The 121896-nt window shown below is 39.5% G+C and overlaps 1 protein-coding gene across 1 annotated transcript; it reads left to right on the top strand.

Moving 5' to 3' along the window:
* The first annotated feature begins 201 nt into the window (after positions 1-201).
* On the top strand, positions 202-84308 carry LOC128865752 (putative gustatory receptor 57a). The gene is made up of 5 exons (XM_054106069.1): positions 202-280; positions 840-961; positions 83122-83874; positions 83965-84126; positions 84189-84308. The coding sequence occupies exons 1-5, from the start codon at positions 202-204 to the stop codon at positions 84306-84308; spliced, it is 1236 nt and encodes a 411-aa protein (XP_053962044.1).
* Positions 84309-121896: the final 37588 nt, after the last annotated feature.

The raw sequence follows: 121896 nt of genomic DNA, 5'->3' as shown, positions 1-121896 counted from the left end.
TGGCCCTAGCCACGAAAGCTGGCGAGGTGACGCGGCGGAAGGATGAACAACATGACACGAACGCAAGCAAATACCGAGCAGAGGATCTTGCAAAGCAGGCATCAATCTGTGTGCGTGTGCGTGTGTGTGTGTAGATGTGATAACTCACACATACATACATGAACACATACCAGGTTGGTCAGCGATGAACTAAAGGGCAAAATGAAAATGTGTTGCGCGCTCTCACTTTTAACAGCAGCAGTGGTGGCGGCGGCAAACAGTGGCAGCACCACTGAGATGCGTGTGTGTGTGTGTATGCGTTGTGTGGGTGCTGGCCGTGGAAGCAAAGGTTGATGAGCAATGTGGTAAGTGAAATGTAGGGAGTTTAAGGCACGACATAAAACGCCACATTTGACATATTTTGCGGTGACCATCATAGCGCTTCTTTCACTCCGTCTCCAACTCTTGCTCTATGCTCCGCTCTGCTCGACTGCGATTATTGCCGCCACCGCAGGATATTCATCAATGTTGAGTGTAATTAGTGCATTGTCCTTGAACGTTACGAACTCGAGTGTCACTGTCGCAACAGCCTCATCCTCTAAAGCTCACACACACCACACATACATACATAGACACATACCGCCGCATCCATTAGATATAATGTGTTTTGGTGTTGGTGGGTGGTGATGCTCTATCAGTTCATTACATCGGTGCGTTTGTATGTGTACGCCTGTGTCGGCTTGTTTAAAAGTGTTTCCGCATAAATGGTTGAATAGATGAGTGAAACAGAAGGACGCAGATCGGTGGTAATGCTGTGGTAACTGTTACAAATTTACTGCAATGCGTTCAACATCAATTAGGGATTCCAATACAGCAGCAGCGGCAGCGGCAGCCGCAGCCGCAGCAGCAGCAGTGCATCAAGTTGAATGTTGATGATGTTTCTGTAGCTGAAATCTTTCAAAATCATCACAAAGCTAAATGTGTTAGTTGTTCGTTGTACATTCCGTTGTTGTTGTTGTTGTTGTTGTTGCTACCGACTTTTTTTGTTTGTTTATGATTCTATTTGATTAGGTCGCACTAATTTGGTTTCATTTGCGGCGGTGACTTCGACTCATTTTCCTAGAAATCGAAACTAATTAGGTTATGCTTTTTGAACAACACACAATCGTTGCCATTTGTGCTTTAATGCTTTGACAGTTTTGCAAATAAAGCAAATGAGTACTTTTGTAGAGTTACAAGAACCTTGGGGTTTCTGCAATTGAAGGCCAAAGGCGAAAATGATCGTTCGAAGTGCAAAAATTTAAAATCGCAATTTCGTGTTTGCCTCTAAAAAGGCGAAAGGGGCTGTTACTCCAACAGACATACCGAAGACACAACTGAAATCACTGAACCGGACAGTACACAGACTAAACGACATTCATCGGGCGACACATATCACCTTCTAAACTTACTGACCTCTAAATGCAGTTATCGCAAATCACTTGTCGCTCTTAGCTGCCAATATTCAGCTCACGTATGAAGTCAGTATTATTGAACGGAAATGAAGCATGGCTGTCTCTAACACCATCATACGGAGGCTACAATTTTTCGTCAACAAATGCCTCCGCATCATCTGTAGGTCGAACACTATCAGCAACGACGCGCAGTGGAGATCAACGAATGAAGAACCTATAATTTGGAAAATAAAACGCGGAATGTGGCGTTGGTTAGGTCACACGCTTAGAAAGCCACCAGATAGCATCACGAGAATGCTACTGCACTGGAATCCGCAAGGAAGCAGAGGCCGCGGTCGCCCAAATTATACTTGAGGAAGATAGCGAGCGAGCAACACCCCAGAACCCTGCGCTATGAAGAGTCGATGCCCTATGCTCCCGAGCGCACTGAAAAAGGAAACAAAAACAATTTTTTTCTAAGACATTTTTTTTTTTAATTTATATTTTTTTTTTGCAAAAATCTGCATATCAAAAAATTGTACTTGTCATTTACAATTGAAAACGAAAACAAATTTCGTTTTCCGTTTGTTCAGCGGAATTAAAAAATTTCTAAGTGCTGTTCAGCCTCTCTAAAAGGTAAGAAGAACTGTGCAGTGGCGGTTTTTTAATAATTACCTATTATAAAAAAAAAATAAAATAATAATAAAATAAAAAAAGAAAAGAACTAAAAAAAATTATATAAAACAAAATAAAAAAAATTTAAAAAAAGGAAAGAAAAAGTAAAACGAAGGGAAGAAAACCAAAACCAAAACAAACAAACTATGAAAAATCCAAAAAACGGAAAGCAAACAATAACCAGAAAAAAGCAAGATAACAAAAAAAAAAGAAAATAAAACCAGAAAAAACTAAAAAAAAACCAAAAAAAAAAAAAGAAACCAGGGAAAAAAGAAAATAAAAAACAAGGATTACAAAAACTAAAAAAAAAAATGGAGTTTTGTCTACAAAAATACAAACAAATTAGTTTTTGTCTTGTGGACTTCCGTTTTAGAAATTTTTTTATTTCCTTGTCTCACTAAAAAAAGTTCTTCTACCACCTACCACCTCTGCAGTGACACCCTTAATGCTGCAAATTCACCAAAAACAAAAAACCAGCCCTGAACAGCTTTGCCGGAAATAAATTGAAAAATAGATTGTATCGATAACACTGCGTTACAAAAACGAACTTTTTTTCTGTCCTATGAACCAAATATACTGTTTCGGAAAGTGGAGAAAAAATAAAAATATATGTGTATCGGCGATTTTCATGTACACGTCAGAATTTTTTTTTTATGTATAAAATATAGAGCTCGTAGTCCGCCTGTGTGAAAAACTTTGGATAAATTTTTAACCCTTTTCCCGTTATCCAATCGCGGTGAATTTCTGCAAGCAGACTCGTGGAAATGTTTTTATTATGTAAAATAAAAAAAAAAATTTTATCAATTCTCAGATTCTTGCGATTGCAAGTTTGCGCAATATTTTTCGGAAACTGAGCGGCGCAAAGATTCATCCAGGTATTTTTTTTACGAAGGCTTTTAGTAACTTTACTTTTTTAATGATGTGTATAATTTAAGGTGTTTTCAGTGGTCCGCAGATAAAAAAAATAGTTTGCAAGTTATGAATTTTCATCAGAATTGAATGCTATCGAACAACGTGCATGGAAAGGCACAGTTTCCGTTATTGAGCAGTTTCTTGGCAACAAACGAGCTGACAATTATAAAAATATTGCTGCAGAAATGATTTCGGTATGGCGAAATGGGCATATTAATGTCGCTAAAGATCCATTTCCTTCACAATCATTTAGATTGTTTCCCTGGTGATTAAGGAGCTTGTAGCGATGAACATGGCGAAAGGTTCCATCAGGACATTGCGGCTATTGAAAAGCGCTTTGAGGAACAAGACATTACGCATATGCTTGGCGAATACTGTTGGTCTATTTGTCGCGATACTGACACAAATGCTTACAAACGCAAAAATAAAAGGCCTAAGTTTCTTTAAAAGCATTAACATTTTTAATATAACAATTTTTAATTTTAATATAATATAATAAAATTAATAAATAAAATTCGGCGTTTTATATCTCTATTGTAATGCGGAGTGAAATACCTTTCTTTTGATACCCACATCGGCGTATCAATTTTTTTTTTTAATTTCGAACAGGTGGCAACCCTGTGAAACATTGTCAGTGGCAACACCTAAGTGAAAGGTCTAGAAATGTGATACACTATCTGTGTGCCCAATTTCATTCAAATCCGTTAAGCTAATCCTGAGATCGTTTGGCTATACAGATATACATACAAGAATTGCTCGTTTAAAGTTGAATTTGAATTTGAAGAAGTCGAGCCAAGGAGCACCAGGAGATTTGGTGGCTCCTAAAACACTCAGGCTAAAAAGCCCATTGTATTTAAAGCTCTGGAAAGGGGGTAGATAGTCAAGGAGGGAGGGAGAAAAGTATCAGAGAAAGAGATAGGAAAGAGTAGAGACAGAGATAGAGATAGTTAGTCCTGTGAGAATTTTCCAGATTCTTTGGCAAATCTGTAAATATCCTCCAGTTTTAGAGAACGAATATTACTCATTCCCATGACATCGGAACCCAATACTCGTAGTCGCGCTGTAGCAAAGGCAGGACACTCACAGAGAAAGTGCTCAGTGCTATCCGCCTCCTCCAAGCATGACAGACATACCGGGTTCTCGATGATTCCAATGGTGGTCATATGCTGACCCCATGGGTTGTGTCCTGTAATGATGCCGACAATCAACCGAATGTCTTTCCTTCTAAGTTTTAGTAGAAAGTTTGTCAGTTTTCTGTTCGGACTTGTCACAAAACACTTTGCAGTTCTGCAGCGTCCTAGACCGGACCATCGCTCTTTATGTAGATTGCCTACATAATCGTTGATCCAATTCTTGATTCCTGCGGGATTGATTCCGATTATTGGCTCTGGCCCCTGTGGGGGCACCGCTGATCCACGGTTGGCCAATTCGTCGACAATTTCGTTTCCTTGAACACCGGAGTGTCCCGGAACCCATATAAGTACAAGCCTGTTTTGTCTTGCGACAGAATTAAGCTTCTTCTTACATTCTTGAACAATCTTTGAGGTTTGCTTCGCGTTCTCCAAGGCCTTCAATGCAGCCTGACTGTCACTGAAGACTCTAATCTGTTTCCCGCTCCATCTCCTCTCGATTATCCATTCGGCTACTTTTAGGATGGCAAAAACTTCTGTTTGGAAAACAGTTGCCATTCCCCCCATAGCATAGTGATACTTATTACTATCGTTTAAGTACCATCCGGCTCCAGACCCTATTTCAGTCTTGGACCCATCGGTAAAGAAAATATCCGTCAAACCTCCCTGCATGCATTCTGGATTGCTCCATTGCTCACGCAATGGAAATCTGACATCAAATTTCCTTCCGAATGAAACTGTGGGTATCAGGTCATCTTTAGGTGCCAAAAACAGTGGATACTGCTCCGACAGCAACTTAAAGATTTCTCTGTGTCCCGAAGTTCCATCTTCGTGCCAGAAACCATATTTATGGAGTCTACACATTGCTTTTATTGCTTCCTGTTGTATCTTAAGATCCAGGGGGAGGAAATCAAGCATAGCATTTAGGGCATCACCAGAGGTTGTACTCATGGCACCCGTGATGCATAAACATACACTTCTTTGCAGCCTGTATAGTTCCCGGATTGTGGACTTAACCATGCTCCGTCGCCACCAGACCACAGAAGCGTAAGTGATGATTGGCCTGATAAGTGCCGTGTATATCCATAGGACCACAGCAGGTTTCAGACCCCAAGTTTTGCCAAAGGCTCTACGGCATTGCTGAAAAATCTTCAATGCACGATTCACCTTCAGTGAAACGTGTGTCTCCCAGGTCAGCTTCTTATCCAAGATTACTACTAGATATTTAACTTCGTTGGAAAGACCAAGTGTCACACCTTTCAGTGTTGGAAGACTGAGTCCATCCAATTTCCGTTTTCTCTAAACAAGACTATGGTTGTTTTGTTCGGATTAACGGAAAGACCTTGTCTCATGCACCAATCATCGATTTTGTCAAGAATCCTCTGCACTTTCGTGCAAAGCCTCCTTAAGGATTTATCGGATGTGAGCGCACAGACGTCGTCCGCATATGCTTGGACGTGAAAGCCGAGTTCCTGCATCTCCGCTAATAGGGAGTCTACGACGAAGCACCACAGCAGCGGAGAAAGAACACCCCCTTGGGGGCATCCTTGCTTGGCCCTGACTGTGATTTGCTCGTCATCGCTCCCACCAGCGGTTAACAGCCTCTCAGAGAGCATGGAGTATATCCATTTTATAATGGCTTGATTAACTCCGTGTCGTTCGGCAGAAGAACACATCGAACCGAAAGTGGCATTATCAAAAGCCCCCTCAATGTCCACGAACACGCCCATTGTGTATTCGTCAGCTTCCAGCCCAGCTTCAATCTTGCTAACAAGATCGTGTAAGGCTGATTCACATGATTTTCCACTCTGGTAAGCGTGTTGATTTCTACTAAGTGGACTTCTCGGCAATACCCCCACTCGAATATGTTTCTCCACCACTCGTTCCAAACTTTTCGGCATGAACGATGTCAAACTGATTGGTCTAAAACTTTTTGCTAGGGAATAGTCATCTTTTCCTGGTTTCGGAATAAATACTACTCTTACGCGTCGTTTAAAGTTATAACATACAAAAAAAAAATTGTGACTTGTACATGATAATCGCCGATACACGTTATTTTTATTTTTGTATCCCCTTTCCGAAAAAGTAAATTTAGTTCACAGGAAAGAGTGTGTGTAACGCGTTGAAATATGAAAACAAAAGCATTCATAAAATACAAATAAAGCTCTTGAGAAATCACAAATCACAACATTAAACTGCTATGGTGGCAATGTATGCCTAGGTACCATAGATAGGTGAAATATTACAAAAATTAAAGGAAGAAAAATCATTTACAGTCATCCAGTGCTGTTCATAGTGGAGAAGAAGTCCGAAGTCTGAGATGGTGACAACTGAAACCGGTACTGTCTACCCCTTCCTGGCGTTCCTTTGACAGTCGGTTCCACGTTATCGGAACGACCCGGATTTATATTCAGCAGCATTTTCCATATAAATGTGTATGAGGAATGTTTACGCTGCTACAACAACAACGATAATCCCTTCCTGGCCTAACGTAAGCCTGCGTATTCCAAAATTAATCAGAAAGTTTACTCTTTGGCACAAAAGTAAAAAAAAAATTGCAAAAATATTGAGCGCCGTTTTCAACGCAACATCTCTTAAACACAAACCCACCAATGACCTACCCTTTACCATATGCATGCATTTACTTTTACTTTTCCATTCAGTGCTTTTGAAAGAAGTCGACATACTTCTTTCGCTTTTTTCCTTCCTCAAAGAAATGGTATTTTGCAACATTTTTGAATAGTTTTCGGTGCAAAGTAGCAACTTCTGTTTGAGTAAAATATGTTTTTGTGTGCACGCTTATGGCTTGTTGAATTTGTTGGCCCCGTACAAAATGTGAATGCGAATGCGAATCCGATTACCAGCACGATGAATGTCAGTCAATGCGTATCCAGGTGTGAATGGATGCACTTTTGTATTCATTTCGCTGAGTGGCTCTTCAACATATTTGTTGGCGTACATCCACTGGCAGCTAAATTGAAACGAGACGCGAGTAATTGAAAGAGAATTCTACTCGTATTTTCTGCTTTGATTGCGCGTCTGCAAACACTTAACCGCCTTTTTTGACGTATTACTTAATACAGAATCGCCACTTGAACGGTTATTTCAACGAGTGCACACAAAGCCGGAGACAACCGCATTCAGCATTCGCAAGCACATGCACATGCACACGAACACCGGGTGAGTATTTTCAAATGCATACATTTGTATTACAGACGCTTTTAAAATTTAGCAAGTTTGCGCTTGTGCTCGCACAGACACTTACTGAGCACAGCAGGGCGGATGAGTAACCTCAATAAGAAGATTACACATTGCATATATCACTACTTATATATACACATGTATGTGTGTGTGGGTGTGAGTATGTATTGTATGGATGTAAGTATGTTTGAGTCGGCACATTGTTGTTGTTGTTGCTAAGTGGAAGTGATTGCAAAGCAGGTGATACTATTGCAATTGTAGCGCTTTGTTATTGCTGTTGTTACGATACACTTTCGCCAATTGAAAGCGTAATGGTAGGAAACTTGCACACAAAGTGGATCACCAACAGTTTTTGAGTGGGTTGAGCGCATTTCGAGTGCCAACATGCTGCTGTTGCTGCTGCTGCTGCAGACTAACTGTGGCAACAATTGCTGCTGTGCGTCTGAATGCAACCTAAGCTAAGGCAACTGGAATTGTGGCAAGGCAGCAGGCAAGTGATGTTGCAATTGGGATGAAACTTACAACTAACTACAGTAATTGCTGTGCCGCATTGAAGAAACATACTGTTCAAGTGCACAAGTGCAAATGGCTGAGAAGAATAACGTTGGATTTGCGCTAACGCAAAAGTTGCATTAAGCAATGGCCGACTTGGCTGCTGGTGCGACGGTTTTGGCTGAACTGGTGGCTGCATCCACAACACTTAGAAACTTATATTTGTAACGAATGCTCGTACTTGGTGTTTTTTTCGTTTTTTTTTGGTGCAATTAAGGCGCCTTCCGCAACGGGCTCACACCACCGAGGCATGCAAAAGCACAACATGCGACTACTACATTCAGAAACGATTGCTGTTGCCATCGCTATTGTTGCTTGGTTGCTCCACACTTTTTTTTTTCGTTTTTGGTACCCACTCTCAGAATGAGGAATTTCAATTTGTATATTGTCAGTCAATTTAGCGAGCGTAATCCGCAAAACTATGCCACAAACTATACATAAACTGGGTATGCCAGTCTCGGCCTTCCGGGATCCAGAAATTTCGGTAGGTTTTAAGTCCCGAAAATACTGGGATTCTAATAGCTGACGCTGCATGTAAAATGGAGGCAGAAAAATCCCTTTTATATCTTCTTCATCTGTTTGATTGGTGCTTGATTGATGTAGCATGTGAAATTGAGGCAAAAACATTCATTTTTATATCTTCTTCTTCTGCTTGATTGGCGCAATAACCGCTTATGCGATTTAACGGAGCCCAACAAAGCGCGCCAGTCGTTTCTTTCTCGTGCTAACTGGCACCAGTTGGGAACTCTAAGTAAAACCAAATCTTCAAGTGGAAGACTTTCCAACTCATATGAGAACTTCCTCTTCCGCTGCTACCACCAGCTGGTACCGTATCGAATACTTGCAGAGCGAGAACTTTGTATCCATTCGGACGACATGACCCCCCAACGATGCTATTGGATTTTCATTCGCTGCACTATATCTTCTTTCTTTCAGAGCGTTACAACGCGGGGTGCGTCAAAGCTTGCTTCAAAATGCTCCTCCTAAGCGGTCTATCTTGAGCTGTTGCTTCGTAGTTACGTATTCCCAGCTTCTTAAGATCGTGTTCCACTGCTTCTATCCAACGGTTCCTCGGTCTGCCTTTGGTCTTCACGCCCATTAGCTTTCCTGTCAAGGCTTTCGGTTACGGTACAGTCAACAGGCATACGGATCACATAACCTAGCCATCTTAAGCGCTGCACAAGCTATCTTGTTCTGAGTTAGATCGTTCAGTTCAGAGTTCAATCGGATTCTATAGGTACCATCATCCCCATTCTTATTGGGCCAAAGATCTTTCTTAAAATTTTTCTATCCATGCGAGCAATCTGAGCACAATCATCAACCTTAAGAGTCCATACCTCACAACCATATGTTAGGATTGGTCGAATAAGGGTCTTGTACATAGTGAACTTTGTAGCTTTAGACAAAAGGCGGGACTTGAACAAGTTCAGGTGGGCGTAATACCCTTTGTTGGCGGCGTTGATGCGATCCCTGACGGCGGAAGTTGTCTATGGCACTATGTCTATTCCGTCGTAAAGCTCATATATCACATTGTTACATCGCCTACGATACACGCAGTCGCCAACGTGCGAAGGTCCAAAAATCTTGCGCAGAATCTTTCCCTCAAAGACTCCCAGGAACGTCTCATCGGATGTTGTCAACGTCCAAACTTCTGCGCCATACGTTAGGACGGGCATGATGAGAGCCTTGTAGAGTGTTGTCCGTCGAGAGAGAACTTTACTACTCAATTGGCTACTTAGTCTAAAGTAGCACTTGTTGGCAAGAGAGATTCTCAGTTGGATTTCAAGGCTGACTTTGTTATCGGTGTTAATGCTGGTTCCTAAGTATACGAAGTCTTTTACAACCTCGAAATCATAGCTGTCAACGGTGGGTGTGAACGTGGGGGCCGAAACGCGAGTGCGCCAACTGTTTGTTTGATGACAGGAGGTACTTCGTTTTGTTCTCCTTCACGCAGGAAGAACTAAGAGCGCGGTTGTTAAGCCCGATGATGTCAATATCATCGCTATAAGCCAACAATTGTACGCTCCTAGAGAAAATTGTGCCTGAGCGAGTAAGTTCTGCGGCTCATACGATCTTTTCCAACATCAGTTCAAAGAAGTCACACGACAGCGAGACCCGCTCTCTGAAACCTCGAACGAAATAATTTTCACTTTAAATAAAAAAAAGTATATTTAAAATCCCGAGATTCCGCATCTCCTGAATTCGTAAAAATTGACAAAATATGCATCTCTAGCAAAGACTCTCCTATCTCTTGCCCTACTAAGCAGTGCGGGGCCGCAATGCTGGGATGTAGGAGAGTAACTGCGCGTCTAAGTAAACGAATACGACTGCGACGGTCTTCACTTACCGTTGCATGCCTTTCAGTGGCATGCGCTAAAGTTTTCTCGTGTTACTACTGCAACGCGGACATAACGTTTGGCTGTTATTGTTGCGGCACAACCGCGGCGCATTCGTAATTATGGCGTCATGGGGAAGTAATTTTCACTTTGTGAAACTGTTTGTCGGATTTGAATTTAAATTGCAAAACAATTTCAAGTATTTTGCAACAATGCCGCGCTGCATTAGCAGTTGATAGTTGGTTAGATAAACTGCAAGTTGTGCTGCAGGCGCATGGAAAAAGTTACCATCTTGGGAATCGTAGAGAGGCCACAAGGTGAACTTTCTTTTGTTTAAGTAAATCGAGTTATTGTTAAAGTTTCTTTGATTTTGATATTCTCCATAAGGTAAGTAAACAGATTATGGGGGTTGCTCACCGCGAAACAAGCAAAGCTCTTGGCCGGTAGTGCTGCCACATGGGGTAGCAGTGCATTCCTATCTCTCCTAAAATCCTATTTGAGCTTAGTAGTAACTTTAGAATATCTCGGATTTAAATTTGGCTAGGATTAGTCAAGTTATCGAAGGGCTACCTGGTCAGAGCAAAAAGTTTTCGTTGAACTAGAGTAGGGTAATAAGTAATAGATATTTAAACTGAGTGCAATCATCAATTAATGTGCTTGAATTGAGCACTGAAGCCAAAATGGCCTGAATGCCAAGAGATTCAAGGCAAAATTAAACTCTAAATTGGCACGGACCCACGTAAAGCACGGTCCTCGCACTTTTCCAAATTTACCTACATTTCCTGCTTCTAAAACAAAAAACAAGCAGACACACCAAATTTAGCGAAGTCCTCAACCATCTGTGCGATCTCTCTGGCTGAAAAATGTGAAACACAGGTGGCGCTCGAAGCAGTAAGAAGGCGTTGTTGCTTAGCAACGACTGGTGGGCACTCCCACTATTCAGGACTGGTAGTGGCAGGCTAATCACCAACTCTGTCAGAAATCAAAAAAGAGATTAACGAAACCAACGAATACTGAGTGTTTTCGAGCCCTATGCTTCCGAGTGGAGTGAGCAAAGAAAAATACAAAAATTGGCAAAACGGGTGTGGTCATATTTTTGGTTTGTTTCACAGGAGGTTAAAATCGAAAATGTCTGAAACATCATCAAAGGTGCCTTCACATCAGTGGTATGTGGGGCATGCTCTCACTAACTCTAAAACACTTCTCCCCTCTAGGCTGATTCCATTCTGGCTCTGCTTAAATCATTTCATCAAGGTGGAGTCGTGTTTATGCCGTTTTAGACACATTGCGTGTGGGATGTTGCTTTCTACGCATGATTTTTTTAGAGCTGGAAGCGGTGGATGCTCTGCTAATTCGAACTTTAATTCATGAATTTTAACGCATGTCGAAATGCTCTTGTGACACGGTGGAATGGGTGATGAAACATAATTTTTGTTTTTTGCAAACTGGCTCTTTTTTCAAGAATTTTTTCCTTCAGTTGGTCTAAAAGATTACAATAATGTACAGAATTTATTGTTCTACCAGTTTGCAAGTAATCCATAAACAAAATTCCTTTCGTATCCCAATAAACACCTTCTTGGCCGATTTCTGGACACAAACTCCTTTCGGAGCCGCACCTATATCAGGGTGATATTCTGCCGCGCAGCAGGTTACAGGGGATATATTTATATTGGGTAGTCGAAAAAGTCTTTTCGTATTTTGTCAATAGATATCGGTGGAGTAATCTATCTCCAGTGCTACCAATCACATTGCGTCATATCATATGGTGTTAGAAAGGTGGCATTTTAAGCTTCATTGAACCCAAAAAAAAATTAAATTCGGAGAGGTTGAAAATAAGTTATAGCTGTTCAAAAATGAGTGAAAATAATGAAGAAATTAGCTATATTTTGAAATTTTGGTATAAAAAATGGAAGAAATTTGTGAAGTTTACGGAAACGATGCTATATCAGTTCGTGTGGCACAACAATGGTTCGCTCGCTTCCGTTCTGGAAATTTCGATGTGAAAGATGCACCTCGCTCCGGTCGACTTATCGTTGAAAAAGTCGATGAAATTATGGAAAAGATTGACCAGGACCGTCACATAAGCTGCCATGACATCGCCAAGGCACTAAACATGCATCATCAAATGGTTTTGAACCATTTAAAAAAGGCTGGTTACAAAAAGAAGCTCGATGTTTGGGTACCACTTGAATTGTCTGTGAAAATTTTAATGGACCGAATTAACATCTGCGATTCTTTGCTGAAACGAAATGAAATCGAACCATTTCTGAAGCGAATGGTAACAGGAGACGAAAAGTGGATCAAATACGACGAGAAAGTGTGTAAAGAGATCATGGTGCAAGGGTGGTGAAGCTCAACAAATGGTCGCAAAGCCAGGATTGACGCCTCGAAAGGTTATGCTGTGTGTTTCGTGGGATTGGAAAGGAATCATCCACTATGAGCTGCTCCATCCTACTCAATCGATTGATTCTACACTTTACTGTGTACAACTGCAAAACGGCCAGAACTGATCAGCAGAAAGGGCGTCGTCTTCTATCAGGACCACGCTAGGCCACACACATCTTTGATGACTGAGCAAAAACTGGGAGAGCTTGGCTGGGAAGTTTTGATACATCCACCATATAGCCCTGACCTTGCACCATCGGACTACCATTTGTTTCGGTCAATGCAGAACTCCCTTAATGGAGTAAAGTTGGTTCCAAGAGAAGCCTGTGAAAATTACTTGTCGCAGTTTTTCGCCGAGAAACCACAAAAGCTTTACACTGATGGAATAATGTCTCTAGAAAAAAAATGGCAAAAGGTGGTCGACCAAAATGGTGCATATTTGGTTTAATAAAGTTCATTATAAATATAAAAAAAATGAGTTGAAGTTTGATTAGAAATACGAAAAGACTTTTTCGACTACCCAATATATATTAAAAATTTCGAGCTCAACATCGCGTGACTGGGCACCTATACCTTGACATTCTAAGGTGCTGTCCCTGCGGTCAATGCCTTCATCGATATTGCATTGCATGGTGGACTATGAACACTAGGCCTCCACCGTTGTCCCGCTCGAGATCCCTTATGTGCACGTTATAGCCATCCCTGGTGATCAGGGAGAAGCTAGCGGGGAGTTTTGCCTCTTGTCTATCTTGATTCCATGATGGCTCATGAAGTCGACTATCTCGTCTATCTTACACATGAGTCCGTTACAGTTCAGTTGGAGGAGATTTGAACTCCTCGGGAGTATGGTTGTAACACGGAGGGTGAGGGACGCGTGATCTTGTCTACGTTCGTCCTGCTGTGTGTTCCGCAGTAGTTGTTGCGGCCTGATGTTGACAGGCGGCTGCGCCACGGAGGGCGATTGCGAGTGTAGAGCTCTGCAGCACGGGGTACTGCTAGCAGATGGGTTAACAGTCGCTTCTAACCTGAATAACAGACGCTGACCGGAGAGCCGTCCATTCTGGTTCAGTCGTTGCCGGGTTTAGGTTTCCAGTTTTTGATCCGCGAGCGGTATTTTATTTCCCGCCTACCCTGTATATCTACAGAGCTTACCCCTATCCGCCACCCGTGGACGCGTCCGATAGGAGAACGGATTGAAAACTCCCCACGGAGTTTACTATCTATTATTGGGTATCCGAAAAAGTTTTTTCGTATTTCTAATCAAACTTCAACTCATTTTTTTTATATTTATAATGAACTTCATTAAACCAAATATGCACCATTTTGGTCGACCACCTTTTGCCATTTTTTTTCTAGAGACATTATTCCATCAGTGTAAAGCTTTTGTGGTTTCTCGGCGAAAAACTGCGACAAGTAATTTTCACAGGCTTCTCTTGAAGCCAACTTTACTCCATTAAGGGAGTTCTGCATTGACCGAAACAAATGGTAGTCCGATGGTGCCAAGGTCAGGGCTATATGGTGGATGCATCAAAACTTCCCAGCCAAGCTCTCCCAGTTTTTGCCCAGTCATCAAAGATGTGTGTGGCCTAGCGTTGTCCTGATGAAAGACGACAACCTTTCTGCTGATCAGTTCTGGCCGTTTTTTTTTCGATTGCTTGCTTCAATCTCGTCAGTTGTTCACAGTAAAGTGTAGAATCAATCGATTGAGTAGGCTGGAGCAGCTCATAGTGGATGATTCCTTTCCAATCCCACGAAACACACAGCATAACCTTTCGAGGCGTCAATCCTGGCTTTGCGACCATTTGTTGAGCTTCACCACCCTTGCACCATGATCTCTTTACACACTTTCTCGTCGTATTTGATCCACTTTTCGTCTCCTGTTACCATTCGCTTCAGAAATGGTTCGATTTCATTTCGTTTCATCAAAGAATCGCAGATGTTAATTCGGTCCATTAAATTTTTCACAGACAATTCATGTGTTACCCAAACATCGAGCTTCTTTTTGTAACCAGCCTTTTTTAAATGGTTCAAAACCGTTTGATGATAAATGTTTAGTGCTTTAGCGATGTCATGGCAGCTTATGTGACGGTCCTGGTCAATCTTTTCCATAATTTCATCGACTTTTTCAACGATAAGTCGACCGGAGCGAGGTGCATCTTTCACATCGAAATTTCCAGAACGGAAGCGAGCGAACCATTGTTGTGCCACACGAACTGATACAGCATCGTCTCCGTAAACTTCACAAATTTCATTGGCGGCTTGTGTGGCATTCTTCCATTTTTTATACCAAAATTTCAAAATATAGCTAATTTCTTCATTATTTTCACTCATTTTTGAACAGCTATAACTTTTTTTTAACTTCTCCGAATTTAATTTTTTTTTTGGTTAAATGAAGCTTTAAATGTCACCTTTCTAACACCATATGATATGACACAATGTGATTGGTAGCACTGGAGATAGATGACTCCAACGACATCTATTGACAAAATACGAAAAGACTTTTTCGAATACCCAATATAAAGCAGCAAAACGACGATCTGCTTCCAATTTTCACCTTTGTCATAGTGGACCTGCGGATGCATCGAATTTTCGTTTCTTTTGCCATTTGGAGTGGGAATAAGATTTTCACTTCCATTTTGAAAAAAGCATAAAGAATTCACTGCAGCTTGCTCATTTGCTGATAGCATTCATTATTATATTTGTTTTTTTTTTTCTTATGGAAATCCGACTATGTATGTGGAGTTTAGTTTTGAATTCATGCGATGTTCGCATAAGAAATCATTGCATGGCATTTACAGAGTATTTTGCATTGAAGTCTACTACGATTGGTACCACGCGTGCACGACCACCCGCATTCGTGCAAATTAATGTTTATTTGTGTTTCTTTACGTGTATGCATGCGTGAGTGTGTGTGTGAGTGTATTGCAAATAACTTAGTTGACTAGGAGGTGTTAATTTCAATAAAAGTAGCACGAAATGCTCTGCTCCAAATGCCTTTTACCATCCGTTGTCGCCGGTGACCTTTGCTCATGCTGATATATTTATTTCGTACAAAGCAAAAGAATTTCAGCTTTTATTAGCTCTTGCATTGCTATTTATGTGTGTGCGTATTTGTTATGCTTTTGCTTTTACAATCAGCACTGCTTTTATTGCTGTTTATGTGCGTCTTAATGCTGATGGCGGGATAAAAGTGAACTACACTACAGATATAAAATAGTACATAATGCATTCCTGCCAATAAAGCTGACGCACACCCGCTGATAATTTTATTGCTGCTTGGCATCCCTGCTTATAGCAAAACATTACATAGCTGCGCTAGCCTTGTGTAGCGATGTGGGACGACGCTTTGTGCTGCAGCTCATATTAAGGCGTTGAAGCTTGTAATGATGTGTGTGTGCGTGTGTGGGTATATGTGTGCGTTTATTAACTTTGCTAGCTTAAGGAGAAGAGGTATGCGCTATTTCTTGCTACTGCTGTGATATGGGAATATCGAATTTTGACTGTTTGTTTGTCTTGATTTCTGAAAACAATTACCTAAATTTGACTCATCCCAACTGTTTTGAAAATCCCTTCCAAGTTCGATACCATTCGAAAGGCTCCCAGAGGCTTTGGTTTCAAAGAAAATTGAGTAAGTTAGTAATTTTCCATGTGTATTGCATTGCAAAGCCTTTCCTGACCGATCAACGGCATGCTGATGTAAAACTACAAACACAAAAAAGCCACCTTAATTAAGCAATTTCCCGGTTTGGTCGAGTTGCGCAAGATTAAACCAGATTACCGCCACTATGACTTCGTCTGCAGCAGCTACGACAACCACAATGGGAACAACTGCAATGACAGCACAACAACGGTAATACCAACAACCGCAGGGTGTGTGCAGAGAAGGGTACGAAATGTTGCACTAAAAGTTGTTTGCGACAATTGCGTTCTCGGGTGGCAGCAGCAGCAGCGCCGCTCACTGCAGCTTAACACTGAGAAAATTAGGGAAAGTAATCGAAAAGAAAATGTGATTGCATACGCAAGCAAATTTTATGTTGAAATACTTAAGAAAACTTACAAGGTCCTGTCTAGCGTCCTATGTGGAGGACTTAAGCCGTTTGCCAACACACTGATCGGGCCTTATCAGTGCGGTTTCAGACGTGGTAAGTCCAACATCGACCAGATTTTCACATTACGCCAAATCCTGGAAAATACCCATGAAAAGCAAGACGACACCCATCATCTCTTTGTCGACTATAAAGCTGCGTTCGATAACCCGATAAGGGATTGCCTGTACGCCGCCATGTCTGAGTTCGGTATACCAGCGAAGCTCATACGGCTTTGCAGAATGACTTTGAGCAACACAACCAGCTCCGTCAAGGCAGGAAATAACCTTTCCGAACCATTCAGTACCGTTCGAGGTTTTAGGTTCATGCAACCTCTTCAACTTCGTGATGGAAGGGGTGCTCCGAAAAGCAGGAGTTCATCGTAATGGCACTATTTTCTACAAATGTGTCCAGCTCCTTACGTACGCCGATGACATTGACATTATCGGCCGCTGTAAGCGAGATGCCACCGCTGCGTTTTCTGCTATCGAAAAGGAGTCATCACGGTGAACGAGGGTAAAACGAAGTATATACTGTCTACAACGCGGAACACACGGCGTGTAGGAACGCACGTCATTGCGGACAACTTTACCTTCGAAGTTGTGCCAGAATTTATTTATCTTGGCACCGCCGTTAATAGCAACAATTGTGTAGTCGAGCCCTCTCTCGCATGACCAAACTGAAACTTTACAAGACGCTCATCATACTCGTGTTGCTTTATGGCGCAGAGGCATGGGTAGTGTCACAAAGCGATGCAACCGCTCTTGAGGTGTTCGGGAGAAAAGTTCTTCGTAAGATCTTCGGTCCTGTGCGCGTTGGTGAAGACTACCGTTCAAGAATGAACCACGAGCTGTATAAGCTCTACGCCGACATTGACGTAGTTCAACGCATCGCCATCCAACTCCTGCGTTGGCTAGGGCATGTCGTGCGTATGGATGAAGAAGCTCCAGCAAAGAAGGTGTTCGAGGGCGAAGTCCAAAGGAGCCGGCGCAGAGGAAGACCATTGCTCCGGTGGAAAGACCTGGTGGAGGAAACCCCATGCTCGCTTGGTGTACAGAATTGGAGAAGGCGCGCGCGGAGCAAAGGCGCCTGGAGAGAGCTAGTGAGGTCGGCCGTAACTCGGTAATGGGTTGTTATGGCCACCTAAGTAAGTAAGTAACTTAAGAAATTATTTATAAGAACGTCTGCTGACTAAAGAATTGAATCTTGGTTCTTATTCGTAAAAGTCTTACCTAAAGGTTAAGTACAAAAAAACAAGAAACGTAGCCTGTTATGAGATCTGGCGAACGAAATGAAAACTTAAAGTCATTGATCAAAAATACAATTAAAAACACGCTTCTTCTTCTTCTTTTTGGCAGGCATACTTGGTGTGAGTTTGACCAGCAGTCAAGTGTGTGATGGTGTGAGTGCTTGGCCTCTATTCTTCAGCGTATCGGCGGTAGTCTAGCGTAAGTGCACTAGCCTGCCATCCCAGAGGTTGCGGGTTCGAAACACTCATGTAAAGCACTGTCCTCGCACTTTTCCGAATTTACCTACTTTCTCTGTTAAAAGAAAAAAAAAATCATTCCTCAACCCCAAAAACTTATACTTTCGATCCTTACTCCTTTCGCATAATAGTCAGCGCATTATTTGCATTGTGACTGCTAAAACAAGCAAAGCAGTGGCGCCAGCAAGAGGAAGCGGGCAATCGCGGTAATAGCGCAGGCACTCGAACTTTAGCGAAATCCTCAACCATCTGCGCGATCCTTCAGCCAGAAAAATGTGAAACACAGATGTCGCTCAAAGCAGTAAGAAGGCGTTGTTCCTAAGCTACGACAGGTTGGCTTTCCCACTATTGAGGACTGATAGCGGCAAGATAATCACCCACCCAGTTAGAAATCAAAACAGATTAACGAAACCAATGTTTTTTATGGAGAAATATCTGAATTTTTACGCCATTTTTTAGACTTTTTGATACGTTTTTTTTTAAATTTTAATTATTTTTCATGCAAATATATATATATTATATAATTGGCGCGTACACTCTTTTTGGGTGTTTGGCCGAGCTCCTCTTCCTATTTGTGGTGTGCGTCTTGATGTTGTTCCACAATTGAAGGGGCCTACAGTTTCAAGCCGACTCCGAACGGCAGAGATTTTCTTTCTTATGAGGTGCTTTTTCATGGCAGAAATACACTCGGTGGTTTGCCATTGCCTGCCGAGGGGCGACCGCTATTAGAAAAAGTTTTTCTTGATTTTGGTGTTTCACCGAATTCCGAATGGTAATCACGCACCAACCAATTCGGCTACGGCGGCGAATATACTATATTATATACCATATTATTTGTATGGCTGTTTTTTTTCCTCCCTTTTACCTTCTTCCTTTTTTCCTCAAAACTGTCTACTTAGCTGGATTAAATATATTACGTTAGAAGTAATCTAGCTGGCCTTGCTACCTACTTAATTAAATATTTTAATAGTACTGAATACTTAATCTATCTTTCTGCTTCTACTGCTGCTGTCGTTTCTGGGTTTTCCTCTCCCGGTCAATGCGATTGAGCCTCGTCACGACTGTAGCCGCGAACGCTTTTGCAGCGTCCTATTTAGTAATGGTCGAGCACATATCCTAGACAAATCTTGCGTGGGATGGCGGGTATTCGAATGCCTTCACCAGCATTGCTCGTTCTGCTTGAAACGTTTACAGTGAAAGGCCATATGTTCTGCGCTCTCGATTGTATTCGAGCAACTCGGGTAAAAAGGGCTGTCGGCCAGTTGGAAACAGTGTAGATATTCAAAGAAGCAGCCGTGTCCGGTGAGCATCGACCGCGTTCTTTCTGCCGTCTTTTCTGCTACCGTCGGTTTCACTCCTTTTATTCCATATAAGCGATACAATTCCATCGCGTGAATATCCACTGGTCTCTTTTTAGCAACAACGCATACGTAGTGTGCTGCGTCTGTGGGTGCGAACCACCTCACGCATATGGCTATGTTTAGCCGCAGCCATATCTGCGCTGCATACAGGTATACTACGAAAGAGTCCATCTCAGTCGATATGAATCACCTATCTTAGACAGGACTCTTGTGAGAGCGCCATTGACAGCCGCTGCTTTACAATTAACTGCTGCCAAATGATGCTTGAAGCTTAGCCTCGTGTTGAGCATGACTCCGAGATACTCAATCGCCTCCTGTGAGAATATTTCGTTTTCGCCAACCGTGATTCTAATAATCATTTTTTGCTTCAGCGCGCTTATAAGCACAACCTCTGTTTTCAAGCCCGCATTACCGATCCATCGCTATACTCCGATGTCTGTTCTTTGTTCTACCAACAACTTCGCAGACTTCGAGAAACCTACCTAGTCTCCCGCTCTTTGGTTAAAGCAATTGAGAGATCGAACAAATGGAAAATTAGTTCGTTATTCCAAAGCTTTTAGCTGTTCTCCGAGATTTCTCACAATGTTTAACTTCGACTGCTGCTCTCACACTATCTAGGTATGTATATATTCCAATGCGTTAGTATGTTTTTCAGAATTTATATGCGAAGTTTCTCGCAGCTACACAGCAGGTAAAACAACAGCAAAAAAGCAGAAAATGGCAAAACAAGAACAAATCGGGCAGCACCTGTGTTAAACTGTGACTGGCGACATTGGTTGTTGGTGACGATTATCTGATTTGTCTGCTGTGCTTACTTGCATCTCATGTGCACGCGAATACGAGTACCATATAAACATATGTAGCTGTATGTATGTGTACAAACTCAAAGCATCTAAGCTTAACCAGCACCTCCGGTGAGACTTGAAAAGAAGCTACACCAACTCTACACAACCAAATTTGTTTAAATGTACTTGCACAGTTGCGACAAGCCATCGACTTCTTTTACAAGTTCACTCTCGTTATGGTGAGAGGGGTTGCATACTGTGAAAAGGGTAGCCTTTTCCGGTCAGCCAACTCATGCACAGGCTTTTAATAGAGCCAATTGAACTCTGAAAATGCAGTAATGAAGCTAATTTTAGAGAAATTAGTAGGTTATAGCAGAAAAATTTTTCGAATCAATGAGAAATGTAGCAGTGCTGAGAAAAAGAAGGCTTGTTAAAAGAGTGACTTCAAATTTCACTAGTTAAGTACAGTTGGTTTTGGAATTTTTTGATGATATGGTAGTACACATCTTCATATTATCAGCCATTTTCATTTTTAGTTTGTTTTTGACAAAGTCATAAAAGCCTTAAAAATAATAACATTTAGGCAGACAGCATAAGGAATTTTCTTATAAAAAATAAAAATAAAATAAAACTGCTCTGGGTACCAGGCTTCTATTCAAGAAGCAATGAACTTTGTTGTAAAAAACAGCGAAAAAAATCTGCTCTGATGGCCTTAGACAGTCCTCAAGCCACTTCTAGGGTAGTTGAGCAGTAGTTCAGCACTGATAGTGTGTTTATCTATAAACATCTTGCAAGTTGCTAAAGGTATAGGTAAGTTCGCTTTGTCTGGTTGGATCGGTAATGTGGTACCCAATCTCGCTAGTTCATCTGCTTCGCAGTTGCCTTCTAAATCTGTATGACCCGGCACCCGGAGCAGGTTTATTACAAAGTACTGTAATAGTTCTGTCAAAACGTCGATACATTCTTTTACTGTCTTCGAGTTAATATTAGGCGATTTCAAAGCTTTCAGGGCCGATTGACTATCTGAATATATGTATATATCTCTTCTTGTGAGGACACTTTTATTTACGGCTAACAGGCCTTCTCTGATAGCCAATATTTCAGCTTGAAATACGCTGCAGTGCCAAAGAGAGAGGGGTGTTAGGTGAACAGGTATGATAGGGCATATGACTAGGTGGTTAGTGTCGTGAGGTATGCCTTCACATGCTGGACATATATTGGGTATGTTGCGGTCGATTCTGGATAGGGAATAGTTTAACCTAGAACAGTCGAGTCGAAAGTTTAGGAAGGTGGTAAGTGTCACCCGATGAGGATCGTTTAGTGTGTGTCTATATACTGTCCGGTCTAGTAGTTGTAAATGCGTTCTGCCCTGGATCTCGTTCAGAGTTGAAGAGATGCCTCTCGACGTCTCTGCGAGGTGACTCAGGCTCTAGCAAATGTTCGCAGCGGTGATACCTTCAGGAGCACCCTAGAATAAACTGCTTGCTGAGCACTGTGTTGTGCTTCTTATCTCGAAGCAATGATGCCGCATTGTGTGGGTATTGCTGGAGGAACATGGAAATTGGCGAAATCAACTGTTATTTGAGCACCAAGTAACTAAAAATAAGTGCCTAGTAACTGAAAACTAACAAGAATTAAATTTGTGCTAAATTGGAAAATCTTAACTTTATTTTTGAAATAAAGCGAAATAAAATGGAAAAACGCCCAGAAATTATTATTATATCTAAAACACTCAAGAGCTCTCGAAAGAATTAATTGGTTTTCAGCTATGCAGTGCATCGTTTTTACTTTTAAATCGGCCAAATGGAAAGCAATTTGCTCACCGAATTAAATAAAATTACTTGCGTTTGCAGCGAACAAATTTGACCCATATTTCAGTCTAAAACAACTTTGTCATCGTTTAGCCAAAACTCTCTGGCAATGGACAAGTGAAATTTGCTAATCCTGCACAGTTGCTACTCTCCACATTTGCCTATTGTTGTAAACTAAAACAGCCTTTCGCTGAATTCACCTATATATGAGCTTCAATGGGATGCATGTGGGTGTTAGGCGCTTCTCCGTTGGCATGCAAACACAGCAATCACATAACGGCACTTTGAAAAAAAAAACAGCAACAAAAACCAGATACTAGATGTCATAAATCTCGTCGGCCTTACAGTTGATTCAAAATACTTAAAATCTCTACTGTTAAAATTTTGGGTGTGGTGAAAGGTGAGTGAACAGAAGGGGTGAAAGAGAAGATGGGAGAAAGGTAGCCACTGGAATTCATACCTTTTGAGTTGTGTGCGTACTCATATTTTACCTGTAAATATTCGAAGGTATGGAAGTGGCGAGTGGTGGGTGCCTCCGATTTATATTTACCTTAGTTATTTTGTGTTTTGTCGTTGCAGGATGTCAAGATGTGAACTGTTCAGGTTTCCCTTATGATTTTACATTTATGTAATTATTGCATAGCTTTGCTCGGATATTTGTGGACTTAAGCAAGCGGCTGATAAGTCATTCTTGTACGCGTGCGGGTACAGTTCGGTTTGGTAAGGTGTGACTTACGTAATAATGGGTTCGGTTGAGTGCTAGAGGAATGATATGGTTTATTTAATTAACAAAGTTTTGCTATTAAATTAGAGCAGTGGCGGTCTGTATAAATAGGAATATAAATCAAATATTAGCTTTTGGAATATTTTAATAATTCTTGTTAAGATGTATGTATCTCAAAGTAGAAAGAGGGACTGAAGGTATATTTGCGTACTACTACTCCACGAAGAAAACCAAGATACCAGACTTTGATCTACCATAATTAAACAGAGTGAACTAACGCTAGCCCTGCAAACGAAATACGTAGGTGTTATCCTTGGTCCCAAACTCAGCTAGAGGCCCAATGTAGAATACAGGGGCAAGAAGAATGTTTTTGAAAGAGAATGTTTGGTAAAAAATGGGGTCTTCAATTAAAGTTATCCGATTGGTCCTACACAGCTATTGTAAGACCGATAGTAACAAATGCGGCACTAGTCTGGTGGCTCGCCATGGAAAAGTTAAAGTAAGTTAAACAAAATATAAAGATCAGTTCACATCCTAATCACAGGCGCGCTTAGCACCAGTCCCACTGAAGCGCTTAAGTGCTAACACATCTGCTATCATTCGATTTACACATAAAAACAATCGCCACATGCAGCGTGGTGAGACTCAGATATATAGGAGGCTGGACAGCAAAATCGTACGGTCACAGCAAAATCCTCCTACAGAAACTCTCACTGCTCAAAAGTAGACTTCACAATCCCCGACCTCCACTTCAAGAAAGACTATACGGCACGTTTTTCTCTCAGAGCCGAATGGAGGAAAGGGAAGTTGATTGGTAGAGTCGACATCGAAATCTGCACTGAAGGTTCTAAGATGAACTGTGGTGTGAGAGCCGCTCAAATTACCAGAATCAATTCGACTGCCTGATTATGCTAGCGTGTTCCAGGCAGAACTTTAGCGATCAGGGAACCTTGCAAACCACTAAAAAACTACAAAGAAATTGGTGCAAGAGTAGCTATCTTTTCAGGCACTCAAGCAGCTATTAAGGCCTCAGATTCCAATTCCATTTCATCCACAGTGTAGAAGGGAACTAGAATTGCTTGTTCATTGGTTTCAAATTACTCTGATATGGATTGTCGGTCATAGGAAGTTCGGAGTTCGGTCGGAGTTCAATGAGACAGTAGATGCGCTAGCAAAAAAAGATTTTGCACTAGACATAGCAGAGGCGGTGGCAGTTGCTACCTCAACACTCGAAGTTTAACCAACTTCAGACCGCTCGCGCAGCTGTTGTACGGGCATCAGCTGCCTGTTTGTAGGCTAAATGACAGTCTAGAGTATTGCTTACAAGCGCGTGGAAGCATTTTACCGAGAGTAAACGCAAATTGAGAAATTCGTAAACTCCCAAAAAGATAGGGTTTATTTGAGCGACCGTTCATTCGAGAATTTGAGTCATCGATTGGCCACCAGGAGCCAGCAGATGGCCGCTCTCCAATCATTTTGATCGAGTCTCGCGTTAAGGTAAATTCGAAATATTAGCGGAAAAGTATTCTGGAGGTTACTTTAAAGCCGTGGGCAGACAAACATTACGGTGAAAGACCATGGACGTTTCAACAGGACTCGGCACTGTCTCACAAAGCTCGAGTGAACCAAGAATGGCTAAAAAAACAACGTTCCGAACTTCATAACGTCCACACAATGGGTCTCAAATTCACCAGTCGCGAATTCGATGGATTATTTTCTTTGGGCCATTTTGGAGAACAGTGGAGAGGTCCGAAGTAAAAGATTCACTGGCCTCGAGGCGCTGAAAAAAGCCATTGTCCGCGAGAGGGGCCAAAATACCTGCAGGTCATATTCGGGCAGCTTGCGATTCGTTTCTTGCCCGTCTCAAGGCCCTAGTCAAGGCAAAAGGTGGTCATGTCGAGCAAAAGTAAATTGATTCTTAATTTTGTATTATTTTCACACATTTTTAACTTTGAATTGAATAAAATTAATTTTCCCAATTAAATTTATGACCTTTTGTAATAAAACAATCCGAAGTTACATCTTTTTAACTTTCGACATAAGGGAAGATAAACAAACGTAAGAATAAAAAATGTTAACGGATTTATTTCAGCCTTTTACTTACTTACTTAATTGGACGTAAGTAGCCATTTGCGAGTTGTAGCCTACCAAATAATGCCTCGCTAGGTGTCTCTGTTATCCGCACACCTTTTTCAGTTTTTTATGCTAAGAGAAGCCAGATCATCTTGAAGTTAGCCCTTCCACCGGACACGCGGACGTCCTCTTCACCGTCGACCGCCAATTACCGTCTTAAACACCTTTTTCACCAGAACAGTTCTTTCCATGCGGACGACAAAACCGAGCCACCTTAGTCGCTGCAGTGTGACCCACAAAGCTCGAGGTCCATTCGAATGCGGTAACCATCATCTACACGAGCAGGGCTAAAAATCTTGCGAAGTACTTTTCTCACGACGACGCCAAGAGTAGCTGCATCTGATTATTTGACTGTCCTGGTTTAAGCTCTATAGAGAAGTACCGGGATGATGAGCGTCTTGTAGAGTGTTATTTTTGTTCGTAGAGACAGAGAGCTTTACTACTTGTGCACTACACCTAAAGAGGCACTTATTGCAAAGAGTTATCCTTCGCTTGATTTCAAAGCTGACATCATTGTTGCTGGTAATGGCTGAACCAAGATAAATGAAGTGCTGGACTTCAACGAATTTATAGTTGTGAATTTCAATCTGTGGTTCAACTCGCCGCGACTCCCTACAGGAGTCAGCATATACTTGGTTTTGCGATCGTTTACCCGCAGACCCAATCGTGCGGAGTTCTTTTCAATAGCCTTAGAGCGGCAGGGACATCCCGCTTGGTATGACCTATGTTTTCGATGTCATCAGCTTCCGTAAGGAGAAAAAAGTTCCGTTTCGTTCTACCCCGACCCTGCAAATCACACTCTCCCTAACAAAGTTGAAGTTGACAATATTAGCCTTATATTTTAAAAATTTAATAATTCTCTAGGGCATCAAAGGAAACAGAAGTTTGGTCAAAATTAATATTAAATTAAATCTTAAGAAAACAATATACTAATGATAGTCATCATGACATCGAGCTCAGGAATAATTGAAGGACACTAGTCCCGACAATAGACTTTTATACAGCGGAAGTAGTGGTTCACCCAGGACTGCCATGCTAAGAAAGAAGAATAAACTCTAAACTGACGTCCGCTTTTATAAACTGGCTTGCTCCAGAGGCTCTCTATTCGATTTAGGTCTGTGCTAACTGTGGGCCGCTTCAGCTCAGGAGCACAGGAACGAAGCGAAAAGCTCCTTTGTATACTTAGCGCTGTGGATTGTAGCCTACCACCGTATCAGCCCACCGTCCAATAATTAAAGTGAAATTCTTCAGAAGAATTCAATAAAACATTATTTAGTGCCTCGATACCGATTTCTGCGTTCATCTTATGCGAAATGAAACAAATTGGGGTCTGGCCACGGTAGCTAAAAGCACCACAGGTCATAAGACAGCCACCGTGGAAGTTTCGGGAGTGAAGCGTTTGTCGTGGCTAGCAAATATCTTTCCTATACCGCCTGATGGTTGAGATAAAATTTTGTTTGATCGCTAAAAATGATGGATTGCTGGTCAGAACTTATGATTATCGGCGAATGCGTCTCTACCTGCTGTGTGGCGTTTTATAAGCATCGGCTTAGCCAATCTATTTTGATATTTTAAATTCCAATCTTCACTAAAAAGTTGCTGTATTCTTCTTAGCTTGGTAACATTGAGAGAAAGTTCACATTTACAGTCTGTGTCGGAAAAAGGAACCGAGGTTATTCAAGAAGTATAAAAGACATATATTTAAAATTTTTTTACATGAAAGCATGTACAAAACTACGAGTCGCAATTACTCAATAAACCGTGTAGTCTTCATCGTTGGGGAGTACAGCCTGACATCTTCTCGGCATGCTTTGAATCAGCTTTTCTGCGTAGCTCGTCGGAAAAGAGGACCAGATTTTGCGAACCTGACGCACGAGTAGTTTTAAATCGTGGACTGGCCTTCCGGCAAGATGCGTTTTTATAGTTCCCCACACATTTTCAATGGGTTTGGTGTTAAGGTAGTAGTCTGGTAACTTATTTTGAAAATTTCGAATTTCGGTTTTTTACATATTTCGAAAGTGCGATATATTGGTAATATACTGTACAAATTTTAGACCGAAATTCGAAATATTGACGAAATTATAGCACATACATGAGAGCGGCTCGTACTTGCGCGCGCTAAGCCGCTAAAACTTTAAACGCGTTTTTCTCAAAACAACGTTTTTCCGGATGGCCGTCGTGAAAACAAATTTTCTATCTAACGGATTGAGCTGAAATTTAGATATGTTTTTCTACACATCAATAGTTCTGGCGGGTAGTAGATTTAATTTATTTCGTCCCTAACTTTCCACTTTTTAGTCCGATTTCCACTTTAAAAAAAGGCAATTTTCTTACGAAGTCCGCCATTTTGTTATTTTTTGTCAAAATCATTTGATCTTACTACCCGCCAGAACGACAAGCACACTGATTAATAAGCAATTTGTTTTTTTTGTTTCAGATGACCACAAGTGACGAAATCACGCCGGCCAGCCACTGTACCTCTTTTTTTTGCCGCTTGCTGCAGTGTACAAAAATAGTATCAACACATTAAAAAAAAAAAAATTTTTTTGTACACCTTCTGATACCTTTAATAACATATCAGAAAATTAAACCGATTGAATTTTATTTTCCCTTCCAAAAAATGTCCCAAACATGGCTCCAAAAAAACTTGTAAGTTACTAGACTACTACCTTAAGAGACTGGGAAGGCCAGTCCAATACTGTGACGCCATTTTGTTGTTTTTCAATTTGTTTTTCTGAGAACAGTGGTTTTGCTGATGTGGGACGGTATGATATGTTCGCCTCCTCCGATGGTGTTGATACTCATATCTATTCCCTTTTTACCAAGAACTGAAGGTGCTTGGCGTAATTGCAAAGAAGGGTCCCGCTTAAAAAGTTGGACGATCACTCTCAAACTATTTTTTGTCGTCACTCGCGTCGATTTTTCCACATCACAACAAACTTTTTTGATTTTAATCTCGGCCTTTTCGAATATATATAAATATAATTGTCGCGTACACCCTTTTTGGGTTTTTGACCGAGCTCCTCCTCCTATTTGTGGTGCGCGTCTTGCTGTTGTTCCACAAATGGAGGGACCTACAGTTTCAAGCCGACTCCGAATGGCAAATATTTTTATGAGGAGTTTTTTCATGGCAGAAATAGGCTCGGAGGTTTGCCATTGCCTGCCGAGGGGCGACCGCTATTAGAAAAAACTTTTTCTTAATTTTCTTCTTTCACCGAGAATCGAACCGACGTTCTGTCTCTGAATTCCGAATGGTAGTCACGCATCAACCCATTTGGCTACGGCGCCTTTTCGAATGCGTGCTTCTCATTCATTTTTGTTTGGTTGCGTTTATGGGAAAGTTTCGAACGCCACTAACCTAAGTTAGCACCCGGCGTCGTAGCCCTTGAGTGGGACTATGTATTATGCAGCAAAAAGCAGAAGGAAATATATTTTGAAGTTACAAGAAAAAAACCAGTTCTTTTCTTCTGGCACATACTGTCTCGCTCACTCTCTCTCTCTCTCTTACACTTTTCGTCAATCTTAGGATTTAAAACAGGTTTTTTTGAAAAAAAAGAGGTTGTCTGCAAAGTCGGTTTACTGACGATAGTTTAACGTGACAACGCCATAAGAAAATATTGATGGAATGGTTGCAATTTTCAAAATTTTAATTTTATTTGTTTGATAGATATTTTGTATGGATATAGAGGAGGAGGTAAATGGAATTGCAATGGAATAGGTCAAGTTACATTTACACAAACGTGAAAAATGACGAAACATTTATCAAATTCATGAAACATATCTTCAATTTCGATTGTGCATCAGACGTTAATAAATCAACAACACTAAGAGGCACCATCATCGGTTAGCCTTTTTCAAGACACTTTACACTCGAAACACTCCCTTTCATTTCCTACTTTTTCTATCATCGTTCTATTCTCAACAGAGAAATGGTTCATTACCATGCACACGGGAAGAAGGCATATGCAAATACAAGTATGTGAATTCATATACAAATGCGCATATACATACATATACATACATACATATATATGCTCACTCAAGTAGGACAGAGCCAGATGTCGAACGTTGCCGAACGCGGGGGCCGATTGTGCTCTTTGTCGTTCGTTCCGCGCTCTCGCTTGCAGTTCAAGCACATGAGCTTACATTTGCTTGCATACGGAATAGATTCGTATATTTGATATGTCCATATGACTTGTATGCATCCTTACATATAGATTTGTTCTTTTTGAAAATTGCGCGGAATTGTATATGTATGTGCATGTTTATATACATATATTAGTATACAACATATCTTATAAGGTATGTGGTAAATATTATCATACATTTTTTCCTTCATATATAATAAAAAAAATAATAATAATAACATTAAAACGACAGGTATTATTAACAAACTTGGTTTTATTTTAAATTCTTCAAGTAAATCAAATTAATAATAATCAATAAGAAGGCATATGCAAATACAAATACGTCAATTTATATATGTACATATGCGCATATACATACATATATACGCTCACTTAAATAGGAGAGAGCAAGATATCGAACGTTGTCGTTCGTTTGCTTTGTTCGTTCCGCGCTTTCGCTTGCAGTTCATTCAAGGTAACGGCAATGAGCAAGGTAACGACAAATGCGCAAGGTAACGATAAATGCGCAAGGTAACACTAATAAGCAAGGTAACGACACATTTTTTCGTGCGTGCAGCCCGCTAAATCGAATTATAAGACGTTATCACGTCAAAAGCTGTTAAAAAGAAAGCCGCATGCGTCCGGAAGGTCTGGAAGGTGCAGAAGGCAGAAAACTTCCCGCGCTATTCTAGCAATGATGGATTGGCTCCCTCCACGCCAGCGGAAGCCTAATGTATGTAGATGGCAGCTGACAGAAAGTTAATCTGCATGAAATAATTAAGAAATATTTTCTAGCATTAGTCTTGTAATCTATTAACCACATCCCGTAAAATAATCTTGAAGTGAAGCATATAATTATTTTATAATCATTTAGAGTTCAGCATCACCCGAACTTATCCAGCTCTTTACGCGACTGACTCTTACCGATGCTCTTCAAAAAATGTTGCTCGAAATGGTAAACTCATGCAAATCATTCAATGAATGGACGTCATTTCGCCCACCCCCGCTCCGTGTACAACTCTAAAATTTATTTATGCACCGATTGCACTCTACACCCGCCAGTTGAGCCATCACCCGGATGAGTGGGAGTGTGGGCTACTAATTTTGTAATAAATCGTCGCATTGCCACCTCCCCACAGCACCGCCTCACACATATATAAATAACCAAACAATCAGAGAATCACACACAATTGCAAATTGTAAACAATACCACACAGAAATCCGCAAGCACAATGAAATTTGGATCACAATAACAACAATGGGCTGCCATAGTACCAGCCATAAATAAATATAAATAACAATCACAATGGCAAGAAATAAGCTCGTCGTCGTCGTCGTCGTCCATTGCTCTGACTTTAGCTCTTTGAGACAGAATCAAGGGAATTGCCATCGTTGCTTTGTTGTTGTTGTTGTGACGCTGAAATATTTATATAGGTATATGCTATGAGCCAGCCTGGGAGTCAGTAAGTCAGTTAGTCAGTCACTCATTTATTTTGTAGGTATTTAGTTTCTTCGGGCTGCGCACGGCACATCCACCTAGGAATCCACCTCTTGGCCAAACCACAAACTGACATTCAGTTATTATTCCTCAATTGATGGCTTTGAAAAACCTCTGCGACCGCTCTTAAGGGTCAAGTTGTGCGGTGAAGAGGTTTGTGAATGAGGTTTCATACATATTCATGGTATGTATGTGTGTATGTATGTATATGCGGTCGCATCACGACCAGTGTGAGTGCCCCTACAGCGGCTGTCTGTCGGACGTTTTGATGCTAATAATTGAAAATTATTGAAATAGCAATTTAGCAGATTAGCCAAAGCCATTATTATTCACTCGATTGCAGTGTGAATGGCATTGGGAGAATGCCAAGCGGTTGCCGAAGTGGAATGTGAGTGTAGCGAGCTTCTCTGTGTGTGTGTGTGTGCATGCAGGTGGGAGGGTGTCACTCACATTTGAATGCGGGCGTTGGTTGCGTTCGGTGTCCCTTTGCTGCGATTTTTCGCCAACTTGGGGCTAAAATATTTTTATTTCAGTAGCAGGAAAGTCAGGGCTTCACATTTAACGGCCCCGTGATGGGTGCGTTATTAGAGTGCATTGGCATTAATGCAGGTAATTTCGATTAGTCTCGCTTATGTGCTTATGGCTTTGATTGAATTCATTGATTTGCTACTGAATGCAAATTATTTTTTCTCTACAGAAACGTTAGAAGTCTTCAGATAATTTTAGAAGTTTTCTCGTATTTACAAGTTGAGTTAGGTTTTTTTGGTTAGATGATTGAGCTTTGGTTTCCACGTCATAACCATAAACCCACCATTCCTCACCAGTTATGACCCTCTGGAGCAAATTTGGGTCGTCGCGGACAGAGTCCAACATCTCATTAGCCATGTTCATGCGATGGTGCTTTGGGTCGAAATTGAGCAGTTTTGATACGAATTTTGCTGCGACCCGTCTCATGCGCAAATCATTGAAAAAAAAAAACGAATGGCACCAACCAATCGATACGTCTAGGTCCTCAGCAACTTCTCTAAAGTTGATTCGACGATTGGCCAATACCATTTTCTCCACTTCATCAATTATTTTCGCCTGTTGTTCAAGTGCTCTGGTGTTCGGCACGCTTTTGCACACCGTCGTTCACATCTTCTAGGTCTTCTGAGATCATTTTGTTCCACCGATAAACGTTGCCTTAGCCCAAAGTAACTTCTCAACATTCGGAATGCATCCGCGCACTCAATTTCGTTTTTCACACACAGTGTGTGCTAGTCACTTCTAACATAACCTAAACGTCATAAACCAAGCTTATACATATGGTAAACAAACTGCTTCGACACATTAGTGATCTTGTTTTGGTATCATACACTTTTAGTTTTATGAAAATGTCTGATTTTGGGCCGAATAATCGTCATTTGCGGGAAGTGTTGATTTTCCTCTTTGACTCGAAAAAAACGGCAGGCTGGAGCGCACCGGGAGATACAAAAAGTGTATGGAGATGTTGTTTTAAGTGAAACAACGTGCCGAGATTGGTTCCGTCGCTCCAAAGACGTCGATTTCAATGTTGACAACCGTCCGCGTGAAGGAAGGCCAAAAACCTTCGAAGACGCTAAGTTCGAGGCATTGCGCAATGAGGATCCGTGTCAAACGCAAGAAGAGCTTGCTTCAGTATTAAGAGTTACCCGCCAATCCATTTCCAAGCGACTGCATGCTTTGGGAATGATTCAGAAACAGGGGACTTGTGTTCCTCATGAGTTAAAACCAAGGGATCTTAAACTTCGTAACCCCTCCATCACTTTCGACATATTATCCTTGAGTGATATCCCTTAACTGTCAACCTCCGGACCAAATCTCGAGTTCAATTCAACCCTATTTAAAAGATGAATATGTATTTTTGACGGCTGTATCAGTTTTTAAATTTCCAAGAATGCCCATGTGGCTAGGTCTCCATAGAATCTTTATTTTGTTAGGATATTTCGTTAATTTATCCCTGATTCGACAAACGATCTGATTACCACTAAAGATAGTTCTTAGCGCTAGACAGGCTGACAGGCTGTCTGTACATATTAGGAATTTTTCCTCATTATTTGTTGCATACTCTGACGCTTGGAGGAGAGCCAATGCCTCGGCAGAAAAAATGGAGCAATTCGGAGTCAGTCAACAATTGGGTTTCAGACTTCCGTAATTTTCTACTACAGCTTAAGACCATGGATAAGGGGGGAATTAAATTTATATACAGATGGTTCCAAGCTAGACGGTGATAAGGTTGCCTATGGAGTATTTTCGAAGGAATTAGGACTGAAACTAGCTGTTCAACTACTAGACTACTGCAGCGTCTATCAGGCAGAAGTTCTAGCTATAGAAGAAGTAGCTACGTAGATGAAGAGATGAAGGCTCATGTGTAACAGCTAGGCTACTATGACCGCAAATAAATGAGAAAAGGACAAAGGAACAGTTTAGCCTCTTAAGGGAGGATATATCGAAGGTCGTGGCTCGTATAACCGGTCATTGGCTATTTGGCATGCATTAATTGAGACTAGTAGAGTTGATACAACCATCAGTACCTTTGAGTGGTATTACATGTGCACCATCAGTCCTCTATCGACAAGTAGTAAAACTAAGTATAGAATTAAATTTGTATATCATTTAATGGTGAAAAATTCAAGTTATATAAAAATAGTATTCTTATGCAAACAGATTTTTTTTGAAATAAGCGTAAAGTATCTTAGCTTCATAAAAAATGTACGGAATCTACTGATTTTCAGTATGATAAGTGGATATTCATGCAATTCACGCAAAGTGGTATATTACATTGCTGACAAATTTGCACTTTCGGAGTAACGTCTGCGAGTTTGAATTGGCACCGGCAAATGCAAAGATACGTTTCCTAGCTGTCTCTGACGTTTAAATAAACTACCTGAGGATTGGGATCTGCGGACGGCTGCAGTTTTCTTACCTTCTGCTATTAATGACTCAGTTAATGCTATTAGAAATTCGATGGAAGGAAGTTTTTCTTTTCTTAGGTCGCAGTAAATTATCCAGGAATTTACTGCGGAAAACATTAGTAGACGGTAGAAAACCTTTTTTCACCATTTTGTAGACTTCCTATCGTATTCGTAAATTCCTGCCATTTGGTCGGCGCGATCTACTCCTCACATTGCTTCTCGGTAAAACTTTATAGATTCAGGGCATAATGCTGATATTTTTTTTCCATCTTCCAACGTTTTATTAACTGTTGTCATTGTTGACGTATGAAAGTTGCTTAGCACTTCCTTTGTATCTTGCCACTTAACGCAAAGAAGGCCAGATGTGCTGACCCTGAATGAAGACTCGCTTCTGTTTAATTTCTCATCTAATACTGGTAGATTTTTTCTGTTTCGCATGCATGTTCCTAAAGCTGGGAACTCTAGAGTCTCAAGTAGATTCACAGAAGTAAAAAAAATCGAAACATACCGTCACATCACGTTCTCTAGTTGTACTTACTAAGCTTTTAACTACACGTTCTCCCAAAGTACCATCGCACTGATTTTGTTTCCTTCCATTATACGAGTATATATTAAAATCATATGTATACCCGGTCTCAGAGTCGCATCGCAGCCACATTTTTATACCACGTTTTACTGGCTTGAGTGGCATATATTGTTTTAAGGACGATCTTCCTTTAAATTTCGTCATTGATTCATCAATATTCTGCCTGGTACTATTCTGTCGGTATTTCTGAATGTATTTTTCAGACACTCGACAACATCATCCATATATTTAGTATGTCTTGCTACAGTCCATTGGCTTTTGAGGAGGTGCGAAATATAATTTTGATGATACAAATTTATAGCGCTCACGAGATATAGCAGACTTAATAGAATAATTGCTCATGGACGGATGGTTAGACCAGTAATGTTTCAATGCCGGAACTTTGTTAGAACTTTGTATTTCTCCAACATCAGTTTTTAAAATATTAGTCCGTTTTATTGCTGTTCGAAATTCATCAATGCGCTCATTTGTGCATTGTACGATATACATGCATAGGCTACGAGGAAACAGCTTATGAAAAATTTTGATTGCCGAAGAAGTATTTATATTACACTCACGATAATCACTTACAAAATGCTTATGAACAAAATTTCCTTCAGGACAAGACCATAACCTTCCTTGTTGTTGATGGGGTTCTTCTAATTTATCCATCGAAACGGTGCTTTCAACTTCTGACAGTTCACTTTTCGACGATGAAGATGAACAAGATTCCTTGTCTTGCAAACCCGATTCCGGCTCATAACACTGCGTTACCAAAACGAACTTTTTTTCTGTCCTATGAACCAAATATACTTTTTCGGAAAGGGGAGAAAAAATAAAAATACACGTGTATCGGCGATTTTCATGTACATGCCAGAATTTTGTTTTTTTATGTATAAAATATAGAGCTCGTAGTCCGCCTGTGTGAAAAACTTTGGATCAATTTTTAACCCCTTTTCCGTGATCCAATCGCGCTGAATTTCTGCAGGCAGACTCGTGAAAATGTTTTTATTATGTAAAATTAAAAAAAAAAAATTTTATCAATTCTTAGATTTTCTTGAATTTTTTTTTTCTAAAAAAAAATTTTTTTTTTCTAAATTTTCGGCATAACTTGAAGGGACTCCAAATTTTTAAACAACTTATTAACCTTTAATTTATTGTTTCATACATGTTTTAAAATAACATGATAATATAGTAAAATTAATAAAAAAATTCGGGGTTTTATATCTCTATTGTAATGCGGAGTGAAATACCTTTCTTTTGATACCCTCATCGGCATATCTCATGCATTTTTTTTTTTAATTTCGAACAGGTGGCAACCCCATGAAACATTGAACATTGTCAGTGGCAACACCTAGGTGAAAAGTCTAGAAATGTGATACACTATCGGTGTGCCCAATTTCATTCAAATCCGTTAAGCTAATCCTGAGATCGTTTGGCTATACAGATATGCATACAAGAATTGCTCGATTAAAGTTATAAAATACAAAAAAAAAAAATTGTGACGTGTACATTTTTTATCCCCTTTCCGAAAAAGTATACTTGGTTCATAGGACAGAATGTGTGGAACGCAGTGTAATTGTTATCACTTCCGCTAGAAAAATCACTTTCTACATTTTCGGCCTCTGAATCCAGTATTACATCCAGCAGCATTTCCGTTATTTCATCTGTCCTTAGTTTTTTCGACATGGTATCACTTTATAAAAAAAGAGGTCACTTAGTTATTGCAAATAAGCACTGCTGGTATACATAGGTACCGCTACAAAAGACTGCTGGTACGTATAAGTACCACGGTCTTAAAACCCCTCAAGAATATACAAATCAAAATATTATTTTCATTAATTATACATACATTTGAAGAGGGATTATATCCAATTTTATTAATTTTTTTGGCTCCTCACACCTTCTTTTACAATATCAAAAAGTCAAACACATGTCAGAAACCTTCGCTATTTCGAAAATGAATTAATGTTTCCATGTACCGTTAGATAACGTAAAAAGCCTGCTTTGGTACATTTTATATTGAGTTTGGCATCGATTTTTGGGATTTAGACCTTTATAAACATTTAGTGGTACATATGGCGTACCAGGATGTTTGAAAGGGTTAAACAAAAGTATTCGGTAAAAACGCGACGAACTTATTCCCCGACCATAAGATTTCAGTTGCGCTAATTTATCTTACTTCTTTATTATTTATACTCATTTTGTCCTCTTTCAGTTTAAACGACGCTTATTTTGATTAAATCGCACTCCTCAATTGAGCTATAAATTGTGCTTAGCATTGTTTGCAATTGAAAAATGCGCGATTCCAGCCAATGACATTAAATCAAGGATACTTCCTACAAAAACAATGCAGAATAATCGCAAAACAAAAAAATAAAAAATCTAGAAATGTTTGTTTGAAAATTATGATTTTTAGCCCCCACGCCATTCATATGCATATTTATGAAAAAATAAATGTCAACGCAGTCGCGGCAATTTGAATATGAATATGCCCGTATGTCACACATATGAATGTCTATCTATGTATGCGCCATTTGTGTGCGTAGGCGTATGCATAAAAATATTTTTGTAAATTTTTAGTGCCATTTATTTTATTTCACAATATAGTATTTTTCTCTGTTTCCGCTGGGCGCGACAATATTTTTGCATTATCGTTATTTTATGTAAATTTCAATATTGTGGCAGTTCTGTTATTGTTGTGGTGTCGGCATTTTATGAACGTTTACACAAATACGTGTGCATATATGCATGTGTACGTGTATGTATATGTGCATGTGCAATAGTAACACAACTGCCTACATATTTTTACATTTTTTAATTGCTTGCTTTGTTGTTGTTTGTTGTTTTCCTTTCATTTGTAGAGCGTGTCGCGAAAATATTTTGAATAGTGTGCAAGTGAAGCGTTCCATGGCCTGGTTAAAGTGTCAAGGAATGTGATGGCATGCGCACTAAATTGTGCCAAATAAATGTGAGTAAATGTGCTGAATATGGATTTGTGAAAAACAGGGTGCAAAACTATTGCATGGATCAAAAACTAGCCGGTTTGGCAGTTTTTGGGCAATTAAAAAAAAAAAAAACAAAAAAAAAAAAAAAAAAAAAAAAAAACGTAAGTTTAGTCTGGTATTACCGTTAGGTTAGAAAGGCTATTCCGAATAGATTTCACTTCATGACAAGAGAGATCGCTTGGCGTGCCTAGAAATGATTTCGCCAATCCTCATCCCATATGACAGCGCTTTCTGAGACACTCTTTTGGGTGTTTTGCCGAGCTCCTCCTATCATTTGTGGTGTGCGTCCTGACCACAATATTGTGCACAAATGGATGGGCCTACAGTTTAACGCCGCCTCCGAACTGAAGATGGTTTTAAGATGAGTTACCATTGTCTGCCGAGACTTAGAGGTAGACGTTTGCATCAGTAATTGGGTCATTTCTATGCTAGCAACCAGGATCATCAAAGCTAATATGGGTAATATCAGCATAACCAAGAAGGTCCACAGGGGCACTCCACAGCGCGGAGTATTGTCTCCACTTTCCAGGTTCTGCGTTATTAGCAAAGTTTTAACAAAGCTTAATAGTGGCGGGGTAAAAGCGGTGGCGTACGCTGATGATGTGGTGTTAATGGCGTCAGGACTGTCTCCTAATACGATCAGTGGGATCATCCATAGGGCGTTAGGAGAGCTTAACTCTTGGGCCACAGGATGTGTCCTAGGTTTAAACTCGCGTAAAACAGAACTTATGCTTTTCACCACCAGATATAAGGTACCAACTTTTACCCTACCAAATATTAACGGACAAACCCTCTCACTTTCACCCAGTGCAAAGTACTTAAGGGTCATTTTGGACTCCAAACTTAGCTGGAAATTACACGTCGAAGAACGAGTAAGGAAAGCTGAAATTGCTTTATATGCCTGTAAACGTATGTTTGGAAGAAGATGGCGTCTTCAACCTAAGCATACATTATGGCTGTATAAGGCGGTTATATGACCAATATTATCGTATGGCTCGGTAGTTTGGTGGAAAGCTCTAAAGAGAGAATACAACATCAAATTTCTTAGCAGAATACAAAGATCAGCCTGTGCAAAAACGGTCGGTGCAATCAAATAATGTCCTAGAGAGGCTCTCAATGCACTGACACACGTTATTCAAGTAGACCTACATATAAAGAAGACGGCTACCATGAGTGCATTTAGGTTCATCGTAGCGGGTCGCTGGAAAGAGAAAAACGTATGGTCATGACAGTCTACTATTGCGACAAACTCAGTTAACCTCGGAGAGGACTGACTACATCGTCCCGACGGTAACATTCAATAGGAATTTTGCCACTCTCTTTCCATTTAAGGAGGAATGGAATAAGGGATTCTCACTAAAGAACTTCGACACTACAGTCTATACGATGGTTCTAAAATGGATTGTGGTGTTGGAGCTGGTATATACTCTCATAGGCTTAAAATTGAAAAATCTGTGCGTCTCCCCAATGCCTGCAGTGTCTTCCAGGCGGAAGTACTGGCAATTGGGGAAGCTAGTAGGCTACTAATCGTAGATTTCTCTTTTAAGGGCAATATCGCTATTCTTTCGGATAGCCAAGCTGCAATACAGGCATTGGGTTCGGCTACAACAACCTCTATAGTGGTGGAACACCACCTTGAGTGAAAACCATAAAGTAACCTTAATTTGGGTCCCGGGACAACGGAACATAGAAGTTAACGAAAAAGCCGATGAACTGGCAAGAGGGGGAACTGCCATGAATAACGTTCTTGCAGAATCGGTATTCACACTATTAGGTGCAGTCAAGAGCACAATTTCCCTAAAATACCTTCGAATCGCAGATTGTAGATGGAGAGACCAGACGAAATGCAAAATCAGCAGGACGTTATGGCCCACCTACAACCTCAAGCAATCGTCGCCATTGATAAACATGAAACGACGGGACACCTGTAGACTCACGACAGTCATAACTGGCTTCTGGTCTATCGGAGAACAAGCCGCCAAAATGGGCATCCCTCACAACACATACTGTCATAGTTGTAAACAACCGCAGAAAAAGGAAACAATCTTCCATTTCCTCTGTGAATGCCCTGCCCTATGGAAGGACAGAATGTTAACCCTGGGCCAACCGCTGTTCGAGAATCTCGAACAACTTTCTGGCTTAGCCCTCAACAACCTAATAAGGTTCTTTAACCGCTCGGACTGGATATAGTCTTGCTGTAAGTAACTGTTAAACAAGTTGGTAATGAGGATGTGGCAACAAAATGGTGCGGAAGCGCTAGTTGGATTCTGGATGAATCACCACTCTAACCAACCAACCAACCCCGAAATGAGTGATTTTTTGCACAGCGAGAACAACTTACGAATCACATAAATTTTTCATATATTCACGTAAAACAATGAATTTTTTTGAGTTTCAGAAAAATGCCATGAAAATTGCCGAGTGACTTCTTTTGCCAATTTATTCCTGACAAAATGAACGCCGTTAAGTACATTCCATTTTGCATGCAAGACTAAGTCGAGTGTCAACGAAGCTAATTCACATAATTGTTCAAGCGCAACCGCATACACTAACACATTAGCACACAACTATAAGTGCATTACGCGGACATCGCTTTGAAGGATATTCATGTAGCATATAAATGTACAGTTTGTCACATAAAAGTGTTGCCAGTTTTGGGTAAAAAAAAAGAAATACATAACACATGGGCTGCAAAGTCACGGGCCTAGCAAAGAAAGAAGGTTTTTCTTTTTTTTTGGTCAATGGCAGCTTTAGCTTTATTCAACAACGAAATTTCCATAAAGAAGAACGCAAACTTTCCAGCGCCACTCTAACATTTTTTTAATTTGTTTTTTTTATTTCCATTATAAATTACAATCTGTTAATATTAACAATAAGTAATTGGTGTTAGGATTTGGAATTAAAATGTCCCTTCCCTTTGGAAGAGAACACTATTGTCATTGGTAGCATTTAGTTACAATTTTACTAGCACAACATAGTTTTCTATAATTTTATTTATATAACAGTATGAGCAAGATCTGTGGGTATTTTTCACTTTAGTCTTCTTGGTCGAAGTTCCATTTCTGGTATCAGTCTCATTTCATAGTTTTTGTGCTCTAATAGTCGCAAGATGTGCTTACTACTGCTTCTTTTTACTGTTTCAGTGACACTGCCTATGCCGAGGTCGCGGTGAATATCGTAATTTCTTATGTACCAATTTGCATTTGTGATTGTCCTTAGCATATTAGATTGACTTCTCTGTATGATTTGTTGGTTTGATTTACTGGCAGTCGCCCAAATTTCTAGTCCGTAGGTGCCTGTAGAACATGTCCCACCGCTGCGCTCAACGTTATTCTCCACTTAATTCCTGTGGATCTGCAGGTTAAATCCATTGCTGCTCAGAGTGCTATTAGGAGTTTGGCGTTTGGAGACAACTTCCTGTAGGACATAGCAGCATCTTGAAGCGGATCTCCCCTTCCTTCTCTGATATTCGCACCGACCTCTCCATCCGCAAACTGTGCTTTGAAGGTTGTGCTAGGGCTATCTTTCCGAGCAGGCAAGATTGGAAAGAGGGGAGAGTTGGTGCTGATATAGATGCCACTGTTTTACTGCCGGATCCAAAATGGAGTCTGGAGTGGGAGCGGAGGTCTACTCTAAATCAGCCAGCATATCGGTCTCCTATAAATTGCCGGAGACAAGCAGCGTCTTTCAAGCAGAGGTCTTCGCGATCCTGCAGGTATGCAAAATGCTTCGTGATCGCTGTTGGGAGGAAGACATTCATATTTTTTCCGATAGCCAAGCTGCAATCAAGGCACTGTCGTCGCCGTATTGCAGCTCTCTTCTCGTGAACTCCTGTAAGGAGGAACTTAAACGCCTCGAACGTGCAGGAAACATTTCCCTCATCTGGGTTCCTGGGCACAGGAATATAGAGGGAAATGAAATTGCCGATGAGCTTGCAAGGAAGGGGGCGGCTGAACCGGACCCAGCTGCCCTCTTCTCAGATATCGGTATCCCCTTGGCCGTCGTTAAAGGGAAACTACACAACTTCTTTTTAAGAAAAGGGCAAGACAGATGGAGGGCTGTCTCATCGTGTGCCATTTCAAAAGCACTGTGGCCTCAATACGATATAAACAGAACGCTTAAGGTGATGGGAACCCCCCGCCATTCAATTTCCAAACTCATTGCGGTGATCACTGGCCACTGGGTGATCGGCACTCATGCGGAGAAGCTTGGAATTCCGTACAACCCCCATTGCAGAAGCTGTGGGGATCCTGCAGAGAAAGAGACTGTGGAACACTTTCTCTGCAAATGTCCGGCTTTGGCGGCTAGGCGCTTGAGATTCCTCAGCGTTCCCTTTGGGGATGACTTGATGAAATTCTCCAGCCTAGATGCCTTTTCTCTCCTCCGCTACATCAACAGCACTGGATGACTGTAGACGGTTTTATCTCCTCCCTTAATCCTTTCACAGGTAGTGGTCCACTTTATGGTATCAAAACGGCACTTAAGTGCTACTTGTAGTGTACCTGGGGTACTCTTGCCATCTTACCTACCTACCTACCTAGGTCCATGTCGGTCTGGTTATTGATTTGTATATCATTTGTTTATTAAATAAGCTTAGGGTTGATTGTTTTCCTAGTAGTCAGTAGAGTTGTCGGAATTTGTTTTTCATCTCGTTTCTCTTGTTCAGTATGTGTTTTTTCCATGTGAGTTTTGAGTCAATCGTTATGCTTAAATATTTTATACTTGAGTGTATTTTTATGTCTTCTACGTTAATTTGGATTGGATGTCTTGCAGATTTTCACTTCGCGTATATTACATGTTGTGTTTTGTCTTTATTGACCTCAATGCCCCATTTTTCAAACCATTGTGTTATGGCTAATAGCGTATACTGCAGTGTTTTTGTTGCTGCTCCTTCGTTGTTGTTAGCTGACATTAAAACTGTGTCGTCTGCAAATGTAGCTATCATTGACCCTCGAGTAGTTGGCGTTGGTATATCTGCTATGTATACTAAGTATAGTATGGGGCGCTTCCTTGAGGTACTCCAGCTGTCGCCGTCAAGATAACAGAGCACTTATCGTCATATTTTATGAAGAAGTGTCTATCAGTCATGTAGCTTTTAAGGATATTAAATATGTTAAGTAGTAAAATGTTTTTTAGCTTATATAGACGACCTTTGAGCCATACTCTGTCAAAAGCTTTCGCGTTGTTCAAATACACGGCAAATGCAATATTTCTTCTTATCGAAGTCGTCTGTAATTTCGTTTAATACTCTGTGAATCTGTTGCACAGTTGAATGTTGTTTTCGGAAACCGAAACCGAGATAGCGTCTTTTTGTTTTAGAATCGGGTCAATTCTGTCAACCAGTATTTTCTCAAACAATTTGGAGAGGACGGGCAGCAAGCTAATTGGTCTGTACGAGCTAGCAACTGTGGCGTTCTTGTTTGGCTTGAGGATAGCTATAACTTGTGCAACTTTCCATGCTTTCGGAAAGTATTCTAGCCTAATTATTCCGTTAAAGAGGTCTCGTATGTAGTTTATTCTAGTATCCGGTAGCTCCTTTAGTATGATATTTTTCCATTTATTTGGTGTCTTTTTGTTTTAGAGCTTGTTTATATAATATTTGATTTCTTCTTGTGTCGTATTTTGTATTGCGTGGTCTGCATTCTCAATTGTGTTTGTCAGCTCAATGTTTTTATTATCCATGCCCTTTATAAATTTTGTTTTAAAGTGGTCAGCTAATGTTTCAGTCTTCTCCTTGCTTGTTTCTTGCCCATGTGTTGGAATTTGCTCTTATTGGAGACTTGTGTATGGTTGTTTTAGTGAGTTTTTTAGTTGCTTTCCACAGGAAATAGTTGTTAGCTGTAGTTGTTTCGAGGCTGCTAAGGTACTTCTTCAGTTGATTGTCATCATGTTCTTGGAGAATTTTTTGAGTTCATTTGATGATTTGTTTAGTTTAGTTTTATCGGCTGGATGTTTGGAGCGTTGCCAGTCTTTCCTGAGTTTGCGTTTTTGTTTGATTTTGTCTAAAATAAAAGCAGGGCAGGGATTTTCTTTGTTGTTAAAGTGTCTAATATTCGTGTCGATTGTTTTACTGCTTTTATTATGTTATCGTTTAAGTAACACTTGAAAAACCTCTTTTGTAGAAGGCTTTATCTTTTGCCTCAAAATAGGTCTCAGTTTCAGTTATGACCTCTTCATTCGAGGGATATTTCTTACCGGCGAGCATTTTTTTAGGCCTGCAAACAGCCAGTAGTCGCTGGCAGGGTGGTTGCGGGAGCAATTCGAAATGCAATTCATGTAGTTTTCCATAATGTTGGCAGATTTGTGACACGGCGCGTTGTCTTGATGAACAGTCAACAGTGGGCAAATGCGGCATCCACTTTGAACAGAGCTGCCTCATAGTCAAAAGCTCATGCCAACCCGTTCTTTTGATATCTCTACGATATCAGCTAACTCACGCAACTTCATTTTTCTATCATTCAAAACGATTGTGTAGATTTTTTTGATGCTTTCTAGTGTTACCGCCTCATTTGGACGTCCATTCGTCCACTGTGTTGTGCATCATCGGTGTCTCTACGACCTCGTTTGAAATCAGCAAACCATCGCTTTATTGTGGTTTCTAATGGAGCGGAGTAACCATAACACTTTTAAAGCCATTGCTTTGCTTGAATGGTTTTTTTTCTCATCAAGCAGCAGGGTAAAATAAAAACACGAAATTCGTCTTTATCCATTGTTTCGAAAATAAAAAAAGTAGCGTCACTCTTAGCACAATAGCTCACGAACCAATGAACAGAATATCGTGAACTTTTCAGAGCTGTCCTTTGAAGGTGAGTACTAACCGAAAAAGAGGTGAATGCAATAAAAATAGTGCCATCTATGTGTTAGGCCCAGGACTTTTCAGCTCATGTGTTAGCGTGAAAAAAGGTTCAGACTACACTTGCCTTAATATATTTTCTAATATTTTTTGAGTTATCAAAATAAAAACACAAGTAAATTAGGAAGAAGAAATAAATTATATAATATGTGTTCTAAAAATTTCTTAATGAATTTTAATTTGTGGAACTTTTTCTAAAATATCAAATCCAATATAAACTTATAGAGTTGAAATTAAAGTTTCAAAATTTTAAATTTTCTTAAATAATTTGTACTAAAATTTAAATACATGGATGCATTGCATGTAATCAACAATATTGAGCTTGCACATACATACTTACATACGTATTCGATCCTTTTATTCCTATATGGAACATAGCACCTCAACAAATTGCTTCTACAGGTCTCCAGTAATTTAGTATCCTTCCATATTTTATTCGTCTTCTCCACCTCCAAAATTTAGTCACATTTTATTTATTTATTATAATTAATTACAAATGAAAAATTATAATTAATGAAAGCGTTAGCTGCAAATATAAAAACAACAAACTAACAAACCAAAAACCAATTCTCCACCATTCTGCTTACTCATCTTCCTACAAAAGCAAATTTTATTCCTAAGCTCAGTAGCAGACAACCCGTATACTCGTATCCATTACGCTCTCGCCTCTTCGGTAAACTGATCTACAAATACAATTTTCTGCTCCGAATATTTATACTTGAACTGTATTTCTCGCATCTCTTCGTTCTAATCGTTGATGTCGAAGCTGCTGTTACGTTACATTCTCTGCTGATAAAGACTTACACCAGAGAATGTTAATGCAATTGCATTAAGGGGAAATTCGTGAAATCGTGCTTTACAATATCCATAAGCGTACCCATAGGCCAATGCCTTTTAATAGCGTGATCATGCTTGGTACGCCTGTTACAAAATTTAAAAAGGAGGCTGCATTAGAAAAATGTACTCTGTAAATTACCTGTCGTGAAGGCACAGATAAAAAACAATTTGTTTGCTCTATTCTTCAAGAGAAATTTATTGAAAAGGAGAAGAAGTTTCATATCTAATGTCACACGCTTTTTCTTCATTTCCGGAATTTTGTCGGTCATTAATTGGGTTACTCATACTTAAACCATCAAACAAATACAAGTATACCTCGATATACACGGTACTTGATTTATACGGTTTTTTGCCAATTTCAATAAAACGTACAAATTTTAATAAAATGGACAAAATAGTAACTGTTTATCTTATATTTATTACTATAATTAAGCTATTTGCAGAATCCTGTTGCCTCCTACTCTTGAAAAGTGAAAATATATAAGACACTGAATCTGAGTTTTCACCAATTAATCGTGTAACTCGAGGGATAGCTGAACATAAATGTGATTTCCATAAGATTTGCATTGTATTCTCGAAGAAATTTTTGAAATTTGTAAATTGGTCTACCACTTATATGAAGATTCACACTGATTTCATTCGATTAGGCTGAGTTTGGCGTCAGGAAACTGGGATGCTTACTAAACGTCATGACGCCATGTGGTGAAAAATTTCTATGCGTGAGCATTGGACTAATCCAGAGCGCATTCAAAAAAATTTTACGGAAATTTTTTTTACCGATCGGACTACGAATGAAATAGGTGTTGCAGCCAGATGGTATTTAAACGATAGTGATAAATATCACTATGCTTTGGGGGAAGTAGTAACTGTTTTCTAAATGGAATTTTTTGCCATTCTGAAAGTAGGAGAATGAATATTTGATAGAGCGGAAAACAAATGGGGGACTTTAGTGACCGTCAGGCTGCACTGAACGCCTTGGAGAACGCAGGCTAAACTTCAAAAATTGTTCAAGAATGTAAGAAGAAGCTTAATACTGTTGCAAAACGGGTTCAAAGACACCGCGGTGTTCAAGATCAGCGGTTACACCACAGGGACCAAAGCCAATAATCGGAATCAGTTCTACAGGAATCATGAATTGGATCAGCGATTATACAATATATACAGTTTAAATAAAGAGCGATGGTCCAGTCAAAGTGTATTGTGACAAGCTCGAATACAAAACTGTCGAACTCTCTTTTAAAACTTGGTAGAAAAGGCGTTCCGTTGATGGTCGGTATTATAAGGGAATACAACCCATGGGGTCAGCATACAGGTATGACCACTTTTGGAATCACTGAGTACCCGATTTGCCTATCTTGCTTAGAAGAGGCGGATCGCATTGATCATTTTCTCTGTGAGTGTTCTGACTTTCCTAGAGCAAGGCTACGAATTTTGGGATCCGATGTTATGAGCACAAGTAAAATTCGTTTCCGCAAACAGGAGGATATTTCCTGATTTACTAAAGTATTCGGAAATTCTCACAAGTCTAATTATCTCTGTCTCAGTCTCTGTCTCTGTATCTGTCTCTGTCTCTGTCTCTGTCTCTGTCTCTGTCTCTGTCTCAGTCTCTGTCTCTGTTTCTGTCTCTGTCTCTGTCTCAGTCTCTGTCTCTGTCTCTGTCTCTGTCTCTGTCTCTGTCTCTGTCTCTGTCTCTGTCTCTGTCTCTGTCTCTGTCTCTGTCTCTGTCTCTGTCTCTGTCTCTGTCTCTGTCTCTGGCACTGTCTCTGTCTCTGTCTCTGTCTTGAGACAGAGTCTTCACCAAAAGTGAAAAAGTTTGCGTCTGTCTCTGTCTCTGTCTCTGTCTCTGTCTCTGTCTCTGTCTCTGTCTCTGTCTCTGTATCTTTCTCTCAGTTTTTGCCTTTTTTATCTGTCTCTGTCTCTATTGTATCCCATATTTTTCTCTCAGTCTCTGTCGTTTTTGTCTGCACTTCTCCTTTTTCCTCCTTCACTAGCAATCTTTTCCAGAGCTATGATAGGCAATGGGTGTGTTAGGAGTTGCATTCTTTCGGTGCTTCTTGGGCCGCCTCTTTTGCAAATTTCAATTTCTATTTCATGACCACATTTCACTGTCATCGATCTTTCAAATCTTGCTTTTGCTTTCGGTCTCTAGAATATCAAAGCCCAAGATTAACAGTTTAGAGTAATTTAAAGAAAATTGTACATATCCTAATTTAGAGACAAAATAAACAGATAAAAACTACTCAGCTGCTCTACTACTACCACCTGCTCAAAGTGCCCTGATTGTAGCATATTTTCACATCTTTATTGACAAATTTCTGGCCTTAGTTGTGCGCCTGATATCAGTTCTCAAATGATAAAAATGGTTGTTTCCGAATTTGGTGTTGGTGTTCGATGCCTTATGTGAATATCTTTGCCTAAGTTTACGATGAATCCAGACACATGCCAGAAAAAAAATGTTTCAAATAGCGGCCGCGTATCAGTAAAAAATTAACAATCCACTGATTAACTTCCTCGCCGTGATGCTGTGCGCGCACTTATGCGACATACTGTATGTGTGCTTCAGCATTTTTTTGCGTCAGAATTGCTTAATGTGTGCATGTTGCATGTAGTTAAACGTTTAAATGACACTGACATAAGTTAAGTGGCGACTCATCATCATCACTTATGCAGCACTCATACGCACCGGTGTACGAACAAACAGACGCGAACATTTGAACAAGCATGCCGCACAACTGCACCCCGCCCGCAGGCAAGAGGTTAAGTGTGTGCACACACACACACACGCACTTGTACATACGCGTGAAAAACTCACAAACTAGTGAGAGTAAAGGCGCATAAAATGGAAAAGTTAAAATAATAGCAAGTGGCTGTAGCAGCGCAGTTGCCCACATACGCACTCATACATATGCATACGTATATATACACACACTTGTACGCGCTAGTGTACTTGAAAGCATATTAATGAAAACGAAATTAAGACATTGCGCAAAGAAGAAAGTAAAATTGCAGCTATAACAGCCATGGCTACTGCAAACATTTGTGTTCACTTTAGCATTTTAACGGTGCAGAGTGAGAAAAAAAGTGTGTGCTGCAACGGGCGTTGTTAAGCTATTTTGGACCTGCAATGAATGCATGCAATTATTCATGGCTAGGAGCAAAAATATGCATTGCAACTCAAACACATTTGCCAGAGATTTGTATTTACATTCGTATGAATTTCAGCAGGCAAGCCTTGCGCTTGCTCGTAGTTCGTATGAGGTGTTTTTGTTCGTGTGCTTGCGTATTATGAGCGCATGGCCGCTTGCGCTTTTGCGTTGAATTAATGTGACCTTGATGCAAGTTTTAGTTTTCAAGTAGCCGCGCAACACACGCACACACACACATACACGCGCGCTAACTGAAATACCTACCACACAGAGGCGGATGAAAGAGCGGCGTTCACACGCACTCCGAGTCATGGCGCTGGTGCAACTAGCCTTGAAGTTGTGTCTGTCTGTGGCAGAAAAGAAAATCAAAAGCAAATTACCTGCAGAACCATGGCAAGTGACCCGTTCGTGTGTTTACTTAAATTGCGAAATTTTTCAACTAACTTTACAGTTATGTAGTTTAAAATAAGCTCGGAGATGAACTACCTTAGGTTTGGAAGTTGTAAATGCAGTGGGAGTGTGAGCTAGAAATATACTTACGATCAGTTTATTCTACCGCAAGAAAATAGATAACAAAAAAAGGACCTTGTCTCTCAGTAAAATATGGCTCAGATTCAGAATTATGGAAACTAGGCCGGCTATTTGGGGTACCTAAAAATGCTGTCAAAAATCTGTCAAATTAAATGTGAAATAAGCAGCAAAATTAGTTCTTAAGGATTCTATATTAGTTAATGTGTTTACTGCTATGAGGACGAGTGTTTTATTAGGTGGAGATTTAAGAGGAGACGTCATTTCTAGGCCGCATGCACCATTTTGGGTATGCATTACCGCTTTAAGGCCGGCGGGCCAATTAGATGTCCTAAATTCAGTAGTTTTCGCGAAGCGTTGTAGGATGAGAAAAAAAAAACAATTAGCCAAATGAAGTTTTGGGGATAGTTTAATATATATTTGAACTAAAAAAAAAATTTGTACAATCTCCAACAATATATTGTAAGCCGAGTTATCAATAGATTCCCAGAGCGCCTTGCCACTGAAGTATCCAACTTCTGTACAAGATACAACTTGCAATTTTCATCTGAAAACAAAAAAAAAGAGATTATTAATTTTGATGTAATTATCTTCTATGTGAACTAAGAAACACGTAAAATTCGAATTTTTGGGGAAGGTAGAAAAAAAAAGTAGTTTTTCAAGAAAAAAAAAACTCTTCAACTGGGTAAAAAAGTCGCTTAAAAAAGTTTTTGGATGTTTTTTAGTTCACATAGAAGATAATTACATCAAAATGAATAATCTTGTTTTTTTTTGTTTTCAGATGAAAATTGCAAGTTGTATCTTGGACAGAAGTTGGATACAGGCGCTCTGGGAATCTATTGATAACTCGGCTTACAATATATTGTTGGAGATTGTACACATTTTTTTTTTTTAGTTCAAATATATATTAAACTATCCCCAAAACTTCATTTGGCTAATTGTTTTTTTTCTCATCCTACAACGCTTCGCGAAAACTACTGAATTTAGGACATCTAATTGGCCCGCTGGCCTTAATAATTGTTTATAAATACCTGGTTTTTTAAAGAAAAATATTTTTTATTTTTTTTTCCTTTATTTATTTAGTGGTTCGATCCGAAGGGCAAGCCTTAATACGAGCCATCAAGAGTCGTACTTGAAAAGAGATACAGTGTAGTGCTGCCAGAGGCTCAGTTGTGGTCAAACTCTGAAAATGAGCCCGGTGAACATTGTTTTCGCATTTTCGCGGATGGCTCCAGGACCGAGCATGGCTCAGGCTCTGGGGTCCACGTGGAACTCAGTAGGACAAAACTGCACTTTGCTCTTGGAATGCATGCATGTGTGTTTCAGGCGGAGGTGTATGCAGTTCAAGAAGTGATGAACTTTGTTGTGGAAAACCGATGGAAAGGGAGATCTATATGTGTCCGCAGCGACAATCAAGCTGCACTCATGGCCTTAGACAGCCCCCAACCACATCAGGGGTAGTCGAGTCCTTTAAATCTAGGCTGAACTATGTCGGTAGACATAATAACCTGATGCTAACATGGGTCCCGGGACACGTGGGTATCGTGGGAAACGATTCATCTGACTCCTTAGCTTAGATGGGCTCTGAGGCTAACTTCTTTGGTCCGAAGCCCATTTTGCCACTCCCGTCTGCGGCCATCAAAGCCGCGGTTAGGAAATAGGTTACTACAATCCACAAGTGAGCTTGGTAGGTTGAGAGAGGCTGGAGATGGACTAAACTGATGCCACCTGTCATGTCCGATCGACTGTCGCAAACTCTCCTGTCATTAAGCAGAAGGGAGTGCAGACGGCTGGTTGGACTGGTGACGAGCCACTTTCTGTGGGCGAAGCACATGGAAAGGGTGGGCATTTCAGACAGTGTACTCTGCCCAGCTTGTGAAGGGGAGGATGAGAGGGCGGACCACGTCCTGTGCGTCTGCCCCACCTTCACTCGAATCAGGTTTGATGTCTTTGGTACTGCTGTGTTAAGAAGCGACCACCTTGGCTCTTTGGCACCACAACATCTAGTCAGATTTCTTCGGAGATCAGGTAGATTTAAAGAAAATTAAAAGGGAATCCAAGTGTAGTACAATGGACTCAGTTAATGTCTGAGTGCTGCACTGGCTAGTTGTCCCGACAAACAAACAAAAAAAAAAAATCCGAGCAAGGGTAAGCCGTGTAATTATTAGGCCTAGCGTGGGAAGGAGAATTTCAGAGTCGAGTCGCATAAACCAAGAACTGTCTCTGTATGTGTTTGTATACCACTGTGTCCTGGGACTCAAATTAGCCGGATGCGATTGTGCATTCTGAGTAGATGAAGTTTCTCCATACACTCAAGAATCAGTGAGGATTTGTTCTTACAGGACGATGGCATTTTCGGGCAGTTAACAACGTATTTCTTCGAACATCGAACAGATCTCTCTATCCGCAAACTAGAGTTTGAGGGTCGTGCCAGGACAATCTTTCTAAATAGGCAGGATTGGATCGAGAGGAAAATCGGCACCGAAGCTTGCACCTCTGTCTTCACTGACGGTTGCAAGATGGAATCAGAAGCAGGGGTTTTCTCTAAATCAGCCAATTTATCTATATCCTTTAAACTACCGAATACTGCTAGTGTTTTTCAAGCAGAAGTTTTTTTTGCGATCCTGCAGGCATGTAAAATGCTTAGGGAACGCGGGAGCGAGAGAGATATTAAAATTTTCACCGATAGTCAAGCCGCGATTAAGGCTCTGACAACGCCATGGTGCAGATCGAAATAAGTAAACTCCTGTAAGGAGGAGATCAAATCTCATATGTGTGCAGGTAACATTGCTCTGATCTGGGTTCTGGGACATAGGAGCATAGAGGGAAATGAAATTGCTGAAGAGCTTGCCAGGAAGGGGACTGAAATGGCCTCAGAGACCTCTTACCCGTTCATCGTCATCAAATTATTTCTGAGGAAAGCACAGAAAAGACGGAGCTTCATTTCTTCATATGCTATTTCGAAAACGTTTTGGCCGCAGTACAATAAACGCAGGATACAGACTCCTGGGGACTCCTCGCCATTCAATTTCAAAACTTGGAGCTGTGTTTACCGGTCACTGAACGATCGGCACACACGTAGAAAAGCTAGGGTTACCATTTAACCCCCATTACAGAAGCTGTGGGGACCTTTCAGAGAAAGAGACTGTTGAGCACTTTCACTGTAAATGTCCGGGTTTCGCAGCTTGACGACTAAGGTCACTGGGTGCTACTTTCTTCGGCAGTACGGGGCAGTGCGCCAACCTAAATCCCATCAATCTTTTCCATTACATCAACAGCTCTGGCTGGCTGTAGATATCCACCTGTTGGAGGTCTCATAATAGTATCAAAACGGCGCTTTAGTGCTACTTGAGAGACCAGACCGGCACTTCAACAATTTCATCCAACCTACCTACGATAGGGCCATAAAAGCCGTCTGACTCTCACTCAGAATGGCAATTCGCTCATTCTTGACATTTCTGTGTAAGCTTATCTCTGCACGTAGACAAATGTTATACATCTTCTCTTAGAAGGCGCTTGGAAAATTGCCCATCGGCACAGAGTTAGTTCTGGGGCCGTAAATTCGAGTGGTTATGCCTTCAGGGGTTTTCGAGCCATCTGTCTACCAGTGCAGGCTACACTCCTGGAGTTTCTTTTCGCATGCAGGTCTACTCCAGTTTAACTTACTGTTCAGTTCAATTTCGAACTTCTTTTCTAATTTGATCACCTTAGTGATTTCATTTCTGGGTAGCTCGGTAAGTGGGAGCTGCAGCCTTAGCACTTCCATGTTCTTAGATGACATCACTTTTCCTCTCTGATAGAGGCTGATTGCTGAGCAACTATGTGATGTACATGATTTACATTCATCTCTGGATTCTCGGGCTACAGCCGCAAGATTTTCCTGCTAGACGATTGCAGATTGTGAGAGCCTTTGTTGCTTTGGACAAGGTTGCGTCGGCATGGCATTTCCAGTTAAGCTTGGCATATAAGACAAGGCCAACTTCGCTGACCAAACCAATAACAATCTCGTCTTATGTTGATCTTTCTTATTCCTGGTAAGGCTCTTTCAGCCGCTTTTCAAAAATTCTGAATAAAAAATTAAAAATGAAATAAAAAATTAAAAAAAAAGATTTCAAAAAAAATTTTTTTATAAGTAAATTTTATCATTTATCATTTAATACAGTCATCCAGGGATTGTAGCATCTAAAGGAGGGTACTCAATTCTTTCTTGTATGTTGAGTTCCTTCGCCAGAGGCACAACAAAACCTAACTTGAAATATTTCAGCGAAAAACTAGTTGAAGAACTGCCTAACTTTAAACTGGCTAATTCTCTTGCAAGGTTAAAGATTTTCATACATTATGAAAGCACACATACGCCCACATGCAAATACACCCACAGGCATGCTAACTAAGTAAATAAATGCATAAATGCGTGAATTTATGTAGACAAGCAAATGTGTAAGTGTGAATTTGAAATGCTGCTGCTCTGAATGAGTGCCAGTTTATGTAATTTTCCGCCTTTTGCTTCAGTGAAACAAAAAAAAAACAGAAACTAGCGAAAAATGACTGAAGTGCCAAGCAGCGTCGTTTAGCGAAATGTCAAAGGTTCGTTCCCATATGCGGCCAGGTAGCAGCAGGCCGCTGGCAGCACAAGTGTGACACTAGTAACTGTGAGAGCGAAATTCAACTGTATTTGCAAGTAAAATAAATTTAGCTTACAATTAAAAAAAGGAAAAAAACCAAAAACAAAAAAAAGGAAACAGAAAACAAATGTTCCTCGTCACGAAGAAGCACACGTGGTTTTGCATATGAATTTATACATGAATATGGATGTATATACACCGGAGTTCGCAATATTAACAGCGCAAAATATTGGCTTTGAAACTTATTTATTTTCTATTAAATTTTTTTAATTTAATTTTGTTGTTCTATTTGATTTCCTTTTTTTTTCTATTATTCTATATATATTTTTTTTCTATTCAATTTTTTATTTTTTTTATTACATTTTTTATTTTTTTTATTACATTTTTTTATTATTTTCTAAATAATTAACTTATTTAACTTTTTTATTTTTTTCTACATCATTTATTTATTTTTTCCATTTAATTTTTTTTATTCATATTTTCATTTTTTTCTAAATAACTAATTTATTTTTTTTATTTAACTTTTTTATTTTTTTCTATTGTATATAATATATATTAATTTTTTTATTTCTTCTATTTAATTTTTATTTCATATTTTATTTCTTAATTTTTGATTCATTTTTTTTATATTTTTCAATATGATTTATTTATTTTTTCTTTTTAATTTTTTATTTTTCTATTTATTTTTTTATTTTTTTTATTAAATTTTTTTATTTTTTTCTATGTTATTAATTTATTTTTTTATTTAATTTTTTCATTAAATTTTTTGTTTTTTCTATATCATTTATTAATTTTTTCTGTTTAATTTTTTTTCGATTTAATTTTTTATATATAATATATTTATTTTTTTTATTAAATTTTTTTATTTTTTCTATGTCATTTTTTATTTTTTTTTTATTAATTTTTTTTTCTATATAATTTATTTATTTTTTCTATTTAAACTTTTTATTTTTTTTTGATTTTTTATTTTTCTAATTAATTTTTTTATTAATGTTATTAATTTTTTTTATTTTGTTCTATATAATTTATTTATTGTTTCTATTTAATTTTTTTATCTATTTATTTTTTTCATTTTTCCTATTTAATTTTTTTTATTCAATTTTTTTATTTTTTTCTAAATAATTAATTTATTTTTTTTTTATTTAACTTGTTTGCTTTTTTTTCTATATAGTTTCTTTATTTTTTCTTTCTAGAATTTTATTTTTTTTTATTAATTTTTTTAATTTTTTCTATATCATTTATTTATTTTTGCTATTTAATTTTTTTATTTTCTAGTTTTTTTTTATTAAATTTTTTTCATTTTTTCTATTTACTTTTTTATTATTGTTATAAATTTTTTTTCTATATAATTTTTTTCATTTATTCTATTGGTTTTTTTTGCTATTTAATTTTTTATGTTTTAATTAAACTTTTTTATTTATTCTATATAAGTTATTTATTTTTTCTATTTAATTTTGTTTATATATATTAGTTATAAAAATTATACTACAACAAAACCCATTTAACTTAAGTTTTACAAATTTGTATATTACAAAATTTAAAAAAATTCAACAAAAATTCTAATTGTTTAACCGAAATTTGTAAAAAAATTCCGTTTATACAGTTTTATAGCCAGTTGAATTGTATAGGTTGTCAAAAAAGTCTTGCGGTATTTCCGCAAGCTTGTCTTTGCAAGCGCGTAGTTCTAGTGTATTCGTCGCATCGGTTCACGCTAGAGCTTTTTGGAAAGCTCTTTTCACGTGCTAATACGTGTTTGATTAATTGTTGTTTGCTTTTAGTCGTTCGTGAGTTATAGCGTCGCAAACATGGAGCAAAATAAAGAGAAAATACGGCATATTTTACAGTACTACTACGATAAAGGCAAAAATGCATCTCATGCGGCCAATAAAATTTGTGTAGTTTATGGACCCGATACAGTTTCAATTTCCACCGCACAACGATGGTTTCAACGTTTTCGTTCTGGTGCAGAGGTGATCGAAGATGCGCCACGGTCCGGAAGGCCTGTCGTCGAAAATTGCGATAAAATCGCTGAATTGATCGAAAGAGACCGGCATAGTAGCAGCCGTAGCATCGGCCAAGAGCTGGGCATGAGTCATCAAACCGTTATAAACCATTTGAAGAAACTTGGATTCAAAAAGAAGCTCGATGTATGGGTGCCACACGACTTGACGCAGAAAAACATTTTTGCCCGTATGGAGGCATGCGAATCGCTTCTGAATCGCAACAAAATCGACCCGTTTTTGAAGCGGATGGTGACTGGCGATGAAAAGTGGGTCACTTACGACAATGTGAAGCGCAAACGGTCGTGGTCGAAAAGCGGTGAAGGTGCCCAGACGGTGGCCAAGCCTGGATTGACGGCCAGGAAGGTTCTTCTGTGTGTTTGGTGGGATTGGCAGGGAATCATCCACTATGAGCTGCTCCCCTATGGCCAAACGCTCAATTCGGACCTGTACTGCCAACAACTGGACCGCTTGAATGCAGCACTCATGCAGAAGAGGCCATCTTTGATCAACAGAGGCCGAATTGTCTTCCATCAGGACAACGCCAGGCCACACACATCTTTGGTTACGCGCCAGAAGCTCCGGGAGCTCGGATGGGAGGTTCTTTTGCATCCACCGTATGGTCCGGATCTCGCACCAAGTGATTACCACCTATTTCTGTCCATGGCGAACGAGCTTGGTAGTCGGAAGTTGTCCACAAGAGAGTCCTGTGAAAATTGGCTCTCCGAGTTTTGAAGTTATGAAGTTGGCATCTCGTTGGGAACTCGTCATCGAACAAAACGGCGCATATTTGACTTAAATCGCATTATTATAACCAATTTTATGAACAATTGAAAATTCAATAAAAATACCGCAAGACTTTTTTGACAACCTTTATTATAATTTTCTGTACGACTTTGTCTTTTCTTTGACCCCAGATTGGTGTTATTGTTCAGAGACACCTCTCAAAGCATTTTATGCCTACCTGCAAGGCACGTCTTGACCCTGACTGTAAAAAAGTTCTGCATCTTTTCGCCCACCAGTCAAGTGGTGGATAGAGATATAAAGACTTTGTTAGCTAAGGCTGTTCAGCTAGACCGCTTAAGGCCATGTAACTCGCATTCTCGTCCTCTTTCTAATATAAAATTTCAAAAATTCGATAATTAGAAGTGGAAGCGGGACGAGACGAGTTGAGATGTCGAGACCCATTGCCCAGGCACATAATCGGGAGGGTTCAGTCAGGGGAGTTCTGACATCCCTGTAACATATTTGAAATTGAGATCTATGCTGTAATCAAATCAGCTGAATTGTCGTTGGAATTTACTCCCCTCGGCACTAGCAAAACATCTTCATCGATAGTCAAGCTGCTATTAAAGCAATAATGGCTGTGGTGACTATCTCGGAATGCGTGTCACAGCGTAGATTCAAAATGGACGAGCTCTGCGAGAATAGATAGGTCAGACGACAGGAATAAAGGGAAATGAGAGGGCTCTCTCTCTCTCTCTCTTAGCCTGACGAGGTTAAGGCAGGCATCCACTTGCCAAGGATGAGTACGTACCTCGAACTCGCTTTCAATTTTGAAAACGTAACTAGGCGAAAAACTAACTCTGGAGGCACAGACTGTATCGAAAGTCTCGACCTACTACGGGATTACCAAAGTAATCCTATGAACTTGCAATACGAAAACTTATAGTTCTTGATTAGCGCGATAACCGCTTAAGCGGTTTTTTGGTGAGTTTAACAAAGCGCGCCGCCTTTTTTTTCTCGTGATAAACTGCGTCAGTTAAAAACATCAAGTCCTTCTGCACCTGATCTTTACAACGCGGAGGAGGCCCTCCTCTTCCTTTGCTACCACCAGCTGGTACCGCCTCGAATACTTTCAAAGTCATTCAGACGACATGACCCAGCCAACGTAGCCGCTGGATCTTTATGCTGCGTGTATGTCTATTTCGTCGTAAAGCTCGTTCCATCGCCTGCGATACTCGCCGTCAGGAATGTGCAAAGGTCCAAAAATCTTCCGCAGAATCTTTCTCTCAAACACTCTAAGAGTCGTGTCATCGGATGTTGTCATCGCCCAAGCTTCTGCGCTATACGATAAGACGGGCATGATAAAAGCCTTATAAAGGATTAGTTTTGTTAGTCGTGAGAGGACTTTACTATCCAATTGCAACTTTATTCTATCACTCCAAAGGAAGCAATGCAAAATATTGGTTGGAGTACTGACGGGGCATTATCTCACTCCATATCATGCAGGGTAAAATGGGATTGGTCCAGAACGACGCATGTGACTTATGCGAAGAAGAAAGGTGTTCGTTAAAATACCTTCTTTGCCACTGCGCTACTCTAAGCAGAACTCGTTACAGCTGCCTGGGATTGGTAAATTTTGTATTTCTGCAGGATATCTCTGACAAAAGTTCAAATTGTTTATTAAAACTCGCCAAGCCATGTAATACGAACTATGTTTAACACGACTCCACGACACCAACGGAACTTTTTGGTCTATGTGAGATCTATTCAGCTCAGCCAAATACGAATAAGCTAATCTAAGGGGAAAGTTTTAAGTGGCTCAAAAACTGCGTTAATTTTTTAATGTTTTTTTTTTTGCGGCGGCCTGGTGCTTTTTCTCATATACAAAATTCGGGGATTGGTTATTCGATGCTACGAAAAAAATATTAAAAACTAAACGCGAATTTTGAGGCATTTTAAACTGCCACAATATTTTACCAAAATTGAATGGGTTACAAAATTACATACACAACATTTTTCTAAGAACTCTTTTTGAAAAGTTGCGAGTTTGATAAAAATTTGTTGTATTTGTAAAAGTTTGTTAAAAGGGTGAAACCTTAAGTTACATGATTTATGTTGAAGAATAAACTACATTTTCATAAAAATTAAATACACAAAAAAAGAAAAAAAAAACACCGTCAAAACACAGGTTTCTCAATCTTTGCTTAATTCAACTGGAAATAAATACAAGCAATTATCTTATAAATTACAAAAAATTCAGTGCAGGGAAACGCTTGCAACTTCATTTTGGCTTCCCTTTGTTATTTACAAATGGCGAGTGGGGGGCTGGAGAAATAGCAAAGAGCAATAAAGAATGTATTCTGTGGCTCAAGATGCCATTAGAAGTGATAAAGAGACAAATGGCGAGTTGTGTGCATTACTTTGCTATGCTTCGCTAAGTGCAACACGTGCAACAATATTTACAAAAGCTGAGCAACATCGCCTCAACGCTGGTCTAACAGCTGCTGCTGCTGGTGTGGCAGGTTGTAGAGGTTGCAAGCTCATGCACATACGCACTTAGCAACTGCACGTACGTATATGCTTGCCACTACACATACGAGTAAACTCTTCTTACAGGTATAGGTACATGTGTTGGATTATAAACGGGGCAAAGCAGTGTGCCTTGGTTTATTTGCGAAGGAAATGTTGCAAGCGAAAAGATGTTTAAGAGGAAAGCAGCTGCTGCAAATATTGCACTTCTTACAAAAAGGACGCACACACACACATGTTTTTATATATATCTATATATTTATACATGGACATGAGCGTTCGCGTAAGTGTAAGTCGCAGCCAAAGCAGCTTGAGGATAGAAAGATGTGTTTAGGTGGAAAAGGACCTGCGGACAGGCGCGCATCTAGAAATTCTTTTGCTGGGGGTTTGCTGAAATACTTTTCCACACTTTTTGTTTAGAAATGTGGCATTGAATCTTTACTCAACTAAACACTTAATAAAAGCTCCAGAGAAGACCCCAATAAAATATAAAATTTTTTGTAAAGGAAGATTATAACAACACACCTCGGCCGCTGATGTGAGCTTATTGTAGCACCACACAGACCAAGATCGTCCTTGTCGTCCAAGAAGATAAAGTAGTAGAAGAATCTGAGCAACCTTAATTTAGCTTTTGCGACTTACCCTGAAAATCTACTATCAATCATAATACGCCAAGTCTTGGAAAATACCCATGAAAAGAGAATCGACTCATATCATCCACTTGTCGATTTTAAGGCTGCATTTTACGGCACGAAAAGGAGGAGGCTGTATGCCGTGATGTCTGAATTTGGTATCCCCCCAAAACTCATTCGCCTATTCAAAATGACGTCGCTCAATACCAGCAGCGCCATCAGAATTGGGAAGGACCTCTCCGAGCTGTTTGATACCAAACGCGCCTAAGACATGGTGACTCGCTGGTGTGTGACTTCTTTAACCTGATGCTAGAAAGGATCATTCGAACCGATCGTTCGATTTTGATATCATCAACCTTAATAACCGCCACGTAAGTTGAGCCTTTTCCAAACTGGTTAAAGAAGCAACTAGAATGGGTGGCTGAAGGAGGAAAAACCAAAGTACGTCCTATCATTAAACAAACAGTCGACGTACTCGCGTATCGGCACCCACGTCACTGTTGAGAGTTATAATTTCGAGGTTGTAAAATACTTCGTTTATTTAGGAACACGCATCAACACCGACAGCAATGTCAACCTCGAAATCCAATGTAGAATCTCTTTTGCCAACAAGTGCTACTTTGGACTAAGTAGGCAATTGAGTAGTAAAGTCCTCTCTCGACGAACAAAACTAACACTCTGCTAGGCTCTCATCATGCCCTTCCTAACATATGGCGCAGAAGCTTGGACGATGGCAATATCCGATGAGGCAATCCTTGGAGTGTCTGAGAGAAAGACTCCGCGTAAGATTTTTGGATCTTTGCACGATTGCGAGTTCAGTAGACGATGGAACGATGTGCTGTATGACTTTACGACAATATAGACATAGCGCAGCGAATAAAGATCCAGCGGCTGCGTTGGCTGGGTCATGTCGTCCGAGTGCATACAAACGTTCCGGCCCTGAAAGTATTCGATGCGGTACCAACTGGTGGTAGCAGAGGAAGAGGAAGGCCTCCACTGCGTTGGAAAGGTCAGGTGGAGAAGGACTTGGCTTCACTTGGTGTTTCCAACTGGCGCTGCTAAGGAAGAGAAAGAAACGACTGGCGCGCTTTGTTACACCCAGCCCAAATCGCGTAAGCGGTTATCACGCCAATTATGAAGAAGGAGTACGGTGGAACAATAAGGAACCTCAAACAGGTGAACCTAGCGTGAGGGTTGATATTGGGTTGGCCAATGGTCACTTTGTTATGTTCACAATCGAATGAATCCGCACATAAACCAGTTAGATCCGTTTATTGATTATCTGACTTGAGTATTATGAAACATTCTAACACATTTTTCGTAAATACGATTAAGACAGAAATTAATACGTTTGAAAAACATCATTCCCGAGACTCAGAGTCTTGAAACTCAGCTACCATTAGTGAATCATTAAAATTCATTAAGAAGACTGGATCTTGTTGTGTAACCACAACTAAAGGCACATTACTGGGATTTTCCCTATATTTGGCTACATCTGCTAGTCCATCCAGCTCATCGATAAACTTGTTCTGCGCTAATCTCTTGCACTCCTTTTTTAGAATCTGGTACTCAACCCCGAAAATATACCCCTCGTATGCGCGCCTGTTTGCGGATGTGCATTGCCAGCTATATTGAGAATCTACACACACACACACACATATGCATCCGTATGCGCACTTTAGTATTTGTTTGTGCTCTTGAAATTGTAAAATGAGTAAAGCAAACAATTCCACGTTGTACATACAGGGCCAGCCGGAAGCTTTAGAGTATTTAGTATTTCGCATTTAGCAGGGCAGCTGTGGAGGGTTTGAATTGCTTTACAGTTACATATGGACATATACATACGTTTAAATAGAGAATCATGATTACTGCTTAGATAAAATTTAAAGCAGAAAGTTAAATATTTTAAATACACAATTTTATTTGTAAGAGTCTGCAGATTTGGCTTACTGATGGATGATGAGAATACTAGAAATGCATTCTTGAGATACAGAGATATTTTCGGAAAGCTTACAAATGGAAAATTGAAATATGTAACCAGTATGGTTTTCGGAGAAGAATAAATGGAACTAAAATAAATATTGCGGCCGATAATCAGGCTCCATTAAGGGATTTAGAGCCGTATAAGAAAATAACGAGGCTTGTGAACCTTTAAACAAAACCTTCTGAATTGATTCACTTGTAGTTCGTCATATGGCATTAATTCCTCTCGTATTTTTGGTAAATATTTTCATAGTTTACCAAGAAGAAAAAAATCTATCGGACGGCTGTAAGTCTTGATTGTTTGCTGACCTTCGCATTTGTAACAGAAAGTCTTCCCCAAGAAAATCGCAATGCTTCTCCCATAAAGCCTTAGGGTCTGATGGGCGCAGGTTGTCAAAAAGATTGAAAATAAAAGACGCATTTGACTGGGCATAGATATAACAGATGCTTCTGACAGTGCTGTATCCCAGTGTTGGTCATCTTCCAGAAGCCCGAGTTTTTGACACGCTTGCCGATATGTCGGACAAATGTTACCTTCGAATGTACGCAAGTGTTCGAACGATGTTGGTCCCCTGACTACGTGCAGCAGAATCCTTAAATAGAAACATTCAGTATTGTTAGGCATCGCTATTCCTCACCGTTGTTCCTTGAACTTCTGCGCCTTGTTTTCTATGAAAAAATTGTTTACTTGATGCATTCCATGTATAGTACAGGGTTTGATTGAAAAGTAATGAGCCTTCCCGCGCGGAGCGTCTGCCAAGCGATCAACCGAATCGGCTGGTGGGGGAAAATGATTGTTGGACCTTCCCCTTCCACTAGAAACCGGTCCCAGTTCGCTGGCAACAGCGGTGCAGTCAACATCGTTCCGCGGGTGAAAGCTGTTTTAAAGGTGTGTTAGGATTTTGCAGTGGCGAAAATGCAGCGATCATTGGAGCAACGTTACTCGATCAAATTTTTCGTAAAGCTAAACAAAACGAGTACCGAAACCATTGGGCTACTCAAGGAGGCTTACGGGGACCAATCTCTGTCTAGTGCCCAGGTAAAAAGGTGGCACAAGTCGTTCAATGAAGGCCGGGAGGACGTCGAGGACGAACAGCGACTTTGTCTTTTTCGACTCTCGAGGCATCGTCTACAAGGAGTTTGTACCTCCAGGAAGCACTGTAAACGCGGTATTTTACAAAGAAGTGCTCCTTCGGTCGCCCGGGTTCGGCCCGACCTCGTCAACAATTGGACCCTTCATCACGACAATGCACCGGCGCACACCGCCTTCCTCTGCACCTCTGCATTGGCTAAGATGGGGGTTCCGGTGCTTACCCACCTTCCCTACAGCCCAGACCTGTCCACTCCAAACTTCTTCTTGTTCCCGCGGCTGAAAAGAAAGCTGAAGGGGAGGCGTTTCGACTCCATCGAGGCGATCCAAAAGACTGTGACAGCCGAATTGAGAGCGATTCCGGCGGATGAGTTTAAAAAATGTTTCCTGCAGTGGAAGGACCACTACCAGCGGTGTATTGACGCTCAAGGGTCCTATTTTGATTAATATTAGTTGTATAAGCCAAAAGGTTTAATAAAACTGCTTAAAAAAAATAAAACTCATTACTTTTCAATCGAACCCGTGCTCTTTAAGTTGGTTAACATTTTGTTTCTAATAAATCATTTTTAATGGGAAAATTTTCAATGCGAATACACAGGAACCTACAAACACCACCAACTTCTAGGAATTGCAGCAGTAAATCAGAGATTTGTTTTTAATTGTTTGATGTAGGTAAAAAGTGTTCGGAGAATTGCTTTCAAATGTTGCATACAACCGCAAAGAAATCACTGCTCAACCACAAACTTGTTCATTTATCGGTATGACAGCAAATCACTAGTGTTGTTCTTATGGGTACTGCTGCGGTTAATGCATTTTTTATAAGTGCCACACACTCATTCATACATACATACACTCATACACACACTACAGACTCACAGGCTCATAGGCTCACTTCGAAGGCAAAATGATGCACAAACGCAAATTGCTTTAATTAAATGGATTTGAATTTGAAATGTGATGATATTTCCCTCAGGCATAGACACTCAAAAGGGGCAAGCAAAAGGATTTGAATTTGCAGTAATATATGTACATGCATTCATGTAGGTATGAATACATACATGCAGCCATACATGTATGCTGCTAACAACTGTATCGATTGCCTTTTCTCCCATGCCACTATTTTAGATTATTCAGACAATCTGAAATACTTTTTTTTCCTCAAATACTAATTTTTCCTATTCATAAGCAAAATATAGGCAAATATCTATTTTCTGTTTACGCGCTGCATGTGCGTAAGTGTGAGTGTGTGTATGTTTAGAGTCACTTAACTCTTTCGATCATCCATCAAAAGTGCCTTAATGGTGACCACTTATACCTATTTAAGTTTAAGCGGCTGCGTGTTTATATACGTACATGTGTATGTATTTGTGTACATGTGTATATGTGTGCATGTGTATATGTGTCCATGTGTACTTTTTCATGCACTCAGGAAAGTGCTCTATAATGTTAATTTTCTTTTCTTTGCTATTTCAATGTACTTTGTGCTCTATTCTCCACGCACTTACTCGTATATGCACAACCATACCTATTTGATTGCAATTTCACTCTCCCTCTCATCTCAGCATCAGCTAACATTGCTCGTTATGTTGTTGCTGCGCATTTTAATTGATTACTGTAGGTACATGGAGAGGTGAGTATGGATGAATGTGTGTGTGTGTGTGTTATTAGTGAGAACTAATGTGGTAATTTGAGCAGGTGTAAACGAAGTTAGCTCATGAGTTGCTAGTTGAGTTAATTGTTGTTTGTTTTTCGGCATTTTGTGCCGTGGGAGTTGCTGCCAATTGCTTTTATAAAGAAATTAGCATTTTGTAAGTGCCAGCATACGATTGCATGCTGGAGTATGCGTTGGCTGAGTACGTGCATGAATCCAAATTTTGAGAGCTTTGTGTGTCTTTTTGTGTGCAGTTTTTAAGTGTGTAATGAGGAATTATGTAAGAGTGAACAAATTTCGAATATTTTTGCATTATTGGTTGCTCTAAAATTTTGATTCCAGCACAATTTTTCGAATTTACCTAAAGCTTAATGGCTACACCCTATCAGACTCAAGTTCAGATTACCCGACCACTGCAGTGTATTCCAAGTAGACGTAGCAGCTATCAACGAAACAAAGTGGTAATAATTATCACGGACGTAAATATCTACTCCCACAGCCAAGCAACAATCAGCGCCCGGGGTCGACGATGATGCATCCGAAACTCGATCGCACTCGAATTTTTTTATAAAGGGTGGTTAAGTTTTAAGGGCCGGTGTAGATTTTGAATAAAATACAATTTTTTCAAAAAATTATTATTATTTTTCTTTATTATGATAATATTGATATGTCTCAATTACTTGCCGAACAAATTATTGGCCAAATGGTTACCGCGGCCTCGGTGGCACACCTCCATCCGATGGTCCAAATTTTCGACGACGCTGAGGCATAATTGAGGTTCTATGCCGTTAATGTGTCGAATTATCTCATCACTTAGCTCTTGAATTGTTGCTGGCTTATCGACGTACACCTTTTCTTTCAAATAATCCCAAAGAAAGAAGTCCAACAGTGTCAAATCACATGATCTTGGCGGCCAATTGACATCGCCGCGACCTGAGATTATTCGGCTATCAAATTTTTCGCGCAAAAGAGCCATAAAAAGTTCGTTATCATTTCACGATAGCGAACACTATTCACAGTAACTGCCTGACCGTCCTCATTTTGGAAAAAATAGGGCCCAATGATGCCGCCGGCCCATAAACCGCACCAAACAGTCACTCTTTCTGGGTGCATTGGTTTTTCGGCAATCACTCTTGGATTATCATTTGCCCAAATGCGGCAATTCTGCTTATTGACGAATCCACTGAGGTGGAAATGTGACTCATCACAGAAGATGATTTTCTTCGAAAACTGGTCATTCACTGTTGCCATTTCCTGCCACCATTCTGACCATTGACGCCGCTTGAAACGGTCAAGAGGCTTTAGTTCTTGAGTCAATCGCACCTTGTAAGCGTGTAAATGCAAGTCTCTATGCATAATGTTCATCAGCGACGAGCGTGAGAGGTGCAATTATTGGGCACGACGACGACTTGAGGTGGACGGTTCTTCAACCGCACTATCGCGAACAGCAGTAATATTTTCTGCAGTACGAGCTGTGCGAGCATGCACTCATATTTTCACATCTCCTACAGACCCGGTTTGCTCAAACTTTTGCACAATTTTTCCGATTGTACGCTTATTTGGACGATTAAATTGACAGAAAAAGCCTGAATAGCTTTAACGCGTTGCTCGATTGTGTATCTTTCTATAGTTCAAATTGAAATAAGCTGAAATTTAAAAATGTTGAATGAAATGCAGAAAAACTTGACGTTTAGGTGCGGCTTACATTCAACATCGGCCCTTAAAATTTAACCACCCTTTATAAAGCTCATCTTCGCTGTTCATAGCGACATCGCAGGAAATTGCGATTTGGATAATCTGGCTAGGCAGGGAATCTGTGAGGTAGTTTCCCACGGACTGAAAGGATAGAAATTCCGGTGCTTACCTCCAGTTGTTCTTTGAGAGGTGGTTCTCGCATCACTTCTTTCGCGTTTATGTTTTTTTTACGCCTTTGCCTTGTTATTAAAAATTTGACGAATTTCATCAGCGGTTAATACGCAGTCACTCAGTCATCCATCGGTTGTCATCCACAAATACACAACTCACCTCCTCCTTCCTTCCTAGTAGTTTCATGCTCTTGCTCATTTACTTTGCGAGGGTATCACAAAGGGCGAATTTGGTTTTCGTCCAAGTCTGCCCTCTCCCTCGGCAACCATTTCAACTTAACCTAACCTATAAAAAATAAATAAATAATTGGCACGTGCACTTCTGTTCGCTTTCAGGGCTTGTGGCCATGCACCTCCTCCTATTTGTGGCATGTGTCTTGCTGTTATTCCACAAATAGAGGGAACCACAGTTTCAAGCCGACTCCGAACGGCAGATATTTTCTATGAGGAGCTTTTTCATGGTAGAGGTTTACACTCGGAGGTTTGCCATTGCCAGCCGTGGGGCGACCGCTAAAAAAACCGAAACAAAAAATTTTCTATAGTTTTAGTGTTTCATGCACGGTAATTCAAAGCGACGCACTTCCGAATGGCAGTCGCCAACCAATCGCCTAACCTATGCCCCGATATAATTATTTGCACTTAGAATGAGACCGACAATTATCAGTCATCCGCCCTGTCAGCCCACTGTGTGTTCTTATGAAACTGTACTGCATAGTTGGTATTCAAATGAAAATCAGTTGCAGGCACTTGCAGTAATGAAGGAATAGTTGATATACAGGTTCTACAGAGACAACAAACCGATTATGCAATGGCGTAGCTAACAACATAAACATTGATAACCAACTACAAAGTACATACATACATTCATATAAGGGCTGAAGGTGTTGTGCGCCTTTTGCGCCCAAAATGACTAAGTAAGCACGCATTTGTATTCATGCGCACGGCGATGTAGCTCTTGTAATAACTGGCTTGTACCGTTGAGATATGTTTGCAATGGATTCTGTACACATAAACAAAAGCTCGTCTCCTCGTGTGATACTAAAAGAAAAGTGCGAAGGTGAGTGGCAAATAAAAAGGGATCATTCAACAAAAAGGCGTTGGACAAGCAAATGCAACTCCAGCCTGAGGCCGGGTCTCAGGTAGAAGTGGACTTTTACCTGATCCAGTTATTGAGTGGACTCAGCGGCTCGACGACAATTCCTACGGAAATTCTATGACGGAAGTGGTATTGAAGATATTTACGTATTTTGTGGGCAAAAAGTAAGGTGAATTTGGTTGTAAAATGAAAAATCTTTATTTATTCTTGTGAATCAATTTCATCCCCATCAAAGTAATCCCCTTTCGATGAAATACACTTATGCCAACGATTTTTCCAATCCCCGAAACATGCCAAATAGTCCATTTCCGGTGTAGCCATCAGCACCTTCTTCGATTCAACTTTTATCTCCTCAATCGACGCGTTCCTCGGAGGGGTCTCTTGAGTTTTGGGAATAGCCAGAAGTCACACGGAGCCAAATCAGGCGAATACGTTGGTTGCGGAACGATATGCGTGGAATTTTTGGCGAAATGGTCACGAAGAACGAGTGCAGTGTGAGACGGTGCATTATCGTGATGCAAAAACCAAGAGTTGTTGGCCCATAATTCTGGTCTTTTTAGACGAATTGCTTCACGTAAACGACGCATAACGCTCAAATAATATTCCTTATTAACAGTTTGGTCAGGTGGAAGGAATTCATAGTGCACCACACCACGAAAAAACTGTCATGACCTTTATTTTTGAAGAGGAAGAAGAAGAAAAGAAAAAGAAGCAATACTAAAAACTAAAAAAAAATCGAGTACGTATTGGGATGGGGAATAACTTCATCGCGTTTTTACATCTTCTTTTTTTACAACAATTTTTTGCTGTTTGGGAAAAGGTAAGTATTCATTCGATAGAACTCTTTCTCTTTCTTTCGATAGGTTCAAAAATGGCTACTTTGACGTCGCTGACACATCTTACAGCGAAAGGCCTTCTGAATTCGATGAAAAACGTCTCAAATTACTTTTGAAGGAGAACAGTCGCCAAAGCAGTTGTGAATTGGTGGAAAAAATGAACGGCGATCATAAAACGATTCTAAGTCACCTTCATTCAATGGGATTTACCGAAAAATTAGAAGCCTGGGTGCCTCACGAGCTCACCGAAAAACACAAAGAAAGTCGACTTCAAATTGCTTCTCGGCATCTCGCCCGCCATAGAGCAATACGCGGTCATAAACAGCGCTTTTTGTACCGAATCGTCACGGTAGATAAGAAATGGTGCTTATACATCAATATGAAGCAAAGAAGAGACACGGGGGGACTGACTTGGGGGCATGGTGCACTGGTAAATGTTCGAAAAGAAAGCGACGGCCAACAAGAAGCTCTACATTGCCCAGCGACACCACGTGAATGAGGCTATTTGATGAAATTTAGAAAAAGTTTAAAAATTTTGAAGTATGCCGTACAAAGTTTGAAGCTTTTCATGATAAGGCTTTTGTGGTGATATGAATTATACTTTGGTAAAAAATATTTCTATAAAAATATAGTGGTGTGATCATAGGTTTGCATCGAGGTTGATATGAGAACCGGACAGATAATAGGGAAGGTGTAATCTGAAATAAAGTAAAAAATAGTATTAATTTTTACACTTTCTAGTCGGACCTGACGTGCTGTGTCTATTCTGAGTTCAGATACGGATGCAGCACCTCAAAAGCCTTAAGATTGTACATAATTGGGTTCTTAATTCAATATTTGTGTTGGCCTATATTAGAAATGAGAATTGAAAATATTTTATTTAAAAAGTGCATTAAGAAGACATGAAAGCTATACTCGAACTTTGGACTGTCTAATACAAATGCTTTGCAAAATTTTACGTATGCCAATTTGTGCTCACTACCTTCTGCGCGCGCTGACCCGTATAATTATAATGAGGTGAAGCCATTGACGGTACTGCATCCGCTGCTAATTCCTTGTCACTATTGTGTGGGGTACACTCTGCATGAGCAGCACTTTTTTTTGTATGTTGCATGCAGTGAAGCAACTATTTACTTGGCATTTGCTTGTCTATCTCGGCAAATGGTAAGCGGCTATTGTATTTGAGTGGGTGTCGCATGTGTATGGGTATGTACGTGGAAGTATGTGCATATGCATAAGGTGTATGAATCTAGGCTAAGTTACGTATTTGCTTGTCGCCCAGTTTCTGTGGCGTTTTGCTTGCACTTTCCAATTCTGCTGCCCTCTTAATTCATAAGCAGCTACTTAATTACAATGGGAAGGATATTCTCATACAAACATACTTCTGTGTGCATATATGAGAGTATGCGTTAACACAAGCGCATTATTTCTCATTGTTACTTAGTTGGTTTTTTTAACTGAAAGGTAATTGCAAATAAGCGGTTACAGCTTTTTCTTACAAACAAAAAACTGGAGAGCGAGTGTTGTGACATGTCAGTGCAGTTATTAAAAAATTATGAAATACATAAGTAACTGTAATATACTTATATGTATATATGGGCGATAATTAAAAGCTAACAGTTGTCTTTTACCTTGAACCGGTTGCCAGAAAAATTTTATTTTATTTAAATATATTTTGTTTTCCTTTGTTTGAAATGATGATTAACCCAATGGCGTTGACTGTGGAAAATTGATATTTGAATTGGTCGAGACAAGGAGCGCCAAGAGATTTTATGGCTCCAAGAATACTCAGACTAAAAAGGCCCATTGTATTTAGAGCTCTGAAAAGAGGGTAGAAGTCAAGGAGAAAAGGAGAGAAGTATCAGAGAAAGAGATAGGAAAGAATAGAGACAGAGACAGAGACACAGACAGAGGCAGAGACAGAGACAGAGACAGAGACAGAGACAGAGACGGAGACTGAGACAGAGACAGAAACAGAGACAGAGACAGAGACAGAGACAGAGACAGAGACAGATACAGAGACAGAGACAGAGACAGAGACAGAGACAGAGACAGAGACAGAGACAGAGACAGAGACAGACAGAGACAGAAACAGAGACAGACAGAGACAGAGACAGAGACAGAGACAGAGACAGAGGAAGAGGAAGAGGAAGAGGAAGATACAAAGACAAAGACAGAGACAGAGACAGAGACAGAGACAGAGGTAGTTAGGCCTGTGAGAATTTTCCACATTCTTCGGTAAATTTGTAAATCTTCGGTAAAAATCAGAGGTAGTTAGTCCTGTTTGAATTTTCCAGATTATTCGATAAATCTCTAAATATCCCCCACTTTTAAAGAACGAATATTACTCATTCTCACGACATCGGAATCCAAAACTCGTAGCCTTGCTCTAGCAAAGGCAGAACACTCACAGAGAAAGTGCTCAGTGCTATCCGCCTCCTCCAAGCAAGACAGGCACTTTGGGTCCTCAATGATTCCAATGGTGATCATATGTTGACCCCATGGATTGTGTCCTGTAATTATACCGACCATCAACCGAACGTCTTTCCTTCCAAGTTTTAGTAGACATTTTGACAGTTTTCTGTTCGGGCTTTTCAAAAAACACTTTGCACTTCTGCAGCGTTCTAGCCCGGACCATCGCTCTTTATGTAGATTGCATACATAACCGCTGATCCACTTCATGATTCGTGAGGAACTGATTCCGATTATTGGCTCTTGTCCCTGTGGGGAAACCGCTGATCCACGGTTGGCCAATTTATCGACAATTTCGTTTCCTTGAACACCGGAGTCTCACGGAACCCATATAAGTACAATCCTGTTCTGTCTTGCGATAGAATTAAGCTTCTTCTTACATTCTTGAACAATCTTTGAGTTTTGTTTCGCGTTCTCCAGGGCCTTCAGTGCTGTCTGACTGTCACTGAAAACTCCAATCTGTTTCCCGCTGCATCTACTCTCGATTATCCGTTCGGCTACTTTGAGGATGGCAAAAATTTCCGTTTGGAAAACACCTGCCATTTTACAAGTGTGTTATCCAGACGTTAGCAGAGGTACACCTCAAGGCGGTATAAAACAGCGTGCTAGAAAATTTTCCTATTAATTTTGTTAAAAAAATTGTTGAAATTTTTTTTATTTTAATTTCCACACAGTTTGAAACTTGAATGTATACGATTTTTATTGTGGAGCTATGTTTTTATAGAAGAAAAATAAAAAATTAAGGAAGCATTAAATAAGTAGCCAAACCATTGCAATTTGACGCGCTGCTCTTATTGTGTTTTTTTTTGTTTGTATCCGAACGGGGAACCTTACATTGATACCGTCAGCAGAGACGGCATGCACGATTTATACTGATCACTAAAGGTGCACCTCATTCGGGATCACGCACAGTCAGTATTACTACTAAACTGGACTTGCGAAACAGTACACCTACGTACTAAACCCAACTCCGACCTCTGTAGCTTTAGTTTGACCTGCGGTACCGCCGTTTAAGCATCGCATCGCAGAGCCAAGCTGTCCAGTATGGCTCTTCATATATGTTTTCTGTCTCTGTCTAGCTTTCATTACTCGCTTGTCTTCTTTGTTTACTGCGTTCCCATTCCTTTTTCCGTAGTTCGGCTGTGTAGCGCCTGTGCGGACCATTCTCTCATCTTGGCCCGCACCAACTTCAACTGCAGCATGTGATTTACAATGTTGCCTGGGGTTATTCTTTCTTCTATCATTTCTTCAATGGACATTCTTTCAGATGCGCATCTCGGGCAGAAGATGAAGATATGTTCCGCGTTCTCTCTACCGTTACCGTAGAACGAGCTGTCTGTTGCGTCCTCGTGGCCGAGTCTTTGAAGATACTCTCTGTCGCATCCATGTCCCGTCAGGAACTGTGTGAGGTAGTAATCTGTGTCACCGTGTCCTCTCTCAACCCATGCCTGCACGCTTCTGTTGAGCTTATGCGTCCACCTCCCTTTTGTCGCTAGATCCCAGCGATTTTGCCACTCAATTCTGCTCCTCCGTCTTTCTTTCTCACGCTCTTCCGTTGTTAGTCGCCTGTTTAGGCTCTTTGCTTTGTTGTAGACTCTACCCAGTTTAGAGGCCACTATATCTGGTGGCATGATACCCGATATGACACATACTGCTTCATACGACACTGAAAATACAGGAAACTCTAAGGGCACTTAGTCTAAAAACTATTTCCGCCTTCTCCGCGTAGGTTTTTTGTATCGGGGTTTTTCACCCACATGGGTGCTGCATACAGGAGTGCTCTTATTGTGAACACAGCTGTATGTGTGTGTATGCTTGTACAATCAGGCAATTAATTAGCCTTTCACTTGCCACACCCAGCCTCTCAACTATAAGTACAAACATCATATATTCGCTATAGTTACGGATGCACAGCAACAACAACAACATTACTATGTATATACCTCAGCTTCAAATGCAACTAATTACAGTATATCAGGAGGATTGGCTCAAGCGATTCACACGCCAAGAGTCTTACAGCTACGCATATGCCCATGTTCAATTAGTGCGAATACTTGGAGATAATGTTCTTGATATGCATATTATTCAGTGCAATGTTCAGCTGGAGAATTAGAGTGAATGAGCCCAGAACAGGCAGGTTGGTTGCTGCGTAGTAAATAGGCGGACAAGTGAGCGTCCATTCATTGGGGGGCTTATGCTAACGGCCATGTGTCCAAAGTTAATACAAATTGACCTAATAAATATATGCTTAGCTCATTTGCGAACACACTCGGATGTGTACGTGCGCGTGTGTGTGTGTTTGTAGCTGCTTTGGTAAATTCTGTGATTGTAGCCACACACTTTGTGATGAGGAGTTGCTTTGAGTTCAACTGTATGCTGATTTCAATGCGATTGGGAGTAACCGTAACGCTTACGTAATTAACTGTGCCAATTAATCAAATCTTTAGTTTAGTAAACGCGCAATAAATGTGAATGCAGCTGAATAAGTGGGTCATTTCTACTTCATTTGAATGTTATAATACAGGTACAGGTAATACAGGTGGGAGCGGTCCTTCCTCTGCAGGAAACATTTTTTAAACTCATCCGCCGAAATCGCATTCAATTCGGCTGTCACACTTTTTTGGATCGCCTTGATGGAGTCGAAACACTTTTCCTTGCCCTCAGGATCGTACTCAAAGCACCAGGTTTCAGCTCCTGTGATACAATTGTCTAAAGTAATATCCTGTTCATCACTTTCCAATACTTCACGACTCTTTTCCGCACTTTGCGCATTTCAAGTTTTCCGGTCACGATTTCTCGCACATTGTAATGAGTTAAATTTAACTCTTCACTGATCTCACGTCAACTAGCACGACGGTCAATGTTCAAAAATTCACGAACCCGGTTCAAATCTTCGTTTGTTTGCGTCGTCGAAGGCCTTCCAGATCGCTGTTCGTCTTCGACGTTCTCCCGGCCTTCCTTGAACGACTTGTGCCACCGTTTTACCTGGGCACTGGACAGAGATTGGTCCCCGTAAGCCTCCTTGAGTAGCCCAATGGTTTCGGTACTCGTTTTGTTTAGCTTTACGCAAAATTTCATCGAGTAACGTTGCTCAAACGATCGCTGCATTTTCGCCACTGCAAAATCCTAACACACCTTTAAAACAGCTTTCACCCGCGGAACGATGTTGACTGCACCGCTGTTGCCAGCGAACTGGGACCGTTTTCTAGTGGAAGGGGAAGGTCTAACGATCATTTTCCCCCACCAGCCGATTCGGTTGATCGCTTGGCAGACGCTCCGCGCGGGAAGGCTCATTACTTTTCAATCATACCCTGTACAAGCTCTATAGGTATACTTGCAGAACATAAAAGTGGAGCTGTTTTTATATTTCGCAAAGTTTTTTTTTTTTTTGATTTATGAGTCTGAGTTGAAAATGCTTTCGCACTTGCAGCAGCCGTCATTTACCCTACGTCTACCCCGAAGGCGATGTGCCGTCTCCATTCCTCTGGTGCATGGTGATCGAACCTCTACTCACCACCTTAAATGATGATGGAGTCTACGCACAAGCATATGAGGACGACGTTGCCTGTTTGTTAACGGGCCCTTCGCTTATGAGCATCTGTAGGAAAGTGCCGAAAACTCTGGATATGATTGTCACTTGGTGTTGTGCGAATGGACTTTCGGCAAACCCTACGAAGACTGCTGTTGTCCTCTTTTCCAGAAGGAGGAAGCTTGATGGACTCGTTCTGCCTAAGCTAAAAGGAGTCACAATTCAGCTATCCAAAGTAATCAAATATCTTGGAATAACATTCCATAGTAAACTCCTTTGGAAGCCACACGTTGAAACAAAGACATCCAAAGTACTGACAGCCTTCTGGCAGTACAAAAGTGTCTTTGAGAAAACGTGGAGTCTTTCTCCAAGGAAGATCCTATGGATCTACACGGCTATGATAAGACCTACTATCACCTATGCATCAGTGATCTGGTTGAGTAGACTCTCTCTCGTGTGAGTCAGGAAGACCTTATCGAGACTACAACGCATTTTGCCCGTCTGTTGCACCGGAGCTTTCCGACTACTTCAGGTCCGGAATTAGATACTCTGGCTAATCTATCACCACTTGATGTTTTCATTCAAGTATAGGCCTTAAAGGCCAACCGGCTGAAACACAATGGGAAATGGTACGGCCCCTGTACGGCATTGGACAACAGAGAAAACGTTCCAATGATCCTCTCCATGCCCCTTTACTCCATATGATCTGAGTCGTAATTGAAAATAGATACAGTGTGGTGCTGCCAGAAGCTCAATTGTGGTCAAACTCTGAAAATGAACCCGACAAACACTGTTTTCGCATTTTCACGGATAGCTCCAGGACCGAGCACGGTTCCGTCTTTGGTGTCTACGTGGAATTCAGCGGGACAAAACTACACTTTGCTTTTGAAATGTGCTCATCTGTGTTTCAAGCGCAGGTGTATGCTATTCAAGAAGCAATGAAATTTGTTGAGAAAACAGGTAGAGAAGCAGATCCGAATGGGTCTGGAGCGAGAGCAAAGCTAGGCTCATGGCCATAGACAGCCCTCCAACCACTTCAAGAGTCCTATAAACCCAGGCAGAACTATGTTGGTAGAGATGATATCCTGATGCTAACATGACTCCCGGGACAAGTGTGTATCGCGGGTGACGAGATCTCTGAAAAAATGGGTTACTTCAACTCACAAGCGAGTTTGGCAGGCTGAGAGAGGCTGCAGATCGACAGAACTTATGCTACCGAACATGTCCGACCGACTCTTGCATACTATATTATCCCGTCATTAAGCAGAAGGGACTATAGGCCACTTTCTATGGGCAAAGCATATGGAAAAGGCAGGCAACTCAGACAGTGCACTCTGCCCAGTATGTGAGAAGAAGAGTGTGTCCCGCAAAAAAAAAAAAATCTACTGCATCGAGTTGTGTGGCCACTAAAACAATCCCTCCTTTCTTTTCTGGGGAGACTCCCTTCCCGGGACTACTTTCTGCATTACTTCGTGAGGGCCCAGAACGACGCCCATGAAATGGACTAGCTTGTAGCCAGCTTCACGCTATAGGCTCGTCTTCTTATGTCTTTGCCGGTGAGGCTTTGCTTTGTTGCGCTGCGTCGTGGTCTATCTTTTTTCTTTGTAATACGCCTTCAATATACCTTTCAACCGTTTTTCAGTTATCTTCGGGTTCAAGTACCTTGCCGATCGCATTGGTTGGCGCGATGTCTCCAATCTTCTTCTTCTTTTTACAAACCATCTGTCGCAACTAAAGAACGTGTGTTCGACGTCATCGATCGGTGGGTGCTTCACAGTATATGCTCCTGGAGTCGCTTATCTTATCCATGCGGTATAGATAATAGCCCATTTTCCCCGAAATTCGTTTGAACTCATTTGGCTATTGTAGGAATCAACTTTGCCGCCCATCTGCCACTCGATTCAGTCTCCCATCGGCCTTGCCACTGCTGCATGGTTTGCCATCTCCATGGTGGCTTGCTGGAATCCCATCCATTTTGAACGTATACTTTTGATATTAATACGTGTTCTAACGAGTCTGCAGCACGGGAATGGTTTGCAAAGTTGAAAAATGGCGACTTTGATGTCGATGACACGTCCCGCAGCGGAATGCCTTCTGAATTCGATAAAGAACGTCTCAAATCACTTTTGAAGGAGAACAGACGCCTGTCGTGATTTGACGTAAAAAATGAACTGCGATCATTCAATGGGATTTACTGAAAAATTAGGAGCCAGAGTGCCTCACGAGCGCAACGAGAAACACAAAGAAAGTCACCTTCAAATTGCTTCTCAGCATCTCGTCCGCCATCGAGCAGCCCACACGGGAGATAAGAAATAGTGCCAATACATTAATATGAAGTAAAGAAAGCAGTGGCTGGCTCCAGGAGACACGCCAAAGTCGAGAGCCAAGCCGGATCTTCACATAAAGAAGATCATGATAAGTGTTTGGTGGGACTGGGAGGGCATGGTGCACTGGAAAGAGCTCGAAAAGAATGCATGCCATGGCCAACAAGAAGCTCTACACTGCCTAGCTACATCGTGTGAATGAGGCTTTTTGACTGAAAAGACCTGATCGCCACAGTCCTTCACCGCAACGTTAAGCCCCATGTTGCACAAGACGTCAAAACCTCAATCCACGAACTCAAATGGCAGGTCCTTCAGCATCCGCCGTATTCTTCAGACCTTGCACCGACCGATTACCATCTTTTCGAACTTATTCCCCAACCGAACATTTAAGCCAACCCAAATGCATGCTTACGTTGATGACATCCCTACTCTCTCGAGGAATACGATTGGCTTAAATGAGTCAGCTTACGCAGGTAAAAAAAAACTTCATGTGGGAACCTATTCTTTTAAATCAGTGCAACATTTTCAATATCTGGGAGTTGTGTGCGCATGGAGCGGTGATTTAACTGCTGCAGTCAGGGATCGCATCAATGTTGCTAACCTTCGCTTGTTCAATTCTCGGCTCTTGACTAAAACTTCAATGTTAACTACGTACAAAGTCCTTATCCCACGAATTTTAATATATGGATATAAGGCGTTGACTCTTAGTCTGCTGACTGCGCAACGATTGCTAGCATGGAGAGAAACATTTTGGGAAATATTTTTGGCTGAATAAGAATGTATGACGGTTCTTATAAAGGGTGGTTAAGTTTCAAGGGCCGGTGTTGATTTTGAATAAAATACAATTTTTTAAAGAAATTATTGCTATTGCTCTTTATTATGATAATATTGGTGTAGCTCAATTACGTATGGAACAAAATATCGGCCAAATAATATAGATCCTTCCGATAGTAACAATTTCCGATGAGGCTGAGGCATAATTGAAGTTCTATGCCGTTAATGTGCCGAATTATCTCATCCTTTAGCTCTTGAATTGTTGCTGGCTTATCGACGTACACCTTCTTTTTCAAATAACCCCAAAGAAAGAAGTCCAACGGTGTCAAATCACATGATCTTGGCGGCCAATTGATATCTCCGCGAAGTGAGATTATTCGGCCATCAAATTTTTCGCGCAAAAGAGCCATTGTTTCGTTAGCTGTGTGACAAGTGGCAAGGTCATGTTGAAACCACATATCGTCCACATCCATATCTTCCAATTCGGGCCATAAAAAGATCGTTAGCATCTCACGATAGCAAACACTATTCCCAGTAAGTGCCTGACCGGCCTCATTTTGGAAAAAATACGGCCCAATGATGCCGCCGGCCCATAAACTGCACCAAACAATCACTCTTTGTGAGTGCACTGGTTTTTCGGCAATCACTCTTGGATTATCATTCGCCCAAATGCGGCAATTCTGCTTATTGACGAATCCACTGAGGTAAAAATGTGCCTCATGACTGAAGGTGATTTTCTTCGAAAATTGGTCATTCACTGTTGCCATTTCCTGCCACCATTCTGACCGTTGTTCGATTATGTATCTTTCCATGGTTTAAATTGAATTAGTCTGAAATTAGAAAATGCCAAATGAAATACAGAAAAAAACTTGACGTTTAGGTGTGGTTCATATTCAACATCGGCCCTTGAAATTTAACCACCCTTTACAATCCGGTATTGCTCGGAACTGAATGATCTTACTCAGGACGAGACAGTTGCGCGATTTATTAAAGCATTGCTCATAAGATGGCTTGGTCACATTACTCACATGGCTGTAACGTGAAGAAAGTCACGACAGGTCAGAAGGTCAAAGGCTAACCGGGGCCGCTATAGTTAGACGTAATGGAAAACGATCTTGAAGATTTGGAAATTCGTAACTGCGAAGCAAAAGCTCAAGATCGAGCAAAGCGCGGAATGGCATTGTGAAGGAAGCTTTAAGGCAGTAGTCCGGTGTAATGACCAAATTTTCGACGTTTTTCTTGAATCTTTTTTAAAAAGAAAATAAAATGGGATCGTTTTAAAGTTTTGACATGTTTTATTGGTGTTTTGAAGTATATAAAAAAAAATTTTTAAGTTAATTTTATATTAATTTGTTTAAAATTTTTGACATCGAAGTGGAGTCCTTAACAAAAAGATGAGTTGGTTCGGGGAAACACACAGCCTTCCAAAGTCATCTGAAATAAAAAATTCAAAGAGATTATTATTCTGTAGACTTTATTTTAGGTCCCGTATCTAAAACATACATAAAAATAAAAAACAAAAACAAAATGGCGGACTTGTGAAAAAAGGTCTCAAAATTTAATTTTTTTTCTTCACAAATTGTTTAAATTAAATAGTTTGTTATTAAAAAGTTAAATGTTTTAAAGGTCCGGGATTTAGATATGTATGCCTAGAATAACGGGTTAAATTTTTAGCCAAATGGGTTGAATAGTTTTGAGTCAGTGATTCCCCTAAATTTCAAAAACATGGGTTTGAGAAAAACGCGTTTAAAGTTTCGACAACAGCTGGTGCTGGCGTGTCACACGCTTTCATACACATTACGGCGCTATCTCTTATTTTAGCTATAACTTTAGAAATAACTAAAATTTCTGTCTGAAATTTTTATAGTATATTTTTAAGATGTTTTTCTTCCGAAAAATGTAAAAAAATGCGATATTTTGAACCTGTCACACCGTGGTTCTACCTTAACGCACCCCGCGTTGTAATGTTATGATGTTGATGGGGTAGTTTCAGCGTGGAGCTTTTTCATCCCATGGCAATAATAAAGCTCTCAAAAATAAATTAGAATCGAATGCCTACCTTAAAATTGTAGCACACGCAAAAGCATAAATGCCTAAATTCTTGCGACAAAAAAAAAAACAAAAACAAAACAAAAAAAAAACACACATTCAATGGAAGCAGCAGAAAAAACAACCCTAAACGTTGTGCAATTACAAAAATATTCATAAAAGGAAGTAATTTAATATCAAATCATAAATAAATCGACAATCGTCGTTGATCCATTCTCGTTTTTGTTGCCTTTGAGCAACTTAACATTGCAGGAATGTAAATGGCAATTTAGTCTCCCTCACTGGCTGTTAAATACCAATTGCAGGGACATTCGGAGCGACGAATGGGAAAGTAAAACAAAGAAGAGAAACAGAGAATGAGAACAGGAAAAACGTGAAAATACAAGAAATTGTATGGCAAAGTAGATGGAGATATTGCCCAGTGGCTACTCCACAGCCAGCGACCACTTACGGTGGGTAATGACTACCAGAGCAAGCCAAGGACATCTGCAACGTTGATTATAGCAATAAAAGCTTAACGATGCTGCTATGTAGCTTTCATAAATTGTTTTCGGTAATGAAATTATATTAGGCACTGTGTAATAGGTAACTATTTGTGTGTGTGTGTGTGTCATGACAGAATGAAGAGATGAGCAGGCAATAAGTGGCAATTGATTGTATTGATTTGAAATATTATAACAATAAGTCTTAGGTTATGCTTCCTGCGTCGTTTGCATATGGGTTTTGTTCCGCACCAATAGGCCTAATTTATGTCGGAAGATGGATTTCGTAATATTCGTATTTCTGGACAATTGTTCGAATTTTATGCGTTTTGCTTTGCTTATAATATAAAAAAGCCTTTTGTCTTAAGATAGAATTTATTGCCAAAAATATTCGAATATGCATACAAATGGCTTTGGCGATAAGTTAAGCTTCTCGTAGTGATATTCATTATTTTTCTAATCAAAATAATTACTATTGATGCTTACCTATATATAAATTGGATTACAGCTAAAGCAAAATAATTTATAGAAAAAAGAAAGTAGCTCGATTACGCGAGGACAACAACTAGTAAGGCAGCGGCGACTTCCCAATTAAGGCACCTTCCCCCCCAGATATTTACAATACGCCAAGCCTTGGAAAAGACCCGTGAAAGGAGAATCGACTCATACCAACTTTTTGTAGATTTCAAAGCACCATTCGACAGAACGAAAAGAAGTTATCTGTATGACGCGAAGTCTGATGTAAAATGGTGTCCCTTGATACCAGGAACGCTATCAGAATTGAGGAGGACCTCTCCCAGCCGTTGATACCAAACGAGGTTTAAGACATGATAGCTCGCTGTCGAGTGACTTCTATAACCTGATGTTGGAGAGGATCGTACGAGCCGCAGAACTTAATCGCTCAGACACAATTTTTTATAAGAGATATTAACATCATCGGCCTTAGCAACCGCGCTGTTAGTTCTGCCTTTTCCAAACTGGATGAAGAAGCATATCAAAACTACTTTACGACAACGTCAGGCCCCATGTTGCACAAGTCATCAAAGCCGCACTCCACGAGTAGAATGGGATGTCTTTCAGGCGAACAAGACAAGACGAAGTACGTCATGTCAAATGTGTTCATAATTTACTTAAAGGATTGGCATTTACGAAATGGGACACTATACACTTGAACAAAATTGGGAAATATTGAAAACCTAATTCCGAAGTGATGAGTCTTCTTCTTCTTCCGCGGTTACAGTAAATGGCGAGCGTTACCGTGACATGCTCAATGAGTTTTTGTTTGAAAAAATTGAAGAGGATGACATGGACGACATTTGGTTTCACCAGAACGGTGCAACTTGTTACACTGCCAAAGTTACACTCGAACTTTTGGCTACCGTTTTTGAAAACCGAATAATCAGCCGAAATTCCGATATCAATTGGCCGCCTCGGAGCTGTGATTTAAGCCCGTTGGACTATTTTTTGTGGGGAGCCGTTAAGGACAAATGCTATGCGAACCATCCAGAGACGATTGGTGCTTTAAACCACGAAATCGAAGTTGCCATTCATGAAATTGGAGCCCAAACATTCGAAAATGTGATTAAAAATTGGGTTGATCGAATGGCCTACTCTAAAGTCAGTTGTGGCAGTCACGTGACCAATATTATTTTTCTTTCATAAATGACAATGTCCAATCTTTAAAATAAAAAAAAATAGTTTGAAAAAATATTCATTAGTTTTTTTTTTATAGCCGATTCAAAAAGTAAATTTTACATGGCCCACCCTATATAACCGCAATCATAGATTTCCTAGCCGCCTGCCTATCCGAGAATACAGATATTAGATATTTAGACATGTACCCTCCTTCTTTATAGTTGTAGTGGCCTGGTAGTCGAACTGATAGTTCCAGTCCCAATTCCTTCGAGAAAACTTCATGGTCAACCTTTGTGTCTGCCACTCCTTTCTTGATGGTATGCTCCGCTTGAAGAGCCTTTCGAAGGTGAGTCTAGGAATAGAGTAGTCTATTTCTTGTTTGTGACTATTCAGAGAGTGCAAAATAGAAGCGTGGCCAAACCACCGGTCTTTCCATAGCGCCATACTTTTGAATCTGAGTGCCGAGGCGGCGGCGACGTATTCCATATATTAAGATTGGCCTAACTACAGAAGTATAGAGCGAATGTGTAACAGGAGGTGTTATACATACATATATATACTGTGGGCAAAAAGTAAGGTGAATTTGGTTGTAAAATGAAAAATCTTTATTAATTCTTGTAAATCAATTTCATCCCCTTCAAAATAATCCCCTCTCGATGAAATACACTTATGCCAACGATTTTTCCAGTCCCCGAAACATGCCAAATAGTCCATTTCCGGTGTAGCCATCAGCACCTTCTTCGATTCAGCTTTTATCTCCTCAATAGACTCGAAACGCGTTCCCCGGAGTGGTCTCTTGAGTTTTGGGAATAGCCAGAAGTTACACGGAGCTAAATCAGGCGAATACGGTGGTTGCGGAACGATATGCGTGGAATTTTTGCAAAATGGTCACGAAGATCGAGAGCAGTGTGAGACGGTGCATTATCGTGATGCAAAAACCAGGAGTTGGTCTTTTTAGACGAATTGCTTCACGTAAACGACGCATAACGCTCAAATAATATTCCTTAATAACAGTTTGACCAGGTGGAAGGAATTCATAGTGCACCACCCCACGAAAATCGAAAAAAACTGTCATCATGACCTTTATTTTTGAACGACTTTGACGTGCTCTTTTCGGTCTGGCCTCGCCTTTAGCACGACATTCGCTTGATTGGTCGGTTGTTTCAGAGTCGTCGTCTTCAACGCGACGACTTTTTTTCCAAGAAATTGAGAGTTTTCGGTACCAAACGAAATTTTACTTTTCGTAGGCTCAAATGGTCTTTCAAAATGGTTTTCACAGATCTTTCTGATATTCCGATCATATCAGTAAGGTCTTTAATAGTCAACCGACGATTTTTGAGCACTAACTCCTTCACCTTATTGACGTGTTGGTCATCTGTTGACGTCGATGGTCGTCCGGAGCTCTCCAAGTCATCAACACGTTCTCGACCCCCTTTGAAGTCTTTGTACCACTTATAAACATTTTTCTGCGACATGGTCGAATCACCAAATGCCTTCTGCAACATGCTAAACGTTTCCACAGCCGAAATTTCATTCCGCAAACAAAATTTGATGGCATTTCTCCGCTCAATCAAATCAGACATTGTAAAAATCGAAAAATGCACTCTTGGTCGTTTGGTAAACACAAGCGTAAATATATTATTGATAATGACATTCACATGAAAGTTGGCCCAGATGTTACTAACAGTGCTGCCAACTTTTAATCCCACGAAGTTTGACAAATAAATTCACCTTACTTTTTGCCCACAGTATATAATGCGGCGTTGGCCTTCTTTACTCTTTCCTCAATAAACCATACTATCAACTTACCAATTGTACGTAGGAGAAACTTGAGAACAGTAATGCAGATAGGGTGCATATGACTAGCTGCCCAAAAATATTTGAACTGCACGACCGGCGCTTCTAAATTTTAATACCGTGCAATTAAATCGAACTCTATCAAATGAGAAATATTAGTAAGATTGTGGTGATAAAACAAATTTTAATACTTATTCCATAATTTCACTCTGAAATGGACTTTTAATTATGCTAATGGCCATTAATCGGCCACTAATGGCGCATAAATCACGCATTACTTGCTTTGGATCGCGTGAAAGTCTTCAGTTTCACTTTAACCGTCGGCTGCTCCGCCTAATCTGCACAGCCATGCGCTGGCCACGCTGCCTGTACAAGCCACTCAGCGTATACCACAGCAACGCTTTAATTATTATGCTGCAGTTCATAGCCGTTTGCACCGGTTTTTGCTATCATCGCGGTCGATTCATTGCAAACCGTTGGACTAAATTATTTACAATCATTTGGCCTATTTTTATACTTGGCTCATTTTGCCTCTGCCTACAACAGTTGCTCGGCAACCCGGAGTACAGCGCGCTCATCTACGAAAGAGATAAATTTATTTTGGCCCTTTGCACACTGGAGCTGCTCATGTCCACTGGCTGTTATGTGATCATAATAAGCTCCATGCTGCGACAAGCAAACAGTCATGTGGCACTCTACGATCGCATCAATGCGTTGGACCAGAAGTTGATGCGCGAGTTCGGTGCAAATTTAAATTATCACAAACTGATGCTGAAAAATGGCATTCAGGTGGGCCTATTGGCTCTTGTCTACCTCGCAGCTATTTCTTTGGCAATGAAGCAAGCACTACCAAATGCGAACGAATATTTAGTCGGCAGTCTTGTTTTCTTATATGCAGCCATCACCTGCGGACTCCACGTCACTTGCTATATGCATTCGAATTTCGCCGAAATGTTACGTGTTCGCTTTCGTTTGCTACAAAAGTTACTCGATGCGAATTATTTGCGCAAGATGTTTCCGCAATCGCCACGACGTACAGCTAGCCTTCATAGCCTCGTGGATATGGTGCGTACGCTGCATGAATTCATTGACTCTGTAAATGAGGTGCATCGCGTTGGTTTGTCAGTGGGTGTGGCGCATGATTTTATGACGGTAATAACTGTATTGTACCTGGTCTTCGGGCATTCGTTGGGTGAGCGTGTGAATTACACATTTTTTGCACAAGGCATTTTGTGGCTATTTTTGCCACTGCACAAATTCATCACCGCGCCCGTCTACTGTGACATGGCTATTAAAGAGGTGAGTCGCTGCTGGGTCACTGGTTCGATCTGACGAATGCTTTTATGATAATTGCAATTCAATGGCTTGCAATGTTTTTCTGTTTTTCAGGGTAAACGTTGCCTGCGTCTAGTCGAACACATCGATATCCGGTTCCCGAATGTCAAATCAGCCAAACTGTTGGTTGAGACTACAATGCATTGGTGTCTGAGTAATAAATTTGAGTTTACTTGCGGCTTGAATATGATTTACAATCGCACAATCATTGCAACGGTGCGTAGCGGGTTAAATACAATTTTTTGCTTATTTGTTTTCTATTCTATTTTCCTTTTTAGATAACGGCAGTCATCTTTAATTATCTGCTCGTTGTCATACAGTTCCGCATGACTCAATTAATGGGCGAGCAAATGGGCGAACAGAAAACCCAAATGCAGGATTGGATTATTAACGACTAAAAGGTGGTGCAAATGTATATACATATGCACATTAGGTTGGTTAAAAAACAAATTTTTGTTTTCGTCGCGATGCTTCTACATACAATTTTTGTGCTCCAAATATGTGACAATTTAATTTTACTTTAAGTCGATAGCCTTAGTTGCTCGTGCGTTATAATATTTATTTTAAGTAAATTTATTCTATATTACAACAAACAACTCGCAAGGCGCATTCATTAAGGGGTTAGAGGTAGTCAGATGCCAGAAAAAATGATGATTTTCAATAATTGTGTGTTGCTAGTCAGTTGCTTTATTTTGAAAAAATAAAAACATAGCATCAATTGTAGACTTGACTCTAGCAAAATTAAAAAAAAAAAAAATTATTAATATAATTGTTAAAGTTATCGCAGTTTGTGTGGGGCCCATTTCTCCAGAAGTCCCTTGCGGGGATCATCACAAGTCCTTGGAGATTCATCTAAAATGAATCGGAAAAGAGAAATTGGTTTTATTAATAGATAATCTTGTGCCTGAGCGAAGCTTTTTTTTCAAAATTAACAATATGGCGGCCTCAGAAAAAATTTTTCAAATTTTCGAAGAAAAACCCGACAATTAATTGTTAAAAACAAAAAATCGAAATTTTTCAAAAAAGAAAAGTCCTTCGATCAGGTACAACCTTTTTATGTTTTTAAAAAGCAGTATACATTTTTTTTGAAACCTATCAAGCGGTTTTCAAGTTACAGTTCAAGTTCAGTTACAGATCAACAGTTCAAAAACAAAGTTTTGAGAAAAACGCATTTAAAGTTTTGCTATCGAGCTCCGGGCGCCCTTTGTTAATTGTTGAATAACTCGAAAATTATTTGTTGGATTCACTTCAAATTTTCTCCCCTTAAAGGTGGTAGCACGAGAGCAACAAAAATGTTTTGCACGTTTGATTGTCAAAGCAAAGTATTGGTAAAGTAGAAAACAAAAATGAATTAACCTTGTTTCACTCTGGGCTGACAGCCACTTGGAGACGGCGAAAGAAAGAAAAAACAAATGAGCTGATTTACCGATACCACCTTTAATAATTTCGGCCCAGTCCCATGGTTGACGATGGGTAAGATGCTTGCACTGCTGATATTAAAGGTGTAGCTGGCTCCATTGCTGGCACAACCAACTGGATTTTGGCTTTAATTGGAACGAAGGCATTTAAGGACCTGAAGGAAACAATGGACTCAGGTTAAACCTTCTGGTTCTTCTCAGACATCACTGTCACTGGAGCAACCTACGTATTCTTCGTTGTACCAGAGACGAAAGGCAAGATTTTGAAAGAAATTCAAGCAAAATTGGAAGGCAAAAACGCCAGTACAGCACCCGCAACGTTGAATGGTACAGTCTAATCAGCAGGTCTGGAAAAGGCATAAAAAGGATTAAAAGGTCCACTAGACAAGCAAATCGTTGGAGACAGCGCTTCACGAGGTAGTCCGAACAATAGAGGGGTCTCTAGTCAACAAACAGTATACCATGGCAGCTTTGCTATCCAACGGGCGTTAATAGACTTAGGGGTGGAAAATTGTATCAGCAATTGGATCATCTCTATGCTAGAAACTAGGATCATCAAAGCTAACATGGGTAATATCAACATAACTAAGAGAGTCCATAGGGGTACTCCACAGGGGGGAGTATTATCTCCACTTCTCTGGTTATGCGCTATTAGCAAAGTTTTAACAAAACTTATTAGAGGTGGGGTAAAAGCGGTGGCGGTGTTAATGGCGTCAGGACTGTGTCCTAATACGATCAGTGGGATCATTCAAAGGGCATTAGGCGAGCTTAATTCTTGGGCAACAGGCTGTGGCCTAAGTTTAAACCGGCGTAAAACAGAGCTCATGCTCTTTATCACCAGATAACGGACAAACTTTCTCACTATCACCCAGTGCAAAGTACGTAGGGGTAGTTCTGGACTCCAAACTTAGCTGGAAAGAAGAACGGGTAAGGAAAAGAGAAATTGCTTTATATGCCTGTAAACGTATGCTTGGAAGAAGATGGGGCCTTCAACCTAAGCATACATTATGGCTGTATAAGACGGTTATACGACCAATTTTATCGTATGGTTCAGCAGTTTGGAGGAAAGCTCTATGGAGAGATTACAATATCAAATTACTTGTCAGAATACAAAGATCAGCCTGTGCAATAACGGTCGGTGCAATCAGTTCATGTTATTCCAATAGAGCTACATATTAAAAAGGCGGCAACCATGAGTGCATTTAGGTTAAACGAAGCGGGTCGCTGGAAAGAAAAAGCTTATGGTCACGCCAGTCTACTCAGTTAACCTCGGTGAGGGCTGACCACATCGCCCCGACGGTAACATTCAATAGGAATTTTGCCACTCTCTTTCCATCTAAGGAGGAATGGAATTCTCACTAAACAACTTCGGCACTACAGTCTCTACTGATGGCTCATAGACTTAAAATTGAAAAATTTGTGCATCTCCCCAATGCCTGCAGTGTCGGAAGTACTTGCAATTGGTGAAGCATGTAGGCTGCTAATCACAGATTTCTCTTTTAAGGGCAATATCGCTATTCTTTCGGATAGCCAAGCTGCAATCCCGGCACTGAATGCGGCTAGAGAAAGTTCTAAACTGGTGAAACAAAGTAAAAATAGCCTCGCCACCCACTAATTTTTTGACTTACCCTTTCTGGGTGTTTGGCCGAGCTCCTCCTTTTATTTGTGGTGTGTATCTTGCTGTTGCTCCAAAAATGGAGGGACCTACAGTTTCAAGCCGACTCCGAAAGGCAGATATTTTTTTTATGAGGAGCATTTTCATGGCAGAAATACACTCGGAGGTTTGCTGAGGGGCGACCGCTATTAATTTCTTAATTTTGGTGATTCACCGATATTCGAACCTACGTTCCTTCTGAATTCCCAAATGATAGTCACGCACCAAACCATTCGGCTGCGGCGGCCGCCACTTACACTAAGTTACTTATAAAAATAAAAAAAATAGCCAATCGAACTTGTACGTATGTATTGTATATGTGCCGATTCGGGCAAAAAAATCTCCAGATATGTGCGTGTATGAGTTCATAACTTTGAATTTTTTATTCCGAGCATTCTACAAAAATACGCAGCTGTACCTGGAGCGTAAAAAAGGTTTGAAAACTTTTTCAGTTCACATTGAGTAATTGGCTATGACAGCAGGCAGTTTGTAATTATTGAAATTTCATTTAGAACAAAGCTTTCGAATGTGTGCCCGTTGTAAAGTCCCGGAACATTCCTGTCAGCAACTTCCAGCTAGTAGAGTAACCAATTAGAGCTATGTAAAAATATTAATGCATGTTTGTATGTATGTACATTTGGGTAGTACGCAAAAAGTTCGATTGTAAGCTTCGATTCCTATGCGCTCGGATAGCAAAGTAATTTCTAATAACTTGGCCACAGACATTTTGGTGCCACCGGCCTTTTTTTCGTAGATTAGTTTAAGCGAATTGAAAGTGGAACTAAATTTTTGTGCGCACATAAATTGTAATACCACTAAAACTGCCCAGTGCTACTTCAGTTTAGGTAAAGAGATGATGACGAAATTGTGCTGGGTGTGATTTGAAACATCTCTCAATAGTTGCATTTGATTTGTGTTTTTTGGTCCGTTTCTGAAAACTTCTGCGTTTAACAAATAAATGAGGGAGTAGACATTCTTATGTCTTTCGAATTATTTATTCGTAAGAAATAGTTTAAAAGAATTCGGCGGCAGTAAGGTTCAAAGAAAATTGAAACAAAAATTTGGAAAATATGAAAATGCTAAAGAAAGAAATATATTTAGATGATATTACAAAAATAAGCAATGATTTCGTACCAGGTAAAAAATAAAACTACACAAAAAAGAGATTTGGTTTAAAGCACTTGAAGAGTACAATGAAACACAGTTACAGTCAGAGAGAGAGAAAGGTATTTGACAGCAAACAAACAATTTGTGAAGAAAGCAAGGAAAACTAGTATGAGGAAATTGAGCAAAGATTGGTGGGCTCTAGCAAAAGAAATTAGAGGTCAACAAACTGATTTTGGTTCGAATATAAATCAGGTTTTCTTGAAGGAATACTTTTATATTTTGTATTTCTTTTTATGCTGCAATGGACGTAAAAAATAATTTTTTGGACTACCGAAGCATTGCAGACGAAATAGTTAAAATAACCCCCCGGTGGTCTAGAGCTCGAAAATTTAGGGTGTTTTCCGGCATTTTTTTTACAATAAAAAAATGAAAGATGATAATTAAATTTTTTAGCAATTTTATTTAACTTCTTTTACATACTCGTATTAAAATAAAAATCAAAAATTTAAAAAAAAAAAATTTGAAAAATAAAAATGTGAAAAAAAATTTTTGAAAAAAAAATTTTTTACAAATAAAATTTAAAACAAGAAAAATAAAAAAAAAATACCAAAAAAAATGTTTTTCTTTTTCCTAAAAAAATAAAAAAAAAACAAAAATTTTGAAAAAAAATTAGAAAAACAAAAAATTGGGAAAAAATAAAAAAAAAATATCAAAAAAAAATTTTTTCTTTTCTTTTGCGTAAAAAACAAAAATAACAAAACTTAAAAAAAAAAAATTGGAAAAACAATTAAAAAAAAATTAAAAATATTGTTTATATTTTCAAAATTTTTGAAAAAAATTGTGGAATAAAAATTTGGGGGAAAAACAAAAAATTGGGGAAAAATAAAAAAAAAATATCAAAAAAAAACTAAAAAAAAAACAAAAAATTGGTAAAAAAATAAAAAAAATACCAAAAAACAATTTTCTCTTTTCTTTTTCGTAAAAAAATGAAAAAAATTTTGAAAAAAAAAATTGGAAAAACAATTAAAAAAAAAAATTAAAAATGTTTTTCTTATTTTCAAAATTTGTAAAACGAAATTGTGGAATAAAAATTTGGAAAAAAAAATTTGAAAAAAGATTTGAAAAAAATGTGAAAAATAAAACTTTGAAAACATATTTCAAAAAAAATTTTTTCTTTTCTTTTTCGTGAAAAAAAAACAAAAATTTTGAAAAAAAAATTAGAAAAACAAAAATTTGGGGGGGGGGGGGAAAAAATATCAAAAAAATTTTTTTTCTTTTCTTTTGCGTAAAAAAATAAAAAAATAACAAAACTTTTGAAAAAAAAAATTGGAAAAACAATTAAAAAAGATTAAAAATATTGTTTATATTTTCAAAATTTATGAAAAAAATTGTGGAAGAAAAATTTGGAAAAAACAAAAAATTGGGGAAAAATAAAAAAAATATCAAAAAAATTGTTTTCTTTTCTTTTGCGTAAAAAAATAAAAAATAACAAAACTTTGAAAAAAAAATTGGAAAAACAATTAAAAAAAATTAAAAATATTGTTTGTATTTTCAAAATTTGTGAAAAAGTTGTGGAATAAAAATATGGAAAAAAACAAAAAATTGGGAAAAAATAAAAAAAAATATCGAAAAAAATTTTTTCTTTTCTTTTGCGTAAAAAAAATAACAAAACTTTTGAAAAAAAAAAATTGGAAAAACAATTAAAAAAAATTAAAAAAATTTTTTTATATTTTCAAAATTTGTAAAAAAAATTGTGGAATAAAAATTTGGAAAGAAAACAAAAAATTGGGAAAAAACAAAACAAAAAAATATCAAAGCTTTTGAAAAAAGAAAAAAATTGGAAAGAACAATTAAAAAAAATTAAAAATATTGTTTATATTTTCAAAATTTGTGAAAAAAATTGTGGAATAAAAATTGGGAAAAAATATCAAAACAAATTTTTTTCTTTTCTTTTGCGTAAAAAAACTAAAAATAACAAAACTTTTGAAAAAAAAAAAATTGGAAAAACAATTAAAACAAAATTAAAAATATTGTTTATATTTTCAAAATTTGTGAAAAAAATTGTGGAATAAAAATTTGGGAAAAAAATTTTGAAAAATAAAAATTTGAAAAAAAACTTTTGAAAAAAGAAATTGTGGAAAAAATATTAAAAACAGAAATAAAAAAAAAAAATGTATTTTATTTTCTTTTTCGTAAAAAATGAAAAAACAAAAAATTTGAAAAAAATGTTTGAAAAAAAAATTGGAAAAAAAGAATTAAAAATGTTTTTCATATTTTAAAAATTTTTGAAAAAAAACTTGTAGGATAAAAATTTTGAGAAAAAAATTTTGAAAAATAAAAATTTGAAAAAAAGTATGAACAAAATTTTTTTTGACAATTTGTTTTTTGAAAATTTTGAAAATATGAAAAACATTTTTAATTTTTTTTTCAAAATTTTTGTTTTTCCAATTTTTTGTCAAAATTTTTGTTTTTTTCATTTTGTAAAAAAATAAAACAAAATGAACAATTTTTTTTTTTCATTTTAATAAGTTTAAAAATGGCGCTGAAGTTGACCCTCCCGAATAAAATTGGGCCTGTATGGTGTTGCCCATTTTGGCTTTTCTATTTATGTGAAAAACGAAAACCATACAAATTATTAATCATATGATGACTGTAGCTATGTACGTCCTGTACTAGAATAAAAAAAAAACTATGACAAAATGGACCGGTTTTGAATTTGACACTCTAAAATTCGGTTTTTTCAGTTTTTTAATCAAAAAAATACGAAATAGTTGAAATTATAATAGAATTCTATTCGTAGTACGGGCGATAGCCATTGATGTTGTGAACAACATATTAAAATTTCAGACGATTCGGTTGAACAGTTTTTTTTTTTTTTTGCCAACACCAGGCCGAAAAAAGTAGTTTTGAGATAATGGAGTTCAATGTTTTGAGAGTGGATAATGCGACCACCGCTGCGTGACTAATCTGAATCTTAGCGGCTGTAGAATCGAAAATGTTTGAAATATCCTTCCAAAAAGTTGACAATATATTCCTAAAAGCCTTTACTTTCGAACAAATAACGCCTCGGCTGGGCAGGACTTCATATGAATTTTTCAAAAATTCAATCAGTGAGTCGTTGAACCAGCTTATGGAAATTTACAATACAGGTAAGTTATACATACCTGGTAAAGTGCGGATAGTTCAATAGTAATTTACAGAATAAGGGCAACTTACTACTTGCATTGAAAATCTAGCAAGTTGAAAGTAACTTTCTAAATTACTTTCCTTTCGAATAATTGCAGTCACTTCATGTGAATCTCATTTTTGAAAATGATTGCACAGAATTTGAAAAAAAAACTTTCTCAAACCACCTTTCTGTTGCTCACACATGAAAGTGAATTTTTTCGACGGCAAAATTAGTTGCAAAATTACTTTCCTTGTCAAGTGAGATTGCCCCTTAAGCCTCAAAATATCTATAAAATATATGTCTGTATGCTCATATATATGTGTGCATGCTTACTTCTACATACAAATGTACAAATTGGAGGATTTGCATAATAGATATTTCATATTCATGTCGATAGTGCCTATAGACACATCTGACTGTCATATTTTCTGACATTTGTCATAAATGTGCGCGCGTGCGTTTGTGTTTGATTTGCTTTATTAATTATGTTTGAATTTACAGTTTTGGGTTAATTAAGTGTGCAGTTATCACACCTCGTCTCATCTATTATGTTGCTTGATGGCATTTAAAGTATTTAAAATGAAATCGATTTGCTTTCACTTAATAAGGTGACTAAATGAGTGGAAATGCCATCAACATTTGAGCAAATTGAAATTCTGCTACAATGCTACAAAATTCGCACAAAATTGTTGGGTTTAAAGTGCAGTCGATAGACGGAAAGTAGTTTAATTCGATTGATTTTGCACGATTAATGGCTGTTTAGAGTTTGCGCCTATTAAGGAAAACACAGTAAAATAATCGTGACAGTTTAGGGCTGTAAGACAGTCGATCCATGAAGTCGATCTTTTGCGTGCTCAAAGGCGCGTAGCGTTCCTGTAGTATCCTTTTATATTAACTATTGTGCAAGGCTTCTAAAAAGTGAACAAGAATAGTTAATAAAAAAAATTTTTAATAAAAAGACAGCATTGCCACTGTTCAAGCTAATTCGTTTGCTCTCACTTCCATTTACTCTAATTCCATTTTGCCTTGCTTATCTGTTTATGGATTCATTTATCGGCGACGCTATTTCTTGTAGCGCACAAATTTGCAATTTTGATTTTACTTCCAAAAATTTTATCTTCAGCTTATAAAGGGTGGTTAAATTTTGAGAGCCGATGTTGAATGTGAACCACACCTAAACGTCAAACTTTTTCTGCATTTCGTTTGACATTTCTGAATTTCAGACTAACTCAATTTGAACCATGGAAAGATACATAATCGAGCAACGCGTTAAAGCTATTCAGGCTTATTATGAAAACGGGCGTTCAAATCAAAATGCATATCGCGCACTTCGTGAAGAAAATTATCTTAAGTGATGAGGCACATTTTCACCTCAGTGGATTTGTCAATAAGCAGAATTGCCGCATTTGGGCGAATGATAATCCAAGAGTGATTGCCGAAAAACCAATGCACCAAGAGTGAATGTTTGGTGCGGTTTATGGGCCGGCGGCATCATAAGGCTGTATTTTTTCCTGTTTTTATTTGAGGCCGGTCAGGCAGTTACTGTGAATAGTGTTCGCTATAGGGAGATGATAAAGAACTTTTTATGGCCCGAATTGGAAGATATGGATGTGGACGATATGTGGTTTTAACAGGACGGTGCCACTTGTCACACAGCTAACGAAACAATGGCTCTTTTGCGCGAAAAATTTTATGGCCGAATAATCTCACGTCGCGTCGATGTCAATTGGCCGACAAGATCATGAGATTTGACACCGTTGGACTTCTTTCTTTTGGGTTTATTTGAAAGAAAAGGTGTACGTCGATAAGCCAGCAACAATTCAAGAGCTAAAGGATGAGATAATTCGGCACATTAACGGCATAGAACCTCAATTATGCCTCAGCGTCATCGAAAATTTGGACCATCGAATGGAAGTGTGTCGCCGAAGCCGTGGCGGCCATTTGGCCAATATTTTGTTTCATGCGTAATTGAGCCATACCAGTATTATCATAATAAAGAGAAATGACAATCATTTCCTTAAAAAATTGTATTTTATTCAAAATCAACACCGGCCCTTGAAACTTAACCTCTGTTTATATGAAGATAAATTAAATTATCTAAATCAAGTCAACAAATGTGACCGTAGCCTTACATTCAAATTATCAATTCAACGTTTTCGGTCGCCTGTTCTCGAATATATATTTGCTTTCACAAATCATCACTGCTCATGCCCGATAACAACTACAGCCGCAGTCAGAAAGTCATAAAGTCGCTTACATACGAGGGTTGCCTTTTATATTTTAGACCCAATAATGAAAACACAATAAAATAATAATGCCAATAGCTTATTGGTTTTTCAAAATATGCTGCTTGGAAGTCAATACACTTCTGCATGCGCTTGAAGCAATTTTGCAAGGACTTTTGTCACGAGAAAGTGAATACCTCCAAAACGAGTTCTTTAACATTTTCAATACTTTTTACAGGCGTTGCAAAAACATTGACATCGCATTTGATTTTTGATCAAATTTGGGATCAAAAATAAATCAATGGGTGTCAAATTAGTTTTGTCAGTAGGATGAGCCATTAATTGTTGCGTTTTAGTGCTCAGACACTCTCCCGCGTGAGCTCGCATTGTTTTGGTGAGAGGTGCTTCGGCTTCGGCGTTGTTTTTTTTTTATTTTCATTGACAATAAATTAAAAAAAAAGAAAGCGAAATGTCGTCCACGATTGTCCATTATATTCGAGGCCATTCTCCGTTTCGTCGGTATTTGAGTTTTAAGTTCGGCTATCAATCCTGCTTAACCCTACGTAACTCAGTGGCGAAAGCACTGGCGAATACATCTTAGGGCATTCAGTTCTACCTGTCATATCCCATTGTTGTAGCGAGTCGCTTCCTCCAAGTGTTCTATGTTCTGAAAGTACCGGAAATGTTTAAATAAAACAAAACAGAGTTAAATTTTAGGCAAATTTATTTTATCTGCTTCAAAATATGACCTGTCTGAAGTAACACACTTGTGCCAACGTTTAACCCAGTCCTCCATGCACCCCTGGTAGGCCGACGAAGTGATGACTTTCAGCTTCTTCGTCGTATTTTCTTTGATCTTCTCTATCGACTGAGATCTCTTTCCACGAAGTGGTAACTTCAACTTGGGAAACAAAAAGAAGTCACACGGGGCAATATCAGGTGAATACGGTGCTTGCACTATGGTATTTACTGGTCAAATAATCCAGCACAATTTGGACTCCGTGCGATGGCGCTTTATCATCATGCAAAATCCAAGAATTGTTTGCCCACATTTCCGGCCGGCCAGGCAGACACTAATGATCCGATGGCGCTAAAAAGTGACATATGTATGTCTTACAGTCCTAACAATATAAGAAAAAAAAATATGGACCGGTTCCCACGTGCGCGGCTCGTTTAAATTAAACATTCCTGGTACTTTCTGATCATCGGATAAACACAACCGCTTTCAAACGCAGCTCATAAGATGAATCAGACAACGAGAAGTGTTAGTTTTTTTGAACGAAGTTTACACCTCCGACCCGTGTGATCCGCGGGAGATATTTAATTTTTCTTCTAACTCTCTATCTAAAAGGCGTTCCCCTGTCCGCCATCTAGTGACGCGCCCGGATAACAGGCTCCCATGAGGCTCCTCAGCGGTTGGTTTTCTTTAATTCTCCAAACTCTTCTGGCAACCAAATGGTTGGGTTTTTCAAGCTTTTCTAGTGATGTAGTTGCGTTGTGAGCAGATTTTTCGAAAAAAAGAACGATCATTTGCTTTGAGGTGCTTCTTCCGCGAACAACTTTTGTTGGATTAAGCGCGTTTTGGCACACATAGGCCATCGATTGCTGTTCTGTCTTCGTCACATGCATAGCTTCAAGATTCGTCCAGCTCCCATAGACGTGCTTTAAACAACTGCGGTCGAATTTCGTCAACATTTCAAGTGGCTTAGGTTAGGTTAGGTTAGGTAGTAATGGTTGCCCAGAGAGTGAGCCCACTTGGACGAAAGAAGTTTGGTTCATCCTTTGAGATACTGTTGCAAGAGGGGAAAAAGAGGTGAAGGAAAAAGGACGGAAGAGAAAAGAATGGGGAGGGTTGAGTGTTTGTGGACTATGAACGATGACTAGTCTGCGGTTGTGTTAACCTCTTTATGCTGCTGATGAAATTCATCAGATTTTTGTTATCAAGACCTGCTATATCAGCAGGCTCAGAAAATAAGTGAGAACCAAGAGGCTTGAATCTTAGTCCCGCGAGAGTTGGGTAGCTAAGGAGCAGGTGCTGAGATGATTCCACCTCATCCTCCATACAGCTGTCGCAAAAAGGACTCGAAGCAATTCCGAGTCTCACGGCATGTATACCCAGTGGATGGTGCTCCATGAGGATGCTCACGAAATTCGAGAGATGAGATTTTGCCATCCTCAGAATATCCCTCGAACGCCTCCTATCCAAACGTGGCTAGAAGGACTTCGCGACCTTACACGTTCGTCTATTTGCCCAGCGCTCGCTGAATTGGTGCAAAGCCCATGCTTCCCGGAGTAGAGCGCAGGTTATCAAGGGGATCCCGATCATTTGGCTTGCATTGAGAACAAATCTTCTTGACGATCAAATGTACAGAAATCCTACTAATACCCAAGCATGCGCTTATCTCGCGATGTGTCTCAAGACAATCTTGCGTTATCGGTTGACACATCGATTGTTTCTAGTACAACAACCGTTTTTGAGCGGCCTTCAAGAAATATATCCTGCAAGAATGTTATTGTTGTTGTAGCATAAACATTCCCTATACATGCACGGAGTGATATTCCTTGACCAGACTGTAACTTGTAAATACGGTTCGTTCCGGTAACGTATAACTGACTGTAGTGGGAAGGATGCTGCAAGGATCGACGGCTCGTTGGTGCTCGTTGTACCAGCTTTTCTCTGTCACTAAGTGTGGTGCTTCAAAGCCAAAGGACTAATTAGGTTGAGCAATGCACTCTTGCCTTTATGCTAAAAAATACCTAATCTTTCGATAAAATACCGAATTGCAGCTCATCACACGTAGTGTTGCAAGGGCAACCTCGTTAAAAGACAACCCTCGTATACATTCAACATAAAAACCGCACTGTCTTGTTGCGCTCTTTCTCAGTGTCACCACTCAGCATGTTGCGTTTGCCTCTGGCATCCTGGCAAACATTCGCGGACACAATCAGCCATTGGCCATCTGCTGCGCGCGTCGCGACCATAACTAATGAATGCTAAGTGTTCTTGTGACGCCTTTGCACTTCTTGTTTCTCTTTATAGGAATGCTCTACACCCACACACACACATACACATACATGCACAATTCTTCTTATGTCTGCCTCCTTTGCCTTTATTGCACTATTTTTCACATTTTTATGCACTTCAAGTACATTTCATTAGAAATTTATGCAAATTACCAACATTAATGCATATTTATTAACAGTGAGGGGGAACGTCCTCAGAAATGGGTGGCGCATCCTGGAAATTACACTTAGACAACTCGATAATAAACTACATTGAAGAAGACTTATGCCTCTACTTAATTTGCGGTAGTAGATATTGGATGGTGTGTGGGTGTCGCTGTGACTATGGACAAAGACAAAGAATTCAAATCAATTCAGATTTCTAATAGAGCTGCAAAGTGGTGGACGGAAAAAAATTAGTAATTTTTAAAAAGACGTGACGAAGTTTTTGAGAATTGGAAACATTTTGATTTGGGGCAAGTTTTACGTCAACCAGTTACTTGCATATAGATTTTTAGGCGATTATGTTCGGTGCTTGCCCCGATTGATTGCAATTGGACATCATTTGCAGCTCGTCGTTTTTTGGCAAGAAACTGAACGGGCGAATTACCAAGTTAGGAGGCCACAATTCAGGCACTAATAGCTTAGAGTAAGAGTTTGCGTTCACACCAACTTGGAAATTAACGATTTTCATAGATTTAGGCTGAACACCTTTCTTAATAAGATTGTAGCAAAAGATGGAGTTTTCCTCAATTTCAGTGTGTTTAACAATATAGTCTATAAGATGATCAGCAGCTACTGAAGATGAAAAAGGTGATTTGTAGATGTAACCATCTCATTTTCGGAACAACGCTTAGTTAATTATTATTGTTAGATCCAAAAATCAGAGGTTTTTTGAGCCTCCGCCTATTATTTTTCACAACCGATTTCCACATAGGGCTTTTATCTACATACATTCGACGCTGAACTCTCAGCATTCTTAATAGGCGGCGTAGGCGACAAAGTAGGTATGTGTGCCGCAGCATCAGCATAAGACGGCATATTTAAGTTGGTTGCAGTGGAGAGAGCAGTGCCGGCACTTACAGCAGCAGACTGCGACGAAAACGCCTGAGCTGGCAGAGACGTTGAGGCTACAGCAGCAGAGATCAAAGTCGTCAATACACCAACTGCATTAGTATTAGCAGGAACTACATTAGGAGAGCAGACAGAATGCGAAGAGCGACTCCCACTTGCAGACGTAGCGCTCGCAGTGATAGCAGCGACAGAAGTCGAGTCTGGCTTTGCACTCTCTGTACCAGTGCTAGTAGCTGATCGAGACACAGAAGCAACATCATTATCAGGCAATGAGCAAGCAGTGTTAGCGTTGCTACTGTTAGCTGGTTTGAGTTTTTTAGCACTAGTCAATATGTCACATATATTTTTTAGTTCGGCTGTAAGTATGGATATGTTAGCTTTACTATTTGCCAGTTTTCTTGGCATTGAATCAGTTTGTGCCTGCAGGGCAGCCAACTTTTGCAGTAACTGCTGTTTATCCACATGTAGAGCACTCACTAGAGACAGCAACCGAGCATTCTCACTCCGAAGAGCGGCAATTTCGTTGACAACTGTAAGCAAGGTAACTTGGTGTTTACTAGCAATATCATTTTTTATTGTGATTGTGCTGTTGTTTTGTGTATCGGATGAAGCAGGGTTGACGACAGCTGTCTCATCACACAAATTTGATAGAGAAAAAGAGAAATCTGAATTACGGCGCTCTGCCGGCAGAATACCAACACATGGAAGTATTCCTTGCACTGAGTACAAAGCACCTTCGGTTGATACTGATCAACCTTTTGTCCGCACAAACAAGGTATATTCATTTACCTATATATCACCAATAATCATTGCACCGCGTTACACACATTCTGTCCTATGAACCAATACTTTTTCGGAAAGAGGATAAAAAATAAAAATACACGTGTATCGGCGATTTTCATGTACATGTCACAATTTTTTAATGCTTTTAAAGAAACTTAGGCCTTTTATTTTTGCGTTTGAAAGCATTTGTGTCAGTATCGCGACAAATAGACCAACAGTATTCGCCAAGCATATGCGTAATGTTTTGTCCTTTAAAGCGCTTTTCAAAGGCCGCAATGTCCTGATGGAACTTTTCGCCATGTTCATCGCTACAAGCTCCTAAATCACCAGGGAAACAATCTAAATGATTGTGAAGGAAATGGATCTTTAGCGACATTAATATGCCCATTTCGCCATATGCCGAAATCATTTCTGCAAAAATATTTTAGAATTATTTTAGAAAAAAAAAATTGAAGAAAATCTGAGAATTGATACAATTTTTTTTTTTAATTTTACATAATAAAAACATTTCCACGAGTCTGCCTGCAGAAATTCAGCGCGATTGGATCACGGAAAAAGGGTTAAAAATTGATCCAAAGTTTTTCACACAGGCGGACTACGAGCTCTATATTTTATACATAAAAAAAAAAAATTGTGACGTGTACATGAAAATCGCCGATACACGTATATTTTTATTTTTTCTCCACTTTCCGAAACATTATATTTGGTTCATAGGACAGAAAAAAAGTTCGTTTTTGTAACGAAGTGTTATGGGTTACGTTAGAGTAAATAGTAATTAATCCTCAAATATTAAAAAGTATTCGAAAACAAGCGGATCGATCAATAAACACGTCTGTACGGTACGACAGTTAGCCGAGTTTTTGATGTGGACTATATCTACAGCTCCTTCAGCTACATTGGTTTATTAGTTTTGAAAATTAAATCAAGATGTAGATTGGGTCGAAGAAATTAGTAGATGTTGAGAGAATTTCGTCACCCTAAGCGAATTTGGCTTATCCTTCTAAAAATCGGTAAAATAGTTTCTTCTTCACTACAATTGACTTACGTGACACCCGATTTTCAAACGCAATGGGCCATTATGTCACAGGGTCCGGCACTCGAAGTGTAACCAATTAAAAAGGCCATAAAATTAGTTTGGAAAATTCATTTTATTCCATTCAAATTAAAAAATTTGTAAAAGTAATACAAAATTAAGAATCAATTTACTTTTGCTCGATATGACTACCTTTTGTCAATGACTATGGCCTGGAGACGGTCCAGAAACGAATCGCAAGCTGCCCGAATGTGAGGTATTTTGGTCCACTCGCGGACAATGACTTTTCAGCGCCTCGAGACTGGTGAACCTTTTGGTTCGAACTTTGCTCTTCAAAATGGCCCAAAGAGAATAATCCATCGGATTCGCGTCTGGTGAATTTGAAAGCCATTGTGTGGACGTTATGAAGTTCGGAACGTTATCTTTTTAGCTATTCTTGGTTCACTCGAGCTTTGTGAGACGGTGCCGAGTCCTGTTGATACGTCCATGGTCTGCCACCGAAATGTTTGTCTGCCCACGACTTCAAAACAACCTGCATAATACATTCCCGCTAATATTTCGCATCTACCTTGACGCCAGGTTCTTTGAGAATGATTGTACAGCGCCCATCTGCGGTTACAGCGACCCAAACCATTACCTGTGGCGGGTGCTGCCTCCTAGTGGCCAATCGATGACTCAAATTCTGGTATGAACAGTCAGTCAAATAAACCCCATCGTTTTGGGAGTTTAGGAATTGCTCAATTTGAAAAATTTTCTTGTCAGCAAATAAAATGTTCGGAAATTGACAGCTTTCGGCCAAGCGAAGCAACTCCTTCGCTCTCTAAAGTCTGACTTGTTGTTGCTTTGGTGTGAGATCATTGCACCATTTGGGTCTTGTAAGGCTTGACATTGAGATAACTTTTCAGTATGCGGCGAATGTTACGGTCAGATATTTTCAGTTCTTTCGCCATTTGATGGGTACTTCGTCGGGGATTTCGCTCAAGTCGCTTTTTCAATTTTTGAACCACTTAACATGACGTTGCAGTTTTTTGATGACCACCTCCATGACTTTTCATGATGCTACCAGTATCATTGGGACGAGTAATGGTGCGATAAACAAAGACTTTGTTCACTTTAAGGCGCCCGAGCTCTCGAACAATCGCTGGTTGTGATTTTCCATATGGATAAAAATTTTGTGTGTGCTAAAGAAAAATGCTAGAATTTTATTCTGTTTTATATTTCAACTGAACCATTGACACAGGTGAACATACATAAAGATTAACCTTTTTTCAATAAATAAGACGTAAGCACATATATAAAACTAAAAATGAAATAAAAATTATATAGTTTTTTTTTGTTTTGAAGATGAGGGGGCTTAAAATGCCTAATGCATCATCAAAGCTGCCGTCGCAACAGTGCTATGTCCGGATACTAAGAAACTCCCCCTTCCTAGGATATTCATCCTCCCTGCTTTCGCATTACTTCAGAGTGGCGTTTCATCTTCCTCATTACAAAGGTCTCCATCTGCCTATTTACCTGCGTCCAGGTTCCGCTTTTTCGTCCGCAGAATTTTTTCTGCGAAACTACTGAGTTCTTCCACGTTTCCTTGCTGCTTAGCAACTTGTCGATTACATTTTCAGCGGTTATGTTACCGACTGCATTCTCCAGCGATCGAAGAACTTGTTGGTAAGAACAGAGCTGCAAGTCTTTGGACCTTGTCAAATGATACTTAAAAATTCATTAAAAATGTGACACATTTGCCACATACTCCCATACAAAAGCAGCTAAATACGAGTACACAGGTGTCTGGCCAAGCCCGGGTGCCCAACCGATGCTTTTAATAAACGCTTCCAACGGAGGGTTAACTATGTTTCTATACTAGTTTGGGTATTCCTTGCCGCGTCTGTTCTCATTACACCCGGCAAAATAGAAAACAAATTTAAATACAATAATAATAATAATAATAACAAATAAACTACAAAAATAAAATGTACAGAAAATTTTTTAAGCTATTTTCTCCAAATGAACGGTGTCTGGAACTTTTATACTGTGAGCAAAAAGTAAGGTGAATTTGGTTGTAAAATGAAAAATCTTTATTTATTCTTGTAAATCAATTTCATCCCCTTCAAAATAATATCCTCTCGATAAAATACACTTATGACAACGATTTTTCCGATCCCCGAAACATGCCAAATAGTCCATTTCCGGTATAGCCATCAGCACCTTCTTCGATTCAGCTTTTATCTCCCCAATAGATTCGAAACGCGTTCCCCGGAGTGGTCTCTTGAGTTTCGGGAATAGCCAGAAGTCACAAGGAGCTAAATCAGGCGAATACGGTGGTTGCGGAACGATATGCGTGGAATTTTTGGCGAAATGGTCACGAAGAACGAGTGCAGTGTGAGACGGTGCATTATCGTAATGCAAAAACCAAGAGTTGTTGGCCCATAATTCTGGTCTTTTTAGACGAATTGCTTCACGTAAACGACGCATAATGCTCAAATAATATTCCTTATTAACAGTTTGGCCAGGTGGAAGGAATTCATAGTGCACCACATCACGAAAAGCGAAAAAAACTGTCATCATGACCTTTATTTTTGAACGACTTTGACGTGCTCTTTTCGGTCTGGCCTCGCCTTTTGCACGATATTCGCTTGATTGGTCGGTTGTTTCAGGGTCGTAAGCATAAATCCAAGTCTCATCTCCCGTAATGATGCATTTGAGCTTGTCCTGATAGTCGGAAAGCATTGTTTCACAGACATCAACGCGACGACCTTTTTCCAAGAAATTGAGAGTTTTCGGTACCAAACGAGATTTGACTTTTCGTAGACCCAAATGGTCCTTCAAAATGGTTTCCAGAGATCCTTCTGATATTCCGATCATATCAGTAAGGTCTTTAACAGTCAACCGACGATTTTTGAGCACTAACTCCCTCACTTTATTGACGTGTTGGTCATCTGTTGACGTCGATGGTCGTCCGGAGCGCTCCAAGTCTTCAACACGTTCTCGACCCTCTTTGAGGTCTTTGTACCACTTATAAACATTTTTCTGCGACATGGTCGAATCACCAAATGCCTTCTGCAACATGCTAAACGTTTCCGCAGCCGAAATTTCATTCCGCAAACAAAATTTGATGGCATTTCTTCGCTCAATCAAATCAAACATTGTAAAAATCGAAAAATGCACTCTTGGTCGTTTGGTAAACACAAGCGTAAATATATTACTAATAATGACATTCACATGAAAGTTGGTCCAGATGTTATTAACAGTGCTGCCAACTCATGAAAAAAATAACTAGAGCGAAATTTTAATCCCGCGAAGTTTGACAAATAAATTCACCTTACTTTTTGCCCACAGTAGTACGTTATCTCCTTTTAAGCCCTTTTTGGGAGAATATAAATACAATAAGTTTTAAAATTATGCCAAAGACATACGAAATAATAATCATAACCTATTGTATATATCAAAATAAAAATAAGTTTTAAACTCCTAGATAAATACAAATGTATGTTAGGATAACGCAAACAATCTAATTTTATCATAACTTTGTAAACTCCTATGTTAAAATGATTTTGGGCAATAAATAAAATTAAATGAAAAATAAAATGTGAATCGCAAGATGAGTACCTACAATTTACCTCAACGTTCACGTGTGTATATATGTGCGCATGTCTCACTTATTAATAATCAACAATAATTACTTCATGCGCCTAAAAGTGTACAATTATATTAATATTTAAAGTGCAAACACATAAATACTTGCATTTAAATAAACGTTTGTGTGTGTGCCGCTTTGCCATAAAATATACGCATTAATGAAAATTTAAATATTAAACCCCACGCACACACACACACACACACATACTGGCATAAACTATTTATAATACTATTGCGGCGTATTTGTCATAAATTTGCCGCAGTTGCGACTCAAATCGCCAACTTCGCCGCAGTGAAAATGTGCATGGAAATTCGCGCTAGTCAAACATTAAACATCACCAGCCAGGGGAAGTTGAAGGAGGAGGAGAGCGCGCACGCTGAGTCCCCGCTGTTGAATTTTTAAAGTGGCTGTTGTAGGCAGCCTGTGTGATTTGTTATGGCGATCAATGCTTGTGCGTGTGTGTGTGTTTGTGTGTGTTATGAATGCTGTTGTGTGAAACTTCGATAGTTGTTGCTGTTAGCGTTGCAGCCTGTTTACATTTGTTGCTGCTTTTATAATTGCAAATATGTGGCTTATATTAATTACTTGTAATCATTATTATCATCATTTATAATTATTGTAAATGACCTGCGTTTGCACCTGCACGCACATACATACGCATATGAGTAATACATTCACATACATATATAAATATATAAGCATATTTACGTGTTGTTGTGTGCGTGCGTGTTTATATTACAAATATTCAAATATATGCATGTAAATAAAAAATAGTATTTTGTAGGCGTCGAAGTGCAGCAACACAAAATTTTAATGAAAAGTTAAGCAATCATATAATAAAGCATACTTTATGGCGTTTGGCAGTTCGTTGTTGCAGTTGCAAGTTCGTCGCATTCGTTGTTTGCAGCCGTTAATTACATTGGTCAACAGCCTGGCTTGTATTCCCGGGAACAGAGTCAACAATGCGTGAGCGCTGAAAATTAAAAAGAGGCTTAATTCTTTTTTCGCGCAGCTTAATTCGGTTCGACGTTGGACAGGAAATACTATGAGTTTCATTTATGCAGTCATAATGTCGACTTTTTGTCAGCAGTGCGTGAGCCTGCACCTTATTGGCATGGGTGGCTGTAGACGCATATTTTTGTATTCTGAAATAAAAAAACAGTTTGGTTCTGAAAAACATTTAGATACCAAAAATAAAAAAAAAAACTAGTCTGCATTTTTTTCAGACTACGATAAATTTTCGAACTCGAATAGTAAGTACACTAGCCTGCCAGCCCAGAGGTTGTGGGTTCGACTCCCATGTAAAGCACGGCCCTCGCACTTTTCCAAATTAACCTACTTTCCTAGTTTATAAAAAAAAAAAAAAATTTCATTGCGCAACCCCAAAAGCTAACCTTTCTATCCTTACTCCCGCACAATAGTCAGCGCATTATTTGGATTGTGACTGCAAAAACTAGCAAAACAAAAACAAAGAAAAACACACAGTTACACATTGCATCAGTGGCGCCAGCAAGAGGAAGCGGGCAATCGCAGTAAGAGTGCAGTCACACAAAATTTAGCAAAGTCCTCAACCATCTGTGTGATCTCTCTGCAGAAAAATGTGAAACACAGATGGCGCTTGAAGCTGTAAGAAGGCATTGAGCCTACGCAACGACAGGTGGGCATTCCCACTATTTAGGCCGAAAGCGGTCCATTTCCGAACATTGAGTTTTCTGATGAGACAATTTTTCAAATTGAGCAATTCGTAAGCTCCCAAAACGATAGGGTTTATTTAACCGACCGTTCATACGAGAATTTGAGTCATCGATTGGCCACCAGGAGGCAGCACCCGCCACAGGTAATGGTTTGGACCGTTGTAACCGCAGATGGGCGCTCTCCGATCGTTTTCATCGAGCCTGGCGTCCAGGTAAATGTGTTACCGGGAAAGTATCTGGAGGTTGCTTTGAAGCTGTGCGCATACAAATATTTCGGTGGCAGACCATGGACGTATCAACAGGACTCGGTACCGTCTCACAAAGCTCGAGTAAACCAAGCATAGCTAAAAAAACAAAGTTCCGAACTTAATAACGTCCACAGAAGGGCTCTCAAATTCACCAGGCACGAATCCGATGGATTATTCTCTTTGTGCCATTTTGGAGAGCAAAGTCCGAACTAAAAGATTCACCGGTCTCGAGGCGCTGAAAAAAACCATTGGCGGCGAGTGGGCCAAAATACCTGCAAGTCACATTCGGGCAGCTTGCGATTCGTTTCTGGACCGTCTCAAGGCCATAGTCATGGGTAAAGGTGGTCATATCGAGCAAAAGTAAATTGATTCTTAATTTTGTATTATTTTCACACATTTTTTGCTTTGAATTGAATAAAAGTAATTTTCCAAACTAAATTTATGGCCTTTTTGATTGATTACACTTCGAGTGCCGGACCCTGTATAATTTCGTTTTAAATTCCTATACAAAAATTTAAGTTCTTTTGAAAAATGCAGGACCTTACCAACAATTCTCTATTAAAAGAATTGAATGAGTGCAAAAAATTTTTCTTAAGTATGCTTTATCTTCTCTGAATTTCTGTTTTCTTAACGCATGGACCTTAGTGCTTATTCCTCACTGGAACCATTTAAGCGCTCTTATGAAGCATAGGATAGATTTTATCCCAACACCGAATAGTTCTGTAAGAGAGTCAAAATGGTATTTTTGTAATAATCTTTCTCTACTTTTAGCCAAGGCTGGACAGTTATAGAGGAAGAGTTATACTGTTTCTTCCTTTTCTAACTGCCGCAGCATTCATGAGAAAATACACACAAGTCGAGATCTACGAGATATACTTTCTTGAGAGGTTGAGTAATTTATTTATTTATTTGCTTATATAAATAGTACATAGTAAGACTAAGGTCTTTTAATAGTACTTCAACAATATTATAAACAACTGGAATGTTTTTAACATACACGTTTCTTAATCTAAATTTTACACCAGTTCATTTACAAATCAATCCAATATATTTAACTTAACTATAATAATAAGAAGAAAATAAGCAGTAGGAAAAGAAAAGAAGGATTTAGAAAAGAAAAAACAAAAGTGGTAATTAGAGAATGTAGAGAGAAATTTAATGTGGCGCTGGCATGTTAAGCGTGTGACACAGGCTACCAAAAATATTGTCAATATTCTCACCTTCCACGTGCGGCATGCCGTTGATGATGATATCGGTGGAGACTGCTTGGTTTTGGCACTCATCCAGCTGAGTCTTCAATAGCGGAATTTTACCCTGTGGTTGACCATGCAGTTGGATTTGTGCGTCAGCTTTCCCCACGCGTTCTTCCATTATTTTCATGGCTTTACGCAGATCCGCCATCTCAGCCGCAATTTCGCCAAACCGCTGCATCACTCGCTCTTCGGAAGTTTTCACTCTTTCGGAAATCTCTTCGATGATACTCCTTCTCTGCAACTCGAGTTGTTCCTCTATCCGCTCAAGCCAGAAAGGAAGAGGCAAAATCCGTTTTTTCTCCCCTTTAGATAGAATGCTCGCGCTGCTTTGTGGAGTGGATACCGTTTGGCGTGTGACTTTTCCTCTTGATGTCATTTCTTGCTTGTTATAATTAGCAAAATTTTCTACTTTACTTTGCTTTACTTTGTATTATCGCACACAAAATAATTTTCGCGACCACAGAATTAGAGTGTTCTATAAGTGTTCAAAGAGGCACGTATTCGCTAAAAACAATGCAAATAATCTGGGCACAAACGCATTAAATCAGAAATAACTGCAGCGCACAAAAAAAACACGTCTATTCAGCTTGCATGTACATTTCAATTCTCTTGATCTTTTCTTATCTATTTGCGGCCCAATTAGCCTGGTTGTTACAGAAAAAGAATTTTATTTTGCAAGTTGGCGTAGGATTTCCAATACTGCCTCTGTTTTCAAGCAGTGGGGGGTTAGTACCCTTTCTGGCTAGCTAATCGGCCTTGCAGTTTCCTTCAAAAATGGTCTCCTGACTAAGTGCTGGGACTTGTCCAGCCCCTCACAAATCTAATCGAATCTAATATAATTTCTTTCTATATCTGTATGTCCCGGAACCCGTATGAGGCTGACCTTGAAGACGGTGCTAATATCATTTAGAGCTGCCAGGCATTCCTGAGCAACTTTTGATCTTAGTATAACTGCCTCCATTGGTTTGATGGCCGCATGGCTGTCCGAGAAGAGATTTATCGTAGTTTTTGTTACGGCGCGAGTGTTAAGGTATAGAGTTACCTCCTTTACGGCTAAGACTTCTGCCTGGTAGACACTGCAGTAGTCTGTAAGTCGGAGTCTAATACTAATTCTTTTGAAAAAACTCAATAGCGTACTTTATTTTCTAGCTTGGTTCGATCCGTGTAAAAATTTACTTCCTCTTTTCCCCATGACATTTGAATTTACCACTCTGCGCTTACGGGATGTTAGTCTTGAAGCGGCAGTCGAAGATGGGTTTAGGAAAAGAGTAGTCGATTTCTTGTATGAAAATACTAATAGCGTCGCCGAACCGCCAGGTCTTCCATAGCGTCATGCTCTCTAAGTCTAGGTGCTGAACCGGCAGCTCGTATTTTCCTTCCCATTTTGAATAGGTTCTGAAAAAATTATGCCTGGAATGTTTCTATTGCTCGCTCTCTTGAAAAACTCAATGAGATCTCGAATTATATTGCATTTGATTTTACTTTATCTGAACTATGTTTTTCTGCTCAATAAAACTGGGTATTGCATTATAATTTAACATTTTTTTGGTGTTTAGTGGGTAAGAATTGCTTCTTGATTTCAGAACAAATACCGGCATATACCTATGAAATGCGACTTTCAGCTATTAGTCCATAGATCTCGCTAGGAGTATAGGTATATAACAGGTGGCGCTAAAGTAATCCTCTTATCAGAAAATGCTATACATTTTGCGATTGGCCCCTAATGTCAGTTCTGTTTTGACATTTGTGTAGAAAACACATGCGAAATACACGTTAATAAACAATGTTACGCTACACTGCTCCAGAACGCGGAATATTGCTGACTATTTATTTGACCAATAATCGGTCGGTGACTTTGGCTCAACGTGAATTTCGTCGCAGATTTCCTCGCCGTCCACCGACTACTGGTGAAACACTGCGACGTTTAGCCGCTCGCCTCGAAGAGACTGGCACAACACGAGATGCTGCAAGGCGTCGCAGACCCCGGAGTAGCCGTTCTGCAGAGAATATTGCTGCTGCTGTAGCCGAGGATGTCATGGAAGCGCCGTCGACATCGACCAGACGACGTGCCACGCAAATGGGTATCAGTCGACGGTCTTTACAGCGAATTTTGGTACAAGATGTGAAGATGTTTCCGTACAAAGTCCAGACGGTGCATCAGCTGTTAGCTGCTGACCGCCAATCGCGTCTAACATACGCTCAAGCCATCCTTAATCACCACCAAGAGGAAGATGATTTTTCATCAAAAATAATTATGAGTAATGAGGCCCATTTCCATCTTAGCGAGTACGTAAATAAGCAAAATTTACGCTTCTGGTGCACTAAAAATCCGCGGGTAACCCACGAAGAGCCATTACACCCGCTCAAAGTCTATGTATGGTGTGCTGTTTTCGCTGGAGGAGTCATCGGACCTTTTTTCTTCGAAGACGTCGCGGGCCAAACGGTTACTGTGAATGGTGAGCGCTACAGAGCAATGATCAAAGAGTTCTTTTTCCTCCAATTCGGTATCCATGAACTTTGGCGGCGCACCCTCGCGTTCTTCGTCTTCCAAGCCAAAATCACCACTTTTAAAGCGTGCAAACCACTTCTGGCACGTTCGCTCAGATAGAGCATGCTCACCATAAACTTCCACCAAGATACGATGACTTTCGGCTGCTTTTTTCTTCATATTAAAATAATGAAGAAGAATTCCCCGCAAAAACACATTATTTGGCACGAAATTCGACATTTTCAAGTGTGGTAAAAATATTGTTGTTTACGCTTCAAATAAAAAACTTATACTGACGTTTGTGCCTTACGACAGTAGCTCTCCAATGAATGTTTGGAAATGTGGATCGATGGAATAATAATCAAGTTACGCCATCTGTTGTAAAACCGCACGAACTTATTCATAGCCCTATTATAAAAAAAAATCCCATACATTCGACCGTCTATTGCTACAAGTTATAGCTTTTATTGCTTATGAGTTTGTTAAAATTCGAAAATTAACGTGCAATGAAAATTAAATTTTACTAAAATGTGCGCTGGTATATAAAGCGCGGTTCAGATTGAAGTCTGCCCTTCCGTAACTTAATGCATCTCGAAGGTTATGTGGCTTATGCTGACCTCACTCAGCTGCCGACGGCACATACAATCGTTTCACAGGCAATCAGGCAAACCTACGTTTGAAGCTTTTCGACAGGCTTGTCACAGTCAGAATTAATTTTGATATTCCCGCAGAGAAGCGTCGACTCAAATACGTACAAGTATTGATCGGCTGATGATGCTTAAGTACAAAAGGTTACTGCCACTGTGCTTGTCCCCTTTGTTATTGGCCATGTCAGTGATTTTGTGTAGTTGCTATATATTTTTGAAGTTTAGATTACTGTAGCGGGCAGCTGTTGTCAAGTGCTCAAGGAATTGTTACATATTCCACTAATTGCTGCAACCTGAAGTGTAGCAGAGGCGAAAAATCCGAAAATTTAAAATTTTTAACACTCAGTGCGGAGCCCAATTTAAAGCCGGAATATATGTAGGTACTCAACTGTGTCACTGCCAATTAATATTCGTAATAAATTATGCTCGCTCAAATTCGTCCGAACGATTTGTACACGCAGATATCTTGTCATGTATACGCAGTGGCTGGTGTCATGTTGTTCGATGCGATTGTCGCTGTGCGTGTGCGCTTAGCTGGCTGTGCATTGTGTGTTTATGGCGTTTGTTAAATACGCTTGTAAGCTGGTACAATGTAATAAATGTTAATTTCCTTTCAATTATTTAATGGTATTGTTTATGCCACACATTTATTCAGTTACAAATTCGTAAGTGTAAACTCACACATACGCGTCTACGAACAGTGGTGGATAAGAGATTTAGAACGAAAAAATGTATTGTTTTATTGAAAGCAAGACTTGAAAATTGACTCGAGTTCGACTTACTAAAACTTTTATTAGCATCTCTTGCTGCAGAATAAAGGCACTTTATGTGATTAAAATCGAGGAACGTACGCGGGATGGGCGTTCGAATTAAATGAAAAAAGTATGAAAAGTGGGCGAAAGCCTTTGCCAAAATGGTGACTACCATTCGGTAGTTCACGGGCTCGAAACTTCGATGATCAAGTGATTGAACGAGTTTTTTCCAATTGCGGTCGCCCCTCGGCTGGTCTTGAAAAAGCTCCTAATGAAATAGAAGCCATCTACTATTATTCTTACTTACACTAGGGAAGAGTGGGAACGAGACGAAGTAAGCAGGGTGAGTTCATCCATGTATAAGTTATCGTCAGTCACTTCAACTGAATAACAAACCAACATCGATGGTTCTCACAATATCGTGGGATAACGTTGGTGCTGACGTTGCTACCAAGCAGCTGCAACCAACAAAGTAACCGGGAATATTTCAATATAAAAACGAATTGTAATAGTGGGAGTTTAGTCAGTAAGCCGACGGTCTCAAACGAGAATAAACTTTATATATTAAAAAACGTGTTTCACTAATTTATGCACAGATGGCTCAAAGCTCAATGGAAATAAATGTTAAATTAAATAAAACGAAATAAAATTTAAATGAAGTAAAATAAATTAAAAAAGTTAAGGATATCAAAATGAAATACAAAATTGAAATGAAATTAAATAAAATTAAAATAAATTAGAAATTTAGAAAAATGAAAATTAAATTCAAAAATTAGCGGTCACGCCTCGGCAGGCCATGAAAACACCCTTAATAAAACAAAAACCACCTATCGTTCGGAATCGGCATAAAACTGTGGCAAATCATTGAGTTCCACACCACAAATAGGAAGAAGAGCTTCGACCAAATAATCAATAAAGGGCTAAGCACCACTTCTATTTAATTTCAATGACCTATAAGCGGCCTTGGTAGTCTAGTGTAAGTGCACTAGCCTGCACTTGCTAGTTGTCCGGACAAAAAAAAAGTGCACTAGGCTGCCATCCGAGAAGTTGTGGGTTTCAAATCTCACGTAAATCACGGGATTCGCACTTTTCCAAAAAACAAAGAGAAACACACAGTTACACATTGCATCTGTGGTGCCAGCGAGCAGCCGCGGTAATAGCTCAGACACCACTTTAGCGAAGTCCTCAACCATCTGTGTGATCCTTCTGGTAGAAAAATGTGACACACAGATAGAGCTGCAAACAGTAAGAAGGCGTTGTTACTAAGCAACGACAGGTAGGCGTTCCCACTACTTAGGACTAATAGTGGCAGGCTAATCACCACCCTGTCAGAAATCAAATAGATTAACGAAACCAACGCAAACAGTGAGTGATCAAGGAAAAAAATAAAAAATAAAAATTGCATACCCATTTTTTTTTTAAACTTCTGAGTACAAAGTTTGAAATTTGGCGAACATTTGCCGAATTTTTACAAATTTTACACAAGCTTTTTATGGTTTTTGTTGTAGTCTTAACTATATTTTTACAGTAAAATAATGTAAATTACAAAATAAGTAAATAAATAGATTTTCATCGAAAATTCAAACCTTTTGCTGAGATTTTTTAGACAAATTTCAGGTATGCCGTGGTATAAATCAATAGATTTTGGCAAAGTGCAAGTTTCAAGTTTCGCGCCCTCCATTGAATGTCACTTCATACATATTTTTGTATATGGATGAAAATACCTAACACCATCAACGTCATCTGGTGCACATTTCTTTTGACGTTGATTTTATATATTGTGTTTTTTTAGCAAGCCTAGCCACTGTGCACTGCGGTTCAATCTGCTATGAAATTAATGGCAAAGTACACTTAACTTCGTTAATACAACTTAGCATTAAAATGCAATTTTGTTTTTGTTGTTGTAACCGAAAGGAATAGTTCTTATTATCTTAGAGAATATATAAATGTATATATAATTTTTTGGGTGTTTGGCCGAGCTCCTCTTCCTATTTAATCACGAAGAATATCATTAAACAAATTTGCGAATAAATCTTCGAAGGACTATGAGTTTGAAATATGTTATAAATTTTAACATTTTAAAAATTTCCTTTCTCTCAAACTATTCACTGCGCATTTGTCTTCGCGGCAGAAATGGAATCAGTTCTTTGGATAAGTTTGTATGCAAAAAAACATAAGAGAAAAAGTGCTTATTTGTTCTAATTGTCTACCGGTACTCTCAATTATAAAAACATCAAAACCACGGAACCGACTGTGAATTAAATTACGGATATCCTTAGCAACAACAAAACGTTTAAATTACTCTGGATACCAAGTCATTTTGACTTTTTTGTGGTACTGAAAAAGTAGATGAATTAGCCAAGTTTGCCATCAAAACGCCACCTATCACTGCACCATTCTACAACAATAAAGATATCAAAGGAGCTGCCGGCTCGATAGATCCAACGTCCGTACACAAAAATGGAATAATTACACCCACTTTTACGAACACGCTAACACCAATCCAAAAACGCTCCTCTCTATCTAGCAGGGCACCCACCTATGGTAGAGTGGGCTACACCTCCGCCCATCTGGGGATCTCCTTCAGTTTTCGGCTCCCCGACTACTGTAGTGTTTTTCAGGCTGAACTGATGGCAATAATGAAAGCCGTGACACTGGTAAAGCGTGATGCGATACCTGGAGATGATATCTACATTTTCACTGATAGCCAGGTGGCGATAAAATCCCTTACCCATGTAATGCCGCGCATCTCTTAGCGAGATGGCTGAATCATTTAGCCTAATGGGTTCCTGGCCATTGCAACATTGAGGGGAACTGCAGAGCCAAAGAACTAGCGAAAATCGGTACCAAATTGACTGATGAGTACATAGACAATGACATAGGCAAACATGTAAACTATGTACACTCGAAGAAAGTGTAAGAGTAGCGAATGAAAGGAGGCGTAATGAAGCCACTTGTAAAATCGCCCGACAGTTGTGGCCGATTCTCAATGCTTAACGCACGGAATTTCTACTAAGAAGAGATAAGTACAGTCTTAATACACTGATTTCTGTAATTACTGGGCGCTGCCTAATCGATAGGCACGCCCAGAGAATGGGTGTACAAACACATCACGTCTGCAGAAGTTGTCTAGACTAAGAAGAGGAAGAGACGATCCCGCAGCATGTGTTTCACAGTCCTGCTCTGTCCAGACGTAGACTCGCCATTTTGGGCGGAGATTTCTTCAACGAATTCGAAAACATCGGCTCTGTCGAAATTAAGGATCTTGCGAAATTTTTGAATAGCACACATTGGTTTCAGGAGGGATAGAGGCTAGTTCCCCACGCGGCATCACAATGGGCCATGGGCCTGAGTGTGTTCTACAATGGACAACCTAACCTAACCTAACCTCTCTCCAACAACTGTATCACGTCGAGAAACCGCCGTCTTTACCAGATTCCGAATCGGTTACACTAAATTAGCCAACAAATATTTATTTGAATCGACTGGCAAACCTCCGTGCTCGCTGTGCAACAATAGCAAAATGTTTGTCAGCTACCTCACCAGTCAAATTGCAAAAGCTCAAGCCACTGCAAATTCGATAGAGATTCCCAATCTACAAGACCTACTCAGTACTGTCAATGAAACAAACAAAGTTTACCAAATTTTTAAAAACATGCAACATTTCAATACTAATGGGTTTCATTGTAATAACTAGTTGTTCATTTAATTATAAGTAAAAAAGGGGCTAGCCGAAGACTTTTAGCTGAAATTAAAATTATTATTTTTTTAATAAATAACAATAATTGATTTGAAGACCGAAATGCGCCTTGTCACTTTGTGCTATTTTTGTATGCATTTGGTTTTCAGAAATATTAAAAAAATCGATGTTGATACAAAAATGCTAAACATGCCAAAAATGTTTAGCCGGTCACATGAATCTGAAACATATTTAACCTATTTATATTTCTACCTATGCGAAATTGTATGGCCACCACTGTATAAGCAATTTGTACCGCATTATTCTTCATTGTGTTGTTTGTGTCGAAGCTGTAAACATTACGCCAACATATGCAAACTGTCAACCAAGAATCGCAACAAAATTGATTTATACCCTGGTGTCACATAAACGCCCACATGCGCATGGCTTCATGTAGGAATTACATATCCGTGTGTATATAGTGTGTATATGTGTGTGTAGATGTGAAAATGTTTTTGAGCCAGATCACTTTCAAATACAATTCTTTGCACCTTCCATGGTAATAGAGGGCGTTTGGTTACGCTGCTAAAGCGAACAGCGAAACAAGCGCAAGCAGCGCAGTCAACGTTTTAACTCAGCGGCTTCGCTCTCACTTAAGCACAAACAAATTCGGTCTCTTTATCTTTGGCAATGTTAGCCTCCGAAAAGACTTGGATCTTATACAGAGTGAAATAAAATGTCGTCCCCTTTCTGTGTTAACCTCGTAACTTCTTTTTTTCCCAAATTGAGATTTTTAATCAAAAAACTCCTTATCACTCCTGTTGCGTAAAACAAAACATACAATGTTCAAATTGATTATAGAATTTTTTTCATTATTTTTGTGTAGAACCATTCATGACATTTATTTCTTAAAGATAATCCCTTTCAAATGTTGGCCGCAACTGTGCAGTAATTCGGCTATTCCTAAACACCAATTTTTAATGACTAGCGACTTGTTGGAGGACTTGGTTCAGTATCTCGTGAATAACTTTAGTTTAGCCACAAAGTACTTAGACTTTACCGACATACACCGGCAAATAAAAGTCCAAAGGTGTGATATCACACGATCTTGGTGGCCAAACCACCGGTACGCAACGAGAGATAAATTGCTCACCACAGTAAGTCCATTGCTTCACGGACTATATGGCAAGGGGCTATTTGGGTCTTGTTGGAACTAAATGTTATGGAGATCACAGGCTTCAACTTCCGACATCAAAAAGTCGTTTATAAACGCTCACACTTTGGCAGGCAAGATGGAACTCTGAACGGTATGGTAGATGGAGAGCGAGACTAATACCCGATCTAAAAAAGTGTGTAGAAAGAAAGCACGGTGAGGTTAACTATTACCTCACACAGTTTTTGTCCGGACATGGGTCCTTTCGCAACTATTTGCGGCGAATGGAAAAAGTGAGCCAACCAAACTGCATATATGGAGATGCTGAGTATGAAGACGCGGACCACACCTTCTTTAAATGCGAGAGGTGGATCATAGAAAGAACAGGTCTGCAATGAGCTATTGGTGTATTTACACCTGAAGAAACTATCGAGAAAGTGATGATAGGCGAAGGAAAATGGAATGCCGTCGGAAATTTCGTGGAGGATATTATCCGAAGAAAGAAACGTGAAATGGAAATTTATGCCGAAGATCATTAAGCATAGGTTTCTCAGAACAGGAGACCCTGGATGCAGGGTGAGTAAGTAAGTGTCCTTCTTAGCACGCCGTCTTGGCCCTCTACCTCGAAGCAATGCGAAAGCAGTCCCGGGGTGGAGTTAAAAATCCAAGAGAAAAGGAGGAATATTTTTAGTGGAATCACCACACACGTACCTAGTAGCGACGTATGGTGCGAAGGCACCAACCTCACCGCGAAAAAAAAAAAAAATAGGGCGGTAGCATTCACCATTGACTGCTATCATGATACATTGGTACCAGCCTCACCTTTGAAGAAATATAGTCCGATGATTCCTCCAGCCCGTAAGCCGCACCAAACAGTTGTTTCCAATGGATGTAATGGCTTTTCTTGAATGGCTTCGTTGGGTCTTCAGCCAAAATATGGCAATTTTCCGTCTTGACGTTAAGATAAAAACGTAGGACGGTTCTGTAAACCATAAGTTGGCCGGAGCGCGCAATGAACACTTTTCACAGAGTGCCGATTTTCGTAATGCATTTGTATGATTCGTAAACGTAGTTGAAGCGGACGAGAGAGGTTCCATAAGTACCCGTGTTAGAAACGAAGATATGATTTTTTTTAATTTTTTACCCCTCTAAAAAATAGGATTTGTTGAACTCCCCAAAATATTAGGCGATGACTTTCTCGTTTGAACTAATTTTTTTCCCCCCGAGCCATTTCTTATGTTAGGAAAGCAGAAAAAGTCGCATGGAGCCAGATCGGGTGAATATAGGGTGTGCGGCACCAATTCATAACGCATCAGTTTGGAGGCAAGAACACCGGATTAAAGTGCTGGTGCGTTATCGTGGTGAAGCAGCACCTTCCTCTTCGTCAAATGCGGCCGTATCTCCTTAAATTTTTTGTGAAAGCGTTTCAATAATTCACGGAAGTATTGGCCAGTGATCGTTCTTCCTTTTTCTAAAAACTCCGTGAGGATGATGCCTTTCGCATCCCAAAAATCGTTGCCATGACCTTTCCGGCCGATGGTACTGTCTCCGTCTTCTTTGGAGCAGATTCACAGCGAGAAGTCCATTGTTTTGATTGTTGCTTACTTTGTGGTGTGTAATGATGAATCCAGGTTTCATCAACGGTGACAACTCGACGCAAAAATTCCTTCGGATCTCGCTTAAATTGCTCCAAACACTGCTTTGAAGTTAACTGCCGCTTTCGCTTGTTGTTGGTTGTGAGCAATCGCGGCATCCATCGTGCCGAAAATTTGTTCATCGCCAACTTATTATGTAAAGTTTTAATTGTCATTCCGATAGTCACACCTGACTTCGCGCACTTTTGCTCGTCGATCAGCGGGAGTTCTGTAGTGGACTTTTTTAATGATTTCCTCGATAGCCAAGTCTGCCGGGCATCTGGTGGCTCCTCATCAAATACGGATGTTCGCCCAAGTTAAAATTCGTTGAAACAATATCTAACTGTGGGCTTAGATGGCGAAACGTCCCCATAGACAGCATCCCACTTTGCTTTTATCTCCTCGCATTGTTCCCCATCCAAAAACAAAAAGTGAATTACCGAACGAGGCTGCCCTTTTTCCATCTTAGCGAAAGACATGAAACACGTCTTACTCGAATAGCTGCCAAATTTGAGCTAACCTATCAATCAATCTAAAATTTGTTTTGCCGTCGTTGATAGATGACAGCACACGATGCTAACACCAACTTCCCTCAGGAATGCCCTCTGTCATCAAACACGGACACTTATTGAACCGCTCTAGTAAGTCCTTTAATGATGAAATGTCAATGAATACTGAAAAAAGTTAGAAAATCAAAAAATTCTATTGAAAAAAGTACCTCCAATCTGATCACCCTTAATAAAAATTTCTGAACATTTTTATTTTTCATATTCCCATGGTCGAGATCGAGCCCGCCGCATATAAGCAGCTGCCTAAAGCGAATTTAAAAATTAAAAAAAATACTTTGTTTGCTTCCATTCTCAGACTACCACTGGGTTGTGCTGCACACACTCAAATGTTGCAGTTTAAAAGTTCACATACACTCACATGCACATGCATACGTACACAAGAATATCCATACGTATCCGACTGATATGTAACCCGGTTGACATTTGTCATATACGAGCTTGTTATTCTTGTCGTCTCAAAATTATTGACATATACATATGCATATATGTCTGTATGTATAGATGAATGGCGCAAATTAAGTATAATTGAATAAAATTATGATTGAATATTTTGTCGGTCGGATTTGCAGCACTTCGGTTGCTAATGAGGGAAGAGGATCAGCGTAAAAAAGAATTTACGATGTAATTATGATAAGAGCTGACAAGTATTTATGCATTCAAAATGTCCTTGGCCACAATAAAAATTTCCAATAAAAATGAGACATTTTTGAGTAAATATGAGTAGTATTTTTGTTGTGGATTTTTAAATTAAATGCAAAAATGCAAATGTTTATAGCCACATGCAGTTTATAGCTGTGTGACTGTACGACTGGATGGAAAATCACTTGGCATACAGGTGGATTGGTATTGTAGAGTTTTAGGTAAAGAAGCAATCAGATATGAGCTGTCTTTTCGGAATAGAGTACAGAAATTATCAGATTAGTCCCCTTTGAACAATTTCTGTGGAAAGTGGAATGGAGTAAGAAAATGGACTCCTTGTTAGGATATACGTACAATTCCAGTAGAAACGACCGCCAAGTGGTAAATATGTGTGAAGGAATGTCTCATAATTTTAGGAAATTTTACTCAGATAAAAAGTTGTACAGTTCCGCATAGATTTAGTGCATAAGATGTAGCCAAAGTTACGACGCCTAACGCCGTGGAGAGGTTTCTATTATGAAATATCCCACTATAGAAAGAATATTTTCAGGCAGCAGGCACCACACAGTGAGGCAAATGGCAAACCGCCGAGTGTATGTTTACCCTGAAAAGGCTGGAACATTTGCGTAAAATAATTTTTGAAAAAAAACATAATTTGTGTGAAAATAGGTCGAGGATTTTGCACCATGTTAACGCATCGTCGCACAGTGCCATCATTATCCGTGAATTTTTGACGAAGAACAAAACGAATACCATCCAACAGACATCGAGTTCACCTGATATGGTTCGCCACTAGTTTTTCCTTTCCCATTCGAAAACAGCGCTGATGGTTATATCGAAAATGGAGTTACCGAAATATTTCGGGCGCTGGATCAAATACTGCCTTAAGTGCGTTGCTGTTGCTGGGGAGTACTTTGAAGGCGATAATATCACTTTTGAGGAATAAATTTGTATTTCGAACTGAATTTATTTTGGGAACTTCTTGATCAAGTTGGTATACCCAATATTCTTCTAAATATCTCTATCTAAGCCCATACACAGCCCACAAAACACTTTTGAAGTTTGCTGAACACAATTGGGTATGTAAATTACAAATTGCTGGTTATTATATGCAGAGAGCAGTCCGAAAAACTTGATAAAAATAAAAATAACTCAATATTGTGATGAAAATTCCAAAATTATTAAAGTGTTTTGGTTGCATTTCTTCTGCATATAGTAGATTATAATATTCCACTACGCAATGAGTATCTAAACATTTTAGTAGTGATTTGGCAACGCTATTCAAATATTTCTCTTTATTATATTGTATTGGGAGGTTGAATTAGTTTTAAAGGTTTTTTTCGAAGATTTGGGGCTTTATTGTGAAAAGACGGTACAAAATATTTTATTTGAAGTATTGGCCATCGCTAGCTACAACTTTCGCCCATCTTTCGGGCAATTTCCGGATGCCGTTTTTCCAAAATTCTGGCCGCTGCTTGGCTATCCATGACTCAACCCATATTTTGGTAGCCTCGTACGAGGAGAACCGCTGGTCCGCCAAATCGAGACTCATATGCCGGAACAAATGATAATCGGAGGGAGCTATGTCTGGACTATACGCCGGGTGGGGTAACACTTCCCAGCCAAGCGTTGCAAGATATTTTTTGACAGGTTGAGCAACATGCGGCCGAGCGTTGTCATGTTGCAAAATAACCTTGTCGTGCCTTTTTACCGTTTCCGGCCGTTTTTCTTTCAATGCCCGGCTTAAACGCATCAATTGCAGTCGGTAACGATTCCCCGTGATTGTTTCGCCCGGTTGGAGCAGCTCAAAATATACGACGCCGACCTGATCCCACCAAATGCAGAGCATGATTTTCTTGCCGTGAATATTCTGCTTGGCCGTCGACGTTGATGCGTGGCCGGGCAAACCCCATGATATTTGCGTTTTGGGTTATCGTAGTGGATCCATTTTTCGTCGCCAGTCACCACCCGATGCAAAAAACCCTTCCGATTTTGTCGCTCGATCAGCAATTCGCACGTAAAAAGTCGCCGTTCGACGTCGCGCAGCTTCAACTCGTACGGGACCCAATGTCCTTGCTTTTGGATCATTCCCATCGCTTTTAGACGCTTGCAAACGGTTGATTTATCAACGCCCAATGATTCAGCAAGCTCTTCTTGGGTTTGGCACGAGTCCTCGTTTACCAATTCCCCCAATTCCGCGTCCTCCCACTTTTTGGGCTGGCCAAGACGCTCCTTGTCTTCGGTGTGAAAATCACCACTTTTGAATCGTCGAAACCAGTACTCACATGTTGAAATCGACGGAGTATGGTCTGGGTAGGCCTCCTGCAGCAATTCACGGGCATGGGCTGTATTTTTTTTCAAATTGAAGCAGAAAAGCTAAGCTTCCCGCAAATTGCGTTTCGACGGCACGAAAGTTGACATACTCGGAGCACGAAAACACTGCGTTGTTTATACTTCAGCGAAATGACAGATACTGATAAACAAAGCCTAGGGATGAGGCTTTGTCATGAATATATATTCAGTATTGCCAACGCGATAAAGTGATAAATAGCGCCATCTGTGTGTCACCTTTAAAACTAATTCAACCTCCCAATAGCTTTTTTCTTTCGTTTGAACACATTCTGTTCAATAGCCACATTCTGACAGATAATTACATTTTTTTTTCAATTAATATTAGGTGGCAATGCTTGTCGAAAAAAATGTTTGTTTTGAACTTTACTTCCGTAATTTGATATATATTTTAGTTAATGGCGGCATATGTCTCTATTTTAGCAACAAAAAATTAGGTGGCAACGCTATTCAAACATATTTTTTATTGCAACTTTCTTCTTTCTTTTGAACACATTCTGTTCAATAACCAAATCTTAACAGTTAACTGAATTTTTCAATAAATGTTTTCCAATTAAAATTAGGTGGCAATGCCTGTCGTAAAAAAATGTTTGTTTTGAACTTTACTTCCGTAATTTGATATATAGTTTAGTTAATGGCGGCATATGGATCTATTTTAGCAACAAAAATTTAGGTGGCAACGCTATTCAAAACTGTTTTTTATTACAACTTTCTTCTTTCGTTTAAACACATTCTGTTCCATAACAAAATCTTGGCAGTTAATACAAATTTTCAATACATGTTTTCCAATTAAGATTAGGTGGCAATGCCACTCGAAAAAAATTGTTTGTTTTTACTTTTACTTCCTATAATTTTGTACGAGTATATACATATATTTTAGTAAATGGGGACATGAGTCGCTATTTTTGTAACAAAAAATTAGGTGGCAACGCTATTCAAACATATTTTTTATTGCAACTTTCTTCTTTCATTTGAACACATTCTGTTCAATAACCAAATCTTAACAGTTAACTGAATTTTTCAATAAATGTTTTCCAATTAAAATTAGGTGGCAATGCCCGTCGAAAAAAAATGTTTGTTTTGAACTTTTCTTCTTTGATTTGATATATATTTTAGTTAATGGCGGCATATGGTTCTATTTTAGCAACAAAAATTTAGGTGGAACGCTATTCAAAACTGTTTTTTATTACAACTTTCTTCTTTCGTTTAAACACATTCTGTTCCATAACAAAGTCTTGGCAGTTAATACAATTTTTCAATACATGTTTTCCAATTGAATTGGGTGGCAATATCACTCGAAAAAAGAATTGTTTGTTTTCAACTTTACTTCCTATTACTTTATACGAGCATATACATATATTTTAGTCAATGGTGATAAGAGTCGCTATTTTTGTAACAAAAAACTAGGTGGCAACGCTATTCAAAAATATTTTTTATTACAACTTGTTTCTTTCGTTTGAACACATTCTGTTCAATAACCAAATCTTGACGGTTAATAAAAGTTTTCAATACATTTTTTCCAATTAAAATTAAGTCGTAATGCGACTCGAAAGAATTTCTTTGTTTTGAACATTACTTCCGTTAACTTCAATGGTGACATACATAAGTCGCTATTTTTCTAACAAAAACTGAGGTGGCAGCGCTATTAGAACAATTGCTTCCTTTTTGAACAGATCCCTCTTGATACCTTACCCTAATTGTTAATGGAATTTTTTGATTACTTTTTTTCATCAGAAATTAGGTGGCAACAACTATTAAAAGTATTTAAGATTAAATATTTC

This window comes from Anastrepha ludens, chromosome 6 (genome assembly GCF_028408465.1).
Source record: "Anastrepha ludens isolate Willacy chromosome 6, idAnaLude1.1, whole genome shotgun sequence".
In the NCBI taxonomy this organism is placed as follows: Eukaryota; Metazoa; Arthropoda; class Insecta; order Diptera; family Tephritidae; genus Anastrepha; species Anastrepha ludens.
The sequence above is the reverse complement of the archived record's forward strand: the minus strand, read 5'-3'. Positions and strand labels throughout refer to the sequence as shown.

What these genes read in the sequence shown, in the direction of transcription:
- LOC128865752 (XM_054106069.1), top strand. Translation starts at nt 202, where the DNA reads ATGAAAATGTGTTGCGCGCTCTCACTTTTAACAGCAGCAGTGGTGGCG. An exon ending in TGGCAGCACCACTGAGATGC is followed by an intron (nt 281 to 839) that starts GTGTGTGTGTGT and finishes AACATCAATTAG; the next exon opens with GGATTCCAATACAGCAGCAG. An exon ending in GTGACATGGCTATTAAAGAG is followed by an intron (nt 83,875 to 83,964) that starts GTGAGTCGCTGC and finishes TCTGTTTTTCAG; the next exon opens with GGTAAACGTTGCCTGCGTCT.